This window comes from Pollachius pollachius (assembly GCF_949987615.1).
Source record: "Pollachius pollachius genome assembly, chromosome: 15".
NCBI classification, from domain to species: Eukaryota; Metazoa; Chordata; class Actinopteri; order Gadiformes; family Gadidae; genus Pollachius; species Pollachius pollachius.
This window is the reverse complement of record NC_136948.1, coordinates 1,815,251-1,955,923: the sequence shown is the minus strand read 5'-3', so window position 1 is coordinate 1,955,923 and position 140,673 is coordinate 1,815,251. Positions and strand designations below refer to the sequence as shown.

The window sequence follows — 140,673 nt, the reverse complement described above, 5'->3', positions numbered from 1 at the left end:
AACACCACCTAACTACACCTAACACCACCTAACTACACCTAACACCACTTCACTGTACCTAACACCACCTCACTGTACCTAACACCACCTCACTACACCTAACACCACCTCACTGTACCTAACACCACCTAACTACACCTAAACACCACCTCACTACACCTAACACCACCTAACTACACCTAACACCAACTCACTGTACCTAACACCACCTCACTACACCTAACACCACCTCACTACACCTAACACCACCTCACTACACCTAACACCACCTCACTGTACCAAAAACCACCTCACTACACCTTACACCACCTCACTACATCTAACACCACCTAACTGAATCCCCCACACCTACCATCTAGGGTAGAGCTACACCCTAATACCGCCTGGTGCGACCACAGCACCACCCAAACACCACCAAACAGCCGACACCTAGCACCAACTAAAACACAAAATATCCATCCCAGTGAGAGCTACACCCGAACACCACCTCACTACACGTAATACCACCTAACTCCACCTTACTCCGACCAACTCAAACTCCCCCTAACAAACTACTCAGTAACACTGTCCAGTACCGCCAAACTCCACCTAACTCCACCTAACTCCACCTAACAAACCACTCAGTAACACTGTCCAGTACCGCCTAACTCCAACCAAAAAAACAGACAGTGCTAACATCCACCTCTGTCTCGTCCAATCAGAGCGGTCTCCCCACCGGCCCATCCTGCAGGCGGGGCTGCCGGCCAATCAGACGGTGTTGCTGGGCAGCAAGGTGGTGTTCCGCTGCAAGGTGTTCAGCGACGCCCAGCCGCACATCCAGTGGCTGAAGCACATCGAAGTGAACGGCAGCCGCTACGGCCCCGACGGCGGGCCCTACGTCGACATCCTCAAGGTAGGAGGAGCCACCGCAGGGGGCGGGGCTAGGAGTGGGGGCGGGGCTAGGGCTGGGGGCGGGGCTAGGGGCGGGGCCTGAACTAGTGGGGTGGGTTTGAGGAGGGAGCTGGGGCTCAGTGTTGCCAGATTGGGCCACAATCCGGCAACACTGCTGGGGTTGGCGGGATGTATGGGAAGGCAGGCGAGTGGGCGGTTGGGGGGTGGGGCTAGTGGGTGTGTGGGAGTCGGGGGCGGGGCTTATTGTGGTAGCACAGCTCACAGTAGTTCCACCCACTGACCACACAGACGAAATAACAGCTCTGTATGAGGACCACAAAGAGGACTGCCATCTACATCACCATCTTTATACTCTCTAATTTAGTCTCTCTCTCTCTCTCTCTCTCTCTCTCTCTCTCTCTCTGATTCCATCTCCCTCCCTCCCTCTCTCTCTCTGTCTCTCTCTCTCTCTCTCTCTCTCTCTCTCTTCCTGTCTCTCTCCCTCTCTGTCTCCCTCTCTCTCTCTGTCTCTCTCTCTCTCCCTCTCTCTCTCTCTGTCTCTCCCCATCTCTCTGTCTTTCGCACTCCCTCCCTCTCTCTCTCTCTCTCTCTCTCTCTCTCTCTCTTCCTGTCTCTCTCCCTCTCTTCCTGTCTCTCTCCCTCTCTGTCTCCCTCTCTCTCTCCCCCTTCGTTTCTCGCTTTCTGGGGTGAGAGAACATCTGGTTCTGAGTAAGTTAACTGCTGTGGTGGCAAACAGAGCGAGAGAGAGAGAGAGAGAGAGGGAGGGAGAGACAAGAGAGAGTGTGCTCGTTGCCGGCGCCGTCAGATGTGCCGCAGTGGGTGGGTGGTGGTGGGGGGAGGCAGGGGTGAGGGCAAATTGAAGAAGGCACAAAAAAAGAGACGGAAAGAATGAGTGGAGCAACAAGGGCAGAGTCAGCAGAGGGAGAGAGAGGGGGAGGGAGGAAGAGAGAGGGGGAGAGAGTGAGGGTGGGTGAAAGAGAGAGATGAAGGAGGAGGGAGAGAGAGATGGGAAGGGAGGGAGAGAGGGAGAGAGAGGTGGAGAAGGTGAGAGAGAGAGAGAGAGAGAGAGAGAGAGAGAGGGAGAGGGGGCGGGGAGAGAGAGAGAAAGGGGGGAGTGAGGGAGAGCGAGAGAGAGGGTGACGGAGAGTGGGAGAGAGACAGAGAGAGAGAGGGGGGGGAGTGAGGGAGAGCGAGAGAGAGGGGAGGGAGAGAGAGAGAGAGAGAGAGGGTGACGGAGAGTGGGAGAGAGACAGAGAGAGAGAGAGAGGGGAGGGAGAGAGAGAGAGAGAGAGAGAGAGGGGGAGAGAGGGGAGGGAGATGGAATCAGAGAGAGAGAGAGAGAGAGAGAGAGGGTGACGGAGAGTGGGAGAGAGACAGAGAGAGAGAGAGAGGGGAGGGAGAGAGAGAGCGAGAGTCTGTCTAGCCCAAACTGTGGCACCACACTCTATTTTAGACGACCACATAATTGAAACAGTATTTACAGGATCTGCCCCCCCCAGCCTGACGCCCGCTCATGTGTGGTAGACGGGAGGGGGGGCACGTCTGAATGGCTCTTTGATGCAGAACTGTTTAGAGTGAATGACGGGCTTGGAGAGTGAGTGTGTGTGTGTGTGTGTGTGTGTGTGTGTGTGTGTGTGTGTGTGTGTGTGTGTGTGTGTGTTACATCTCAGGGTTTGTTTTTAGAGTCAGAGGTTCTGGTGGTCAGTATTTCAACAGGGTTAGGGTTCTGTTGAGGGTTTGTAGGGTTCTGAAGGTCAGTATGGTTCTGTTCTGTCAGTAGGGTTCTGTCAGTAGGGTTCTGTCAGTAGGGTTCTGTCAGTAGGGTTCTGTTCTGTCAGTAGGGTTCTGTCAGTAGGGTTCTGTTCTGTCAGTAGGGTTCTGTTCTGTCAGTAGGGTTGTGTCATTAGGGTAGGTTTCTGTCATTAGGGTGCTGTTCTGTTAGTAGGGTTCTGTCAGTAGTGTTCTGGTCTGTCAGTAGGGTTCTGTCTATTGGGTTCTGTCATTAGGGTGCTGTCCTGTCAGTAGGGTTCTGGTCTGTCAGTAGGGTTCTGTTTGTAGGGTTCTGTCAGTAGGGTCCTGGTCTGTCAGTAGGGTTCTCTCTGTAGGGTTCTGTCAGTAGGGTCCTGGTCTGTCAGTAGGGTTCTGTCAGCAGGGTTCTGTCAGTAGGGTTCTGTCAGTAGGGTCCTGGTCTGTCAATAGTCCTGTTCTGACCGTCTGTCTGTCTCCTGTAGAGCCGGGTCAGCCGGCTCACGGAGGCTGTTGATTCGCTGGTCCTACTCAACGTGTCGCTGGGTGACAGCGGTCGCTACTGGTGCCGCGCCTCCAACTTTGTAGGAAAGTCTGAAAATGCTTTCTGGCTCAAAGTATTCACCACAGGTAAACACGGGCGGCCCGCCGTCCAGGGTCATGCTCTACGTTGTCCAGACGGCTTCTGCTGGGTGGTGGGTGGTGGTCTGTGTTGTTCTGCTGGGTGGTGGTCTGTGTTGTCCTCACTGGTTCTGCTGGGTGGTGGTCTATAGTGTCCTGACTGGTCCGGCTGGGTCAGACTGGTCTCAGATCCGTGTGGGTGTACCTCTGTACCGAATGAACCTTTGCATCAAGGTGCTGTCACACAAGATGGTGGTTGGTGTACCTCCTCCATCATCTCACTCTCCTCGTTCTCCTCCTCCTCCTCCTCCACCCAATCCTCCTTGTCACCTCCTTCTCCTCCGCCTCCATCACCTCCTTCTCCTCCATCACCACCTTCTCCTCCATCACCTCCTTCTCCTCCATCACCACCTTCTCCTCCATCCCCTCCTCCTCCTTGTCTTATTCTCCTGCAGGGTGACCCTGCTGAAACGGTGTTCTCACATGTCTCTCTCTCTCCTCCCTGCTCCTCCCTGCTCCTCCCTGGTCCAGACCGCTGGTATTAACACCACTGACAGGGAGCTGGAGGTTCTGGTGTTCTCACATGTCTCTCTCTCTCCTCCCTGCTCCTCCCTGCTCCTACCTGGTCCAGACCGCTGGTATTAACACCACTGACAGGGAGCTGGAGGTTCTGGTGCTGCTCAACGTCTCCCTGGACGACGCCGGGGAGTACACCTGTCTGGCTGGGAACTCTATTGGTTATACTTACCACTCCGCTTGGCTCACGGTTCTCTCAGGTAGTCTCCTCCTCCTCCCTCCTCCTCTCTGGGTCTCCTTCCCTCCTCCTCCCCCCTGCTCCTCCACCGCCGTGGTGGAAGCCTGCCTCCTACGCTAGATGTCCCAGCATCATGCAGCCTCCTGTGTAATTACAACACGCGCGTTTCCCCCGATTAGCAGGTGTTAGCGGCACGGCTGCGCTATCGTTAGCCTCCACTGCAGCAACAATGTGTGTAATCACTCCTAATCAGAGTGGAGAGGAGCTCCTGCACACCATGAGCTCCTCGTTCATCACCTGCCTGGGGCAACACAGGTGTCTAACTACACAGGTGTAACCACACAGGTGTAGCTACACGGGTGTGTGACCACAGGTGTGTAAACACACAGGTGTACATACACAGGTGTGTTGCTACTCAGGTGTGTCTAACTACACAGGTGTGTGACCTCACAGGTGTAACTACACGGGTGTGTGACCACAGGTGTGTAAACACACAGGTGTACATACACAGGTGTGTTGCTACTCAGGTGTGTCTAACTACACAGGTGTGTGACCTCACAGGTGTAACTACACGGGTGTGTGACCACAGGTGTGTGAACACAGATGTAACTACACAGGTGTGTAAACACACAGGTGTACATACACAGGTGTGTTGCTACTCAGGTGTGTCTAACTACACAGGTGTAACTACACAGGTGTGTCTACACAGGTGTAACTACACAGGTGTGAACACAGGTGTGTGACATCAGAGGTGTGAACACAGGTGTATTACTACTCAGGTGTCTTTCTACACAAGTGTTACTTCACAGGTGTAACTACAGAGGTGTAACTTCACAGGTGTATTGCTACTCAGGTGTGTTTCTGCATAGGTGTGACTACACAGGTGTAACTACACATGTGCAACTACACAGGTGTAACTGCACAGGTGTGACTACATAGGTGTGACAACACATGTGTAACTACACATGTGTGTAAACACACAGGGTTGTGTCTACACAGGTGTATAATTACACAGGGGTGTAAACACATAGGTGTGTAACTTCACAGCTGTAAAGGTTACACACCTAGCCGGTCACATGACTATCAACAGGCTCCAGCTAACCGCTGAAACATATATGAATCATACCTTGAACATGCTGCTGGGCAGAATGATGCTTGCTTTAATGCAAAGTGTTGTTTGTTGCATGCATATGTCTTGACTTAGTATCCGAAAAAGACTATATATTAATGTAACAGATGAATTATTATAGGTGCTAATGAGTAAGCATTTGCTTGACTTTGAGACATTAACTCATTAGCCAACTATGTAAATTGTATGAATAATGATCTGTATAATGATGTTAATTAAGCCTCTGTGATGTACGTTTGTCTCCAGACCTGGAGCAGGACAAAGAGGACGACTACGCCGACATTCTCATCTGGGTGACGGGCTGCGTGCTCTTCATCCTCACCATCGTCATCATCGTCTTGTGCCGCATGAGGATGACCACACAGAAGACCCTCCCCTCACCCCACGTGCACAAACTCTCCAAATTCCCCCTCAAGAAACAGGTAACAGGAAGTAGACACCCCATCTATTATATACAAGAGACAGGTAACAGGAAGTAGACACCCCATCTATTATATACAAGAGACAGGTAACAGGAAGTAGACACCACATCTATTATATACAAGAGACAGGTAACAGGAAGTAGACACCACATCTATTATATACAAGAGACAGGTAACAGGAAGTAGACACCACATCTATTATATACAAGACACAGGTAACAGGAAGTAGACACCACATCTATTATATGCAAGAGACAGGTAACAGGAAGTAGACACCCCATCTATTATATACAAGAGGCAGGTAACAGGAAGTAGACACCACATCTATTATATACAAGAGACAGGTAACAGGAAGTAGACACCCCATCTATTATATACAAGAGACAGGTAACAGGAAGTAGACACCACATCTATTATATACAAGAGTCAGGGGAAACAGGAAGTAGGGAGCTCTGTCTTCATGCGACTGGAGCTGCTGGTTGGAGCTGCTTCTCTCCTTTCCTCTCCTCTCTCCTCGCTCCTTTTACCTCTCCTCTCTCCTCTCCTTCTCTCTCTCCTCTCCTTCTCTCTCCTCTTTTCTCGCCTCTCCTTCTCTCTCTCCTCCCTCTCCTCTCCTGTCCTTTCCTTCTCTTCTCTCCTTCTCCCTCACCTCTCCTCTCCTTTCCTTCTCTCTCTCCTCTCCTACTCTCTCTCCTCTCCTCTCCTTCTCTCTCTCCTCCCTCTCCTCTCCTCTCTCTCCTCCTCTCCTCTCCTTCTCTCTATCCTCTCCTCTCCTTCTCTCCCTTCTCTTCTCTGTTAGTCCACTGGTATTCTTACCCTTGACTAGTCTCTTAAGGAGAGGCTGGTGGTAGTTCCTCTTGGCCTGCTGGGGGTTGAACCCTGGGCAAAAGAAAGGTTTCCTTCCTGCATGTGTTTTATAAAACACCATATAACATCAGGATGAACGCTGCCACTCCAAGCAGACACGTCTTGATGTGAACATATGGAGTCTGTTAGCTTAGCTTCTATGTTTCTAGAAGAGCTTGTGTCTTTAGTTGAAACCTCTTTTTATTGAGAGGATCAGTCCTCACGGGGAGCTGGGATTCTTCCTGGTTCCTGACCAATCGGCTGACCTTGCTCTTATATGGGAGTCCAGGAGAAAAGCCTTATTGCATTTTTCTCTAATATTTATTTTCGAGGATGGTTTTGAAAGAAGTGAATCTCCCTGTTCTCTTGGTTCTTCATAACTCCCTAAATCTCCTTAATGCTCCGTTATTACTTTCCCTTCAAATAACACGACCCAGGGCTGCAGAGTACATATTATATAATAAATGCATGTGGGCCAATCAACACACATTCACAGAATGGTCAAATCGAGAAACAAGTTCAATGTGTGTTGATAGGGCTGGGACTCCTCCCCTTGAGGCTGGGACTCCTCCCCTTAAGGCTGGGACTCCTCCCCTTCAGAAACTAGAACAGGTTTCCTTTTTGTACTCAAGCAGGTATCCTTGGATTCCAACTCCTCCATGAACTCCAACACCCCATTGGTCAGGATCGCCCGCCTATCATCCAGCGACGGACCAATGCTGGCCAACGTGCTGGAGCTGGAGCTGCCCTCGGACCCCAAGTGGGAGTTCTCCCGAACCCGGTAAGAGGCTCTCATGTTGAGACATGAATATACACCGCATTGGTCCACCAGCCTCTATGATCAGAACCCCAGACCACCTGATCAGGGTGGCTCATGTGTTCTGCATGCTGACGGCCGTGATGAAGATGATGATAATGATGGTGATGATGATTTTGGTGATGGTGATGGTAATGGTGATGATGATGGTGATGATAGTGATGGTGATGATGAAGATTGTGATGATGATGATGATGATGATGATGATGGTGATGATAGTGATGGTGATGATGAAGATTGTGATGATGATGATGATGCTGATGGTGTCTCCAGGCTGACCCTGGGGAAGCCGCTGGGTGAAGGCTGCTTTGGACAGGTGGTGATGGCCGAGGCCATCGGAGTGGACAAGGACAAACCCAACAAACCTCTGACCGTGGCCGTCAAAATGCTGAAAGGTGATTGGTTGTTCAGGTTAAAAACATGACCTCCAGAATGTTAGGGTGTTTCTAGCAACATTAACTTAACCCTCATGCTAGGGTGTTTCTAGTAACATTAACTTAACCCTCATGTTAGGGTGTTTCTAGTAACATTAACTTAACCCTCATGTTAGGGTGTTTCTAGTAACATTAACTTAACCCTCATGTTAGGGTGTTTCTAGTAACATTAACTTAACCCTCGTGTTAGAGTGTTTCTAGTCATAAAAAAACTGTGCCCCCCTGTTCAGTCAGGCTTCTTCACCAGCCGGAACAAGGAAGTTGCAATTCGTTTAAAAAAGAAAACGTCAGATTGTTTTAAAGTAACTGTGATAATGTGGTGAACCCATTTGAACCATGTCTCCTAGACGATGCTACCGATAAGGATCTCTCTGACCTGGTGTCAGAGATGGAGATGATGAAGATGATTGGCAAACACAAGAACATCATCAACCTGCTGGGAGCCTGCACTCAGGACGGTAGGTCCTCACTCAGGACGGTAGGTCCTACTGGACGGTAGGTCCTCATTCAGGACGGTAGGTCACTCAGGACGGTAGGCCCTACAGGACGGTAGGTCCTTCACTCAGGACGGTAGGTCACTCAGGACGGTAGGTCCTACAGGACGGTAGGTCCTTCACTCAGGACGGTAGGTCACTCAGGACGGTAGGTCCTACAGGACGGTAGGTCCTCACTCAGGACGGTAGGTCCTACAGGACGGTAGGTTCTCACTCAGGACGGTAGGTCCTCACTCAGGACGGTAGGTCCTTCACTCAGGACGGTAGGTCCTTCACTCAGGACGGTAGGTCCTCACTCAGGACGGTAGGTCCTACAGAACGGTAGGTCCTTCACTCAGGACGGTAGGTCACTCAGGACGATAGGTCCTGCAGGACGGTAGGTCACTCAGGATGGTAGGTCCTGAGTGAGGGACGGTAGGTCACTCAGGACGGTAGGTCCTCACTCTGGACGGTAGGTCACTCAGGACGGTAGGTCCAACAGGACGGTAGGTCACTCAGGACGGTAGGTCCTACAGCACGGTAAGTCACTCAGGACGGTAGGTCCTGAGTGAGGGACGGTAGGTCCTACAGGACGTTAGGTCACTCAGGACGGTAGGTCCTCACTCTGGACGGTAGGTCACTCAGGACGGTAGGTCCTACAGGACGGTAGGTCCAACAGGACGGTAGGTCACTCAGGACGGTAGGTCCTACAGGACGGTAGGTCCAACAGGACGGTAGGTCACTCAGGACGGTAGGTCCTCACTCTGGACGGTAGGTCACTCAGGACGGTAGGTCCTACAGGACGGTAGGTCACTCAGGACGGTAGGTCCTACAGGACGGTAGGTCACTCAGGACGGTAGGTCCAACAGGACGGTAGGTCCTACAGGACGGTATGTCCAACAGGACGGTAGCTGAGTAAGCGTCTCTCTGGGCAGGTCCTCTCTACGTCCTGGTGGAGTACGCCTCCAAGGGGAACCTCCGGGAGTACCTGCGGGCCCGGCGCCCCCCCGGCACCGACTACTCCTTCACCACCTGCAAGATCCCCGAGGAGCAGCTCACCTTCAAGGACCTGGTGTCCTGCGCCTACCAGGTGGCCCGGGGCATGGAGTACCTGGCCTCGCAGAAGGTAGAGCCCAGTCTTATCCAAGACTAGACCTAGTCCAAACCCAGTCTAGACCTAGTCCAAAACCAGTCTAGACCTAGTCCAAACCCAGTCTAGACTCAGTCCAAACCCAGTCTAGACCTAGTCCAATCCCAGTCTACACCTAGTTCAAACCCAGTCTAGACCTATTCAAGACCCAGTCTAGACCTATTCAAGACCCAGTCTAGACCTAGTCCAAAACCAGTCTAGACCTAGTCTAAACCCAGTCCAGGCCTAGTCTAAACCCAGACTAAACCTATTCCAAACCGAGTCCTGAACTAGTCCGAACCCAGTTTAAAACTAGTCCAAACCCAGTCTAGACCTAGTCCAAACCCAGACTAAACCCAGCATTAGTCTAAATTTTCTAAGCATGGAGTACTTGGCCTCGCAGATGCTAAAGCCCAGTCTAATCCCAGGCCAAGCCTAGTCCGACCGAGTCCGAACCGAGTCTAGATCTAGTGAAAGCAACATGTGAACAGTGTCAACCCGAGTGCGTCTGGATGTGTTGGACTCACCCTCCACTCCCTGCAGTGTATCCACAGAGACCTGGCCGCCCGGAACGTTCTGGTCACCGATGACAATGTGATGAAGATCGCAGACTTCGGCCTCGCCAGAGACGTGCACAACATAGACTACTACAAGAAGACCACCAACGTGAGTCTGTTTCTGCATGCTTTACAGCACCAGGACTCACACCTGGTTCACACCTGGTTCACACCTGGTCTCACACCCGGTACACACCTGTCACACCTGGTCTCACACCCGGTTCACACCTGGGTCTCACACCCGGTACACACCTGTCACACCTGGCTCACACCTGGTTCACACCTGGTCTCACACCCGGTACACACCTGTCACACCTGGTCTCACACCTAGTCTCACACCTGGTACACACCTGGTTTCATCTGACCTGGTTGTTATTGTTGCTGTTGTTGTGTTGTTCAGGGTCTGAAGTTGTTGTTTTGTTGTTCTGGTTGTGATGTTGCTGTTGTGTTGTTCTGGTTGTGATGTTGCTGTTGTTGTGTTGTTCTGGTTGTGATGTTGCTGTTGTGTTGTTCTGGTTGTGATGTTGCTGTTGTGTTGTTCTGGTTGTGATGTTGTTGTGTTGTTGCGGTGCAGGGCCGTCTGCCGGTGAAGTGGATGGCTCCGGAGGCGCTGTTCGACCGCGTCTACACGCACCAGAGCGACGTGTGAGTCCAGCTCTCCCCGCCGCCGCCGCCGCCGCCGCGGGGCTAACATGCCTCAGAGCGTTAGCGTCAGCGCTAATCTCTGTGGTGCAAATACCAATTCATAATGTCCCACAGTCCACTGGCACTCCCTGCACACACACACACACACAGGCACATACACACACATACACACACAGACACACAAACACACACACACACACAAACACACGCACACACACACACACACACAGACACACACACAGACAAACAAACACACACACACACACACAGGCACATATACACACACACACACAGACACACAAACACACACAAACAGACACACACACACATACACACACACACACACATACATACACTGGAACACACACAGACACACACACACACACTCTCTCTCGGGTAATCCAGTCTCCATTGTATCCTAGCCTCCACATTCCACGCTACACTGAGATTCTAGCCAGTCCAAACCTCACAGACATCAGAGAGGAGTCTGTCTGACTGTCTGTCTGTCTCTATCTAGAAAAGCAAGAAAGAGTTTGTGCTGTCTCTCACACACACACACACACACACACACACACACACACACACACACACACACACACACACACACACACACACAGTATCTCGTCTATAGCAAGGAGCAGGAAATATAACTACCGTTTGTCAGAAACCAAAACAAAGTTCTGATGATTTAGTGGCAACGAGCTGATTAATCCTGAATATTCATTACGGCTGACATGTTTCTATCCCTCTTTAGCAGAAGGCTCTGTCTGTTACTTAGCCAGTTAGCCAGTCCACCAACCAGAAAGTCAGTCAGTCAGTCAGACAGTCAGACAGTCAGACAGTCAGACAGTCCGCCAGCCAGACAGTCAGCCAGCCAGTCAGTTATTCAGGTTTAGTTTTCCCTAGGCTCTAATCCTCGAGAAAGGGTTCTTAGTGATCCGATGTGCGTCAGGCCCAAAGCATCATGGGAGCCCCTGACCCCTGACCTCTCCCCCAGTGACCCCTGACCTCTCCCCCTGCCCCCAGGTGGTCGTACGGCGTGCTGCTGTGGGAGATATTCACGCTGGGGGGGTCCCCGTACCCAGGGATCCCGGTGGAGGAGCTCTTCAAGCTGCTGAAGGAGGGCCATCGCATGGACAAACCGGCCAACTGCACCCATGAACTGTACGACCGCTACGCTAGGCTATGCTAGGCTAAGCTAGGTTAACATGTCTTCAGAACTGTACGACCGCTACGCTAGGCTATGCTAGGCTAAGCTAGGTTAACATGTCTTCAGAACTGTACGACCGCTACGCTAGGCTATGCTAGGCTAAGCTAGGTTAACATGTCTTCAGAACTGTACGACCGCTACGCTAGGCTATGCTAGGCTATGCTAGGCTAAGCTAGGTTAACATGTCTTCAGAACTGTACGACCGCTACGCTAGGCTACGCTAGGCTATGCTAGGTTAACAAGTCTTCAGAACTGTACAACCACTAGGCTAGGCTATGCTATGCTAGGCTAGGCTACGCTACACTACGCTAGGCTATGCTTGGTTAACATGTCTTCAGACCTGTAAGACGCGCTACCCTAGGCTAGGCTAATCTAAGTTAACATGTCTTCAGAACTGTAAGCCCTGTTTCCTCAGGCTAGGCTAGGCTATGCAAGGCTAACAAATTCAGCTTTGTAAGCCTTGCTCCACTTCAAAATGATGCGATGTGATTGGCTGTTGCTCCAGGTACATGATCATGAGGGAGTGCTGGCATGCGGTTCCATCCCAGAGACCGACGTTCAGACAACTGGTAGAGGACCACGACCGTGTGCTGTCCATGACGTCCACCGACGTAAGTCCGCCTCTAACCCTCCTAGCAGAGAGGCCAATGCTAGCAGAGAGGCTAAACCTAGCCCTAGCGGAGAGGCTAATGCCAACCCTCGTAGCAGAGAGGCTAATGCTAGCAGAGAGGCTAACCCTAACAAAGAGTCTAACCCTAACCCTAGTAGAGAGGCTAACCCTAGCAGAGAAGCTAGCCCTAACTCTAGCAGAGAGGCTAACCCTAGCAGAGAAGCTAACCCTAACTCTAGAAGAGAGGCTAACCCTAGCAGAGAAGCTAACCCTAACCCTAGCAGAGAGGCTAACCCTAGCAGAGAAGCTAACCCTAACCCTAGCAGAGAGGCTAACCTTAGCAGAAAGGCTAATCCTCCTAGCAGAGGGGCTAACCCTAGCCAAGAGGCTTACCCTAACCCTAGCAGAGGCTAACCCTAACCCTAGCAGAGGCTAACCCTCCCAGCAGAGAGGCTAACCCTAGCAGAGGCTAACCCTCCCAGCAGAGAGGCTAACCCTAGCAGAGAAACTAACCCTCGTAGCAGAGAGGCTAACCCTCCTAGCAGAGAGGCTAACCCTAGCCAAGAGGTTTACCCTAACCCTAGCAGAGGCTAACCCTCCCAGCAGAGAGGCTAACCCTAGCAGAGAGGCTAACCCTCCTAGCAGAGAGGCTAACCCTCCTAGCAGGGAGGCTAGCCCTCATAACCCAGATGAGGGTGCTCGTCCCGGCTGACCTTTGCCCTCCCCCTCCCAGGAGTACCTGGACCTATCGGTGAGCTTCGAGCAGTACTCGCCGACGGGGCGGGACACCGACAGCGCCTGCTCCTCCGGAGACGACTCGGTGTTCGCCCACGACCCCCCGCCTCAAGAGCCCTGCCCCCCCGCCTCATCGCCTAGCAACACTGTCGCCAGGACTTAAGCCCCGCCCCCTTACCCAGTCACGCTGGGACCCCGGGACGAGCAGATCCTCTTCCTCCACGTCTTCCTCTTCCTCTTCTTCCTCTACAAAGACGAGATCTATTTTTATACTGGGCCAGTTTTCCATTAGAGTCTGTGGGATCCGACCATTCCATGGCGAGGTGTATGTCACTTCCTGTTGAGGAGGAAGTGACTTCACAGCAGGAAATGAAGACCATTGGTCAGTTGCTGACCAGTGATCCTGGGCATTGAGCTGTGTTTAATATGATATATTGGTCAGTACTTCAGTTCATACGCATTGAGTGACGCAAGATTCCTCCAATCAAGCCCGGACAGTAGAATCCAGTCTCCAATGTTTACAGCAGACCGGACTCGTGGAGGCTAAATGGGCTAGCATGTGTTCAGAAGAACATTACCAAATACCATCAAACCATCTGTGAACTTCATGGAAGAACCTTTCAGGGCTGTACGTAAAAGCTATGGTTTGAGTTTTTGTATCTAGAAATGGATTTTATTGTAAATATATAAATGCAAGGATGTATCATATTGCTTTTCACAGACATGTAACGTAAAAAACACATTTTCTAGAATTCTAGAACACACTGTCATGGGAGACATGTAATCCTTTTAAGTCACACAAAAAGTTTATTTGAATAATTAATGTGTATATTTGTAAAGGTATTTATAGAGTTGACATGTTTGAAAGATCTAGTTTAGAATTTAGGTACTGTAAGCAAAGATTTGTTTTTCTTTTTTTATAACTTATTTTACAGTAGAACTGCAAGTCTTCAGATTTAACATTTGTTTTTGTTTGTTTACTGTAAAGAAAAAAGAATGTATGATATGTATACAAAGAGGATGTTCACATACCGTTTGGTTGTCCTCCAAGGTAGACGCTCCAAATGATTATTTTTCCACCGTAAAGTTTTCACTTTAGCAATATCAACTCTAGGCTGATAACTGGCAGGGCAGGTTCTCCTGCTGCCTTTGAGGCCTTCCTGTCTTCACCAAGTGCTCCATCCATCCCTACAGAGTGGTGTCTTCAACAGGGTAGATGATTTGAAGGGTGGTGGATCCACTCCATCCTAACAGAGTGGTGTCTTTAACAGGGTAGATGTCACTGGCCAGTGAAGGGTTGTGTCTTCAACAGGGTAGATGTCACTGGCCAGTGAAGGGTTGTGTCTTCAACAGGGTAGATGTCAGTGGCCAGTGAAGGGTTGTGTCTTCAACAGGGTAGATGTCACTGGCCAGTGAAGGGTTGTGTCTTCAACAGGGTGGAAGTCACTGGCCAGTGAAGGGTTGTGTCTTCAACAGGGTGGAAGTCACTGGCCAGTGAAGGGTTGTGTCTTCAACAGGGTGGAAGTCACTGGCCAGTGAAGGGTTGTGTCTTCAACAGGGTAGATGTCACTGGCCAGTGAAGGGTTGTGTCTTCAACAGGGTAGATGTCACTTGCCAGTGAAGGGTTGTGTCTTCAACAGGGTGGAAGTCACTGGCCAGTGAAGGGTTGTGTCTTCAACAGGGTAGATGTCACTGGCCTGTGAGGTCAGTAATGTTTGGGCTTCCAGAGAGAAAGCTGTCATTGTCGGATAGCACTTCAGCGAGCCTTAGGCCGCTGTGGTCGTTAGTTAATAGAGTATCCTACATGTCTTAACAGAAGGCTGCAGGGTTATTTCTCACCTTAGCCAAATGTAGGCTGGGTTCTTTCACGTTATAAATGTCTTCCTCACAAAAGATAATTTGTTCACCAAACGTGTTGTTAGTTATCATGTGGCTTGCTTCAAGTTGTAGAACAGGAGAACATTCTAGAAGCTACGGGACACAAAATGTCTCCACCTTTGTGTAGCAGAACGTCAGTAGGGGTGAAGCTAGGAGTGCTAACTACGCCCTGAGGGTGAACTGGGGTCAGGAGTATTATTCAAATGAAGGATCGCTGTTATTTCACAGCAAATAAAAAGTAAGGATTTTATGAAAGCAGAATCTGAAACATGTATCATGTGTACGTAAGGCTTTCTCATGCTGAGTTTGTTGAACCAAGTGCCAAATTAGTCTTAGTGTTTATGATTCTTCAGCATCTTCTACCGATTGGTCCGAATAGAAATCCTGGGGGTTTGCGATGGCCAAGCAACATCACACCTTTAATTCAATCACACTTCAGATGGCCTATTCTAAGGATGAATCATGACGCTAATATGGATAGTTAGAGGGCGGAAGGTTTAAGAGGCAGGTAGACTGGATGAGTTTCGGGCCCCAGACGATGAAGTGCCTGTACAGTAGAACGGGGAGATGACTGGCACTGTCATTGTGTTCTGTGCTGAATAAAGATCCGTCTGCTAAACAGATGACTGGTCGCCACTCCCCTGGGGACAGACATATTCAGCACTGACCATCTGCTTACAATACTGTCTGTCTGTCTGTCTGTCTGTCTGTCGGTCTGTCTTTCTGTCCCCCTTTCTGTCTGTCCATCTCTCTATGTCTGTCTCCCTCTCTGTCCGTCTCCCTCCCTCTCTGTCTGTCAGGCTCTCTATCTGTCAGTCTCTGTCTGTCTGTATGTCTGTCTGTCTGTCCTCCTCCCACCCTGTCTGTCCTTCTACCTCCCTGTCTGTCTGTCTCCTGGGGTTTATGTTTAGGTGAGGTCATGTTAATTACATCCAGTTGCTTCAGGTCGACACTTGTGTTGAAATGTTTTAGAGAAGTCCAAAGTCTACGTAAGAAGTTGAGTTTAGGTGGATCTTACTGGTTTATGGACTGGTTAAACCATCAGCAGCTTACTGGTTAATGGACTGGTAAACCATCACTACCATTTGGTTTCAGTTTGCTGTTGAATCTTAGATCATGTTTTGTTTATTTTATGTCGTTGCAGGTACAGCCCTGGCAGAGTTCTTAATATTAATTTATAGTTGAGATAAAGTTGTGTGTAGACATGTTCATCAGTCTTACAGAGGTGGTGTTCACCACAAGGAGTCTGGACTCGATCTTTTGTTTCTTTTTTCATTCCACTTCCAGCTAGTGCAGACTTGAAATCCAGAACTCTCACATTATTTGTATGATTATTATTTTTATGAGCGAAGACTTTGATTCGATTTTATTTGTCCAGTGTTCATGTTTCGAATAAAGCGTTGGAGCGATGTTCAGCCTCTTCTCTCTGGGGAAACCTTTAGAATAACAGCACCACAATAAGAGTCCTCCACACTCTGAACACCGAGTTAGAGGTGAGTAACAATAGGAAGACGCAATGTGTTGCATCCTGTTGGATCTGTCCTCACCTCCTCCTAACACGCCATCCACCAACGCTTTACACACACACACACACACACACACACACACACACACACACACTCCTCTCTACTACTCCTCACCTCCTCTCTACTCCTCCTCACCTCCTCCCTCCTTCTCATCTCCTCTCTCCTCCTCTCACCTCCTCTCTACTCCTCCTCACCTCCTCCCTCCTCATCTCTCTACTCCTCACCTCCTCTCTACTCCTCCTCACCTCCTCTTAACTCCTCCTCACCTCCTCCCTCCTCCTCATCTCTCTACTCCTCCTCACCTCCTCTCTACTCCTCTCCACTTCTCTCACCTCCTCTCTACTCCTCCTCACCTCCTACTCATCTCCTCTCTACTCCTCCTCACCTCCTCTCTCCACATCTCCTCTCTACTCCTCCCTCCTACTCATCTCCTCTCACCTCCTCTCTACTCCTCCTCCCTCCTCCCTCCACCTGGGAGGTGCACTCCATAACGGAGGGGTGAGACTTCCCTTCCCATGACGTCAGTGCGCCCACGGCCGGTGGGCTGTAGGGTGGGGTCGTACTTAACACCTCACCGGAGACCTGGGGGAGGGAGGCACAGAGACACAGGGACACACACACACACACACACACACACGCACACACACACACGCACACACACACGCACACACACACAGCACACACACACACACACACACACACATACATATTGCGGGGAGACATTCCTACATGCCGGTAAATGATCCCCCCCCCCCCCCTGAGGAATATAACCTCCCCCCCCCTCCCCCTGCTCTCCCGTAACTCCCCCTCGCCCCCTTTAGATTCCAAAACAACACGAGATCCTCTCTTTGAGTTGGCTGGAGAGGAGGCTGTTGCCTAGCAACCAGCGGGGCCAGGTGGGATGCTCCATGTAATGACCCTCCTCCTGCAGCTCATCAGATATGCATTACCATCACCCTGCCTCTGTGTACCGCCACAATAAAAGCCCTCCACTGTAAACACAATGGGATCGGTCCCGCTGTCAACACTGTGCAAGATTGCACGCACGCACGCACGAACACACGCACACAGACACACACACACACCACACACACGCTGTCTTTTAATCTGTCCCTTCATCTGAGTGTGTGTCAGGGAGAGATGAGAGGGATGGCAGTGAGCAGGATATTATTATGCATTATTATATATGATATATTATTATAAATATGTTATTATTATATATCAGATATTAATAAATATATAATATATTTTCAAATAAGACATAATATATTATAATACATATGAAACACCTTATTTATAAAATGAATATAATAATATATTCATGGTTGGTGACATTACCCTGTGTGTGTGTGTGTGTGTGTGTGTGTGGGGGGGGGGGGTTGAAGGTGGGGAGGGAATAAGAGTGGGGGTAACAGCTGTCCAGCTGTTGGGGGTGTGCTACCAGAGGTCCTCAACAGAACTTTTAAAAAAAGACCCTCCTCCTGGTGAAAATTAAGTGTTGAAGTTTATTGAACATATATTTCCGAAGTACATAATTCATTCCAAGTAAATTTTTTAGGAATATACTTCACGTTGAGTATATTTTACGTTGACTTTTGGAAAAGTGTACTTCTTCTGAGATCTATTTAAGTTCAATGTAGGTGTACTTGAAATAAATATACCAACGCTAATGTACTTAAAGAGTTGTTTCAGTATACATCATAAAAGTACACTTAACTGATCTTTTTTTAAAGTTTATTTAGAATATATTTCTGATAAAGTGTATTAATGCCAGGATGTCATTGAGCTCAAGTGTAATGTACTCATGATAAGTATGCTGCAGCTGTAATACTTGAAGTATGCTTTCAGCATACTTCTTCCAAGTATACTTAACTGATCTTCCTTAAAGTTTATTTTGAATATATTTCCGATAAAGTGTATATGCATCTTTGATGCATCCTTGGTCCGAAATGTCCACGAGGAGCCCCCTGATAGACCTGCGGGGGGGTACTGTTAGGGCCGTGGCCGTACCAGTAGGCGCTCAGCTCTGCCTCCCCCTCTTGGGCAAGGTGTTTCCTCCGTCTCCCAGCTCTACACCTGTCGGACTTGCACACCTGTCATCAATCTCCAGTCATCATCTCTGCTCTACCTAAACCCCGGTTCTGCAGCCACTCGTTGTTTCACCTACAGCGGTAGATACCAGTCTCGGCACCAGTGAATGTTTGGAAAACAAGATACCCTTTGTGTTCTTTCCATGTTAAATCTCCGTGTTCTGCTTGCCCCCCCGACCCCGCGCCTGCCTGCCATCCACACCGCGTGCTCATCTGCCTGCCTAGCTGCCTGGGATCCATCCTTTGCCCGTCCACCTCCCGTTGTTCCCTACTGCTCTCGCCCCCACTACAATAAGCCTCTGGTCTTATTCCACACCCGTTGTCTGCGCTTGAGATCCTCTCATTCGATCATAACACCTGAAAGAAATTTCTGATGTAGAAGCAGCGTATTCAAAGTGAAATGTAAAGAGACCAAATTCAATGTATCACATCACTTAGGATATAGTATTTACAGTATATATTTCACATACACTTGGATAATGCTTACACAACACTTAAAACACACAATTTTCAAGGTGCAGTAGATACGCCAAATCTACTTGAAATGTTGTCATTTCATATTTGCAATATACTCTACGCAATATACTATGAGAACATTACAAGTACTTCTTCAATGCATTTGAAATATTATCTAAATTAAATTTAAAAAACTTAAATTAGTACTCTTAAAATATGTAGTGTGCTCTGTGTTGATTTCCATAATATAATATATAATATAAGTGTATTTCTAACATAATATTAGCACTTTTTAAGAGAACTTGAATGTTATAAATGAAGCATGACACTGAAGTGTATTTAGTATGTGCGAAGTACACTTAAAGTTGTTTCATTTTAGCACATTTTTAGTATGAAGTATACCGAACGTATAGAGATAGTACTACTTTATTTGAACTTAAATGCATTAAATATACTTAAAATTACGCGAAAATGTCACACTTAAAATATACTGGCTCTTAGTGGTGCTTCAAGTACATTAAGTATACTGAGATTAGGTATACTTAGTCAATTTAATTTTCACCAGGGGAGAGAGCGAGAGCGACAAACTACTAACTTAATACTCTTAAGAAGCTACTAACTTACACGAGCACTTGAACTAACCAGCCATGAACCGTGTTCCGCTAGCTGCCCTTTACTAGTGAACTCGGCTTTAGTTATTCGAAGATCGTTTGGATCCTCTTGCTGGCTCCTCATGAGAGCTCATTAGGCTAAGAGCAGCTACGTCTCTACACCACCCTGCAACCTACAGCCCACCTAACCATCCTACCCCCCACTACATCCAACACCACCCTCCAACCTACACCACGCTACATCATGCAGCCCACTAAACCCCACAGCAACCTACATCCTACACCACCCTTCATCCTACAACCAACACTACCCTACATCCTACCCCAACGTACATCCTACACCACCCTAAATCCTACATAACCCTACACCCTACCCTCCCTAACCCCTACATCCTACACCCTACACCACCCTTCCCCTGCATTCCTACACACAGAGACAGCGTGAGGAGTCTTCTTGAAGGGTGGTTGTCACGGCGATGCCGTGTTTGCCGTGTGTCATATGAGGACCACAAGGTCCTCACTAATCTGCCCAGGATACCCCCGCTCTATCCCCCCCCACCGCATGGCTCACCATCAGCTGCTACGCCCCCGCCTCCAGCTGTCCCTCTAATGGTATAGCTAATGAGGGCTGTGTGTGTGTGTGTTTGTGTGTGTGTGTGTGTGTGTGTGTTGGGGGGGGATGTGTGTGTCCAGCTTTCCCACGTGTCCTAATATAGTAACGCTAACTACGCTAACATTAGACGGTCATTATTGTCCCCATTAGTCCTGATACCGTAGCAACCCTAGCACCACAAACAGGCTAGCATAGCTTCCTAGCATAGCCGGGTGGCAGCATAGGATAGCATAGCATCATGGCATCATAGAATGATAGTATAGCACGATAGAACAGCTTTATAGTATAGTTTCACAGTGTAGCGTTATAGAAACACTGCACAATGATAAACTAAGGTGAATCACTGTATGGCTGGTACCGAATATATATGATATTAACAGTACAACAACATTATGTATTGCAAAACAGAGGTCAAAGTTATTTCACTGTTACAGAAAACACTGAACCACAGGAACTCAGACGCCCACAGTGATGATCCTTCTTTTACACCCACACTAGTGTCTCTCTCCCTCTCTCTCTCTGTACCTCTCTCTCTCTCCCTGTCTCTCTCTCTGTGTCTCTCTCTCCCTCTCTCTGTCTCTCTCTCCCTCTCTGTCTCTCTCTCTCTCTCTCTCTCTCTCCCTCTCTCTGTACCTCTCTCTCTCTCCCTCTCTGTCTCTCTCTCCCTCTCTCTGTCTCTCTCCCTCTCTGTCTCTCTCCCTCTCTGTCTCTCTCCCTCTCTCTCTCTCCCTCTCTCTCTCTCTGTTGTGTTTCCTGTGAAACCAGCGGCCCAGCCCTTTGAGAAGGAGATAAAGCTTTGTTTAATGAGTAACTGATTAAAAAATCAATCAAATACTGATAACCCCACCCTCTGTGACCCATACACACGTTACCACGCCTCCACCCTCTGTCTCCAACACGTCTCCACCCTTCATGTTGACCGTGAGGGAGGAGAGACTGACGCCTCATTCCTCTGAACAGAGGACCTCAGTGAAGCCTCCTTTCACAGACATACGAAACAAACCACCCTGGTCAGTGGTGGACGGAGCCTTCCTCCTCCGTCAGGTGGACTAGAACGGGAACTAGAAGTAGAACTACGTACTAGAACCAAGTGCTAGAGCTAAATGCGTACTAGAACTAGATCGACAGTAAGCGCTAGAACTGAGTGTTAGTACTAAGACCTAGAACTAAGTGCTAAAATAAACTACAACTAAGTCCTAGGTACGAACTAGGAAATAAAGTAACGCTAAAAGTATATTATTATAGGTGGAGTACTATAAGTACAAGTATATTAAGTCATGTTGAAAAGTATATTAGTATAGGTGGAGTACTTTTGGTAGGCCTACTAATATATTAAGTCATGTTGAAAAGTACAATATGATAAGTGGAGTGTTATTGGTACAAGTTTAAAAAGTCATGTTGAAAAGTATATTATTATAAGTGGAGTAGGCCTACTATTAGTAAAATTATATAAAGTCATGTTGAAAAGTATATTATTATAAGTGGAGTACATTTATTACTTGTATATCACGTGATGTCTAAAGTATATTATTAAAAGTTGACAATTAGTACTACTATATAAAGTGAAATCAAACGATATTATTCTAAGTATACTTTCAGAAGCTCAATGGTTCTGGTTTCTATGAGGTCAGACCCCGCCCGTCTTGCTCTCCAGCTGTGATAAAATAAACACCCTGATGTGCTGCTGCTGTGGAAGCACGAATCTAGTTCCACTGGATCCACAGCGCCATCCAGTGGACACCCACGAAACACACCTTATTTACCTTTAGATAACGCTCACAACATTCCTAAACTCAATATTTAGCCGACACGCATCGTCACCCTGAATGTGGTTTAATTGCACTTCATTAGATGAAGCAATGTGCTTTCAACACGCTATGATCAAGTGGCACCTGTTTCAGTGCAGAGCTTATGGAGGATAAACTTGGCGTGTTTTAATTTAAGCCTATTGCATGAACATCACCAAACCAAGAGACCCACGGTATTTCCCGTATTTTGATTCCATGTTTCCAGGGGAAACCTTTTAGCGCAACATTACGTCTTGACAACCTTCAGCTTGTCGAGGTAAGAATAAAAAGAATAAGTGAAGAAAGGTGAATATCCAACTAGAGTAAAGCTGTAGTTTCTTCTGAGGTACAAATAAAATATTTACAACCAGACCACCAGGAAGCAGTTTCAGGATGGAGGACCTGATATGGCGTCCGGAGAAGCTCAGTGTTGGTGAAGGAGAAAGTGATCAAAAACACAATGACCGACAAAGCATGGATCATACATATTTATTAACACATTTAAGCCTTTTTGATAAGCTTCAATTATAATTATAACCTGATTATTATATATCTATATATCTATATATAAATAAAGATTTGTTATAATTTAGGAGAACACTTTTCAAGATTCCAATTCCTCTAAGGCCTAGATCTATTGCAAATGATAATGATTCCTCGTCGGGAAAATGCTGCCAAATCCCAGGTTTAGAATGATTTAAACAAAATAAATACATGAGGCATGGTTCAAAGGTGTAGAAGCCTGGGTTCCCGATGGAGACTGACTCCCCCACAGGCAGTACAGCCACTCACATGGATCAGGATTCAGGTCTGAATCAAAGGTCTATTGGTCTTCTCGTCTACATCTCCACCTTGCCTTCCAACGACTCATTCTTAAATCAATCATAAACTATTATAAACATCTGAAATCCAAACTCAAAATGTTCCAGATTCAAGTCAATTACAGGCCAGGAAACAATTGGCTGCCATAACGTGAGAACCGCTCTCAGACCTGGAGAACTGTTCTCAGACCTGGAGAACGGCTCTCGGACCTGGAGAACCGCTCTCGGACCGGGAGAACCGCTCTCAGACCGTGAGAACCGTTCTCGGACCTGGAGAAACGTTCTCAGACTGATGTACAGTATGTGCAGTTGCCTCTCAAACTGGTCCTGAGTCGATAAGTGCTGAATAAAAATAAAATACAAAATAGGTTCCAGTCAACTCCTCCTCCTCCTAGCTATCTAATCATTACATCAACATTTCCTATTGATTCAAAGAACTGTGCAACACACATAGAAAATAAAAAACAGCAACTGTACAGCCTTATCGCTGCTGTAAAATATAATACCAATTTATTATAAATAGGGACCGTGCCACCACAAACCCAAGTTCATATAATGCATCAGGACTTATTGCTCGGTGTACACACACTAGGGACGGAACAGAACCACATGCCAGTGGACGTTGGTGAGAAGGGTCACCTGACCTCAACAAACACTGCCCTGCCAACGTCTACAACACTCTGGTCCTGAGCCCAGTCCCGGACTCTGGTCGGCCTCCTCATCCCATTAGCCGAACTGCTGTTCTGCAGCCAGAGGCGCTAACCAGATCGTAACTCAGACGCCGTTACCACAGAGCTCTGAGGCTTTTCTGAACTCGCGGTCACATGACATAGGCCTGGATGTGATGCTAGGCAGCACTTGTCTTTTCAAGTATTAAACATATCCGTCCTGTACACAGAGTCTGATGTACTCGGTAAAAAGGATCTTAAAGATGGATTCATTCAGTCGTCACTACAAATTCAGTCAAGGCTACGCTAGCTCCATGGACTGTGTGTTCCTTGGATACCCAAGTGCCTTATTTTAGAAGCTTTACAGATAAGTTTAATCATGCGTGTCCTGTGTGTTCCCGACTCCTTTACCACTATGTGATCATGCCTGGCAGCAGCAGAAGTTATGCTAACCTAGCATAACGCTAACATGCTAGCGCAGCCTAAGGCTAACGTAGGTGCTCTAACAAAACCACAGTGAGGTGGAAACTGGGGTAGAGTAGCAGGAGCTGTAGCGGAGGGCTGTCCTGTTGCTAATCTTAATGCTGCGACATGTTTACGGTAACTGATGATTCATGCACTGACCAGTGTGCCACGTTCTGCCGCTAACCTAAACAACACCCCCCAGGGTAGCTCGCCCGCGCCCATATATGGGCATAGCAGGGAGACTGGTAGTTGTCACCGAGCGGAGCTCCTCACCCTCCACCATCGCATCACCAGGAGCCCGACAACACCTCCTGCTCTGCCTGCCTCACTGCCTGGTTCACTACCTGCTTCACTGCCTGCCTCGCTGGCTGCTTCACTGCCTGCTTCACAGCCTGCCTCACTGCCTGCTTCGCTGCCTGCTTCACAGCCTGGTTCACTGCCTGCCTCACTGCCTGGTTCACAGCCTGCTTCACTGCCTGCTTCACTGCCTGCTTCACTGCCTGGTTCTCTGCCTGCCTCACTGCCTGGTTCTCTGCCTGGTTCAGCCTGCTTCACTGCCTGCTTCACTGCCTGCCTCACTGCCTGGTTCTCTGCCTGGTTCACTGCCTGGTTCACAGCCTGGTTCACAGCCTGCTTCTCTGCCTGCTTCTCTGCTTGCTTCTCTGCCTGCCTCACAGTTGTGCTCTGGTCACCCAGAGGTCAGCCGGGGGTCCCACAGCGTGAACCCAGCTGAACCAGGACAGCGCCCCCCAGGACAGGAACAGCCCATAATAATCAGGGGGAGGCTAGACTCCAGTGGGGCGGGGCGAAGGCCCGCTCCATCTCATCTCCGATCCGCCAAATTTAATTGTTCATGATTAGAAGTAGGGAACACACACACACACACACTGGACACTGTCTATTAATATCATAACACTAGAATTATTCAGAACTGGCCACACAGTTGCCACGGTATCCATCACCCCATTAACATAATGCTATATAAACCAGTTCTCTTCAAATAGAACAGACATCACGTCCCAGCCCGCGCCTGGCACTCAGAACGGTTCAACAACAGACTGTTGGTCCCAGGCCCTGACCGGGGCCCCAGGCCCTAGTCCTGACCGGGGCCCCAGGCCCTGACCCCGTCTCGAGCCAAACCAGATGAAATGTGGACTATTCAATGACAGGCTTTTGTTTTGGTGGCTCTAGGTTTTGGACCTGGGCAGCCCTTACCATGACCAGCCCTCACTAACCCCAACTAACCCTAACCATGACTAACCCTCACTAACCCTAACTGTGACTAACCCTCACTAACCCTAAAAATGACTAGCCCCAACCCTCACTATCCCTAATCCTAACTAACCCTAAACCTCACTAGCCCTAACTAACCCTCACTAAGCCTAACCCTCATTCACCTAACGCTAACTAACCCTAGCCTTCACTGACACTAACCCTCACTAACCTGACCCCAACTAGCCCTAACTAACCCTCACTCACCCTCCCCCTCTGTCCGGTTCTTTGGTTGCCCTCGTCTGGTGAATGGCGGGGTTACATTCAGAAGTCCTAGCGTCAGGTGACCTACTAACCTGACGCTAACCCCGCAGGTTACTGCGGAACTAGGAACTAAGGCTAGCTGTGGAATGAAGGTCAACCAGACACCTGTTTCTGTTGATCACATGACCTCAATGGAGAGCAGCACACTTCATGCTGGGACTATACATATATACATATATATATATATATATATATATATGACACACGTGACAACATGAATCATGTTATCATATATTCAACACATGCGACAACATGAATGATGTTATGGATGATCACAACACGAATCATGTCATGTATTCAGCATGGATGATAACATGAATCATGGTGAAGCTGCCTTTGTGTTCTTCAGCTTATTATAAAGAATAATAATTGTTCAACCTCTCATTAACTAATGAGGGTGATCATAATAGTAATATATCAACAAAGTATTTTCAACTCTCAGTTAAACCAAGTGACTAGTGAAGTTTAACCTTGAGCGTTTGTACATCTAACTTGGAAAGTCTTTAAGGGCGGGGCAGATGTTCTCTGCCCTCGTTGGAATTCTGGGCCCTCCCCCCCCAGGTGGGACCAGGCCACGCCCCTCCGTCAGGCCACGCCCCCAGGGGGGTAGTTAGCCGCTGATCTGAGCAGCCTGCTCCTTCTCCGCCTTCTCCTTGGCTTTCTCTTTCTCATTCAATTTCTCCTCCTTCTGCAGCATCACCATGATGTCTGCCACCTGGTTGGTGGAGATGTCGATGTCCTCCTTGTCAATCAACTCCACCACCTGTAGGGATTCGACAGACTGCTGTAGCCGAGACCGCCCACTGTCCCGCAAGACTTCCTGTTTAACCTTCCAAAACTTACTGAGTTGCTGAGGAGCTACAGTATTGCCACTGTAGTAGGAGATCTGTGTATCTTAAGGACGAGCTAGTAGTATTACAGTACTGTGTATCTCAAGGACGAGCTAGTAGTGTTACAGTACTGTGTATCTTAAGGACGAGCTAGTAGTGTTACAGTACTGTGTATCTGAATGACGAGCTAGTAGTGTTACAGTACTGTGTATCTTAAGGACGAGCTCGTAGTGTTACAGTACTGTGTATCTTAAGGACGAGCTCGTAGTGTTACAGTACTGTGTATCTTAAGGACGAGCTCGTAGTGTTACAGTACTGTGTATCTTAAGGACGAGCTAGTAGGGTTACAGTACTGTGTATCTGAATGACGAGCTAGTGGTGTAACTTCAGACTGACTCGGAGCGTACCTTGATGACGTCGTCGATGTCGATCTTGCCGTCCTTGTTGTCGTCGAGGGCGGCCGCGATGCTCTGCAGTTTGTGTTCCGGAATGTTCTGGATCTGCTTCATCACGGCAATGAGCTCGTCGATGCTCACCAGGTTCTCCCTGAAGGTGTGGAAGAGACTGTACATCCATTACTAACTAGGTCAACTAGGTTAACTCACTAGGTTTACAACCATTACTAACTAGGTCAACTAGGTTAACTCACTAGGTGTACATCCATTACTAACTAGGTCAACTAGGTTAACTCACTAGGTGTACAACCATTACTAACTAGGTCAACTAGGTTAACTCACTAGGTGTACAACCATTACTAACTAGGTAAACTCACAAGGTTAACTCACTAGGTTAACTCACTAGGTTAACTCACTAGGTTAACTCACTAGGTTAACTCACAAGGTTAACTCACTAGGTGTACAACCACTATTCAATAGGTAAACTCACGAGATAAACTCACTAGGTTAACTCACTAGGTTAACAACCACCAGTCACTAGTTTAACTCACTAGGTTAACTCAATAGGTGTACAACCACTATTCACTAGGCTAACTCACTAGGTAAACAACTACCAGTCACTAGGTAAACTCACTAGGTGTCCAACCACTATTCACTAGGTTAAACCACTAGGTTAACTCACTGGGTGTACAACCGTTACTAACTAGGTTAACTCACAAGATTAACTCACTAGGTTAACTCACTGGGTTAACTCACTATAATTACAACCACTACTCACTAGGTCAACTCACTAGAATTACAACCACTACTCACTAGGTTAACTCACTAGGTTTACAACCACTACTCACTAGGTCAACTCACTAGGTTAGTGTATTAACCAACGAATGAAAAGAGTTGATCTAAACACCCTGTGTGGTTATTGTACAAGTAAAGGCAGGGTAGGTACAATATATGAAGACATCGGACTGACTTATATGGAACAAAACTAAGCTATGAAGTCATATTTTTCATTTGCGTAATTGATGTTATCTGTTATCGGTTATTGTTATGATGGCCGTTGACTGTTGCTGCTCGTCATGTGATTTGATTGGTTGATCCGTACCATATTATACTGTGATTGCATCAGTCTAGCAGCAAGGTTTCGATTCATATAAACTAGAAACTGCATTTCCATGACACTGCCCGTCACATCAGCTGAGTGTGAGAGGAGCTGTTCTTGTGACTGCATCGGTCTAGCGATCAACGCCATAAGCAGCAGTATCTCAGGAGGTACAGAGGGTTGGCAGGCCTCCTAGCTGAGGCTCAAGGCCTCCCTGAGCGAGGCGCCTCACCCTGACTGCTCCCGACGAGCTGGCTGTCGCCCTGCGCGGTCGACTCCGCCGTCAATGTGTGTATGAATGTGTGTATGAATGGGTGAATTAATGAGTGAATGATGTGCATTATGCAAAGCGCTTTGAGTGGCCAGTGTTTAGGAAAGCGCGGTATAAATGCAGTCCATTTAAAGGCCTATCTGAGGAACAGAAGCGGAGACGCTCCAACCAGCACTCTGGGTGTGCTGGCGACGGGTTCCAGAAGGACCAACGCAGCGGGCGTCAATGCACTGACTGACCACTTTCGCTGCAAATCACAACAGGCGAATCGTTCTAATTATGCTTGCATTGCTGTAAACCACAACATTTAATAACATTAAATACTTTGGTTTATTCAGCCTATTAGCCAGGGATCATTGGATCTAGTTTGTCTCCAGTAGTATTATTTGTTATTGTTTATTGCGTCAAAATGCATCAGCCCCTGCTATAAACAACCCAGCCTCCGGCAATCAGAATTCTTTGGCGCCGCTACTGCCAGTAAGTATAGTACATTCAGTATATACAGTATAAGTATTGTATATATTGTACATTACTGTATATATACTTAGAAGCCATTCCATTTATTACTTTTGAATCAACATTTAGTAAATTGCTCATTTGAAAACAGTTATCTATCTAAATGGTTTGTTAATAAATATTTTGCAGGAAACTATGAAATGATTTTAAAGCTGAGCAGACATCAGTGATTTCATGAAGGATTATTGCAAATCGTTAAACTAATGCAGAGTAGTAGAGCAAAGCTGGATTGGTAGTTGAAGATCACCCATCGGTAGCTTACCTCCTTCCACCAGTACATCTACCAAGGAATAATCTGCAACAGTTTAGCTGGTTAGGATCCGACCCGAATACACCACACCTCTGTCCTGCCTCCGCTTACTAACCAACCCCTTGCAGCGCTTTAATCGACCCCTATCTAACCACCATACAGCGTTAAAACGACCCACTAACTAACCACCTTATAGCGTTAAAACTAGCCACTAACTAACCACCTTATAGCATTAAAACTAGCCACTAACTAACCACCATACAGCATTAAAACTAGCCACTAACTAACCACCTTATAGCGTTAAAACTAGCCACTAACTAACCACCTTATAGCGTTAAAACTAGCCACTAACTAACCACCTTATAGCGTCAAAACTAGCCACTAACTAACCACCTTATAGCGTTAAAACTAGCCCCTAACTAACCACCTTATAGCGTTAAAACTAGCCACTAACTAACCACCTTATAGCGTTAAAACTAGCCACCAACTAACCACCTTATAGCGTTAAAACTAGCCACTAACTAACCACCTTATAGCGTTAAAACTAGCCACTAACTAACCACCTTATAGCGTTAAAACTAGCCACTAACTACCCACCTTATAGCGTTAAAACTAGCCACTAACTAACCACCTTATAGCGTTAAAACTAGCCACCAACTAACCACCTTATAGCGTTAAAACTAGCCACTAACTAACCACCTTATAGCGTTAAAACTAGCCACTAACTAACCACCTTATAGCGTTAAAACTAGCCACTAACTAACCACCTTATAGCGTTAAAACTAGCCACTAACTAACCACCTTATAGCGTTAAAACTAGCCACTAACTAACCACCTTATAGCGTTAAAACTAGCCACGAACTAACCACCTTATAGCGTTAAAACTAGCCACTAACTAACCACCTTATAGCGTTAAAACTAGCCACTAACTAACCATCATACAGCCTTAAAACTAGCCACGAACTAACCACCTTATAGCGTTAAAACTAGCCACTAACTTACCACCTTATAGCGTTAAAACTAGCCACTAACTAACCACCTTATAGCGTTAAAACTAGCCACTAACTAACCACCTTATAGCGTTAAAACTAGCCACTAACTAACCACCTTATAGCGTTAAAACTAGCCACGAACTAACCACCTTATAGCGTTAAAACTAGCCACTAACTAACCATCATACAGCCTTAAAACTAGCCACGAACTAACCCCGACACAGCGCCATAACTAACCACTAACTACAACAACACCCTGAGTGCGTCGTTGGTCCAGTGTTGCCCGGCGACCTTTGACCCTGACCCTTACCCCAGAGGCGGGCTGCTGCCCTGCTCCAGCTGGCCGTCCAGCACCTCCTTGTCCTTCTCCAGCACCTCCTTGTCCTTCTCCAGCTCCCCGATGATCTTGCCCACGCGGAGGATCATGCGGTCCACGCGCTTGGCCAGGCGCTTGCTGGCCTTGGACTCCTCCACCACCTCCTCCTGGCCCGTCTTGGACAGCTCCTTCTTCATCTCCTCCAGGTCCTGTGAACGGTCAGACACCTCCTGGGTTACACCTCCCTATTATACACCTCCTGTGTTACACCTGTGGTACACCTCCTGTGTTACTCCTGTGTTACACCTCCCGCGTTACACCGCCTCAGTTACGCCTCCTGTGTTGCAACTCCACGCCTACACCTCCTATGTAACACATCATGTTTTACACCTCCCCTGTTACACCTCCTCTGTTACACCTCCTGTGTTACACCTCCCCTGTTACACCTCCTGTGTTACACCTCCCCTGTTACACCTCCTGTGTCACACCTCCTATGTTTATGTTGAAGTGTCTAGTATCGTCTGGTAGTGTCTAGGAGTGTGCATTATTGTGTAGTAGTGTGTAGTAGTGTGTAGCAGTGTGTAGCAGTGTGTAGTAGTGTGTAGCAGTGTGTAGTAGTGTGTAAAAGTGTGTAGCAGTGTGTAGCAGTGTGTAGCAGTGTGTAGTAGTGTGTAGCAGTGTGTAGCAGTGTGTGGCAGTGTGTAGCAGTGTGTAGTAGGGTCTAGCAGTGTCTAGCAGTGTGTAGCAGTGTGTAGCAGTGTGTAGTAGTCTGCAGGAGTGTGTCTTTAAAGTGAGGGAAGAAGGACTGTGCTCTTGGTTGCCGTGGGCCTGCTTGCCCTGTTAGTGGCGTATGGCGGCGTAAGGATGTGAGCCTCAGGTTGTTTCAGGGTGTGTTGGTAAACTACAACATGGCAGGGAGGAGTAATTATGTGAATTGATACTAATCCACCAGTGGCAGCTTTGTACTTTGAAAGCTGGTGGGCAGCATGTCTTGAACTACAAGGGCAGAAAGAAAGGATGCAAAGCCAATTAGTCAAATCAGGCCTACTCTTGATTTGTAAAACTAAATAATAAAATCTGGGCCTATCATTGGTCCTATTTTTGCCCTCAATGACTGAAGCCATTGGTTGCAATTCGGCAATGTTTATTTTGAGCTACAATTGTTTTAAGAAAAATGAAAACACAAAACCAAAAGTGATTCCATTTAAAATGCATCATGCTCTGAATCATTCACTAACATCCTTTCCACAATATCAAACAGAACGGTCGGAGTAACAAACAATTAAAAGAACAACAAGAACATTATTTCACAACTATTTATAAGGGCTGTAAGCCTAACATTGTTTGGGGCAAATGTGGATGTTAATGGATGTTTCAGAATGCTGGTCATGGTGTTAAGCCAATTAAGATCGAGGGACTTCATTTATAGATCAAGTCAACCCTCCTCGCGGGCTCCGCAGCTCTGTTAGCTTATATTGACGTTTCCGTAGCCCGGCCGCGGGCTACGGAAACGTCAATATAAGCTAACAGAGCCGCACTGTACCGCAACGACCAGAAGCGCACCGCTCGGTGGAAACGAGGCATTCGACTGAGCGGGTTCGTTGGTTCTCGTAGCCTAGACTTGAGGAGATAAACCCTCCCTCCAGGCTGCTCCACAGCCAGGGCTCCTCTTATTGGTTCATAGCGCAGCCAGGGCTCCTCTTATTGGTTCATAGCGCAGCCAGAGCTCCTGCTTATTGGTTCATAGCGCAGCCAGGGCTCCTCTTATTGGTTCATAGCGCAGCCAGGGCTCCAGCCTATTCGTGAACAGACGTAGGCGGGATCCAGATCCCTTAGCTAGTCACACCCACCCAGGGGAGGGCTTTCCTCCTCTCCCCCATACAACGTTACATAAACAAAGGCATTAAAGTAGTCATATTTAAGGGCGTTAATTCATTACAGTAGTCTGGACAATCTACATTTTTCATTCTCAACAATGTTGAGGAGGATCTTCCTCCCTCTCCTCACTGGAGAAGCCTCCACTGGTAGGAGTGTGTAGAAGTGTGTAGGAGTGTGTAGGAGTGTGTAGAAGTGTCTAGTAGTGTGTAGTTGTGTGTAGAAGTGTCTAGTGTGTGTAGTAGGGTCTAGGAGTGTGTAGTGTGTGTAGTAGTGTGTAGTGTGTGTAGTAGTGTGTAGTGTGTGTAGTAGTGTGTAGTGTGTGTAGTGTGTGTAGTGTGTAGTGTGTGTAGTAGTGTGTAGTGTGTGTAGTAGTGTGTAGTAGTGTGTGTAGTGTGTGTAGTGTGTAGTGTGTGTAGTAGTGTGTAGTGTGTGTAGTGTGTGTAGTAGTGTGTAGTAGTGTGTAGTGTGTGTAGTGTGTGTAGTGTGTGTAGTGTGTGTAGTGTGTAGTGTGCGTAGTGTTTGTAGTGTGTGTGTAGTGTGTGTAGTAGTGTGTAGTGTGTGTAGTGTGTGTAGTGTGTGTAGTAGTGTGTAGTGTGTGTAGTGTGTGTAGTAGTGTGTAGTAGTGTGTAGTAGTGTGTAGTGTGTGTAGTAGTGTGTAGTGTGTGTAGTGTGTGTAGTGTGTGTAGTAGTGTGTAGTGTGTGTAGTGTGTGTAGTAGTGTGTAGTAGTGTGTAGTAGTGTGTAGTGTGTGTAGTAGTGTGTAGTGTGTGTACCTCATTGTACTCCTGGACGTCATCCTTCAGCTCCTCCAGCTCCTCCTTCTCCAGGGTGAGGAGTCTCTTCTGCTCCTTCAGTTTGGAGCAGGCGTCGCTCAGCAGGTCGATCTCCTCCTTGGTGATCTCCTCCCCCTGCAGCAGGAGCACAGCTCAAATATAACCCCCTCCTGGTCCTCCTATCACCTCCTGGTCCCCCTATCACCTCCTGGTCCTCCTATCACCTCCTGGTCCTCCTATCACCTCCTGGTCCTCCTATCCCCTCCTGGTCCTCCTATCACCTCCTATCACCCCCTATCACCTCCTGGTCCCCCTATCACCTCCTGGTCCCCCTATCCCCTCCTGGTCCCCCTATCACCTCCTGGTCCTCCCATCACCTCCTGGTCCTCCCATCACCTCCTGGTCCTCCCATCACCTCCTGGTCCTCCTATCACCTCCTGGTCCTCCTATCACCTCCTGGTCCTCCTATCACCTCCTGGTCCTCCTATCACCTCCTGGTCCCCCTACCCCCCACTGGTCCTAGTTATATCTATAGTGTGTATATCTATAGTGTGTATATCTATAGTGTGTATATCTATAGTGTGTATATCTATAGTGTATATCTATAGTGTGTATATCTATAGTGTGTATATCTATAGTGTGTATATCTATAGTGTGTATCTATAGTGTATATATCTATAGTGTGTATATCTATAGTGTGTATATCTATAGTGTGTATCTATAGTGTGTATCTATAGTGTGTATATCTATGGTGGACTGGGTGTTGACATTACCTTGATGCCCTCCAGGTTGGGGGCGGAGTCTCGGAGCATGTCGTTGGAGGCCGAGAAGTCGCTCAGCAGTTCTCCTTCCTGTGGAACGAACCACCGACACAGTACTCAGACATCAAGTAAACGTCTTGTTCATTCACTAACTGCTACTCAAGCAATGCCCTAGTGGTAGAGACTAGCATGTAGCTCCTCTAACAGCCTCTAGGGGGCTCACTAGAGACTAGCATGTAGCTCCTCTAACGGCCTCTAGGGGGCTCACTAGAGACTAGCATGTAGCTCCTCTAACGGCCTCTAGGGGGCTCACTAGAGACTAGCATGTAGCTCCTCTAACGGCCTCTAGGGGGCTCACTAGAGACTAGCAGGTAGCTCCTCTAACAGCCTCTTGGGGGCTCACTAGAGACTAGAATGTAGCTCCTCTAACGGCCTCTAGGGGGCTCACTAGAGACTAGAATGTAGCTCCTCTAACGGCCTCTAGGGGGCTCACTAGAGACTAGCATGTAGCTCCTCTAACGGCCTCTAGGGGGCTTACTAGAGACTAGCATGTAGCTCCTCTAACAGCCTCTAGGGGGCTCACTAGAGACTAGAATGTAGCTCCTCTAACAGCCTCTAGGGGGCTCACTAGAGACTAGAATGTAGCTCCTCTAACGGCCTCTAGGTGGCTCACTAGAGACTCGCATGTAGTTCCCCTAACGGCCTCTAGGGGGCTCAAGTCGAACGCAAAAAGACCCGCCACCATTCAAAGTCAGGGCAAATACATTTGTTTTTCATTTGGTTAGAACCCCAGTGGCTGGTTCATCTGTCTATGGTTTATTTTGATGGGTCCCATGAGACACTTGTATTTCATTAAAAAGATATTAAGGGTTCAATAATTAATGAGTTGTGGACATAGAATAAATGCAAGGGGCCCTCGATGTTCAGACAGGGGCCGTTCTGCTGCTGGTATTAAACAGCTCAAACACTGGTTCCACAGTGTGGAATACGGTCTTCATAACAGCTGTGTGTAAACCAACACTCGTATTAGAGTCTAAGAAAGAAACCCAGGGAGGGGACATGGGGGGGGTGCAGTACCCTGATGGTCTTCTGGGCGGCGTCGGCCAGCCTCTCCATCTCTCGCTCCTTGTTGTCCTGGCGGATGACGGCCTCCTCCTGCAGGGTGCTCTCCACCTTGCTCTTGTGGTCCACCTTGGAGAGCTCCATCTCAGCCGCCATCAACTCCGCCTCCCTGGTCTGAACAGAGGCCTCCAGCCGGTCAGTGCACCTCTCTCTGTCTGTGTGTCTGTCTGTGTGTCTCTGTCTCTGTGTGTCTGTATGTCTGTCTGTCTGTGTGTCTGTATGTCTGTCTGTATGTGCCTCTCTCTCTCTGTGTATGTGTCTGTGTCTCTCTTTCTCAGTGTGTGTGTGTGTGTGTGTGTGTGTGTGTGTGTGTGTGTGTGTGTGTGTGTGTGTGTGTGTGTGTGTGTGTGTGTGTGTGTGTGTGTGCCGTGGTAACGTACCACCATCTCGGGTAGGGTCTGCAGGGTGGTCTTGAGCTGGTCTGCGGGGGACAGCGTGTCGGGGAGGAACATGGCCCTAGACAGCAGCAGCAGGGAGGTGGGGATCTGCTGCTTCAGGTGGAGCTCCAGCCACTGGGACATACATAGGATAAGATGTACATCAAATACATTATGTATAATATACACATCACATAGGATAAGATGTACATCAAATACATTATATATAATATACACATCACATAGGATAAAATGTACATCAAATACATTATATATAATATACACATCACATAGGATAAGATGTACATCAAATACATTATATATAATATACACATCACATAGGATAAGATGTACATCAAATACATTATGTATAATATACACATCACATAGGATAAGATGTACATCAAATACATTATATATAATATACACATCACATAGGATAAGATGTACATCAAATACATTATATATAATATACACATCACATAGGATAAGATGTACATCAAATACATTATGTATAATATACACATCACATAGGATAAGATGTACATTAAATACATTATATATAATATACACATCACATACGATAAGATGTACATCAAATACATTATGTATAATATACACATCACATAGGATATGATGTACATCAAATACATTATGTATAATATACACATCACATAGGATATGATGTACATCAAATACATTATGTATAATATACACATCACATAGGATATGATGTACATCAAATACATTATGTATAATATACACATCACATAGGATATGATGTACATCAAATACATTATGTATAATATACACATCACATAGGATATGATGTACATCAAATACATTATGTATAATATACACATCACATAGGATATGATGTACATCAAATACATTATGTATAATATACACATTACATAGGATATGATGTACATCAAATACGTTATATATAATATATACATTACATCGGATATGATGTACAATAAATACATTATATATAATATATACATTACATCGGATATGATGTACATTAAATACATTATATATAATATACACATTACATAGGATATGATGTAGATCTAATATTATATCACACACATTATAGAGGATATGATATAGATCTAATAATATATCACACACATTATAGAGGATATGATATAGTTCTAATATTATATCACACACATTATAGAGGATATGATATAGATCTAACATTATATCACACACATTACATAGGATATGATATAGATCCAATATTATATCACACACATTATAGAGGATATGATGTGCATTATATAATATATATACATTAAATAGGATCTAATATTATATCATATACATTATATAGGATATGATGTGATGAGGAGCGAAGGCTCTTGAATCCCCCTGAAGGCTGTCCTTGTCCTTACACGGCTAACTACTAAAGACATCAATCATTTGACACAAAATATGACAGAAAACAATGATTTAATAGATCGAAAGGGATCTAATTGACAATGTGTTTCATGGCATCACAATGTAATTCTGCCATACCACTTAGTGATGTCATATCTAATGTAATGATGTCATCTACAATGGGGTTACCTGGCTGAGCTGCTCTCGGAGTCGGTCCTCCGTGACCCCCAGCGACCTCATCCCCCTGACCCGACAGGCCGCCTGCACCTCCGTCACGTTCAGACTCTCCACCCCCTCCTCCGCGATCAGCTACACACGCACACACACATGCACAAAAGCAAAAGGCTTTTATTGTGTTAACACGGTCAGGAGTCGGGGGGCTTTTATTGTGTGAACATGGTCAGACGATGGGGGGGGGCTTTTATTGTGTGAACATGGTATGAAGACGGGGGGGCTTTTACTGTGTGAACATGGTAAGAAGACGGGGGGGGGGCTTTTATTGTGGAGCAGACCTTGTCGTCGGCTCGGATGGTGCGCAGCTTCATGATGAGCTGGAAGCGCAGGAAGTTGTTGGTGCCGATGGACTGCAGCTCCAGCAGCCGGCAGAGCGCCACCAGCTGGGGGCGCGTCAGGTTGTCCAGGGTCAGCTCGTCCTCAAACAGCTTGGAGAAGCGCAGGATCTGCTCGTTGCTGGGCCGCTCGCCGGAGTCCCTGATCTGGGAGACGATACCAGTCAGATCATCACCGATATCATCACCCATCATCATCTACCACCAGCAACACCGACATCATCATCCATCACCACCGGCATCGTCATCTATCACCCCCAACATCATCATCTATCATCATCTATCATCACCGACATCATCTATCACCACCCATCATCATCCATCACCACCGGCATCATCATCTATCATCACCGACATCATCATCTATCACCACCGACATCATCATCTATCACCACTGACATCATCTATCATCACTGACATCATCATCTATCATCATCCATCATCATCTATTATCATCTATCATCACCGACATCATCTATCATCACCAACATCACCATCTATCATCATCCATCACCACCGGCATCATGATCTATCACCCCCAACATCATCATCTATCATCATCTATCATCACCGACATCACCATCTATCATCATCTATCATCACCATCTAGCATCATCTATCATCATCTATCATCACTGACATTATCATCTATCATCACTGACATCATCATCTATCATCACTGACATCATCATCTATCATCACTGACATCATCATCCAGCACCACCCAACATCATCCAGCACCACCCAACATCATCCAGCACCACCCAACATCATCCAGCACCACTGTGCGTGTGTGCGTGTGCGTGTGTGCGTGCGTGTGTGTGTGTGCGTGCGCGCTACCATCTGGAAGAAGGTGGAGAACTCCTTGGTGACGCTGCTCTTGGAGGCCTTGTTCCTCAGGGCGATCTCCTCCACCGTGTCCTGGAGGAACTTGGCCATCTCCAGCTTCACCCGCAGCTCCTTCTTCAGACGCTCCTCCTACCCCGACCACCAACACCACCACCACACGGTTACCATGACAGCCTCGCGTACCTCCTGGCACTTAATGTACGCACTTATTGTATGTTTTACTCCCTGGCACTTAATGTACGCACTTATTGTATGTCGTACCTCCTGGCACTTAATGGACGCTCTTATTGTTTTACGTCCTGGCCCTCGCCGTATTGCAAGTCGCTTTGGTTAAAGCGTCTGCTAAACGCCCTAAATGTAATGTAATGACCTCACTCCACCACCGCTTGGACCCTGCTCTCCCCGCCCGTCTCTCTGCACGATCTCACACCGCTGACCCCGGCTGTCTGGAGCCAGCATTTCCCTGACTGCACTTTGCCACACTTCAATTAATACATGGAATGAATAGGTTTATTTATTAAGTAGGTGCCGTGCGTAGAGCTGAGTGGCCGAGATGGAGTCTAACATTGATCCGTTTCTTTTAATAAGTGAAAGTAAGAATGGGTTTGTGTTCGTCCTCTGAGCAGGGCCTTTATATATCCAGAGGAGATAAACAGTGGATTAATGAGCCTTTATACTTCCATAGGGAGCCGCCATGTTTCTACACAGCAGAGTGTGTGTGTGTGTGTGTGTGTGCGTGCGTGAGTGTTTGTCTGTTTGCGTTTGTGCCTGTGACTGTGCCTGTGCCTGTGCCTGTGAGTGTGCGTGCACGTGTGTCTGTGCATGTGAGTGCACGTGTGCGTACCTTCTTGGACTTGGTTTCAAAGGTGGAGGGCAGCATGTTGGGGAAGAGCTTGAGGGCGACGGGAAGCAGGAACTCCATGAAGGGAACGATGATGAAGACCAGGAAGGGGAGGAGCCGGAACACGTCCGCACACGTCCGCAGGAACTGGAGAACACACAAAAAAGTTTGTTATTTCATCGCACTCAGGGTTCTAGTGAGTCTCGTGAATAAAACATTGCTTTAAAAAGACATTCCCAATTAATACAAAGGAAATTTGTTGTTTTTCTTGTCCTAAAAAGTATCAGACCTTAACATATTTAACCAGGTGCTACAGAGATCCACCAACTAAAGGTCCCAGTTCACAGTTCAACCACACTGCGGCAGGTAGGACTGGATGAACGCTCACACCAAAAGCCATAAAGCGTTTTGAGTGATAAACGCCCATTCACTTTCTATTAGACATGCGCGATGAAGCGAAAGGAGCGATAAAACGCCTGAGCGAGAGCTCTAAAGCTGTAAAGCTATAAATGAGGGTTGAAAACGGCTCAACTCTATGCAAATGAGCTAGTAGCGTTTTGGCTGTAAACGACCGCCAGCCAATCGGAATGTAGATGTCTCTGGCCGGCGTGGGTCCCAGTAAACATAAACAACCAGAGCGATAGGAGCTGTAAATACTTTGGACAGCGTTGCGTTTGGAGCTATTCGGCGATTTTGCGTCTTTTACAGCTTTTGGTGTGAACGTACTGTTAGAGCTGCCCCATAGGAGGCCTACAGGTAGGGCTTAGAGCCCCCCATCTAGGAGGCCTACAGGTAGGGCTTAGAGCCCCCCCTCTAGGAGGCCTACAGGTAGGGCTTAGGGCCTTCCCTCTAGGAGGCCTACAGGTAGGGCTTAGGGCCCCCCCTCTAGGAGGCCTACAGGTAGGGCTTAGGGCTGCTCCATAGGAGTCAGGGAGGAGCCAGGGAGGAGTCAGGGAGGAGTCAGGGAGGAGCTAGGGAGGAGTCAGGGAGGAGTCAGGGAGGAGCCAGGGAGGAGCCGGGGAGGAGTCAGGGAGGAGCGAGGGAGGAGCCAGGGAGGAGTCAGGGAGGAGCCAGGGAGGAGCCAGGGAGGAGTCAGGGAGGAGTCAGGGAGGAGCCAGGGAGGAGCCAGGGAGGAGCCAGGGAGGAGCCAGGGAGGAGCCAGGGAGGAGCCAGGGAGGAGCCAGGGACAGGCAGAGGGCCTCACCTGGCGCCTCTCGCGGCGGGACAGCGTCTGCCCGTTGAGCACCCTCCACAGCATGCGTCCTGCGATGGTGGTGTCGATCCACAGCAGGCGGAAGCCGTGGTAGTAGTGCTTGACCTCGTCCGCCACCCACTGGCTCACTGTGCGCCGGGCCGGCCCCGCCTCCGCGGAGGGGCTGTACACCGGGCCCCCGTCCTCCATCTTCTTGTTGTGCTCCTTCAGCGAGCGGAGGGACTTCTCCACCTTGGAGTCGTCCAGGCGCCGCCGGCTGGTGTGGAGCCCGCGGACGCCCCACCGGGCCCCGGGCGGAGCCAGGGCGGCGCGGAGGCGGAGCACGTCGAGGCCGGCCCGGGGGCCGCTGGGGCCGTCGGCCCAGGGGAAGACGGCGGGGAGGGGGGCCGCGACCATGGCGACAGGGGTCCCGTCCAGCCTGTAGGACGGACAGCATTAATGAGAAACCTAACGAACGCTTTACACAGGAGGACAGCGCCTCCTCTGGTCAACAGGAGGACAGCGCTTCCTCTGGTCAACAGGAGGACAGCGCTTCCTCTGGTCAACAGGAGGACAGCGCCTCCTCTGGTCAACAGGAGGACAGCGCCTCCTCTGGTCAACAGGAGGACAGCGCCTCCTCTGGTCTATAGGAGGACAGCGCTTCCTCTGGTCAACAGGAGGACAGCGCTTCCTCTGGTCAACAGGAGGACAGCGCCTCCTCTGGTCAACAGGAGGACAGCACCTCCTCTGGTCTATAGGAGGACAGCACCTCCTCTGGTCAACAGGAGGACAGCGCCTTCTCTGTTCGGGAAGTGTTTGTGTTTCAGTGTTGAGAAGTGTTTTAGAGTTTAGAAGTTTTAATGTTTCAGTGTTTAAAGTGTTTTAGTGTTTCAGTCTTTAAAAGGGTTTTAGTATTTCAGTGTTTAGAAGGGTTTTAGTGTTTAGAGTGTTTGTGTTTCAGTGTTGAGAAGGGTTTTAGTGTTTAGAGTGTTTGTGTTTCAGTGTTTAGAAGGGTTTTAGTGTTTAGAGTGTTTGTGTTTCAGTGTTGAGAAGGGTTTTAGTGTTTAGAGTGTTTGTGTTTCAGTGTTTAGAAGGGTTTTAGTGTTTAGAGTGTTTGTGTTGCTGTGTTGAGAAGGGTTATAGTTAAGACGTGTTAGGAAGTGTGCTAGTGTTTAGAGCTGTTTCAGTGTTTAGAACGGTGCTTACTTTGGACTGAGCAGTCTGAGAGCTGTGGAGCTGAAACCGGCGCCATCTTGTAGGTTCGCTGTAACACACAAGAAAATAAATTAACAGCTGTGTCCTGATAATGGACGCACGCCCAGATGCACACACACTATCTAACCTTGTTAGATATCCTGATTTAAAGATATGACAGAACATTTGGATTGTCCTTATATTTATTAACAGTTAGTTGAATAGCAGTACTTTGTACTGTAAATGGATTGCATTTATACAGCGCTTTACTAACCGGTGGCCACTCAAAGCGCTTTACAATATTGCCCAGCATTCACCCATTCATTCACACACCGACGGCGTGTCAGCCATGCAAGGCATGCCGGTCTTGCTCAGGGACACCCTATACTGATCTCGGACTTTCAACCTTCTGGTTGTCATTCACCCCGCCCTACCTCCTGAGCCACATGCCACACATGTAGTATGCTGGTTGTATGGTCAGAAAGTGTTCTACTATTCTTAGCCGAGCTGTAGTCGAAGCCAAAGAAATAAGAGGGGAAACGATGATTGTGTTGTGGCGTTCTGTTCAGGCCCTGGTAGTTAGAGTTAGCTTCCTGCTGTTTAGAACATCAACGATGGAGTCATTTAACAGGCTCACTAATCCAAAGCAATTTAATTAGTGTGTTTAGTCCCCGACCATATGCCAACATGCCTGTACAGGCCAGGTTGCTGGGATGTCAACTGTAGACGGAAGACATTGGGGTTGGAACCCAGGTCCCCAAAAATCTATCTTTGTTGCCTTGTTCTGATTCTGATTTACCTTACCTATTTCTAATTTCCCCCTAGGCTTAATGTCTGGTTGCAGACAAAACCTCAACATGGACCAACAATCATCTCCATCGAGATATTTACATTTAGGGCATTTAGCAGACACTTTTATCCAAAGCGACTTACAATAAGTACATTTTTCATAAGAAAGTGAAACAATATATCGCTGTCGGTACAATAAGGATGTTGATAGAGCCAAGTGCAAAGCACCAACTATCCCTAGGTTAACCCAATCCCCGTATACAACGGGAAAATGGTGGACTAGAGAAGAAGGCAGCAATCACCACACAGATATCCCTAATCTGCTCCAGCTGATCCAAAGGACTGACTCCTGATTGGACAGTACAGGGGTCAAAGGTCATCCAACAGACCTAATGTCGGCCGGTCAGATGGTTTTCATCAGGTCATTCAACTTGCAGGGTTTGTAACTTCCTCTTTATATCTTCCCAATAACTCTACATGCATAGGTCTACCAGACAGATAGCTGTGGCTCGCTTGAAAGGTTGGTAAACATGGTTCTTTTGAAGCCTTTACCCTTATTCCAATCAGTCAATCAGACTTCAGATTCCTTGTTCCTATATCAGAAGTTAATTAATCCAATCCTCATTCCTATATCAGAAGTTAATTAATCCAATCCTCATCCTATATCAGAAGTTAATAAACCCTATCCTAGTTCCTACACCAGAACACTAAACCCAGTCCTCACCCTACACCAGACCACTAAACCCAGTCCTAATCATACACCATAACACTAAACCCAGTCCTCACCCTACACTAGACCACTAAACCCAGTCCCAATCATACACCAGACCACTAAACCCAGTCCTAATCATACACCAGAACACTAAACCCAGTCCTCATCATACACCAGAACACTAAACCCAGTCCTCATCATACACCAGAACACTAAACCCAGTCCTTATCCCATACCAGAACACTAAACCCAGTCCTCCTCATACACCAGAACACTAAACCCAGTCCTCATCATACACCAGACCACTAAACCCAGTCCTCATCATACACCAGAACACTAAACCCAGTCCTCACCCTATACCACAACACTAAACCCAGTCCTCATCATACACCAGACCACTAAACCCAGTCCTCATCATACACCAGACCACTAAACCCAGTCCTCCTCATACACCAGACCACTAAACCCAGTCCTCACCCTACACCAGACCACTAAACCCAGTCCTCCTCATACACCAGACCACTAAACCCAGTCCTCATCATCATACACCAGACCACTAAACCCAGTCCTCCTCATACACCAGACCACTAAACCCAGTCCTCACCCTACACCAGACCACTAAACCCAGTCCTAACCCTACACCAGACCACTAAACCCAGTCCTCATCATACACCAGACCACTAAACCCAGTCCTCATCATACACCAGACCACTAAACCCAGTCCTCCTCATACACCAGACCACTAAACCCAGTCCTCATCATACACCAGACCACTAAACCCAGTCCTCCTCATACACCAGACCACTAAACCCAGTCCTCATCATCATACACCAGACCACTAAACCCAGTCCTCCTCATACACCAGACCACTAAACCCAGTCCTCACCCTACACCATAACACTAAACCCAGTCCTCACCCTACACCAGACCACTAAACCCAGTCCTCCTCATACACCAGAACACTTTTCAGGCGCGTTTCCCCCGGAGGGTGCAGTCGGTTCAGTCTGAAGGTGTGGCCCGGGTCTCGTTTCCACCGCCAGAAGTGGGCGTGATCCGGACTGAGATGTCCTACATCGTTGGTCTTTGTTCATTGTGTCACATTCTTCTTTTTCCTTGGATTTATTAGCGGGCTACACCGGGTCTGGCTGCTATCAGGTCACGATGCTGACGTAGCCGCCGCGGCTATCGCCATCCGGCTTAAACCCCGCCGTACCATAAGGGTGCCGTCGGCGGTGGAAGCGGGAGCCGTATACCGCACCCTCACTACTGGGCTGAGGCGCGCTGGGTCGGAAGAAAAGGGGCATAAGGCAGCAGGCCCCTTATGGAGCAGCTCTACGCCCTACCTGTAGGCCTCCTAGAGGATCTAAGCCCTACCTGTAGGCCTCCTAGAGGATCTAAGCCCTACCTGTAGGCCCCCTAGCGGAGCAGCCCTATGCCCTACTTGCTGCCAGTCAAACAGTAGGCTTCCTAGAGAAGCCTACAAGTTTATTGTTATGTACCACATAAAGACATTAGTTATCTACATGTGACCCATCACTAGCAGAGGCCAGGGACTCACCCCGGGTCTACTGCACGGGTCCTGCCCAAGTAAACCAGCAGACGTCTTTATGCAGTGGGAGGAGCCTGGTGCAGCCGCAAGAAACCCACGTGAACACAGGACCCCCCCCCCCCCCCTCTTGTTGTGACACAATGAAGAAAGAACCAGAGGTCAAAACATGTTACTAATTTCTTCTGACTGAAAAGACTTCGATTACAGCTATTATTATCTGGGGAATGTGATTCGGCAATAACAGAACATCTTCAGGCGGCGAGAGAAGCCGAACAGAGCCGAGAAAAGCCGAGCGCTTCCTGTCCTCAGGTGACCGCTTCTCATGACGCGCTCTGGGCCTACCTGGTCTCGCGATAAACAGCTTGACCCATAGCGCAACTACTTCTAACTGTTTCTCACTCACACACACACACACACACACACACACACACACACACACACACACTCACTCACACTCACACTCACACACACACACACAGCCAAACATTATGTCACCAATGACTGTTCTGTCCGACAGTTTCGGTTTCTGACAGCCGTCAGAAAGATCAGAAAACGGGGTCATGCCGTCGGTCACCGCTCACATTGACGATCCGACCAACACAAAAAGGATTGTTCTGGAGGGCGAGCCGCGATCCTTCCTCATTGACTGGCCACACAAAGCTCACACATGTCAATGTTTGACGTCCTTACCTTTTCTCAACTCGTTCTTCAGGGACCGCGATGTTTTCACCAGCTGTATACGACCCCTCGTTAACAGGATTAACGCCATGCGGAGACGATCGATCTCAATAAAGATCGATCACAATAACGGTAACTTAAGTGATGCTAGCGAGCTAGCGGCTAGTGGACCCAAACGTGGGACGGAAGGTTACATAGGAGGATAAACAACCCCGAGCTGGAGCAGTGGGGATGCGGGGTGTCGATAGCGTAGGGTGGTGAGTCGGCCGCTTCCTCCTCTGACAGCCACCTGGTGACGTAGGATGACAGGCCACACCCTGCGTCCACACAGGCCACGCCCCCTGTATATATCCCACCCTGTAAAGACGATTCATTTCATAAAACTAATTATTGTTCAAACGTATTCTGAGAATAACCTCAGGTTATGATGTAATTTAATCATTATAATCTGATCAATAGCAATTGTTATAAAATAAAGGACGAGGTAAATCCCCTTTGAGTCGCACCGTGCGGAAGGCCGCCCCCTGTCGGCGGACGTCGGACTGCAGCCGTCACACAAAGCCTTTCTAGAATAACCACTTCGGCTTCGGGATAAAGTCTGATAGATTTGATTAAGAACATGTGACTTAACTTCATATGTAATCTGCTGGAAACTGAAACGCGTTAAATGCTTTGATTAGCCAGATTTGACCCATCTTTTAGTCTGTTTTAGAAAGGACCGGTTGGAAGTTGTAACGTCCTGCGGCTCCCGGCCAATCAGAAGTGAGTATTTTTCGCGCTGGTCGGAGCAGAGTTTGAGTTTCCCGCTCGTGATAAACCTCTGATGGACTTTATCACTTTTATCCGTTGAGGAGGAATTCAACAGGTAACAGCAGTTCAACCGCCATCTACGTATTATGACTTTTGGGAAAATGCAATGGCATGACTTTGTGTAAACACACTTGTTCGTCTTTAGCGGCCGTGAGTTTCTGTTAACGCTAGCCCTGTACAACAAGCCCTAGTGCTAACACATGAGCCCAAGCGCTAACGGGGCTGCTAGTAGCTTAGCACTAGTGCTAACACGGTTGCTAGTAGCTTAGCAATAGCGCTAACGGGGCTAGCCGTCTCTTGGATCAATATGTAGGGTTTTGAATGAGCTGTCATGCCGGACCCGGCAGCGACAGTATATATCGCCCACTGACACACTGCATTACTAGTTTAGTTGATACTGGATTCATTTCTCAGTGGTGCATAAAGTACTCCGAGCGCCTGGTGGTCGGTTCCCGGGGATGTCTATTTACCGGGGGGCTGATCATTGAGAGTGGTGCTTGACGCCTCTGGGTCTGAGCCCATCACGGGAGTGTTGCTCCGGGGGTTAGCCGGAGCCCATGTAGTCAGGACGTCCCCTAATAATCTGGCCAGCCTCAAGTAGATAAGGTCTAAAACACGGAAAGAATGACCGAACGGCTCCAGTCATAGAAGCACAACGACTTCTTCGGTTATTTGAGAGAGACGCTTATTTTATTTTGAACATTATAGATGGTATCCACTCCCATCTGCTCTCTTTAGGGGGTAAAGGAGTACTGCTAGCCAGTAGCCATCCACCCGTCTGCATGCGGTGCCCTGGCTCCCTTCCTCCCCATTGATCACCGCTAGGAGTGAGCCCCCGTACATGTACAGCTAGGAGTTGGCCTCTATACACATAGAGCTAGGAGTGAGCCCCCGTAAATGTTCAACTATGAGTGAGCATCTGATCACAGAGCTAAGAGCTAATCTCTTGACATATAGATGGTAGAAGGCCTCTGTACAGATGGACGATGATTAACAGTGTTTTCCCTAACACTCGCAGTGAACGACCGGCGTGCCAAATTGTTCTAAACAATCATTGATCCAATGTATTTAAAAAAAAAAAATAGCAGCTTGTTGATTGCGTTACTTGAATTTCTGTAAAGGATAACGCCACCACAGGTGCAATCCTTTCGTTTTCACACTTCCTTCGTTCCTTCGGTCACATCGAGTACTGAAATAACAATTTCACACAATATTATTGCACCCTAACGACCAAAGCATTTTGGCTTTTCAACCCTTTCTTTGGCAGTATCATGTAGTATTTATCTGATCTTCTGGGGGCTGTCTAACAGACTCCATGTGTTTCTGTGTTCTCCAGCTGAGCTCAGTGGATGGGATGGAGGGCGTAGGAAGCTCCCTGCCCTCAATGCCTGAGCCGGCCAGCCCGCTCAGCATGAAGCAGTCTGACCCCGCCCGCAAGGGCCGCACCGACCCCAGCACCGACCCCACTCTCTTGCTGGACCCGGCTGCCCCACTCCAGGATGGCGCTCTACAGAAGATGGCGGGCCACAACAACAACAACAACAACCACCACGAGCGGCTGAAGGACCTGACCTCCCGCGTGCTGAACGGCGACCAAGACAAGCTGCCCAAGCTGTGTTCCCCCCCGGACATCCCCGTCCTGAAGGGTGCCGACGCCCCGCCCACCATCGCCTCCCTACAGCGCAAAGCACCGCCCCCCACGGTGGACCCAGGCCCAAAGGGGCAGCTCAGCCATCTGGCCGGCGAGTTTCTCTTCTCCGGGAGCGATGAGGTGAAGAAGAGGAAGGGGAGAGCACCCAAAACCAAGCCTCCTGTAAAGTCCCTCCCCCCAACCAGTCCCACAAGGCCAACAACCTCCGCCACCAGCCACCTGCCCCACGGCAACACCAGCCACCTGCCAAACGGCACCACCAGCATCCTGCCAAACGGCCCCTCCACCTTCCTGCCCATCGGCACCACCAACACCACCATTACCACCAGCTTCCTGCCCATCGGCACCACCAACACCACCATTACCACCAGCCTCTTGCCCACTGGCACCACCACCACCACCAGCCTCTTGCCCACTGGCACCACCACCACCACCACCAGCCTCTTGCCCACTGGCATCACCAACACCACCAGCATCTTGCCCACAGGAACCACCAGCACCACCAGCATCTTGCCCACAGGAACCACCAGCACCACTGTGGCCTCCTCACAGGTAGGAACCCTTCTTAATGTAGACATGGCTTTCTTTTTCGCCTAGGGACCTAAAGGACAATTGCATCGCCAAATCTGGTACTCTAGTCTCAGGATAGAGTCCCATCTAACACTACAGGAAATGGTTGATTTTGGTTCTTGTATTAAACACTATTTCCTAGGGAGTTAGGGGGGACTCTGTCCTAAAGATTTAAGAGGGTTCGGCGCGTTGATGACCTCGCTTTATAAATGACAATGTTATTATTGAGGTAGTTTAGTTATAAGATGACCTTGCTTTATAAATGACATGGTTGATGTTATTATTGAGGTACTTTAGTACGATGCCCTTACTTTAAATATTACATGATTACGATATTATGGAATTAGTTTACAACCCTTTTATAGCATGTGTCTGAATCTCCCTGGATTCCACAGCTGCCTCGCTCCCTCCAGCAGGAGGTGAAGGATAAAGAGGAGGTTGGAGAGGAGGCGACGGAGAGCCAGGGCGTTAAGGAGGTGGAGCAGGTGGTTGGAGAGGAGGCGACGGAGAGCCAGGGCGTTAAGGAGGTGGAGCAGGTGGTTGGAGAGGAGGCGACGGAGAGCCAGGGCGTTAAGGAGGTGGAGCAGGTGGTTGGAGAGGAGGCGACGGAGAGCCAGGGCGTTAAGGAGGTGGAGCAGGTGGTTGGAGAGGAGGCGACGGAGAGCCAGGGCGTTAAGGAGGTGGAGCAGGTGGTTGGAGAGGAGGCGACGGAGAGCCAGGGCGTTAAGGAGGTGGAGCAGGTGGTTGGAGAGGAGGCGACGGAGAGCCAGGGCGTTAAGGAGGTGGAGCAGGTGGTTGGAGAGGAGGCGACGGAGAGCCAGGGCGTTAAGGAGCTGGAGCAGGTGGTTGGAGAGGAGGAGACAGAGAGCCAGGCCATTAAGGAGGTGCAGCCGGCGGTTGAGGCTGTAAAGGAGCAGTCTTCCCCATTGGTCAGCTTCTCTGTGGGTGATGTGGTGTGGACCAAGGTGGCAGGATACCCCTGGTGGCCGTGCATGGTCTCGGCTGACCCAGAGCTGGAGCATCACACCAAGCCCAAACCCAGAGGTAACCTTCTGTTCTTGGTAGTATTTGAGCGGCAGGTCTAACAAACCTATGCTTACGGGAAATGTGGCAACAATTCAACCCTGCCTGACTCCAGATGTTGCCGTCTCTCTCCAACAGCCCATGGCCCTCCAGCGCTCCTGTACCACGTGCAGTACTTCGGGGACTGTCCTGAGCGAGGCTACATCCTGGAGAGGAACATGGTGCCGTTCCGTGGAGAGGAACAGTATGAGCAACTACAACAGGCCAACAAACAGCCAGCCGTCCGTATCGTCAAGAAGGTAAGGCTGGACGTCTAATAGCTGCTTGAATCCAAGGTCTAGTTTCATTTCAAGAGAACCTATTCACTATTATACAGTTATTACTGTACTAGTCTATGAATAGTAGTCTATGCATATTTGGGAACTGAAGGTGGAAGGCTAGATTACATGTCTTCTGAAGATCCCGGTGATTAAATGTATACGTACGGGCGCTAGAAGTAAGAGATCGTAACAGCGGACATCATCAGAAAGGCCAAATAAGGGGTGACTGGATTATCATTGGTTTGTTTTGGATATTGGGTTAGCTGGTGTGGGTGGTGCTGGTGTAAGCGTTGTGTGTCTCCAGTGGGTGGTGCCGGTGTGGGTGGTGCTGGTGTAAGCGCTGTGTGTCTCCAGCAGGCCAACGCCTCGGTGCCCAGGAAGTTCCGCGGCCAATGGAGCGAGGGCGTGGGCCAGGCCCGGGAGGCGCTCGGCCTGTCTCTAGACCAGCGCATGGACCGCTTCTCCTACGTCTACAGCCCCGACGGGCTGCGCCTCAACCCCCACGTGGTGGATAAGCTGGCCAGACCCCCCCCGGCGGAGGAGCTGAGGCCAGAGGAGACCCCGGCCGGGGCGCAGGGGGCGGCCTCCCGCCTGGTCCCGCCCCCCCTGGGACAGACGGACCCCCCGGGCCCTGGCCCTTCAACAGGGCAGCGAGAGGCGGCGACCGCGGGGAAGAAGGCGGCCGAGGGAAGGAGCGCTGGGAAAGGAGCGCAGCCCGGCTCCAAGAAGAGACGGAGAGGTCCCTCCAGAGCTGAAGACCACCTCCTGCCCGAGCCTCACAAACAGGTCAGCGGCCTGCACACCAAGCCCCAACCTCAGCGAGATATACCGGCATCCAATGCGGGATGACAAACATTGCATAGCACCGGGTGGCCACTACGAGGCGGTACCTAAAGGGAGCAATTCTTCGTTGACTCACATGTTAAACAGGCCGTTTTCACAGTCTTATTAAACCTATTTACAGCCTGGTCCAAAAAACCATTCTAGTCAGTATGTTTAGTTCATATCTCCATGACAACACTGAGGGAGGTGAATTTTTTTTTAGGAGGCTAGTTTTTATTTTATTGGAGGTTAAAATGTATGAATAATTAGGGGCGCGGCCTCTTGAGTGACAGCTAGCCGCTGACTCTCACTCTATGTACGTCACCTAGATGGGCGTATCTCCCGCCCCCCCATCAATGGGGGGCGGGAGATCAATGCCTTTTTTTGGTTAAAGGAAATGAGGCGGAGTCAAACTATGACGAGTCAAACTAAGATGGCGACGCGCATAAACCAAGAGAATTGGATGCAGTTGGAATAACTGAGGTCTGCCCGGATGCTACATCCATTTTATATACTATCTATGCTCCACACGCTGCCGCGGTGGTGGTGGTGGTGGTGGTGGTGGTGGTGGTGGTGCGTCATGAACAGGATCATGTGTTTGCTCTATTTTTAGACTACGTCCTTTTATTTTTATTTTTTAGGCCCTAGTCAAAGGCCAAAAACAAGTGGTGAGCGATGGGACACAGGAATTGCGTATACATTTTTATAAATACAAAAAATATATCTTACACCATTATGTGCAATTATCAATATATTATCAATATATATACTATACTATAGTATAGTATATATATATGCTATAGTACTCTGTAATATCCTTATTATACTCATTTCAATCATCTTTTTAACAATCCAAACTTCTTCTTTGAACACTAGCCCTTTAGAGATGCTCTATGCCTGGACACTCCACAGCTGGGGGAGAAAGAGAGGGCTATCTGATCTTATCAAAACTGAACAACCAGGTCATCCAGATGTCGGCACGGCACTGCTTTGAGACGCTCCGCGAGAAGCGTGTGATTTAGTGTTCCTGTATTATGCTGTAGGAGTCTGGCTCCGCAGTGGGTCCGGAGGAGATCTGCTCCGCAGTGCGTCCGGAGGAGATCGGCTCCGCAGTGCGTCCGGAGGCGTCCGCGGAGGTTGGTGGGACTCCGCTGAAGAGGAAGAGGAAGAGAGCGATCCAGAAAAACACAACCAACCCACTTTCAGCAACCCTCAGCAAACCAGACGTAGCAGTGAAGAAAAGGTCCAGGAAACCTCCAGCCCAGACCTCCATCTCTGGTTGGTGTTAACTCTCTGGTTCTCTACTATATTAACCTCTGGGTGGTGTTAACTCTGGTTCATTACTATATTAACCTCTGGGTGGTGTTAACTCTGGTTCATTACTATATTAACCTCTGGGTGGTGTTAACTCTGGTTCATCACTATATTAACCTCTGGGTGGTGTTAACTCTGGTTCATTACTATATTAACCTCTGGGTGGTGTTAACTGGTTCATTACTATATTAACCTCTGGGTGATGTTAACTCTGGTTCACTACTATATTAACCCCTGGGTGGTGTTAACTCTGGTTCATTACTATATTAACCTCTGGGTGGTGTTAACTCTGGTTCACTACTATATTAACCCCTGGGTGGTGTAAACTCTGGTTCACTACTATATTAAGTTAACCTCTCTGGGTGGTGTTAACTCTGGTTCATTACTATATTAACCTCTGGGTGGTGTAAACTGGTTCATTTCTATATTAACCTCTGGGTGATGTAAACTCTGGTTCACTACTATATTAAGTTAACCTCTCTGGGTGGTGTTAACTCTGGTTCACTACTATATTAACCCCTGGGTGGTGTGAACTCTGGTTTACTACTATATTAACCCCTGGGTGGTGTGAACTCTGGTTCACTACTATATTAACCCCTGGGTGGTGTGAACTCTGGTTCACTACTATATTAACCCCTGGGTGGTGTTAACTCTGGTTCACTACTATATTAACCTCTGGGTGGTGTTAACTGGTTCATTAATATATTAAGTGAACCTCTCTGGCAGAGACATCCAGTCGCTCTCTAGAAGAGTACACCAGGGTACCTGGTAGAGCTGTCTGCCCCATGAGGGACCCCTGTCTTCTGATGAGCTTTATCTTTCTTTTTTTTTACACCGTCTTTTTGCTCTTGTCTTGTTAGGCAAGAAGAAGACATCTGCCAAGACTCCGGCAACGAAAAGTACAGCCAAGCAGGAGGATCAGAAGCCCAAGAGGAAACGCAACACTGGCAAACAGACGGACAAACTAAAGGTGAACTGCTAGACCACCATCGTTCAAGGTTCTAGAGGGTAGTCCTCTCTGTGTCAAACCTGACCAGGTGCGCTTTGTCCCGCTGCAGGTGGGGACGCTAGAGGCGCCCATGAAGCAGAGGAAGAGGAATACCACAGAGGAAGCTGCTGAACCAGCCAGGAAGAGGAGGAAAGTCTCTGTCTCGGGTAACTCTCTTCTCTTTGATCTTCTGGTACACAAAATCCATCCCTGCTGCAAATTAGAGATAGACCGATATGTTTTTTTCAGGGCCGATACCGATTATTAGTAGTCAAGGGGGCCGATAACTGATATTTGGAGCCGATATTAATTTACAGAAAAAGGGAAAAGATTGGCGTCAAAATCTTGAATAATACAAGCTCCAACACTTAACTTCATTTAAATGCCTTTAAGCATATGATTAATAAACACAACAGCTTATCAGATTTGCAACATAACACAATTTAAACAAATAAATGGCTCACTAAAATTTTCCTGGACTGAAATGTTAATCTTTTACTTATCTTTCTTTTAAGTTCAAACAAAAACAAAAAGTGCAGGGTGTTCTAATGAAGTTAACTGAAAATTTAAATAAATAAATAGTTCCCTAATTAAACAGCCATATTTGCCCGACAGTTTTCTCTCAGACAGACGGTGCTTTGCTGTCAGTTCTGCAGCTTCTCATGTGGCTTACACACACACACACACACACACACACACACACACACACACACACACACACACACACTATTCTCTAGCCATCCCCTCATCGTGCTTCCCTGCAATAAAACAAACTGAATTTTTCTTTCTCTCTCACACACACACACTTCTTACTTTTATCACTGACTATTTCCCTATCAATATTATCAGCAACCTTGTTTCAAGTGATTAAACCGTTAAAAAACACTAAATAGCCTACAGCATCTTCACTTTAATAATTAGTGTTTATCATAGGAACAGACAGCTGCTGCTAACGTATTGGGCCTCACAGTAATGTTAGTAGTCGTGAGTTGTAGAGTTTCGCTACAGTCTGCTGAGTGTCTAGAGCCAGAGAAGGAGAAAGCGGACCGCTGGGCTAACGTTACGCTAAAAGCTAATCAGCCTTCACCTTAAAGCCTAAGGGCTCGAGGGGCTCTGTAGTTACGCAGTTGGATAGCGCATTATGCAGTTGTAGAAGTATAACCACCGCTTAACGTGCTTCCCTACAACAAAACTGGACTGAATTGAGTTTATTAGGTTTTTACTCTCACTCACACACAGACTTCTACTATCACAGACTTTTTCCATGTCAATATTATCAACAAACCTTGTTTCGAGTGATTAACAGGCATGCCTGGACGCCGGACTACGAGCAGAGCTGCCGCTTATGTTTATATAACGTTAATGGGCTCACAGTAATGTTACTAGTAGTTGTGAGATGTAGAGCACTGGGATGTTTATTACAATTTCGGGAGAGTCTGCTGCCTTAACTTACCTCGAAACCAAACCAGACAAAACCTTTTCTCCTCTCCGCCGTGTGTGTGTGAGCACTGTGCATGCACAGCTTTCACTGCTGATTGGCTGTTACCCGTCGTGGCTCTGCGTGTAACCAGGGCGTGTAACCGATCAGATGGTGCTGTGGGTGGGACAATGCTGGAGACGGCGTAGTGACAGCAGACAGAGAGGCGCGGCTGCATCAGAGCCAAAATAACCCAGTTTTAAATTGATCTCTTATCGGCCGTGGGATCAAAAAACAAAAACAAAGTCTGATGCCGATATGCGTCAAAATGCCAAATATCGGCACAGATAATCGGCCCGGCCGATAATTGGTCGATCCCTACTGCAAATGACACTGTCTGCTTACTTGCTGTTGAACTGAATGGTGCTGCATTTGTTGTATATGCTGCAGCAGTTCGCACCCTGCTGCCACCAACTCCTCTGATTCCTCTGCTCTCCGTCGATATGATTGGCTAGTTTGAGATGTTAACTGCTTTATGTCCCACAGTCGACCAATCACCTCAGAAGCAGCAACGCTGCAAGAGGAAACAGGAAGTGGACCCTCAGGCCACGCCCTCCAAGGCCAAGAAGAGGCGTTCCTCTCCGTGTCCCGAGTCAGAGGTAAGAGGGCATGGGTCAGACTTTAGGTGGAGGGCATGATGATGACTCTCAATCATGCTCCATCACCTCTACAGCAGGGGTAGAGGTGATGGAGCAGCTGTAGAGGTGATGGAGCAGGTGTAGAGGTGATGGAGCAGGTGTAGAGGTGATGTAGCAGCTGTAGAGGTGATGGAGCAGGTGTAGAGGTGATGGTGTAGAGGTGATGGGGCGGGTGTAGAGGTGATGGTGTAGAGGTGAAGGATCAGGTGTAGAGGTGATGGTGTAGAGGTGATGGAGCAGCTGTAGAGGTGATGGTGTAGAGGTGATGTAGCAGGTGATGGGGCAGGTGTAGAGGTGATGGAGCAGGAGTAGAGGTGATGGTGTAGAGGTGATGGAGCAGGGGTAGAGGTGATGTAGCAGCTGTAGAGGTGATGGAGCAGCTGTAGAGGTGATGGAGCAGCTGTAGAGGTGATGGAGCAGGTGTAGAGGTGATGGAGCAGCTGTAGAGGTGATGGAGCAGGTGTAGAGGTGATGGGGCGGGTGTAGAGGTGATGGAGCAGCTGTAGAGGTGATGGAGCAGGGGTAGAGGTGATGTAGCAGCTGTAGAGGTGATGGAGCAGCTGTAGAGGTGATGGAGCAGCTGTAGAGGTGATGGAGCAGGTGTAGAGGTGATGGGGCGGGTGTAGAGGTGATGGAGCAGGTGTAGAGGTGATGGAGCAGGTGTAGAGGTGATGGGGCGGGTGTAGAGGTGATGGGGCAGCTGTAGAGGTGATGGTGTAGAGGTGATGGAGCAGCTGTAGAGGTGATGGTGTAGAGGTGATGGTGTAGAGGTGATGGAGCAGCTGTTGGTTCCTTTGCTCCAGGGCTCTGGCAGCGAGGAGCGTCCCGACTCGCCCACTGACTGCCTGGACGACCCCAAGAAGACGGAGAGACTCAGCGGAGCCAGGAAGGAGCTGGTCTGCCAGGTGAGGCTACAGACTGCTTAAAGCTCATCTGTTGACGTGTGTGCTGTCTGTGGCACTGGACTCACTGGAGGGAGAGGGACGGGGTGAGGATGATCTGGGGTCAAACCCCAACGCAGCTGTAGAAAGAGACCCTCACACTCCCTCATGTTTTGTGTGTTATATGGTCCATTACACGTCTTTACTACTCAACTCGGATTAGTCAATCACAGCATTCAGTGGTCTGTTATTCAGTCCCTCCAGAAAAATGCTTCGTTTTTTTGTGATTGTTGCAGCCAAAAATCCTTGATTATGCGGCACGTTTTCTTAGAAAATACGATGAAATATGTGGCATATTTATGCGATGAAATTGCGGGAACTTGCAAAAAAATGCGGGAACTTGCAAAAAAATGCGGGAACTTGCGAAAAATGCAGCTTTTCGATGACGTTCACGTCGCGTAATTACGTCACTTCATAATGTTCCCATGGCAACAGGGGGAAAATAGCTGCTCTTGTGTGAAGTAAACGCAACATTTTTCAACTTTCTGCTAAGATATATGTGGCTTTTTTGCAACGAAAATGCGGGGATTATGAAATCATGCAAGCCCCACATATTTTGTGCGGTAATCTGCAATTTATGCGGTGAAAGTGCGGCAGATTAGAAAAAATCCGGCCCCCGCATGAATATGCAGACTTTGGCTGATTATGCGTTGAATTATGCGATCGCATAATCGCGTTTTTCTGGAGGGACTGGTTATTTCAGAGTGTGTGTGTGTGTGTGTGTGTGTGTGTGTGTGTGTGTCTAGTTATTGATGGTTTAGTTATTGATTGTTTAGTAAGTATCCGTGTCATTATTGTGACCTAATGCCTTTCAGCCTTCCCCTTATCTCTCTGGTGTAGGGTGCTTTGCGGTCTCGGTGTGGTTTCAGTCCTTCGTTGTGTGTCTGTTCCTCCAGGTGTGTGAGCAGCCTTCTGAGGACCTGCTGGCCTGTGAGGGTCCGTGTTCTGGGATGTTCCACCTGTCCTGCTTGGGTCTCACCGTGAGGCCAGAGGACAAGCTCCTCTGTCAGGAGTGCACGACAGGTGAGTCTCCGGACAACACCGTCCCACAGTCGGCCAAAACCTGCAGAACCAGGATCTCTTTATTGTCTTGGCACAACAAGATTGTAATGCAATCCAGACAGTGTGATTCAAAACAACATTTTAAATCTATAAGAAAGGTAAAAAATCTATGTAAACAAAATATACAAATAACAAATGACAAAAATACAAATAAATAAGAATAGCAGCTGAGGTAAACGTAGTAGTGTTGTCCGGTTTTTTAATAGTGCAAATTGGTCCATTCAGGATGCTTTTAAGGTGCTTGTGTAACGAGATGTGAGAGGAGAGCCTTGTTACCAGGTAATCGTTAACCTCCCCCTTCTCCAGACATCCACCCCTGCTTCGCCTGTAAGCAGACCGAGGGTCCGGCAGCTCTGGGGGAAGCGCTGCGGCGCTGCTACATGCCCAACTGTGGGAAGCTGTACCACGAGGCGTGCGCCCGCCTCAACCCGCTCAGCGTGTTCGACCAGCGCGGCCTCCGCTGCCCGCTGCACACCTGCCTCAGCTGCCACCTGGGCTGCCGCACCAACGGCAAGGCCACCAAGGGTAAGGCTACACTACGCTATGGCTATGCTACGCTACACTAGGGTGAGGCTAGGCTATGATAGGGTGGGGCTAGGCTACGATAGGGTGGGGCTAGGCTACGATAGGGTGGGGCTAGGCTAAGATAGGGTGGGGCTAGGCTATGATAGGGTGGGGCTAGGCTACGCTAGGGTGGGGCTAGGCTACGCTAGGGTGGGGCTAGGCTACGCTAGGGTGGGGCTAGGCTAGGGTGAGGCTACGCTAGGCTAGGGTGAGACTGCACTATGCTAGGGTAAGGCTATGCTACACTAGGGTGAGGCTAAGCTAAGGCTACACTATGCTAGGCTAGGGTGAGGCTACACTAGGCTAGGGTGAGGCTATGCTAGGCTAGGGTGAGGCTACGCTAGGCTAGAGCTATGCTAGGCTAGGGTAAGGCTACACTATGCTAGCCTAAGGTGAGGCTACACAATGCTAGCGTAGGGTGAAGCTACATTAGGCTAGGGTGAGGCTATGTTAGACTAGCGTGAGGCTATGCTATGGTATTGCCTCACTATGCTAGGGTGAGGCTACACTACACTAGGGAGAGGTTATGCTACCCTTGGGTGAGGCTATGCTAGGGATCGGATACGCTAGGGTGAGGATAGGCTACGCTAGGCTAGGATGTGCGTGTGTTATCTAACATGTATGTGTTTGTAGGTAAGATGATGCGGTGCCTGCGCTGCCCAGTAGCCTACCATGTAGGAGAGCTGTGTGTGTCGGCCGGCAGCCAGGTGATAACCAGCACGGCACTGGTCTGCACCAGCCACTTCAACGCCAAGAAGGGCTACAGCCACCACAGCCACGTCAACGTCAGCTGGTGCTTCGTCTGCTCCAAAGGTAGGCCACGCCTTCCCCCCCCGGCAGCCCCCCAACTGTGCTGAGGAACGACAGGCGTCACGAGGGCGTTAGCAGATGGGTGATGCTTTGACATGGCCAGAGCGGCTTTTGTACATGGAATAGAGCAGGGCAACGAACCTTGGTTTCCTCACGCTCAAGGGCTGATTATGGTTCCACGTTGATTAAATGCAAGGGCGTTTTGACGGACCCCTTACGTCCTTGCAGACCCTCCTTGCGTCCAACGCAAGGGCCTGACATGTGCTCAAAAAATGTTTAACCTTGCGTCGAGGCGATGCAGCAGCGAGGGCTGTGATTGGTCCACTCACTAAAACCCGATGCAGAACCAAAACAGGTTCACGACTGCGTCGAAGCATCTGCGTGGTCCTTGCGTTGCGTCAACGTACGGCTGGGCGATTGATCAAATTTTGATCGCGATTAAGATTTTAGCGTCAAAGAATCACAAAACTAATACAATCGAGTATTTTATTTTTTTTTTTTTATTATTATTTTTTTATTAAATGTTTTATAGAAAGTGCACAGCTGGATACATATCTGTATATTATTTTAGATTTGAACATTTTATTTTTACCATTTTGTATATCTTTTAAGGCGAAGTTCTCAGTTACAAAGTGTATTTTGGGAGAGACATGCTGAATAAACACATCATGTTTTCAAACTCAAAAATAATCGTTTGAATAATCGTGATTTCAATATTGACCAAAATAATCGTGATTATGATTTTTCCCATAATCGAGCAGCCCTACGTCAAAGGGGAACCATAATCAGCCCTTCAGGAAGGCTGGGCTATAACCAGAGACGCAGGTTTTCCTTGGGTCGGGTATTGATGTGTGTGTGTGTCTCTCTACAGGGGGCCAGCTGCTCTGCTGTGAGTCGTGTCCGGCTGCGTTCCACCCGGACTGTCTCAACATCTCCATGCCCGAGGGCAGCTGGTTCTGCAACGACTGCCGGGCCGGGAAGAAGCCCAAGTACCAGGACGTGATCTGGGTCAAACTGGGCACCTACAGGTGGGTGGGGATCCCCAGGGGAGGGCGGAGCTCTCACCTGGACCTGCAGTAGTGTGGGCGTCGCCAAAGAGGAGACCTTTGGTCTAGGGCTGAGCGATCTTTTTGATTGATTAAGTCCCTTATGTTCTGTATTATTCAGTAAAAAAGCAATACATCTTTTTTTAGTATGACCAAACAACAGTCAACAAATAAACTGCTCTTTCCTTTAGGCCAGGCCGATGAGTTGAGATGATTTTAACTACTGAATTGTAAAAGAAAAAATAAATATACCTCTCCAGTCAGTAACGGTAACGATCACAGTCTTTGCGATTTGTGAATCGTGTTCTCTTACATCGCGATTTGTGATTTGAATTCGACTAATCGTTCAGCACCTGTTTGGTCTCTGGTGAGTCATAACACAGACGCCACGTTGCTCCCTCCAGGTGGTGGCCGGCAGAGATCCGACACCCGCGCACTGTGCCCACCAACATCCAGCACCTGCGCCACCAGATCGGAGAGTTCCCCGTCTTCTTCTTTGGCTCCAAGGACTTCTTCTGGACCCACCAGGGCCGGGTGTTCCCCTACATGGAGGGGGACCGCGGCAGCCGGCACCAGAAGACCAACATAGGCAAGGTCTTCAAGAACGGTGAGGAGTTGCTCCAAGACTCGACCACGCTGCATGCTTCACCTCCTCCTGTGAGCGCAGAAAGGTCCTGGAGCGGGATGAACAGGAACCCTGTGATGTCATCGTGAAGGCAAAGAGGGAATCTCTTTTACATTTAGAGGCTTTTTTCCAAAGTGACTTACAACCATTTATGCACACATTCACACACCGACGGTGGAGTCAACCCATCAGGAGCAGTTAGGGTTGGGTGCCTTGCTCAGGGACACCTCGACACTCCGTTATGTGGAGCCGGGGAACCGGTCAACCCGCCCTACCTCCTGAGCTACTGCCGCCCATCTCTTCAATCCCTTGTTTCGGCCCATATTAATCCCATGTTTTGAGTCACAGGCTGTTTGGTCTTCACTATGCGTGACGCATTTCTTTCCCACAATCCTCAGCTCTTCTGGAGGCGGAGGCACGCTTCAAGGAGACCAGGCTGAAGCGGGAGACCAAGGAGGCTCAGGAGAACAACAAGAAACCTCCTCCCTACAAGTTCATCAAGGTCTCGGACGGTGTTTAATGGTGCTTTAGAAGCTGTGTGCAGTACCAGGCTCGACCACCAGGTCTCTCTATAAAGCATACCATCCATGTTGAAGTAGCTCCCTCTAGTTCCTGCGGTTTTAATTAGAAGTTTTCAGTTAGAATGTTGCTGAGGTTCTGGGACGGTTCAAGCTGGAGCTTGAACCGGCTCTAGATGGAATGTTTTGGCTCCAGAGTGTCTTGGTACCGGTGTGATCTACACGGTACCGCATCCTCTCGGAGCGAGAGAAACCAAACGGGATGGGATTGGGAATGTCACACATCAGCTCAGTGTGATGTTACAGTAACCCAAACCACATGAGCTACAGTAACCACAGCACGTTACAGTAATCACATGATCTACAGTAACCACATGATCTACAGTAACCAGTGTGTTGCAGTAACCGCAGCATGTTACAGTAACTACAGGATGTTACAGTAACCACATGATCAACAGTAACCACAGCATGTTACAGTAACCACATGGTCTACAGTAACCACAACATGTTACAGTGACCACATGATCTACAGTAAACACAGAATGTTACAGTAACCACATGATCTACAGTAACCACAACATGTTACAGTAATCACATGATCTACAGTAACAACACGTTACAGTAACCACAAGAGCGACAGTAACCACATGATCTACAGTAACCATAGCATGTTACAGTAACCACATGGTCTACAGTAACCACATGATCTACAGTAACCACAACATGTTACAGTAACCACAACATGTTACAGTAACCACATGATCTACAGTAACCACAGCATGTTACAGTAACCACATGATCTACAGTAACCACAACATGTTACAGTAACCTAAAATGGTATGTGGGGGGGTCAGTTGTTAGCATCCATTTTGAAGTAGATTCCCCGCGCTGACCCGCTCTGCTGACCCGCTCTACTGAACCGCTCTGCTGAACCGCTCTGCTGACCCGCTTTACTGACCCGCTCTACTGACCCGCTCTAACCCGTGCTGACCCGCTCTGCTGAACCGCTCTGCTGACCCACTCTACTGACCCGCTCTCCTGACCCGCTCTAACCCGTGCTGACCCGCTCTACTGAACCGCTCTGCTGACCCGCTCTGCTGACCCGCTCTGCTGACCCGCTCTACTGACCCGCTCTGCTGACCCGCTCTACTGACCCGCTCTACTGACCCGCTCTACTGACCCGCTCTGCTGACCCGCTCTGCTGACCCACTCTACTGACCCGCTCAACTGACCCGCTCTAACCCGTGCTGACCCGCTCTACTGACCCGCTCTGCTGACCCGCTCTGCTGACCCGCTCTGCTGACCCGCTCTACTGACCCGCTCTACTGACCCGCTCTGCTGACCCGCTCTCCCTGCAGGTGAACCGGCCCTGCGGGAAGGTGCAGGTGAGCACGGCGGACGTGTCGGAGATCCCCAAGTGTAACTGCCGCCCGTCGGACGAGCGGCCGTGCGGCTTCGAGTCGGAGTGCCTGAACCGCATGCTGCTGTACGAGTGCCACCCCCAGGTGTGTCCCAACGGCACCCGCTGCTGCAACCAGGACTTCAGCAAGCGCCTGTACCCCGACACCAAGATCATCAAGACCGCCGGCAAGGGCTGGGGCCTCATCTGCCTCCGCGACATCAAGAAGGTAGGCCGCTGCTGATTGGCCGCTGTGTGAGGAGGGGGCGGGGTCTTGGTCCTAGAGCGCTTCCTGAACTTCAGCTGGGTTCACACCGCTGCCTTCAGGACAAACCTCTTCCTCCTCGGTGTCCTGCAGGAAGCTACTTAGTTAGTGGTTAGTTGTTTAGTGGGTGATGGTGCTGTGCCCTGCAGGGAGAGTTAGTTATTTAGTTAGTTAGTTAGTTAGTGTCGAGTTGGTTAGTGAGTGATGGTGCTGTGTGTCCTGCAGAGGGAGTTGGTTGGTTATTTGGTGGTTAGTTGGTTAGTGAGTGATTATGCTGTGTTTCCTGTAGGGGGTGTTAGTTAGTTAGTGGTTAGTGGTGGGTTGGTTAGTGAGTGATTATGCTGTGTTTCCTGTAGGGGGTGTTAGTTAGTTAGTTAGTTAGTGGTTAGTGGTGGGTTGGTTAGTGAGTGATTATGCTGTGTTTCCTGTAGGGGGTGTTAGTTAGTTAGTTAGTTAGTTAGTTAGTTAGTGGTTAGTTAGTGATGTGCTGTGTGTCCTGCAGGGGGTGTTAGTTAGTTAGTGGTTAGTGGTGGGTTGGTTAGTGAGTGATTATGCTGTGTTTCCTGTAGGGGGTGTTAGTTAGTTAGTGGTTAGTGGTGGGTTGGTTAGTGAGTGATTATGCTGTGTTTCCTGTAGGGGGTGTTAGTTAGTTAGTTAGTTAGTGGTTAGTTAGTGATGTGCTGTGTGTCCTGCAGGGGGAGTTTGTGAACGAGTACATCGGGGAGCTGATCGATGAGGAGGAGTGCCGAGCCCGGATCCGCTTCGCCCAGGAGAACAACATCTCCCACTTCTACATGCTCACCATCGACAAGGTACACTACACGCCCCCTACTCCACCACTACACGCCCTCTACTCCACCACTACACGCCCCCTACTCCACCACTACACGCCCCCTACTCCACCACTACACGCCCCCTACTCCACCACTACACGCCCCCTACTCCACCACTACACGCCCCCTACTCCACCACTACACAGCCCCTACTCCACCACTACACGCCCCCTACTCCACCACTACACGCCCCCTACTCCACCACTACACACCCCCTACTCCACCACTACACGCCCCCTACTCCACCACTACACACCCCCTACTCCACCACTACACGCCCCCTACTCCACCACTACACGCCCCCTACTCCACCACTACACGCCCCCTACTCCACCACTACACGCCCCCTACTCCACCACTACACGCCCCCTACTCCACCACTACACGCCCCCTACTCCACCACTACACGCCCCCTACTCCACCACTACACGCCCCCTACTCCACCACTACACGCCCCCTACTCCACCACTACACAGCCCCTCCTCCACCACTACACAGCCCCTCCTAACCCACCCCGTGTTGGGTCCAGGACCGGATCATCGATGCCGGGCCCAAGGGCAACTACTCTCGGTTCATGAACCACAGCTGCCAGCCCAACTGTGAAACGCAGAAGTGGACGGTGAACGGAGACACCCGGGTCGGCCTGTTCGCCGTCTGCCCCATCCCAGCAGGTAAGGAGGGTTAGACAGTACAGAGACAGGTCACTAAGGAGCAGGTAGGGGTTAGACAGTACAGAGACAGGTCATTAAGGAGCAGGTAGGGGTTAGACAGTACAGAGACAGGTCATTAGGGAGCAGGTAGGGGTTAGACAGTACAGAGACAGGTCATTAAGGAGCAGGTAGGGGTTAGACAGTACAGAAACAGGTCATTAAGGAGCAGGTAGGGGTTAGACAGTACAGGATCAGGTCAGGCGAGGGTCCTCTGGCCCACCCTCAGACTGACCAGGTGTTGGTCTGCAGGTACGGAGCTCACCTTCAACTACAACCTGGACTGTCTGGGCAACGAGAAGACGGTGTGTCGCTGTGGGGCGCCCAACTGCAGCGGGTTCCTGGGAGACCGGCCCAAGGTGGGTCTACCTGTACAGCATCAGGAAACACAACTCAAAGGACGTCATTCATATGAATATATGTATTAAAGTATTTATGTAAGGGCTGTCAAACGATTCAAAACTGTAATCGCCTTAATCTCAATGTATTGGTGAGTTAACTCCCGATTCATCCCTTTTTTTTAAATTATTATATTTTAAATCCACTACAATTGAAGTCAAATGGAATGCCACATTATCATTCATACCAAATGTGCTGAATAAGCACATTCCGGACCAACAGATCTTTTGGGGAGGTTTATTGACTCACAGTTTGGGTGGATTATGAAAGTTACGGAACACCACCGATTTGGGAATTGTAAACCAGCAGTTAATTAGTACAATTGTAAACCAACAGTTACTACAAGCGAAGTTAAATTCAAATAAGTAGCACCACAGATTTGGAAATTGTAATCAGGCTGTCGCTTCCTGCTACGACCTGAACGAGGCCGCTGGGTCATTTGAACAGGTGGTGTATCATCAGTGTAGTACTGCAGTGGAGGATGATGTGGTTGCTCTGTGTTCAGACGTCCAGCGCTGCTCCCTCTGAGATGAAGGTGAAGAGGGTGAAGAGGAGGAAGAGGAAGAGTGAGGGCAAGCGGTCCGAGGACGAGTGCTTCCGCTGCAGAGACGGGGGACAGCTGGTGATCTGTGGCAAGAAGAGCTGCACCAAGGCCTACCACCTGGCCTGTCTGGGGCTGGCCAAGAGACCCTTCGGTAAGGCCCCCTTTACCCCTACCCCACCGCCTAGACCCCTTACCCCTACCCCACCCCCTAGACCCCTTACCCCTACCCCACCCCCTAGACCCCTTACCCCTACCCCACCACCTAGACCCCTTACCCCTACCCCACCACCTAGACCCCTTACCCCTACCCCACCACCTAGACCCCTTACCCCTACCCCACCACCTAGACCCCTTACCCCTACCCCACCCCCTAGACCCCTTACCCCTACCCCACCACCTAGACCCCTTACCCCTATCCCACCACCTAGACCCCTTACCCCACCCCCTAGATCCCTTACCCCTACCCCACCCCCTAGACCCCTTACCCCTACCCCACCCCCTAGACCCCTTACCCCTACCCCACCACCTAGACCCCTTACCCCTACCCCACCACCTAGACCCCTTACCCCTACCCCACCACCTAGACCCCTTACCCCTACCCCACCACCTAGACCCCTTCCCCCTACCCCACCACCTAGACCCCTTCCCCCCGCTGTGTGACTAGTGTTGGCTCCCTGCAGGGCGCTGGGACTGCCCGTGGCACCACTGTGACGTGTGTGGGAAGGCGTCGGAGGCCTTCTGCCAGCTGTGTCCCAACTCCTTCTGCAGCTCCCACCAGCAGGGGGCGCTGCAGGAACGCCCCCCCTCCTGCTCCTCCTCCTCCTCCTCCTCCTCCTCACAGCTGTGCTGCCTGGAGCACGACCCCCAGGACTAGACCACCGGGACCCCCAGGACTAGACCACCAGGACCCCCCCCAGGACTAGACCACCGGGACCCCCAGGACTAGACCACCGGGACCCCCAGGACTAGACCACCAGGACCCCCCCCAGGACTAGACCACCGGGACCCCCAGGACTAGACCACCAGGACCCCCCCCAGGACTAGACCACCAGGACCCCCCAGGACTAGACCACCAGGACCTCCAGGACTAGACCACCAGGACCCCCAGGACTAGACCACCAGGACCCCCCAGGACTAGACCACCAGGACCCCCCCCAGGACTAGACCACCAGGACCCCCCAGGACTAGACCACCAGGACCCCCAGGACTAGACCACCAGGACCCCCCGGACTAGACCACCAGGACCCCCCAGGACTAGACCACCAGGACCCCCCCAGGACTAGACCACCAGGACCCCCCCCCAGGACTAGACCTCCAGGACCCCCAGGACTAGACCTCCAGGACCCCCAGGACTAGACCTCCAGGACCCCCAGGACTAGACCTCCAGGACCCCCCAGGACTAGACCACCAGGACCCCCCCAGGACTAGACCTCCAGGACCCCCAGGACTAGACCTCCAGGACCCCCAGGACTAGACCACCTGGGAACCCCCTGGACTAGACCACCAGGACTAGACCAGCAGGATCCCCCCCCGGACTAGACCACCAGGACCCCCCCAGGACTAGACCTCCAGGACCCCCAGGACTAGACCTCCAGGACCCCCCCCTGGACTAGACTAGCAGGACTAGACCACCTGGGAACCCCCTGGACTAGACCACCAGGACTAGACCAGCAGGACCCCCCTCTGGGCTAGACCACCAGGACTAGACCAGCTGGACTAGACCAGCAGGACCCCCCTCTGGGCTAGACCAGCAGGACTAGACCAGCTGGACTAGACCAGCAGGACTAGACCAGCAGAACCCCTCTGGACTGGACCACCAGGACCCCCCTCTGGGCTAGACCACCAGGACTAGACCAGCTGGACTAGACCAGCAGGACCCCCCTCTGGGCTAGACCAGCAGGACTAGACCAGCTGGACTAGACCAGCAGGACTAGACCAGCAGAACCCCTCTGGACTAGACCACCAGGACCCCCCTCTGGGCTAGACCACCAGGGAACCCCCTGGACTAGACCAGCTGGACTAGACCAGCAGGGCTCCCCCTGGACTAGACCACCCTTGTCTGAGTCTTGGGGGTCAGTGGTCGGAGTGTCTCCTTCTGGGTGAAGACTAGGGAGGCTAGCAGTAGATGGATCTCTGTATTATGTTGTCTGTGAAGCAATACCAAAATGATGATTGACATGTTTAGTTCTTCTGGAGATAGACCAGCTAGCTAGCGGTGACTCATAGATTGGAGACGGCTTTTAGTTTGAGTTTGATCTGAAACTTCCTCTCAATTTGTTTGGACAGGAAAAGTTATTTTTCGTAGTTTTCAAAAGGTTTAAAGGGTCTATAACACTACTGTTAGCCTGAAACCGATCAGTGTTTTAGCTTGTTTATAAAGATATAAAGATATATATAAATATATAGTGTATACTGAGGTGGCCTTTAGCAGTTACTCTTTCTACTGTTGAATACAGACATCAAGAACTCGTCATCAAATATTGTCCAGCAAGTAAACATTCTCAAAATTGGCTTTCATTTTACACAACATCAAGATAGAGATGTATTTTTTCATTATTTTTAATGACACCTTTGTTCTTATTTGTTCTGTTCTCTTTCTCTTCATTCTGTTTGTGTGTGTGTGTTCTAGGAAGTCAGACTAATATGTACATAATGTATAAGTCCATATAGTGATGCATCTATTGTAAATACCATCTGATCTCTTCGGATTGTTTGGCCTTTTGTTTTTTTTTTCGGATGCAGTGCTTTAACACTTTTGTGCAAGATTTCATAGCTGTTGAATCATGGAATAAAAGTGGTTGAAAAGGATGTGTACCTTTTTTCATTTTGGAGCCTTTTTTACCTACCAATATAATAATAATAATTGATCAGTTTTTTATAGCGCTTTTCTAAATACTCAAAAGACGCTTTACAAATAAGAAAGGAATACATACAGACAGTACAAACACTCAAACAAAAGGGAAAAAATAACCAACACAACAATAGGCAACACATTAAGAGAGCGGGAGAGGGTGGAAGATGGCGGAGGATGGTTTGTCAGATGTTGTAGGTGGTCCTGAATAGATGGGTTTTAAGTTGACTTTTGAATGAACAGAGTTTCGGATGGCCAGAGGGAGGGAGGTCCAGAGGGTAGGGGCGGCGATGGCGGAGGCTCGGGCCCCCAGGTTGCGATACTTGGTCCTGGTGATGGAGGTGGGAAGGTTGGCATCAGCGGAGCGTAGGCGGTGAGTGGGGGAGTGGTGATGGAGGAGATCTGTTATGTACGAGGGTGCAAGTTGTTTAGCGCTTTGTAGGTGGTGAGGGGGATCTTGAAATTGATGTGTTGTTTTATTGGAAGCCAATGAAGTTGACGGAGGATGGGAGTAATGTGTTCTCCGGAGGGGGAGTTAGTAAACAGTCGGGCTGCAGAGTTTTGTAAATATTGCAATTTTTGAAGAATAGTGGAGGGGAGGCCATACAGAATGCTCTTGCAATAGTCGAGTCTGCAAGTGATGAAGGCGTGGATTAGTGTTTCGGCAGCTGAGGATGAAAGAGTGAGTCGAAGGCGTGCAATGTTGCGGAGGTGGAAGAAGGATGTTTTTCTGACGCTGTTTATGTGTGACTTGAAGGAGAGCGTGGGGGGTGGGGATCATGGTTTTTGGGGCGAAGATGATAATTTCAGTTTTATTGCCGTTGAGTTTGAGGAAGTTTTGGTCCATCCAGGTTTTGATGTCAGTGACAGTTGGTGAGAGTGGATAGGATGGCAGGAGTAATGGCTGTGGTGGTGATGTATAGTTGGGTATCGTTGGCGTAACAGTGAAATTGAAGACCATGGCAGCAGATGATGTGACCTAGTGGGAGCATGTAGAGGATGAAGAAGATGGGGCCAAGCACTGAGCCTTGGGGGACTCCGTGTGAGACAATATCAATTATTTGTCAATGCAGATAAATTCAGACCGAGCATAAACTGACTTCACACCCACATTTTCTGAAGGGAGCAACATCTAACTAGAAAGATAGGTGCAACGTTCTAAACATTTGGTTTTAGATTATCGTTCACAATTTATTGTAATTCTCGGATACGGGTTCGACAAATTCGGTATAGTCGGCTAACTGTAAGCGGAAATTAAGTCCCTCAAAGTACATATACGGTGATAATATTGCGTCAATAATAAAATAGTTACAGGAGATTATATAAAATGATTACAGTAAAAGCTATTCAACCTCCCAATTTCCAATTGTTTCCCCTCACCCAGCTTTTGCGATGAAAATCGTTTAAAAATAAAATTGCTATCCTTTAGATATGCTAGATATATTATAATTAGTCTGTGACCATTAATGTATCCTACACAATACTGGTTTTCTGTCCATTTGTTAAACTGAATAAGATATATGTCGCCCTCTACAAGCGGACGCTATCTATATGTCGCCCCCTTCAGGTGGACGCTATGTACGCAGCCAGACATCAAATGAACTGCGGTTCTCATTGGACCAAATTCGACGAGTTAACATCGTAATTTGTCCTGAAAGTGCGTATGGATATGATTAAAGACAAAAGTAAAAAAAATGTATTTGTGAATCTTCATTGCTAAAAACAAGTGAAACCTTCTCGTGGATTACGGAACACGTTCTGTTGGTACCATATTCAAGGCTTCACATTCAAATGTTGCAGCTCAACAGTGAAACATTTAACAAATATCCACAACTCAAAAAAGCCATGAGATCCATACATGTATAAAAGTGAGTTGACCATGTTTTCAAAGTATATTTCAATGTTATGAATCCATAACATTGAACTATATGTATACGGAAATGTGATTACATTTCCATATACAACATTGAATAGATGGCTGTGATTGGCTTCCATGTTTCCAGGGTACAGCACCTTTCAATTGAACTGACACGCACAAATAGTTGCACCTTTTATTATAAAAAATATTTACAAAGATGCTACAACGATTTTTTTTCTTAATGTAAAAAATGCATACATTTTACAACTGTAATAAGTCTTTGAAGTCCAAGTCCGTCCACAAGGCTTCGCTCTGAGCAGTGTGACATCAGAGTCCAATCCGCCGTCGCCTCGCCTGAGTTAATGTCTACGTCATGATAACAATTTGGAGAAAGCATTTCCATATCTTCAGGAGAAAGGCAACTGTTTGCATAAAAGGTCTTTGAATCGGATACAATCATTTTGAAAAGTGTGTGAATGAGCTGCATAGTGACCCGGTTATTAGAAAGAATAAAAAAAGAAAATGCATGGAATAAATAGATGCTGCATTTTAAATAGAGGGCATCGTTCAGGTAAATATAAAATGTTGTTTAAAAACGGGATGCGTTGATGAATTGAGACATCAGTTATAACCTGTCTGTACCTAAAAAAAATAATCAAATAAATACAGAAACATGAAATAAATTAGATGGGTCAACTTGAATAGTTCTCTGTTTTGTTTAAACAAGAGGAAGAAATATGGCTTTTAATGTTTCTTGTGGAGTTTCTCCCGGTATAGAGCTGGCACCTGGCGGCCCCAGAGTCCTACAGTAAACCAGACGGTGGTGGAGGAGGATTAGAGCCATCTAGTGGTGAGGAGATGAACGACAGTTGTATAACGAACACTAAGGAAGACGTTGTGGTCGAGGCTCGCTACCTTAAAATCTTAAAAAACGTAAGAGGGAAAAATTACATCAAATTATACTTAAAATCCCACTGCTGCATATGCAAAAAAATATAATTCTATATACACATACGTACATATACATATATTTCATTCATAATTGCTCAAATCTTTAGGAAAATATGCATTGCTTCATAGATTTGGATCAAGGGTTTGTTCTGGCCTCTGTAGTGTTCATGGAATAATAAATAATGTGGAAAGAACTAATGCATCCTGGGATATGTAGTTATCTTTGTCGTCTCACCGATACTGTTGGGGTTTAAATTTTATCAACGCAGGAAACTTTGAAGAGCAGGGTGAAGTTTCAGAGAAGAGAAGATAACTTATAACAAAAAAAATACAAAAACCCCGAAACAATACTTATGATGGTCCAACTGACACCTGGTGAAGTAGCCGCCAAATACCTGTTAGCATTCAGCTAAATACCTGTTAGCATCCAGCAACTTCTCATTTCCTACCTTGTTCACAAAACCCCAACAATCACCACTTGTGTGATGGCACATACTGACATGTGCCGTCCAACAGTGTGCTAGCACAATGTTAGCTGTGTGCTAACATTTTGCTAGCACAGTGTTTTTGCCGTGTGCTGGCGGACGGTTAGCATCATGCCAACATCCTGACAGAAGACTTAGAGGCCAGCTAACAGTTTGCTAGCAGACTGTTAGCGGCCCGCTAGCAGACGGTTAGCATCATGCCAACATCCTGACAGAAGACTTAGAGGCACGCTAACAGTGTGCTAGCAGACTGTTAGCGGCCCGCTAGCAGACGGTTAGCATCATGCCAACATCCTGACAGAAGACTTAGAGGCCCGCTAACAGTGTGCTAGCAGACTGATAGCAGACGGTTAGCATCATGCCAACATCCTGACAGAAGACTTAGAGGAACGCTAACAGTGTGCTATCAGACTGTTAGCGGCCCGCTAGCAGACGGTAGCATCATGCCAACATCCTGACAGAAGACTTAGAGGCCCGCTAACAGTGCGCTAGCAGACTGTTAGCGGCCCGCTAGCAGACGGTTAGCATCATGCCAACATCCTGACAAGAAGACTTAGAGGCCCGCTAACAGTGCGCTATCAGACTGTTAGCGGCCCGCTAGCAGACGGTTAGCATCATGCCAACATCCTGACAGAAGACTTAAGAGGCCCGCTAACAGTGCGCTGGCAGACTGTTAGCGGCCCGCTAGCAGACGGTTAGCCACGTGTCCCCGCCGTGAGTCTCTAGGAGCCGACGATGATCTCCATGATGTGGTCCAGTTCGTTGAGGTCCGCCCTGCAGGAGGTGCTGGAGCTGAGGGGGGCGGGGCCGTGGGAGGACAGGCTCTCCAGCAGGTCGTAGGGGCCCATCTTGGGGGCCGCCTGCATGCCGGTCAGCACCGTGTCCAGGTCGTAGTACGAGGCGTCCACGTCCGAGAACAGCTCCTCCAGGGCAGGATCCGGCCCGGGGGGCGGGTGTTTGATCTCAAACGTCCCAAAAACCTGCTCCCCCTCCTCCCCCTCCGAGGCGCACTCCTCGCTGTCCTCCTCCTCCTCCTCCTCCTCCTCCTCCTCCTCCTCCTCGCAGTCCCCGTCCTCCTCCTCCTCCTCCTGCCAGCAGGGGCTGACGCCGAAGGGCCCCGCCAGGTAGGCGGCGCCCTCTCCCGCCGCCGCCTCCATCACCACCTCCTCCGCGCGGTAGGACTCGCCCACCAGCGCGTAGGGCTTGGGCCCCCCCGCTGCCGGGTCCGTCTGCCGGCACAGCAGCTCGCTGGCCACCAGCCGGTCGGCGGGGCACTGCGCCGCGGCCAGGGCCTGGGTCATCAGCTGCCAGCTGCCGTCCTGCGTCATCTCCTCCTGGATCTGCCGCACCGTGTTGGCGATGAGCACCGAGCGGCACAGGTTGGGCTCCACCAGCATGTGGCAGAGCTGCAGCTTGATGAGCGACATGTCCAGCAGCGACTGCCTCTGGAGGCTGTAGGTGGAGGCCAGCGGCCGCGGGGGCGGGGCCAGCGGCCGCGGGGGCGGGGCCGGCGGCGCGGCCGGGTCGGGCGCCGGGTCGTCCGCGGAGTCAGAGAACTTTCTCTTGGTGCCCTTCGGGAACATGTCGGCGCTGGGGGGGGGTGACAAACGCACAGTTAGCACCCCAAAGAGAGAGACGCACGCACACGCACACACACACACAGTCACACACACACACACAGTCACACACACACACAGTCACACACACACACACACACACACATCCTAGCTAGTCAAAAGGACTGCGGGCAGTACAATGTGTCAAGGTCTGATGTGAGGACACGGATGTCATAGTGGTGGATGTGAGGTCATCGCTGTGGATGTGATGTCACAGTGGTGCATGTGATGTCATAGTGGTGGACGTGAGGTCATAGTGGTGGATGTGATGTCATGGTGGTATGTTGGGTGTCATATTGGCGGATATGAGGTCATAGTGTGTGTATGCTAACAATCAGGTGTGGGGCTGCGAGTCGTTGAACTACCGTTGTTACACTACAGTCTAATGAGGTCCTGCTTGTGTGGGCTGAGGGTGAATGCTTTGTGGTAGTCGGTTTGTTGTCTTAAAGTTTGCTCTACCTTTCCTGTTGAGAGGCACAGGCATTAGCATAGCAGCACGGTCCCCTCTGCAGCGCTGTACTTTAGTACGAGCGACAAGCAGCTTTTGTTCAGCACCATTTCTGCCCATTTTAGGTTCCTGCTGGGCGGAACAACCACACTTTTAACAGACCACTGAACCACAACGGCTACCGGCTACACAGTGCCGCCGCAGTGTTAGCACGCGCTAGGAGAAACAGCATGGTTACCGGCTAAGCAGTACTGCTGCCACGTTAGCCGGACGCTAGGGGAAATAGCATGGTTACCGGCTAAACAGTACCGCTGCAACGTTAGCACGTGCTAGGATAAATAGCAAGGTTACCACCAAATAAGGTACTGCTGCAAAGTTAGCACAAACAACAAACAGACTGAGGACCAAGTTAGCCTCGGGGCTCCCATCCCACGGTTACGCACAGACGCTCATCATTCCGATACAGTCATCTCCCGTCAGGGTTGAGTATCTAAAGGGTTTTTATTTTACCACCAGGTGGAATGTGGGTCAGTCTTTAGAAGACAATTTCATCATCTGCCCGAGTGACGTCACAAGTGGTGAAACACTGCCACCTGGTGGTAAAATAGGGTTTCTTTAATAAGTGAATAGCGAACACATTGAACACTGGTCATTCAAATAGGTAGAACTGCAAGAAAAGCCACTAGATATGAATAGCATAAGAAAAATAAAAAAACGTTTTAGCTAGCTTTGGAAGGGAAGAGCATAATAGAGGGACCTCTCTCTCTGTGCCGGTTCAGACAGTTACCAGAGGTTAGGGTTGGTTACCAGGGGTTAGGGTCGGTTACCAGGGGTTAGGGTCGGTTACCAGGCGGATCACAGGCTGAAAGCGGACTAAGAGGAGCTGGTGGCGACCAGGGGTCTGCGATACTCTACTTGGGTTCTATCGCCTTCATATTGACAAGTAGAAATACAGCTTATGGTTCATCCTGAGACTGGAACACAGAGTTATTCATACAAGGAGCTGGAAACAGAAAAGAGTTGGAAATAGGACAAGGGGCCAATTTCTGTTTACTCAATACCTGCAATTAAAGATGACTCCAAATGGTTTGGCTGCAAGAACCCATGCGTCGTCCCTCCACTAGAGGGCGCTAAAGAGCAGGCGGCGTCTGGTACTAACAGCGTTTACTTCTAAACATGTCAAAAGAGATTTGGTCTGTCACACAGTTCTCAATAAATAACGTCTGATCTAAAATAGGGCATCCCTAAACACAACACACACAGCCAACATTGGTCTGGCTGAAGACCCTTACTTTCAGACATGTCCTGACGGTGGAAAGAGTAAGAAAATGTTTAGAAGTGATCCGGGGATCTGAGAAACAGAATGGGAGAGAATTAAGAGTTCTTGTGGTCGTGTGGTGCTGGCTGTGAATGGATGAAAATCAGAAACAACACACAGCATTCAACATCAGTAATATATGATCAAATTATTATTAATAATAACACCCGGTTAACTCTCATGGCAAAGACACAGTGTGGTGGTAAGAGTTAAACAGCAACATAAGCTTCCTTTCATGGCTCCCGGGGGCCCCTCCCCCACCCCGCCGGAGAAGGCAGCACTTTCACGGCATGTCTTATTAGTTATTACCAACAAAATAACATTACGAATTCAACAACACAACGGCGAACAACCCCTCCGTCAACCCCGCTCCTCACCCCTGGGAGCAGGACGGCGCTCCGGGCCCCGGAGACGAGCCGCCGGGGGACGAGGCGCCAGACGCGGGCGCTTTGTCTGCACCAGACACCGAGGCCATTTTGAGCTAGCAGGCTAGCTATGCTAAGCTAACTCTGATCATGTTCTCTAAATGCCACTAGAGCGATACAGATGTGACTCTACATGAAGGTAAAGACAGCGGGGAAACCACCCTGCACCGAGAAGCTACGCCTCGGCGTGTCGGTTCTACATGTTGCCCGCAGGAAGGCTCCCTCTCCCCGCGTCCTCCTCCGGCCCGGACCGCGTCCTGCGACCGGACGCTCCGCCCGCCGCCTCGCTGCTTAAACCCCCTCCCGGTTCCCCGTCCGGATCAGAAAACCACGACGGTCGGCAATTAAAGGTCCATAGTCACCTGTGTTTGTGATTTTATATTCCCGTCTCGGTCATAGGATCGTGTGGAGCGGAGATTGGGTTCAGATGAGCTCATACATGCCACGGCTTCAAACCCTCCTCCTCTCCTCTCCTCCTCCTCCTCCTGCTGCTGCTCCTGCTGCTCTCCCCCCTCTGCGGCCGGCAGGGGGAGACTGGGGGAGGGGAGCCTCTCTACCGAAGGGGCCACACGACCCCAGTCAGTGCCGAGCTCTAGTTCCACTGTTTGTAATAAAAATATATATATTAATACATATGTAATTGTTATTAGTGTGTTATTACTATTTTTTATTTTAGTGTTATATCCCTGGGGGGTAGAATATATATATATATATATATATATATATATATATATATATATATATATATATATATATATATATATATATATATATATATATATATATATATATATATATATATATATATATATCCGTTGAAGAGATCACGCTGTTAGGAGTGGACACTGTCATCAGACATCAGAGCTGCATCCTCATCCTCAGAATCAAAAACCATCCTGGTCCATTAGGGGTTGAGTTGAGGGCAGTTTCAGACAGAACCTCGGGATAAAACGAGGTCGGTGTCATAGGATCCCTAATAGGATAATGTGGGTTTAAATAGGATCCTTGATAAGATACTCTGATTTAATAAGATCCTTAATAAGACACTGTGGCCCCTTATGATCCATCCTGTACGGAGCGGGGTCAGGGTCATCGTATCGGCTCCTCTCTGAGAGGGGTATGGTGCAGGAGCTTTAACTATGTTGCTTTAACTTAGTCTGTGGGCTTTAATTCGTTTGATTTTTAAACCATTATCTTACAAACATTGGCGTGAAGTAGTCGTTACACAACGCGGAACTATTGTTTGAAGAAGGGGGCGGGTGGAGCATTCTACGTGACACCGCGTTTTGGCAGTATGGGCTCACCGAAAAGATTATTTTATCATTATTATTATTATTATTATTATTATTATTATTATTATTATCATTATTATTATTATGTTCTACATGCTGCTCAGCTGTGTGTTTGTGCGTGCGTGCGCACGTGCGCGTGTGTGTGCGTGCGTGTGTGTTCCAGTCGTTTCTATCACCGGATATCCGGCGAGTGCCGGTGAGCACCCTCTCATACGGTCCGGGCCCTCAGCTCAGAGGGTTCTAGAAACGTGCAGTGGTCCCGCAGCACCGGCTCTCTGACCAGGCGCTTCACACAGGAAAACACCGAACAAGAAGAACCCGCTCCGCTCCCCGCTCTGCGCTCCCGCCGAGCTCAGTGAAGAACCGCTCATCAGAAGAGCATCAGAGCAGAGGATAAAGGCCGTAGCGCTCGTCAAGCTCGGAGATGGCCAAGTGGGGAGAAGGAGATCCGCGCTGGATCGTGGAGGAGAGAGCAGACGCGACTAATGTCAACAACTGGCACTGGTAAGGGACAACGTGTGCGGACCCAATGTGGGTAAGAGATCACATGTGGGGGTCTAATGCTGTAGACATACAGCTGTTTGGATTTATACCGCTCTAGAGATGGAGATCTACATATGTGACGGAAGGAGAGACATGAGCTGCTAATGCTAGCTCCTTAGCTTCCTCACTCAAACACTGTGTGCTATCGTTCGTATGTTGTTTCATACATGTTATCAGGTATTCCAATAGGTATCCACAGATACTTATTGTTATTATATATGTTATTATATATATGTTGTTATATATTGAGTCTCGTAAAAGAGGTTTAGGGTCTCAACATTATCATATTTAATGAATAAGTGATGAACTATTGGTATTCTTAATTTCTATGTCAAACTAATTCGGATGATGAATATAAGTGGAGTTTACTACATAGGTAGTGGTTTTAACCTGAGGAAGATTTAGTGGATCTCATAATGCTATGTATTGATCTTCGTCCAAATCCACACTTCAATGACTGTCTATGATAGTGACCTATTTAAAACAGTGGCTGAGGGAGAATTTTTGTTAAATACATTAATAATGAACAATGCAGATTCTGTTCATAATACATTTGATTTTTTTCTAACTAAATAATCAAATAAATGTGTGTCAATAAATTACTAATGATACTCATACTTGGAGTTTCCCACCAACACTTCAGACACTAACCCCTGATGCCATAGTGTATACACCTGACTCTCACAAGGCACCATTTAATCAATAAGTCTCACCAATACAACCAACAAGTCTCCCCATTACACCACAAGACTCGCCATTACAATCAACATTCCACCCATGAGTCACTATAACAACCCATATGTCTCACCATCACAGCCAATATGTCTCACCATCACAGCCAACACGTCTCACCGTCACAGCCAATACGTCTTAACGTCACATCCAATGTGTCTCACCATCACAACCAATACGTCTCACCATCACAGCCAATACGTCTCACCGTCACATTCAATGCGTCTCACCGTCACAGCCAATACGTCTCACCGTCACAGCCAATACGTCTCACCGTCACAGCCAATATGTCTCACCATCTCAGCCAATACATCTCACCGTCACAGCCAATACGTCTCACCGTCACAGCCAATACGTCTCACCGTCACAGCCAATATGTCTCACCATCTCAGCCAATATGTCTCACCATCACAGCCAATACGTCTCACCGTCACAGCCAATGTGTCTCACCATTCCACCCATGAATCCAAAGTGAGCCGTGCTCCGTGTCGTCCCAGGACTGAACGGGATGCCACCAACTGGTCGTCCGACAAGTTGAAGTCCCTCCTGCTGGGCCTGACTGTGGAGAACGAGGAGGGGGCGTGCGAGGTGACGGAGGTGGGCAAGGTGGAGGGAGAGGCCTCCATCAACAACCGCAAGGGAAAGCTCATCTTCTTCTATGAATGGACCCTGAAGGCCACCTGGACAGGTACCTGACACGAACAGTCACATGTGTAGTTCTGACAGCTGGACACACAAACTGGAGGCTGGTGTGTAGCTGGACACACAAAGTAGAGACCGGTGTGTAGCTGGACACACAATAGAGACCTGTGTGTGTGTGTGTGTGTGTGTGTGAGTGTGAGTGAAGCTGGACATACACAGTAGAGACCGGGGTGTGTAGCTGGACACACAAGGCTAAGTCAGAGTAAGGTTGTGGTTTTGGCTTTCAGGGACCTCCAAGTCGGGGATTGTTTACAAAGGAAGCATCGACGTTCCGAACCTCTCGGATGAGAACGACATGGACGACCTGGACGTAAGCCACTCCAAACCCTTCCCCTCCTACCTTTTATATGTTACCAGTATTCACTTTGAATTAAATGGCATTAAACACATTGCACTAAAGTGTAGCAAACCCAACTAATAATAGCAATATGGGCCACGTACCCATGCAACACATTTCCAAGTGGTTTTCTACCTCTTTGGTAACACGGTACAGTAGAGTCTAGATTGTGATCCGGTCGGGTTCTTCTTCGTCTCCAGATTAACGTGACCATGAACAAAGATGAGCCAGAGACGCCCCTTCTGGCGCTGATGAGGTCCACGGGCGCTGACAGGCTGCGCGCGGCGCTGGGGAGCTACCTGGGCCTGCTCAAGACCGGTGAGGCGCCCCCTGCTGCCCAACACACACACACACACACTCACTGGCTCTCTTTTTAGTTCTGTTGCCCCATATGTCAGCTCTGAAAACGAGTTTAAATCCAGTCAGCACCTGCCGGTAATGTGACTGTTGTTCTGCGCATCACACTGGATTGGTCGCTCAGGCAGGGAATCGTTAGGCAGACAAAGGCGCATGTAAATGGTAAATGGGCCGCATTATATAGCGCTTTTATCCAAAGCGTCATATAATATTGCCTAACAGTCACCTTTTCACGCACATATTCACACATTGGCAGCGGGGTCAACCATGCAAGGTGGCAGACAGATCGTCAGGAGCAGTCAGGGTGAGGCGTCTTTCTCAGGGACACATCGACACTAGAAGGAGCCGGGGATCAAACTAGCATCCTTGCGGTTACAAGCCAACCTTTAGAAAATCTACGGGACCTTCACATCTTTACAATGAAAAATGCAGAGAGCTGAACAGAAAGATGCTCAACCAAGAGCTGCTGTAACTGCTAGAGTCTAAACTGGAAGCTGCTAGAGTGTAAACTGGAAGCTGCTGTAACTGCTAGAGTGTAAACAGGAAGCTGCTGTAACTTCTACAAGTAAGCAGGAAGCTGCTGTAACTGCTAGAGTGTAATCTGGAAGCTGCTGTCTGAGGATGTTGTTGTGTTCAGAGTTCACTCAGGGAATGATCCTGCCCACGGCCAATGGCGTGTCCAAGCCCCAGTCCTCCCAGTCCAAGACCAATCTGGACAAAACACAGGTGAGTTACCACCACCACCACCACCGCACCCGCGGTCCCAAGAAGAACATCTGGAACCCAGATGTGCTGGGTACCTCTGATCTATACTCTATGGTACAGCTGACCACATCAGGATCAATATAAAGATTCCCAAAACGGATTCTCAGCAACAGAATAAATGTAGAAAAAATATATGTATGTAGAGGCTAGAGCCGCTGTATGGCAGTGGTTGCTATGGGCTGACCCTGGTCCAGTGGTTGCTATGGGCTGACCCTGGTCCAGTGGTTCCTATGGGCTGACCCTGGTCCAGTGGTTGCTATGGGCTGACCCTGGTCCAGTGGTTGCTACGGGCTGACCCTGGTCCAGTGGTTGCTATGGGCTGACACTGGTCCAGTGGTTGCTATGGGCTGACACTGGTCCAGTGGTTGCTATGGGCTGACCCTGGTCCAGTGGTTGCTACGGGCTGACCCTGGTCCAGTGGTTGCTATGGGCTGACACTGGTCCAGTGGTTGCTATGGGCTGACACTGGTCCAGTGGTTGCTATGGGCTGACCCTGGTCCAGTGGTTGCTATGGGCTGACTCTGGTCCAGTGGTTGCTATGGGCTGACTCTGGTCCAGTGGTTGCTATGGGCTGACCCTGGTCCAGTGGTTGCTCTGGGCTGACTCTGGTCCAGTGGTTTCCAGTCCATCCCATAACGACTCCCCTCTTCTCCCTGTGCACAGATCTCGTCGGGCAGTACGGCCCCTCCCCCCAACACGGGGGTGAAGATCCCAACCTGCAAGTTCAGCATGAGGGAGACCTTCCTCACCTCCCCGGCGGAGCTCTACAGGGTCTTCCTCAACCAGGAGGTGAGACCCCAAGAACCACCAGCCTCCCACTGGGGGGTAGAACCAGCCTCTCCCTGGGGGGTAGAACCAGCCTCTCCCTGGGGGGTAGAACCAGCCTCTCCCTGGGGGGGGGGGGAAATCTGATTACTAGTTACTTCTTAAAATAGTAACTTAGTAAATGTACTGATTACTTGATTTTAAAAGTAACTAAGTTAGATTACAAGTTACTTTATCATTTACATTTAGCTGCGACAACACCCCCTGCCGCCTCAAAATAAAAAATGACAACCGGTTTTGCCAATACTGCCAATACCCCCCCCCCCCCCCAACAGTTCTGCGCAGGGGGCTGGTAGGGGGAATTCGGGGGGGGCCCATCAGTACCTCTTGTATACAGGGCCCAGAATGTGGTGCCACGGCCCTGGGTGCACACACTGACACACGGCTTTCAACCACTTCTGCCAACTTTTAATGCGTGGACAAAATATTACCGCACGTTTTTCGGGGCTATCACCGGGCGCATCTCCACGTGCGTGACGTAACCAGCGCGTTCTAGAGCTCGAGCTGCTCGTACCTCCCCGTGGGTTTAGCTCTCTGGCGATAACGTAGATGCTCCCGCAGCTGCCGTCGCTCCAGCGCAACGCACGCACGCACGCACGCAGCACCGCGCGACTAATTCCGCCGCTAATAACAACTGGTGGCGCGGACTCTGGAGAGTCAAGGTCGACACTCGCCTCTGATAGATTGAAGTCTTTGGAGACTTACGCTTCACACGCACACGCACTCTCACACAGACAGGCAGACAGACAGACAGACAGACAGACAGACAGACAGACAGACAGACGGACACACACACCACTCCATCACTCTCAACGCCAATCGGTGATCCGGTAAAAAAAATAGTAACACACAGTGACTTTGATGAGTAACTTTAATCTGATTTCTGGTTTGGAAATAGTAACGCGTTTGATTACTCGTTACTGAAAAAAGGGGTCCGAGGCCAGTAACGCGTTACTAAGTGACGCGTTACCGGCATCACTGGTAGAACTAGCCTCTCCCTGGGGGGGTGTTAGAAACAGAGGCTAGATGTCTCTAGGGAACCACAATCTCATCATTCTTGCAAAGCCCTTTTCAAAGGTTCTTCTTCCCGTTGCCATGAGAGGTTCTGTGTGTTTTAGATGGTCCATGGTCTGAGGGTCTGTGTGTGTTTCAGATGGTCCATGTTCTGGGGATTGTGTGTGTTTCAGATGTTCCATGTTCTGTGTGTTTCAGATGGTCCATGTTCTCAGGGGTTCTGTGTGTTTCAGATGGTCCATGTTCTGAGGATTGTGTGTGTGTGTGTGTTTTCAGATGGTCCAGGCCTTCACCCACGCCCAGGCCACCGTGGAGCCGGAGAAGGGAGGCCGCTTCCGCCTGCTGGACGGGAACGTCCTGGGAGAGTTCACTGAGCTGGTGAGACCCCCACTGAGACCCCCACTGAGACCCCCGCTGAGACCCCCACTGAGACCCCCGCTGAGACCCCCAATGAGACCCCTACTGAGTCCCCCACTGAGACCCCCACTAAGACCCCCACTGAGACCCCCGCTGAGTAGGGGCAGAACATGAGGATCAGCTGGACCAGGGGAACTGGACTAGGTTACATACCCTGGTTATACTCTACTATGTTACTGTACTAACACTGTACTGTCCGTAGCTGACTGTATATGAGGTGAGGTAATGTTATATAGGAGGTGATGATGTGATAGGAGGGGATGAAATGATGCGATCTGAGGTAATGATGTGATATAGGAGGTAATGATTTGAGATGGGGGGGCTAATGATGTGATATAGGAGGTAATGATTTGAGATGGGGGGGTAATGATGTGATATAGGAGGTAATGATGTGATACGAGGTGATGTGATATAGGAGGTGATGATTTGAGATGGGGGGGGGGTAATGATGTGATACGAGGTGATGTCTGTGATCTTTTGTCCACCAGGTCCCTGACGAGAGGCTCGTCATGAGGTGGCGGTACAACACGTGGCCCTGCGGTATGACGTCATCATGCTATTGTCTTCATTAGACGTAGGGGCCCACAGCCTGGAGCGATGTCCCCCAGTAGACTGAGGGCCCCACAGCCTGGAGCGATGTCTCCCAGTAGACTGAGGGGCTGTTACACCAAAATTTTACCGGCGGCGAAAATTATACCACCTACGTAATCCGCGCTCAAAACATTACGTCACCGTACGACGCGATTGTCCGTTGCCAGGCAGGTTTCAAAAAACTTTGGCGCTCATGTTGCCAAAGACGAAATAACAGAATACAGATAACACTTGTTTTTACTTTATATTTGTATTGTATTGAATTTAGCTAGTAAACGGAGTGTTTAAAGTGTATCATAGTCTAGCTAGCCTGTGTTAATACACTCAGTTTACTAGCTAAATGTGATTAAACAGTTAAATACAATACAAATATAAAGTGAGCAACGCTAATAAATGTCATTTGTAAAATAAGTTATCTGTTTAATGTTTTTTCGTCTTTTGACGCTCAATGAATGAGCGCGAATATTCATGAACCTTCCTACGTCATCGTTCGACGCGATGGCCCGTTGCCAGGCAGGTTTGGAATTTTCGAACGCAGATTACCTAGGCGGTACAATTTTTGCCCCCGGTACAATTTTGGTGTGACAGGGCCCACTGCATGGAGGGATGTCCCCCATCCCTTAGTCCCCCCCCCCCTTAGATGAGTTCCCCACTCTGCGTACGGCGTGATTGTTCGGAGCCACGTCGGGCCCCGAAGACACAAGGCAGATGTCTACATGCGCCTGCCTCCCGTGTCACGTGACCGTAGGGTTAGCCAACCCTAACCCGTCGAGAGTTAGCTTTCACTAACCCTAACCCGGGCAGAGTTTGGTGTTTTCATGATTCTGCGATTCGTTAACACAAACCTCTGCATGGAGATCCATAGACGTGGATTTCCGCATTTGTGCAGACGTAGAAGTTAAGTTTGGTCAACTCCTTAATGATCGTTCTCTGTATTAACTGTCCAACCCCTACCTACTCCTTAAAGATCTCCTATCATACACATTTTCTGGTCATATTCTCTTATTAATGACTCCTATAGAGCAACCTGACACGAATAATAGCACCAAAAACGATGTAGATTTTCAGGAAGCTCTTCCTCTCATCGGGGCTCTTTCAGCGTTCTCTGTCAGCACTCGGCTTCGTCCTCCTCCCCCCCTCGCCCCCCTCCTGCCAACCCCACTCCGTTGTGATTGGTTACCTTCCGGAAGAGCGTGTTGCAGCATTACCATGCATGGAAAATCCGGATTGTTCTACGTAGATAAATCCCGGAAATTTGAACAAGTGAATGGCGCCCGGCGCCCCTAGTGTTTAGCGCTCTGCCTCCCCAGACGGTCAGCAGGGAACACGTCTAAATGCATGTACGTCATTATTTGACACTTTAGTATGGTTAAACATGACTATAAATCATTATAACAACGTTTATAGGTCATAAACGTCGAAAAAGCATAATAGGTGCTCTTTAAGGACCTGTATCTGTACTGTCCAACCCCTACCTGCTCCTTAACGACCGGTTTTCCATCCTTGTGTTTAGAGCACTATGCGACCATCTCTCTCACCCTGAGTGACCGGGCGAGCGAGACGGAGTTAAAGGCGGAGTTTCGCGGGGTCCCAACCAACGAGGAGGAGCGGACGCGTCAGGGCTGGCAGAGATACTACTTTGAAGCCATCAAACAGACTTTTGGCTTCGGTGCACGGCTCTACTGAGAATACCACCGCTTACTGTAGCGCTTACAGTGTACCTGAGTATTCTGCAGTGTATGTTAGATCTGATTTTTTCTCTTTTTCTTCTGGAATATTCCTGTTGTATTTCACAACATTCCCCATGAGCTCCGGGACGGTTGGTATTTATAAAAGTTTAAAAAGCAGCCAGAAGGGGGCAGTGTTATGCACTGACCGGGGGATAATGAAATTAAACGTATTAATGCGATGTACCTCTCTGGAAGTCCACCCAACACCTGAAGAGGGGAGATTGGTCCAAATTAAGAAAACGTTTTAAAAAGTGATTCCTTTGAAAATAAATGTTCATTTTGACTGTAGTGCAGCTGTGGTGTGTGTGCTCTGGTGTTGTGTGTGGTGGGGGGGTGGCAGGTCTACAGGATCTGATCTTCACGGTCAGGACCTCCATGGTTCATTCCAACGCCTGACTGTACATATTAACCCATAAGGCAGACTTGCTCCATTTGGCTTTAGAGTAGAGGTGAGGTTGGGCAACTAAATCAATAAATGTATTCCTCTTGTCCGTCGTTGAGAACTTGTGATAATGTGTCTGCGGCATCCCAGCATTTCTACCCGCTTTTACCTCCAAACCCTAACCTCTAACCCTAGGGCTAACCTCTTCACCTAGGGCTAACCATTACCTCTAACCCTAGGGACAACCATTACTTCTAACCCTAGGGCTAACCATTACTTCTAACCCTAGGGCTAACCATTACCTCTAACCCTAGGGACAACTCTCTAACCCCAACCTTTGGCCCCAGGGCTAACCCTTGGGAAAACCCTAACCTCTAACCCACATGTAGGAATGCAATATTCACACTTTAATCAATGCACGCCTTTGCAGAGACTAAAAGGTCTGATCTAAAGTTACTAGGGTAGGGAACTGCAGATACCAACAATGCATCTGAATAGCTCAACATTCGATTATATATCTTGGTCTTTTGTGTAACGCAATGTATTAAAGTTATAACACATCTTCATACATGTATAAGAATACCATGGTCTCCATTCCATCAGCCTGTAACTAAACCAAGGTTTTATTCCAAATTAAACAAAAAATAACTGCTGTACAAAAATATTTGCCTGACAAATTATTAATCTAGTATCTAAAATAACTAATACAATAATATAAATATCTAAAGCTCATCATTCAAAGCTTCATGAGGACCTTGGGGGAGGAAACTTGTATTATTGTGGGATGTTGTTGAGTCACAAGCAGATGTACAACGGAGAATCAGAGTCCTATAAGAAGAGAAAAACAATGTGAGACGTCCATGCTTCAGGTTTAATTATGGTGAAATGTGGACCGGTAATACCCACAAAGAGGTAGCAGAGAACCTACTGCCGTGTTAACTAAATGGGCTATGACATCGGAACTGTTTAAATGTGTTTTAACAGTGGACCTGTTTTAACGTATGTGAAGGGAAACAGGAGAGTGTGCAAACAGGAACAGTTTTATCTAAATTTGTTTTAACAGAATAGGAGTATGCGCACTGGAACAGTTAACTACGTGTTTTTTTTGTACCTACACTGGAACTGTCCGCCTGGCTCCTTGGCTTTGTTTTGGAGGTCCGTTCTGCTACCTTCAATTGTTCTTTGACAGACATATTCTTTGGTTTTGTCCTGTAAGTAAATTTACATTGGTGTTATTTCATCGTGTTCCCCGGGCAGCCTGCTGGGATTAGACACAGTCACGTCTAGCATCTATCAAGTATCGAAGACCCTTCCACTCCTCTGAGTGCCCGAGATAGCATGCCAGGTCCTCAATTTACCTGAACTGGTAAGAGGACCAACTCTGAGATGACATGTACAGGTAAAACAAGAAAATGTTGTGTTCCTGTTCATGTTTACCTGAACAGGTAAGACAAAACCAGCTCTCAGTTTACCTGTACAGGTAAGACAAGTTCATCCCTGTTGACCTGTACAGGTAAGAAAAGGATGTATATCTATTTACCTGTGCAGGTAAGACAAGACCATCTCTCAGTTGACCGGTGCAGGTAAGATAACGTCTCCTTATGGAGGCGGGTCCTCACCTGTACAAGGACCACATGCTGAGAGTCCTGGCGTCTCTGTGGGCCGTGAGGGTGGTGGCCGTCTCCGTCAGCTCGTTCAGGAAGTGGAAGCGTTTCTCAGACTTGATGCACTGTTTCCTTCAGAACGATACAGAGAGTACATAGCAAACCTGCCTGCTGTCTAAGCAATACGATGTCTCCAAAGTCACACGTTTTTTTAATACAAGGTCCTAAAAGACCCATCACAAGTCTGCATGCATATAATAATACAATTAAATAGTCTAGTTTACATCAGCCTGTACCTAAAATAAGGGTTTACTTCAAACTAGAAGATCTCTCTGCAAAAATATTTGATTAAACTATTCTCAAAATATTAGCCTGAATAAGCGATCTGTACTCCATGTGGAGCTGAATCTAAGGGCAGGGAAAGCAGCTTCCTACAGAATGAACCTACATGTGAGCAAGCAGGACTATGGAGCTGAGCTGGGCCTGGGCGATGAGGCAGGTCTCCACCAGAAGACCCCGAACCAGCAGCTCCAAGGCGCGGGCTGTCCTCTCCGTTAGGGTCATGGTAGCGTGTTAGCATCTGGACCATCAACCTATCAACACAAACTACCTCCACACAGGATGCTTTGAGGGTTGAGGTTTCCTCAAATGAATGACTCGTCTTTGGATAGACCGTTGACGACACTATCCCATAATTGAAGAAGGCTCAGGAGGCTTCACAATCATGGGGAAGACTGCTGACCTGAAAGTTTTGCATCAGCCATTTGCTAAAGAAGCTGGCTGTTGACAGAGAGCTGTATCCAAGCATATTGGTAGAAAGTTGAGCGGATGGAGAAAGTGTGGTAGAAAGAAGTGCACAAGCAACAGGGATAACCACTGCCCTGAGAGGATTGCCAAGCAAAGGCTTTTAAAAATGTGTGGGAGCTTCACAAGGAGTGGACTGAGGCAGTGCATCAAGAGCCACCAGACACACGTATCCAGGACATGGGCTAGTACAACTGTCACATACCTTGTGTCATGCCACTCCTGAACCAGAGACAACGTTAGAGGATTCCTAAAAACGAGTTGCTCAGTGGTCCAAAGTCTTCTTTTCAGATGAAAGTAAACTTTGCATTTCATTTGAAAATCAAGGTCCCAGAGTCGGGAAGAAGGGTGCAGAGGCGCAGCATCCAAGATACTAGAAGTCCAGTGTGAAGTTTCCACATTCAGTGATGATTTGGGGTGCCATTTCATCTTCTGCCGTGGTCCACCGTGTTTTTTCAAGTCCAAAGTCAACGCAGCCGTCTACCAGGATGTTTTAGAGCACTTCTTTCTACCTTCTGCTCGCAAAATTTATGACGATGCTGATTTCATTCTCCACCAGGAGCCTGCCCACACTGCCAAAAGTACCAATACCTGGTTTAATCACCATATGATTACTGTGCTTGATTGGCCAGCAGACTTGCCTGACCTGAACCTCATAGAAAATTGAAGGGGAAATGTCAAGAGAAGATGAGAGACATGAGACCCAACAATGCAGACGAGCTGAGGGCCGCTATCGAAGCAACCTGGGCTTCCATAACACCTCAGCGGGGCCAAAGGCTGATCCACTCCTAGCCTCACTATTGCAGTAATTCATGCAAATGGAGCCCCAACCAAGTACTGAGTGCATATACAAGAACATACATTTCAGAAGGCCGACATTTCCCAATCTTTTTTTCACTGGTCTTATGTAATATTCACATTTTCCAAAATACTGAATTTGGGGTTTTCCTGAGCTGTAAGCCATAATCAATAAATCAAGATTAACACAAATAAAGTATCGCCTACCACAACGCCTAGTAGGCATATTCATATACAGAGTCATGAGGATACAGATCAGTACAGGCACCACGGCGGCGATACGACCCACCTCCGCATCTTTCTGCATCATCTTCTTAATCCGACCCTGCGGGCGACAACCACGTGATCAAAACAGTGCGGTCGATGTCCATGTTATAGTAGTAGTAGCAGTAGTAGTAGGAGTAGTAGACTTTAAAGGCCTTCTCTGCACAATAGTTATCCGCTGATGTCCGAAGAAGGATTACTTACAGGTGAAAAACGAACGTTGGGTTTTCTCTTTCTTGCCGGCATTTTGAACGCAAAGGGGTCCTCTTAGCGGTTACATTTTTAGCGGTTACATTTTTAATGTTTTCACTTCGACCCGAGGCGTGCTCCATCTGTTTACCTTTAAGGGAAATAAGTGACAGGAATTCAGCAGAAAGGACACACCTGGGCCACGCCCACCGAGCCACGCACCTCCCGTGGGCCGCGCCCACCGAGCCACGGCGCTCCCGTAGGTCGTCTATAGCTTCTATAGCCCCTTTTCTATAGCGCCCCTTTTATAGCCCCCCTTGACCCTTCTATAGCCCCCTCCTAACCCCCCCTTCTAGGCCTCTCTTCTAAGCCCCCCTTCTAAGCACCTCTTCTAAGCCCCTCGCTGCATCAGTGAGAGCAACGTTGTTTGGTTGGTGTGTGATGTCATGTCTAAATGACAGGACACACTGGAACAGGAATTGATTACCTTACAGCCTCTACTTAATAAATATCAACTATTGATTGCCTTACAGCCTCCACTTAATCAATATAAACTACTGATAACCTTTCAGCCTCTATCTTATCAATATAAACTATTGATCACCCTATAGCATCTACCTAATCAATAAAAACTATGGATCCCCTTACAGCCTCTAGGTAATCAATATAAACTATGGATCCCCTTACAGCATCTACCTAATCAATATAAACGATGGATCCCCTTTCAGCCTCTATCTTATCAACATAAACTATTGATTACAGCATATAAACCTAATCAATATAAACTATGGCTCCCCTTACAGCCTCTAGCTAATCAATATAAACTATGGCTCCCCTTACAGCCTCTTGCTAATCAATATAAACTATGGCTCACCTTATAGCCTATAGCTAATCAATATAAACTATGGATCCCCTTCTTACAGCCTCCACCATAAACCAGGTGTTATCAATGTCTCATCCCAGCCTATACATTCTGATATATCGGGTAAGATGGACAGAACTCCCCATGTGCTGTAAGGTTGGTCCTTATTGGATCATTATGTACTCCGGGGGAGGGGCTTCCCACAGGAAACAATGTGTAACTCCGCCCCTTTCAGTTTCTGGTTTCCTGTGTCTTTGGCATCTCTCGCAGGAGATTCTACTAGAACATAGGACTGCTGGATCTTAAATTAGACCAGACCATAACAGTCAGTCCAGTCGCACCAGACCAGACCAGTCACCTCTGACCAGTCACAACAGACCAGTCACCTCCGACCAGACCAGTCGAACCAGACACCCCAGACCGTTCCCAGCAGACATATGAAATATTGGCTGTTCAAATATCTTCTAAAAAATGTACATATGTTTTGTCTGAGAAATGGGTATTCATTTATATCAACATCGTCCAACAATTCAACTCCATTTTATTGTTTCCAGTGTTAAAGGGTTCACATCCACAGTCCCTCCATTTGTTTCTGGGATATCTCGGCTCATTCCAGTAAAAAAAAGTATGAAAGAGTAAGAATCAAACTGTACTGAATATATCTATCTATCCATATCTACAAATGGGGGCCTATGATAGGGACACGTCAGTCCAACCTTCCCCACTGGTCCAGCCTGCTGTTGCGCAGTGTGGCCGCCGGGGGCAGCAGAGCGCTGTTTACAGCACGAGTCTTTCTGCTGCCATGGAAGTCTATTAACGGTTGGAGGCTTCTCATCATATTTTTAGATTTCCCTCTATATACATATATGTATATTTATATATATACACATAAATATATCGATATATATAGATCTATACACATATATTTACAAAGTTTCCCAAAGTTGCCAGTGGACTGATTCCGCGTCCTTTAGATGATATCTAATAACTTCATGCACTCTGGCGACGACTTGTTGATATGAGAGGAAAGTGGGACAGAGTTGGTAGCAGCTAACGGCTAACGCTAGCACTAGAAGCTAATTGGCTAACGCTAGCAGTAGAAGCTAACTGGCTAGCGCCAGAAGTAGAAGCTGGGGGGGGGTTAGCGGCTAGGTGGCTAACGAGGTCCAGCCCTCTCGTTGTTTACCACGAGCTGCGCTGCTGTCAATCGGCTCGCCGTCCTGGACCGGGACTCAGGACCAGACTCACGCTGGAGCTCTCCTGTGGGTAGTAGGAGTACTAGTTGTGGTACTAGTAGCGGTAATACTAGTGGTAGCAGTAGTGAACTAGTGGTAAACAAGTAGTAAACTAGCAAGATGTCTACAGAGGTCGAGGGTAACTCGGGGCTGACGACTGGCGTGGAGAGCCACCAAAACAAGTCAGAAGAACAAGTCCATCTGGCCGCAGAGCAGAGCCAGAGGCACCAGGACCGAGCCCCGGACGTACCCGGTTGTTCGGGCAGCCCGGTAGACCTGAACAAGAGGTGCAAAGAGAACGACAAGGAGAACGAGCAAAACCCCCGCAGTGGAAACGTGGAGGTCGGAGAGACGACGAGGGAGAAGGTCCTGGACGCTCCTCCGCCCAAAGTGAACGCATGGGCTAAGAGGACCCCGGGCCGGGTCCCCCACAACCCCGCTACCCTCGGTCCGCATGAAAAGGGTAATGATCCATGTATTTAAAAATAGCATTGATGACTAAGCCTTATTGGTGACCCAGCCAGCTGGCACCCTCTCCCGCATGGCGGGGTCGGGTCTCCCCGATGGAACTGTTTAATATGTGGACCTGCAGTGGGTCGGGGGCCCTGGAGGATTTGGAGGGCTCTGGAGAAGCTTGGGGCCTGGGGGCTCTGGAGGAGCTGAGGACCTAAAGTCAGTGGGGTGTTGGGTGAGCGATCTGCTCCCATCCCCCTCCGCTCCAGTTGCAGCGGAACACGTGGGGATTGCTGACAAGTGCTACTGCTTTAGCTTCAAGTGCTACATATTTAGCTTGTGGCTACTGGCAGCTCCCCTCCCTCTCCGGCTCCCTTCTCCTAAAAGGTCTGAAGCCGACCACCTAGCTCCCGTATAGGACAAAGTGGCAGGCACGCCGCCCCGAGTTGAACCGCTGGTGTGGAGCCTGGCGGCTAACCAGTAGCGGTGGGAGACACGTGTTTTACCCATAATACAGCCATGGTGCTGCCGACCAATGACCTGCCCGTCTGCACTGCCTCCCCCGCCAGCCAGGGCAGGTGTTTAAAGTCAACTTCAACAACGCGTAATAACACATTTTATTGGTGGATGTGTAATGGATCAGGAATTAATTGTATTTTCAGCACGAGGAGGAATTATAGTTGATCTACTATGAAGTTGAGCCAGACCTACAGGACTGAGTGTGTGTAATGTGTGGTGGGTGGGTGGTTTAGCTTCTTATCAGGGTAGCCAGTCTCTGTTGACTGATAGAGCCACTCCCTCTACCTCAGTTGCTGCAGCTAATGCACAGCTAGCAGGTCCAAACAGCTACTTCTCTACGCTGTAGGGCAAATACAAGAATCCATCTGCAGATAAGCAGGCCGTTGAGTGCATGAGGCCCTGGTCAACAGGGCTAGACGTGTTTCCCCAGGCTTGTTTGTCATGAAGTGTCATGTCTTGATTGGTGTCGTCCCCCCAGATCAACAGAGCCCCCTCAAAGTGGTCCGTGCAGCCAAACCCAGGACCAGGAAGTCCAGTAAGGTAAAAGTTCTCCACTTGGCATCTGTGGCCATCTCGGCACCAGACGGTACATACATCAGTTATCACCGCCTGTCCAGGTTATTGCAAACCGCCAAAGGACCTGTTTTATGTGAAATCTGTTATCGGTCCCACCGTGTGTTTGTGAACATTTCCTTGTTATGTTTAACTAAAATATGTAAAGTTGTACAACAGGATATTTTCTGTAAAATACAAGGGCTCCCCTCATCTGGTGAGTTTTGCCCGGCTGGCCTGAGTGAGGGCCATTATGAGCACTGGCAAGCTCCTGAAGAACCAGTGGAAGTTCTGCTAACCAACTGATCCACTTTGAGAACACCGTCCCTCATACACGGAAACAACTGAACATGAGGGAACTTCAAGATAGCATATAACCAAGAAGTTATCCCCCCCAAATCTGAATCCCCCCCCCCCCTCTCAGTCTGTACACCCCCCCACCCTGGCTGTACCCCTTACCCTAATATTTGACATCCTTAACTTCTGTATTTTTTGTGTTAATCTCTTCCAGTCTGGGGACTTCAGTGACATCACAAACTGGCCCACCCCTGGGGAGCTGGTCAAAGAGGTGAGGCCTTCCACCTGATGAGTCGGACTTGAGTATGGTGAAGGGTTTGAAGCTGTTGTTGTGCCTCACTGGCGTCAGCCTTCAGCCTCTGATGCTCCCGGTCTTTCAATCCCCTGAGGAGGTCTAGTTCAGCTGAGCCTTATGGCGCGTTTCCACCGGCGGGTGCGCATCGGCCCAGCACGCCTTGGCCCAGTAGTGAAGGATTCGGTTTAGCCCAGCTAAGTCATGGATCGTGCTTCCACCGCTGACGGTACCCTTATGGTAGGGCAGGGTTTTAAGCCGGCTGGCGATAGCCGCAGCAGCTACGTCAGCATCGTGACCTCGTAGCACCTCGACACAGTGTAGCCTGCAAATAAATCCAAGGAAAAAGAAGAACGCGACACAATGAACAAAGAGCAACAATTTAGGACGTCCAAGAAGGACGGCAAACTTTTGCGCGACATTTTCTTCAATAAACGAAGCCTCCGCCGTTGTCCAGAAATATCTCGCGGGTACTTTGTTCGTTTGTTATTATCCCCCTTGTCGCACGGAAGCAACGATTCTGTCAACCAATCAACGGACGGCGTGTGTAGCTCGAACTTGTTGGCACCCTTTCAGGCGTCTCAGTACCCCAACGGAGGGGTACTGCGAGACGAGTACGGCTCAGTCCTGACCCCGCCCACTTTTGGTGGCGAGAACACGAACCGCGCCATACCTTTGCATACCAAACCGGAACACGCTGTTGGAAACGCGGCATAAGTCTCATATCAGCACCAGAGGGCTAGTCCTCGGCCTGGCCGGCTCATGTTCCATCTTCTATCTCCTGGTTGCTAATTGGTTGAGGTCTGAATGAAGTAATCCAATCAGCTGCCCCGCCCTACCAGACCCAGAGCACCTCCCCCAACACGGAGGAGAAGAAGCCGGCTCCTGCTCGGCGGGAGAAGGAGAAGAGAAAGGGCGACCAGGAGGAGAAGAAGGGAGGAGAGCAGGAGGAGCAGAAGACAGACGGCAACTCCAAGGAGAACCAGGAGGCCCCACGGGAGGCTGACAAGGCCCCCGCCGTACCCAGGGACAGAGAGCCTGAGGTGGGCCTGGACCCCAAGACCACTACCCTGAGGAAGAGAGGAGGTATGGATCACTATTCTCACTCTCCTTTACATAATCACACTCCTGTACATTATCACACTCCTGTACATTATCACACTCCTGTAGATGTCACTTTCCTGTATATGTCACTCTTGCATACGTCACTCCTGTACATTATCACACTCCTGTACATCGTCACTCTCGTACATGTCACTCTCCTGTACATCATCACTTTCCTGTAGATGGTCACTCTCCTGTACATGTCACTCTCCTGTACGTTATCACTCTCATGTTATCACTCTCATATGTTATCACTCCTGTACATGCCACTCTCCTGTACTCTCCTGTTTTCTGCTTTCATATATTTAGATAAAACACTAACACTCTTCTTTGGTTACAAAGTAGCAGGTAACGCATTGCTATATCATTTCGGTAATATGTTAATTATTGCGTCACTGAATGGTCACATGATATCCTGTGTTGTTATTATGATCAACACATGATGTCCTGTGTTTTTCTTCTAATGAACATTACCACAACACCACAAGCCCCTTTGTCCTTTGAGACCTGCTTCTGACTCCATCAGTGTTCAGGACTCTAATGTGGATCGTTTGTTGTGCTCGTCACCGTCACTAACGCAAAGACTATGCCCCTCCCCCTCTACCATCAAGTTTACATTTTTAAAATGTTGGAAGGACATCCAGTGTGAAAGCGGTTTCTCCCATCCAGTGTGAAAGCGGTTACTCCCATCCAGTGTGAAAGCGGTTTCTCCCATCCAGTGTGAAAGCGGTTTCTCTCATCCAGTGTGAAACCGGTTTCTCCCATCCAGTGTGAAAGCGGTTTCTCTCATCAGAGGGAAAGTGGTGCCCTTTTTAAAAAGGAATTTAAGTGAAAATGGAATAAGTGGTAGTGGATCTTTATTCTCCAGTGTAAACTGTTTACTCTAACAGTGAATTGAAATGGGTGGGATTTCTTTAAAAAGGGATTTAAGTGTAAAGGGTTTGATCTGGAGTGAAAGCGGTTTCTCTAGTCCAGAGTGAAAGTGCTTTGGGAGAACTCCCCCTCACACGGTGTTCTCGGTCGCTAGGTAACAAACATAAGTGGGTCTCCCTGGCTGTGGAGGAAGTGACCGGGGATGGAGCCTGCGACCCCGGCCTGACAAACCCCGCCCACGAGTCACCTGACACCACATCATCTAACCACACGCTCCATAGTAACAGGGCGCATGATAGCAACAGGAGTAAGTTGGCAGTTACTCTCTCTCTCTCTCTCTCGCTCTCTCTCTCCCCCCCCCCTCCACCCCCCGGGTGAGACACGCAGGAAACAGGCTCTCCTGTTTCTCATGCTGTCACCAGACCGCCTATATACAATTACATACTTCTCTATCATGGCCGTCATAATCATCATCGCCAGGGTAACCAGAGGCGGCTTGTCTTCCCACCAGGCTGGAGGCGGGAAAGGGACCCCAGCGAGGACGCCGCGCGCGGCACACTGCGGGGCGGCAGGGTTAAAGGTCGCGGCCGCGGGAGAGGTCGCGGACGAGGTTTGTGAACGTGTGACCTTAGGGTTAGTAGCGGCCTTGGATGCATTAAAGCTGCAGATTTTAAAGGCGTCTAGCGAAATGGAATATAATGTTCGGAAGTATGTTTTCATTGATGTATAATCCATGAAAAGAAAAAAAAAACACTACCTGATTTAAAACTATAGGATTTTCTTCTTTTTTTTTCATTTTTATACTCAGTTGGTTGCGATCTACAAAACCACCGCTAGAGGCCACTAAATCCTGCACATAACCCTTTTAGTTGCATTGAATCTTTGACGCTATAAGATTGTTGTAAAATCATTAAAACTAATAACCCTGTACCGGGGTAAAGTACCCGGACAGTTGAACTGGACTACCAGACTGTTGACCTGACCTGGAACACCAGACTGTTGACCTGACCTGGAACACCAGACTGTTGACCTGACCTGGAACACCAGACTGTTGACCTGACCTGGAACACCAGACTGTTGACCTGACCTGGAACACCAGACTGTTGACCTGACCTGGAACAACAGACTGTTGACCTGACCTGGAACACCAGACTGTTGACCTGACCTGGAGCACCAGACCGTTGACCTGACCTGGAACACCAGACTGTTAACCTGACCTGGAACACCAGACCGTTGACCTGACCTGGAACACCAGACCGTTGACCTGACCTGGAACACCAGACTGTTAACCTGACCTGGAACAGCAGACCTGGAACACCGCACCGTAGACCAGACCTTGAACACCAGACACTTCACCTCACCTGCCCCCCCCCAGCCTATGGCTAGGGTTCTTCTGTTGTGAAGCTCTGCAGAGTCCATTAATGTTTGTGTTTTCTCTGCAGGACGTTTTGAGTATGGCCAGAGCTCCAGAGAGGGTCCGGACGGCGCTCTCCTGCCGGGGGTCCAGGGCGCCAACATGGTGTACTACTATGACAACGGCAGCAAGGTCCAGATGTACACCGTGGACGAGAAGCTCCTCAAGGAATATGTCAAGCGCCAAATGTGAGTTTCATCTAACCACTAGCCTTAATGGCGCGAGTAGACAACCAGTAGTCCTCAGTTAACCACTAGCTTACCGCTTAGTCATAATGCTGTGGGCAGCTAACCAGTAGCCTTCAGCTAACTACCAGGCTTCAGCTAGCCACTAGCCTTCAGCTAACTACTAGCCTTAATGCCAAGAGCAGCTAACCACTAGCCTTCAACTAACCACTTCCCTTGATGCTAGTTTGCATGTTGTGACGCTTGTAGAGAGGCTATGAATAGTATTTAGTCAAGCAAGCATGAAATATAACCGATGGTAAGGGCTGTGTTTCCGTGCATGTGTTTGATACATCAATGTGTTCTGTTTCTGCCACTGATCCGTCTTTGTTCTGCCTGTTTTTCGGGTGGGGTCAGTGAGTACTACTTCAGCCTCCACAACCTGGAGCGAGACTTCTTCCTGCGGCGGAAGATGGACGCCCAGGGCTACCTGCCCGTCTCGCTGATCGCTGGCTTCCACCGGGTCCAGGCCCTGACCACCGACCTCAGCCTCATCATGGAGGTACGTCCTCCCAGTGTCTCTACGACACTGTCCCGTAAACAAACGGTCCCCTAAAGTTTAGGGGACAGTGTGTTTATGGGACACTGTGCTGTGGGGACAGTGTAGTGTGTTTAGTGCCTTAACACACTGTCCCCTAAACACCCTTTCCCCTAAACACACTCCAATGTCCCCTAAACGCACTGTCCTCACAAAACACTAAGCTGTCCCCTCAGCACAATGTCCTCTCAACACACTACACTGTCCCGACAACACAATGTCCTCTCAACACACTACACTGTCCCCACAACACAATGTCCTCTCAACACACTACACTGTCCCCACAACACACCACATGGTCCCCTAAACACACTGTCCCCTCAACACACTTCACTGTCCTCCTCTAAATGTGTGTGTGTGTGTGTGTGTGTGTGTAGGCTCTAAGGAGTAGTGACGAGGTGGAAGTGGCGATCGACCGGGTGCGCTGTAAGGTCGACCCCGAGCGTTGGCCCATCCCCGGGTCCCTGGTCGTCGGGTCCCCCCGCACCGACTTCACCCAGCTCATCCACTGCCCCGAGTTCATCCCCGGCCAGGCCTTCACCCCATCTACAGCTGGTTAGTGAGGACCATGAGGTTACACTAGTGGTTAGTGAGGACCATGAGGTTACACTAGTGGTTAGTGAGGACCATGAGGTTACACTAGTGGTTAGTGAGGACCATGAGGTTTCACTAGTGGTTAGTGAGGACCATGAGGTTACACTAGTGGTTAGTGAGGACCATGAGGTTACACTAGTGGTTAGTGAGGACCATGAGGTTACACTAGTGGTTAGTGAGGACCATGGGGTGACACTGCTGTATGGTGAGGACCAAGGGGTTACACTAGTGGTTAGTGAGGACCATGGGGTGACACTGCTGTATGGTGAGGACCATGGGGTTACACTAGTGGTTAGGGAGGACCATGGGGTGACACTGCTGTATGGTGAGGACCATGGGGTTACACTGCTGGTTAGTGAGGACCATGGGGTGACACTGCGGGTTAGTGAGGACCATCGGGTGACACTGCGGGTTAGTGAGGACAATCGGGTTAACCTGCTGGTTAGTGAGGAGCATGGGGAGACACTGCTGGTTGGTGAGTACCACTGCTGGTTAGTGAGGACCATCAAGTTACACTGCTGGATATTGAGGACCATCGGGTTACCCTGCTGGTTAGTGAGGACCATCGGGTTACCCTGCTGGTAAGTGAGGACCATCGGGTTACCCTGCTGGTTAGTAGGTTGTGTTGACGCCACAACAGGTCAGGTGGGTTCTAATAGGTTCTACTCCCATCTGTCAGAAGGACCAGTGGATCCGGAGGTCAGAAGCCCCCCTGGTTCAGCCACGCCCACAGCTCTAGCCACACCCACAGGTCAAGCCACGCCCACTCTGGACCCTCCGGCCTCCGACACGGACGCCTGGATCCAGGTGGAGAAACGCCAGCGCCAGTCGACAGGACGCAACAAGGTACTGCCTGGTCACCTGAACCTGGTCACCTGACCTCTGGCCTGGTCACCTGACCTCTGGCCTGGTCACCTGGCCTCTGGCCTGGTCACCTGACCTCTGGCCTGGTCACCTGACCTCTGGCCTGGTCACTTGACCTCTGGCCTGGTCACCTGACTTCTGGCCTGGTAACCTGACCTCTGGCCTGGTCACTTGACCTCTGACCTGGTCACCTGACCTCTGGCCTGGTCACCTCGCCTCTGGCCTGGTCACCTGACCTCTGGCCTGGTCACCTGACCTCTGACCTGGTCACCTGACCTCTGACCTGGTCACCTGACCTCTGGCCTGGTCACCTGACCTCTGGCCTGGTCACAGGTTCATGGTGGTTTTAAACGTCCCTGAAGTTGTCTCCAGCCTGATGACCTCTTCCCTCATTAAGCAGCCCCCCCCCCCCCTGCTCCTCATGGTTCTCTGATCTCCTCCAGGAGGCCCCCCCCGCCCCCGGCCCCCCCCCGCCCCCCCCCCAGGAGGAGTTGGACTTCCTGTTCGACGAGGAGATGGAGCAGATGGCACCGAGGAAGAACACCTTCACCGATTGGTCGGACGAGGACTCCGACTACGAGCTGGACGACAACGACGTCAACAAGATCCTGATCGTCACGCAGACGCCCCCCCACCTACGGAAACACCCCGGGGGGGATCGCACCGGCAACCACGAGTCCCGCGCCAAGATCACCATGGACCTGGCCAAGACCATCAACGATGGCCTGTACTACTACGAGCAGGACCTGTGGAGCGGGCCCGAGCCCGAGCCCTGCAAGGTGAGGGCCGCACTACTGCTGGGTTACCTGCTGGGGTTACCTGTTGTTTACCTGCTGGGGTTACCTGTTGTTTACCTGCTGGGGTTACCTGTTGTTTACCTGCTGGGGTTACCTGTTGTTTACCTGCTGGGGTTACCTGCTGGGGTTACCTGCTGGGGTTACCTGCTGGGGTTACCTGTTGTTCACCTGCTGGGGTTACCTGTTGTTTACCTGCTGGGGTTACCTGTTGTTTACCTGCTGGGGTTGCCTGCTGGGGTTACCTGTTGTTTACCTGCTGGGGTTACCTGCTGGGGTTACCTGCTGGGGTTACCTGTTGTTTACCTGCTGGGGTTACCTGCTGGGGTTACCTGTTGTTTACCTGCTGGGGTTACCTGCTGGGGTTACCTGCTGGGTTTACCTGCTGGGGTTACCTGTTGTTTACCTGCTGGCGTTACCTGCTGGGGTTACCTGTTGTTTACCTGCTGGCGTTACCTGCTGGGGTTACCTGTTGTTCACCTGCTGGGGTTTACCTGCTGTTTACCTGCTGGGGTTACCTGTTGTTTACCTCCTCTTGTTTACCTGTTGTTAACCACCTGTTGTTTACCTCCTCTTGTTTACCTGTTGTTTACCACCTCTTGTTTACCACCTCTTGTTTACCTGTTGTTTACCTCCTATTGTTTACCTCTTGTTTACCTGTTGTTTACCTGCTCTTGTTTACCTGTTGTTTACGTGTTTGGGGACACTGATTCCTATTTTCCTGGGCTCATTCAGCAGTCAGAACATACTAGTGGATATGATCCTCCGTGAGACCCCACTGCACTCTCCAAAGGGCAGCGCTATCAGGGTCAGAGGGCGCTGGGGGTGCAGTTGATTCCCTGTTCCTAGTGACCAGCACAGGGGGTCCAGCGCACTGCGCACAGCTCACAGCGCATCTGAGGCTGCACCGTGCTGTAGCACAATCAGAGCGCAAAGGTCCCTGAGCTGAGAACCACTGCACCTGAACACACACACACGTACATACAGGCACGCACACAGAGAACGACCTTGGCTTTTGTGCTGACGTGTAATTCTCAGCTGATCCGTCAGCCAACTGCTAACCCCTCGGCTAGCTACTAGCCCCCTCAACTACCTGCTAAGCCGTCAGCTAACTGCTAACTGGGCAGAATGGCCCGTAGCTTACGGTTCAACCTTGAACTGACTTGTGTGTGTGTGTGTGTGTGTGTGTGTGTGTGTGTGTGTTTGTTCTAGCAGGAAGTAGGGAGCTACAAGAAGATCAGTGTCATCAGTCAAGATGAGTTCGAGACCCTAGCCCCAAAACCCCCTGTGGACCCCAACCAAGAAGTTCCTCAGATTCCCAGTTCAGGTGATCTATAAACATCTCTATACAGTGCACATTTCTATAGACATCTCTATATACCTCTATTGACATCTCTATACATCTCTATTGACATATCCATATACATCTCTCTATATCTATATGGACATCTATATATATCTCTACAGACATCTCTTTATATATCTCTATTGACATAGCTCTTTATAGCCATACACATCTCTATAAACATCTCTTTATATCTCTACACACATATCTGTAGAAATCTCATCTCTATTGACGTCTCTATACATCTATACACATCTCTATAAACTTCTCTATATATATATATATACACATCTCTATAAACCTCTATATATCTGAGTTAAAATGAAGACATGTAACTTAAGTGATCATAATGATAAAAGTATTATGCACAGCAGCACTAGCGCTATTCAAGAGCATGCGAAGAAAATGCTCTCTGCTTGTAGAAAGTCAATCAAAGCGTAATTGGAGTATATTCCCCATTTAGCGGCCGGTTATAATTAGAAGGCATTGGATCTAGGAGGAGGATGGAGAGTTGGTTCAGGATATTCTTGTTATTATATTGGTAATGTATTCAGTTTAAGTTGGTACTGTATTCATGTTATTAAGTTGGTACTGTATTCATGTTATTATATTGGTACTGTATTCATGTTATCAAGTTGGTACTGTATTCATGTTATTAAGTTGGTACTGTATTCATGTTATTATATTGGTACTGTGTTCATGTTATTAAGTTGGTACTGCGTTCATGTTTTGTTAGTAGTATATTAATGTTGATCTAGTATTCTGTTGTCTCAATGGTATTACTGGTCTAGTCTAGTGTTACTGGTCTTACTGGTCTAGTCTAATTCTAGTGTTGCGGTCTAACTGGTATTCTAGTGTTGTGGTCTTACTGGTATTCTAGTGTTGTGGTCTTACTGGTATTCTAGTGTTGTGGTCTTACTGGTATTCTAGTGTTGTGGTCTTACTGGTATTCTAGTGTTGTGGTCTTACTGGTATTCTAGTCTTGTGGTCTTACTGGTATTCTAGTGTTGTGGTCTTACTGGTATTCTAGTGTTGTGGTCTTACTGGTCTGTCGCTGTGGTTCCAGTGGACGTGTCTCCGGTTCCGGTGGAGATCCAGGACCTGGCCCAGTCCCTGCCCGCCAGTGTCCCCCAGTCCCCCAGAGACCTGCAGGCCAGGACCCCCCGGACCCCTAAGACCCCCAGGACCCCCGGACGCCTGGACCTCAACAAGACCCCCCGCTTCTACCCCGTCATCAAGGAGAGCGCCGAGGTCGACGGACAGGTGAGGCCCTGCTCCTCTCTGCTCCTCCTCTCTGCTCCTCTCTGCTCCTCCCTGCTCCTCTCTGTCTGCTCCTCCCTGCTCCTCTCTGCTCCTCTTTGCTCCTCTCTCCCCCTCTCTGTCTGCTCCTCTCTGTCTGCTCCTCCCTGCTCCTCCTCTCTGCTCCTCCCTGCTCCTCTCTGTCTGCTACTCTCTCTCCTCCCTGCTCCTCTCTCATCCCTGCTCCTCTCTCCTCCCTGCTCCTCTCTGTCTGCTCCTCCCTCTCCTCTCTGCTCCTCTCTCTCCTCTCTGCTCCTCCCTGCTCCTCTCTGTCTGCTACTCTCTCTCCTCCCTGCTCCTCTCTGTCTGCTCCTCCCTCTCCTCTCTGCTCCTCTCTCTCCTCTCTTCTCCTCTCTCCTCTCTGCTCCTCTCTCCTCCCTGCTCCTCTCTGTCTTGCTCCTCTCTGCTCTTCTCTGCTCCTCTCTCTCCTCCCTGCTCCTCTCTGCTCCTCTCCTCTGCTCCTCTCTCCTCCCTATCTTCCTCTCAGAGAACATAAAGAACCACTCTCCTTCTCCCCCAAGTGCTTTTGAGCAAAGCAACGCGTACTTTCTGCATGACTTACCATACATACTGTACATTCCATCCCAGTCCCGGGCGGTGTGTCAGGGTTGTGGGTTTGATCCCAGTACCAGTACCATGTGTCAGGGTTGTGGGTTTGATCCCAGTACCAGTACCATGTGTCAGGGTTGTGGGTTTGATCCCAGTACCAGTACCATGTGTCAGGGTTGTGGGTTTGATCCCAGTACCAGTACCAGTACCAGGACATGTTGTTCTTCTGCCCCAGACCCCCCGCAAGAAGAAGACCCGCCACAGCTCCAACCCGCCGCACGAGCAGCATGTGGGCTGGATCATGGACTCCCAGGACCACCGGCCGCGCTCCACCTCCATCAGGTCAGACACCACCCTCCCTCACCTCCACCCCCACCCTAACCCTAACCCTCACCCTCACCCAGGACCACAGCCCCCGCTCCACCTCCATCAGGTCAGACACCACTCTAACCCCCACCCCCACCCTAACCCAGGACCACCGGCCGCGCTCCACCTCCATCAGGTCAGACATCACTCTAACCCCCACCCCCACCCTAACCCAGGACCACAGCCCCCGCTCCACCTCCATCAGGTCAGACCTCCACCCCCCGCAGCGGCTGTAATGTGACTGACCTTCCCTCCGCCCTCCTCCCCCCACCAGCTCCACCGCCTCCCCCTCGGAGGGCCCGGCCGCCCTGGGGTGCACCCCCCACTCCCTCCCCAAGTTCCTGCACCCGTCCAACGAGCTGCTGAGGGACCAGGGCTTCACCCAGCAGGGCTACCACAAGTACCGCCGACGCTGCCTCTCCGGTAACAACGCAGAGCACACCGTGGGTGTCATACCACGTGCTGTCATACATATCATATGTGGTGTGTGTGTGTGTGTGTGTCATATCACATGTTGTGTGTCATACCATATGTTGTGTGTCATGCTTCATATCACATGTGGTGTGTGTGTGGTACATTGTATCACATGTGGTGGGTGCATCATACATAAGATCCAATATTGTTTGTCATTTGTCATATCACGCATGTGTGTGTTTCATGCATCATATATGTTTATGCACTAGTTGATGGAATAATCAACCCATCATGCACTAGGTTATGGAACTACACTACCCATCATGCACTAGGTTATGGAGCTTCACTACCATCAGGCACTAGGTTAATGGAACTACACTACCCATCATGCACTAGGTTAATGGAACTACACTACCATGATGCACTAGGTTAATGGAACTACACTACCCATCATGCACTAGGTTAATGGAACTACACTACCCATCATGCACTAGGTTAATGGAACGACACTATCCATCATGCACTAGGTTAATGGAACGACACTACCCATCATGCACTAGGTTAATGGAACGACACTACCCATCATGCACTAGGTTAATGGAACGACACTACCCATCATGCACTAGTTTAATGGAACTACACTACCCATCATGCACTAGGTTAATTGAACTACCCTACCCATCATGCACAAGTTGCAAATCCCCCAGCTTTCTAGCGGAATTTGCGGAGGCACGTCCCCTTTTGGTCGTAGTAGCTTTCCCGTTTCTCATTGGCTAGTCATTGTTATTATTAGCTACATTAGCCTCTTTAGCAAACCAGCTCGAAAACAAACAACACAACTTCACATTGTATTGCACCCACAGCAAGACCGTGCAATGCATAAATTGGTGACGGGCATAAAGTAGCAATGTAATCAAGTGTGTAAAACCATGCATTAAAATGACCAACGTGATACTTTACGGGCGCAGACATTTTTGTTGACGAGTAGTACGTACAACTTACAACTTGCACGGACCAGGGTACCATCCAAATGGATTGCAGCATAAGCTACCAATCAGGCACAAAGTTAATGGAACTACACTACCCATCATGCACTAGAATAATGGTCCAGGTCAACTCTGACGAGCCTGCTGTGTTTCTATTTGTCCAGAGAGGAAGCGTGTTGGCGCGGGCCAATCCCAGGAGATGAACACTCTGTTCCGGTTCTGGTCCTTCTTCCTGAGGGACAACTTCAACCGACGCATGTACGAGGAGTTCAAAATCCTGGCCGTGGAAGACGCCAGAGATAACTACAGGTACCTCTACCGCTCTCTCCACACCTGCCTTCTGATTGGCTCGTAGCGTCGGCCCTCCCCACTGAGGCCATGCTCCCTTGAGACCACTCGGACAAGGTGCTCAATGCACCCTCCGCAAACAACGTGGGCTCTGTCCCTAAAGCACTTCACCTCAAGAACAGAGGACTACAGCATTATGTCACTCTTCCCCTAAAGCCTGACAAAGGAGATCCTGTTCCCAGAGCGGCGAATCTCTTGGTTTTGCGTTGTAATGTAACGTAGTTGATGTTCGTTTGTAGGGTCATCCTGATATCAGTGGCTTGAAGATATTTACTTATGCAGTCATTATTTGACTGTATTGACTGCAGAATTTACCCTCTTGTAATTCTAAGCAATATGAGAAGCCTAGGTTATTTGACTGAGTTACCAAAAAACGATTTGTTTAGTTGTTCATTAATGAACCATTCCATGTAATTTTGTGAAATCTGAGCCTTTTCTGACTTGTATTTAAGTCTCAAAACACCAGCGCTCCCTAACTGGAGAGAATATTCTTTCTGAAAGCAGCAGAGCTGGGGGGGGTATGTGGGTGGGGTAGAGCTGGCTGGGGTAGAGCTGGCTGGGGTAGAGCTGGGTGGGGTAGAGCTGGGTGGGGTAGAGCTGGGTGGGGTAGAGCTGGGTGGGGTAGAGCTGGGTGTTGCCCCAGGGAAGCGTCTCACTCAACGCTTAGGTATGTCGTTGGGTTGGAGGGTGGGGTCGGGGTGAGTTTTCTCTGAGCTGTGTTCAACTGGCTTTGAACACTGCATGCGTTGTGCCTAGGGTGCAGAGAGAACTACATGTTCTCACCTTTTTTTACATCCAGATTACCTGGTCACACCTGTACACACCGTGTCCTTGTACACACCTGATCACACTTGTACACACCTTGTCCTTGTACACACCTGATCACACCTGTACACACCATGTCCTTGTACACACCTGGTCACACCTGTACACACCTTGTCCTTGTATACACCTGGTCACACCTGTACACACCTTGTCCTTGTACACACCTGATCACACCTGGTCACACCTGTACACACCTTGTCCTTGTACACACCTGATCACACCTGTACACACCTTGTCCTTGTACACACCTGATCACACCTGTACACACCATATCCTTGTGCACACCTGGTCACACCTGTACACACCTTGTCCTTGTATACACCTGGTCACACCTGTACACACCTTGTCCTTGTACACACCTGATCACACCTGGTCACACCTGTACACACCTTGTCCTTGTACACACCTGATCACACCTGTACACACCTTGTCCTTGTACACACCTGGTCACATCTGTACACACCTGGTCACACCTGTACACACCTGTTTACTGAGTACACCTGGTAACTGAACACACCTGACAGATGTTTTTGGTAGGACATGGTGATGGGATGTGTATATAGTTTCCTTTGGGGTGCTGTAGAGACTAGGAGCTCAGAGTGTGGCCGTGTGTCGTGTCCTCAGGTACGGCCTGGAGTGTCTGTTCAGGTTCTACAGCTATGGCCTGGAGAAGAGGTTCCGCCAGGATCTGTTCCAGGACTTCCAGGACGAAACCATCAAGGACTTTGAGAAAGGTAAACAGAACATGAAGCAGAAGGCGTTCAGTGTGTAGCCCTGTTGTGTAGCCCTGATGTGTGTGCGAGCTGGTAACCCTGTCTGTGTCGTGTCGTAGGCCAGCTGTATGGTCTGGAGAAGTTCTGGGCCTTCCTGAAGTACTCCCGGACCCCGAGGCAGCGCCTGGACCACCGCCTGCAGGAGCACCTGTCCAAGTTCAGCACCCTGGAGGACTTCAGAGTGGTGGTGCGTAGAGGGATATAGGCCTGGCAGGATAAGGACTTCATCCACCTGCTATACAGTATATCCACCTACGTGTGATATACTTTATAGTAATGATGTAGTTAAAGGGGGGTTTTAACACCCATTTAAACTGGTGATTTCCCAGATGAGTTATTCCAGCCAGAAAGTTTGAACTTTATTGCAAGCCTGTTATGGTGACAGGCCTACTTCTGGGAGTCATGGTGACAGGCCTACTTCTGGTAGTCATGGTGACGGGCCGACTTTCGGTAGTCATGGTCACAGGCTTGCTGGTTTGCGCTGTAATGTTGGTTCAGGCGTGTGTGTGTGTGTGTTTTGTACCATGTGACCTTCCTGACCAATCAGCTTGTTTTCGCAGCCCGCCACGGGAGAGGAGGGGGGGGGTCGCAGGAGACGCCACTCCTCTTCAGCAGGAGACAATGGCCGCCGCCGCCGCCACCCCTCTAACCCCTCCGCCGCGCCCACGGCAACGCCCACGGCGACAGCGGACACGCCCACCACTACCGTAGCCGCACCCACCAACACCAAGAAGAGGGCACCCGCTGCCAAGAACCCTGCGGTGAACAAACAGGTTGACCCTTGACCCAGCCGCAGCAAAGCCCTGCTATTGGCCGAGAAATGGCAATCAGGGCCTCTGATTGGAGCATTTCATTTGGAGTGGAGGCAGTCACCTCCACTGCTGTCAACGTTTACAATAAAGTGCATTCCTTGCATTTCAACTCTCGGATGGCGTTTTGGAGACCAGGAGTTCCTGTCTTAATTCACAGGGACGACCCACAATGAGTTAGCTCTTAGCTTCACCTCTTAAGCTATGAGCTAGCTAGGAGTGAAGCAGCCTGCGGCCTTAACGTAGCGTGTTCCTTAGTCTAGAGCTCAAGTCTGACCCCCGACCTGACAATCATGTCCCCGCTGCAGACGTTTCCAGACGGATCCACAACCAAAGTGCCATTTTAATTTCCATGCCGTTAGAATCCACCACAGTATTGTTGGTTATTGATTCTTGAGTCTATATGATCTATGAAATTATTGTACACCATTTTAATATGGTATATCTTCCCGGTGACTTAAGCCCGGTTTTACATCGAGAAGTAGAATAATTTATTGTTCATTTCCATTTATTTGATTAATGGTATAGTCTGAGTCTACCGTTGGATTTTGTTTGAACGCATTTTATGAATTTACTTAAGAAGTCTAAATGTTTTAGCTGCAATCTGGGGTATGTGCTTGAGTATATTTGAGTATATAGTTTCTTAAACAATGATTGATGCTTTTTGCTTTAATAATTAACTGGCCGTAAACTGATTTGAAGAGATTTTAGTGAAGAAAAAATGTACATACTATAAAAAAAAAAATACTATTCATTTATTTAGTTTTGATTTAGATAACGGATTTTTTTGGTAGTTTGGTTTGAGTGTTTTAAAAAAAATTTATGCATGTTAAATCTTTGAAGTTTTTAATTGTAAAATACAAAAAAAAAAAAATACAAAATGACAAGTGATTGTTGACGGTTGTCGTGTGGTCTTTTTGAATTGATTCGTTCCGCTGTGTTGAACCCCATGAGGACGTGTCGTCTCCTGTGCGGTCCAACCTGATAATCATGTTTACCCTGCAGCTGCTGGGACAGGCCAGGCCCCCGGCTCTCTACAGCCAGCTCAGCAGCATACGCTGCCAGAGGAGGTCGGAGTAAACCTAGAAGAAAAAACGAGTAAAAAGTTCATGTTGTATTTTAAAGCTGCAGTATGGGAATTTCCCGGGCTAGAATTATGGGTCATTTGCATCCAGAAGGGATTAGAACCTGGCCCCGCCCACCCAGTCGCTCACCTTGCTCTAAACACTTTACATTAACGTTATTATACTCCTCTTCTAGTCAGTACAATGGCCAACCGTTTCAGTTGCAATCTTTGTTATACCAGTTGTTCGGAAATAGTAATACTGCATCAAACAGCCATAAGCCTAATGGCCAAATGTGCTGCATTTATAGAAATAGCTTTACTCCTCCGATATTTGCATCAGGGCTGAGAGACCAGTAGCTTTTTATACACCATGGCTGTGGACGCGCTTTGATGGGCCCCGTCAGATTGGATGTGCAGGCGCTTTGCCGGGCACTGTCTGATTGGCTGTGCACGCGCTTTGCTGGGCCCTGTCTGGTTGGCTGTGCAGGCTCGCTAAACGAGCTACCTGACCATAGCTCAGTCATCCGGGGAAATTAAAACCTTGCTCTTCTCTGGAGGTGTTGTGTCATGATGCAATGTTGTGTAATGACAACATACCTGAGAACAGTAACCGAAGTTTCTGAGGCAGACCAATCACAACGGCTCAGGAGGCCATTGGGCGGGTCCTGAGGCGGGCCAATCATAACGGATCACAGAGCTAGTGGGCGGGGTTTTGATGCGGTAGGCGCTGTCGTGCAGTATGGCGGACGATGGAGGAGCCAGTCCAAACGGACCTGTGGACACTAGCGGACCAGTTGACACTAGCGGCGGGCTGGGGACAGCGGACGAGCAGGACGGCCTCGGACTGGGCGGGATGCTGCTCCACCTCACTGTTGTAGTGGTGCTAGCGGCGCTGGGCTACGCGCTCTACCGGCGGCTGGGCCGGCGGCTCGGCGCGGCGGCGGCCCGGGACGGCCAGGCCTCGGCGCTCCCCAAGATGAGGAGAAGAGACTTTTCCCTGGAGCAGCTGGCGGAGTACGACGGCCTGGCCAACCCCCGCATCCTCATGGCCGTCAACATGAAGGTGTTTGACGTCACAACGGGAAAAAAGTTTTATGGAAAAGGTAAAAACAGGCGACACGTCAAGCTAGCCAGCTAATGTTGTTGGTAACTTAGCCAACGTTAGCTGGTAGCCACAACAATGGATCTGGACGGCGATGTTAGCTTAGCTTGTGTGTGTGTGTGTGTGTGTGTGTGTGTGTGTGTGTGTGTGTGTGTGTGTGTGTGTGTGTGTGTGTGTGTGTGTGTGTGTGTGTGTGTGTGATGGGCGTTGGTGACTCCGTGTTGTGAACATGGCATAGCAGGTTTAACCACCGGTGTCAAACAAAGCCGACATTATGAATGCTGTAAGTAGATGAAATGAATAACACTCCGTAAATATTGTTAATATTATGATTAAGAATATTTAGCTAGTTGGCATGTTCAGAGAAACTCTGTATTTGCTAATAGTTATAAGCACCTTAAAAGTGTTGCAACACTCTTGATAGTCTATAAAGAGTTATTGCATAGTTTTACAACACTTATATTTAGCCATATAAATACTCAAACTCTCGTGTCTAAAAAAACGTGTCCACTATAATACAGGCTAAACTGACCTAACATAGACTGTACAGGTTAAACTGACCTAACATAGACTGTACTCAATACAGGTTAAACTGACCTATCATAGACTGTACTCAATACAGGTTAAACTGACCTATCATAGACTGTACTCAATAACGGTTAAACTGACTTAACATAGACTGTATTCAATACAGGTTAAACTGACCTAACATAGACTGTACAGGTTAAACTGACCTAACATAGACTGTACAGGTTAAACTTACCTAACATAGACTGTATTCAATACCGGTTAAACTGACTTAACATAGACTGTATTCAATACCGGTTAAACTGACTTAACATAGACCGTATTCAACAAGCCCTTGCAGGCCGCAAGGGCTTGTTGGAGCCCAGCAGAGAGCAACTGACTTAACATAGACTGTATATATAATACAGGTTAAACTGACTTAACATGGAATATAGGGTTAGTAATGGTGAGACTTATTGGTGGTAATGGTGAAACTTATTGGTGGTAATGGTGAAACTTGTTGGTGGTAATGGTGTGATTAAATGGCTGTAATGTTGAGACTTATTGGAGGTAATGGTGAGACTTATTGGTTGTAATGGTGAGACTTGTTGGTGGTAACGGTGAGACTTAATGGCTGGAATGGCGAGACATATTGGAGGTAATTGGGAGACTTGTTGTCTGTAATGGTGAGACTTGTTGGTTGTAATGGTGAGACTTATTGGTTTTAATGGTGAGTCTTATATTGTATATTTATTTCGATGTCTTGGGGCATGCACTTATTTTGATATGTATTGTGGCACAGATTTGAAGCAGGATTTGTAATAAATTACTCCCAAGGTACAGCCATCAACATTTCTCAAAGTCTGGTTTTAGATGGCTAATGTTTAGTTTGCTGGCCAACGTTTAGTTGCTGGCCTGGGTCTAGTTGCTGGCCTGGGTAGGTGGATTCCCCCTACGTTTGATAAATTTGATAATAACAAGGTCCTGAGTACCAAGCTGTAGAGGACATGTGATGCAGCGTAGCGCTACTGAGGCGCTCTGATGAATCTACAATAGCAGTTTGTCGTTTGAAAGAAACCAGGCTCTGTATTCCAGGCATGTGACGGGTGAACTTAAGACCTGATCCCTGGTATGAGTCTGTCTTAAGACCTGATCCCCGGTATGAGTCTGTCTTAAGACCTGATCCCCGGTATGAGTCTGTCTTAAGACCTGATTCCCGGTATGAGTCTAGCTTAAGACCTGATGACCGGTATGAGTCTAGCTTAAGACCTGATGACCGGTATGAGTCTAGCTTAAGACCTGATGACCGGTATGAGTCTAGCTTAAGACCTAATCATCGGTATGAGTCTAGCTTAAGACCTGATCACCGGTATGAGTCTATCTTAAGACCTGATCACCGGTATGAGTCTAGCTTAAGACCTGATCACCGATATGAGTCTAGCTTAAGACCTGATCACCGGTATGAGTCTAGCTTAATACCTGATGACCGGTATGAGTCTATCTTAAGACGGGCGGCAGCCCTCCTCTCTACAGAGCCATCGTTTGGTAGAGCTGCCACACTTTTTTTTTTCAAGACCTTTTATTTAAACTGTTAGACCAGTAGACGGAAGTAGGAAAAGTAAACAAACAGTATACAGATACAGTAGACAGTTACAGTAGAGACAGATACAGTAGAGACAGTAACAGTAGACAGTTAAAGCAGAAACAGTAGACAGTAACAGCAGAAACAGTAGACAGTTACAGTAGAGACAGATACAGTAGAAACAGTAACAGTAGACAGTTACAGCAGAAACAGTAGAAAGTTACAGCAGAAACCGTTTGCAGAGCAGTTGAAACAGTGGAAAGATACTCTAGCAACAGTAGACGAATACAGTAGAAACAGCATAGAGATACAATAGAAACGGTGGACAGATACTCTAGACAGTTACAGTAGAGACAGTTACAGTATACAGATACAGAAGAGTTACAGTAGAAACAGTGGACAGATACAGAAGAAACAGTATACTGTAGAAACAGTGGACAGATACAGTAGAAACGGTATAAAGATACAGTAAAAACAGTGGACAGGGTATTAGGCAGGGAAATAAAAGATTCTACATCTCACAGCGTTCAATTCCTCGGATTAAAAAAGCAAGCGGCTAAGGAAGAGCTTTTAAGTGACTTCAGGCTCCTCCTACTGCGACTTGGTATACTCACTAGTTAACCTACTGTTGGCTTTAAGAGATGCCACCAGGGATTGACGATATTCCCGCCACACTGCACATCCGCTCAGATGAGTTTCTGGTGGAGTAATGTAGTTGTAATACTACTAGCAACAGCAGCAGTAGTAATGTGGTTGTATTACTAGTATCAGTAGCAGTAGTAGTAATGTAGTTGTATTACTAGTAGCAGTAGCAACAGCAGCAGTAGTAATGTAGTTGTATTACTAGTAGCAGTAGCATCAGCAGCAGTAGTAATGTAGTTGTAGTACTAGTATCAGTAGCAGCAGTAGTAATGTAGTTGTAGTACTAGTATCAGTAGCAACAGCAGCAGTAGTAATGTAGTAGTAGTACTTGTAGTAGTATCGTCCTACGTTGTGTCCCCAGACGGTCCGTACGGGATCTTCGCGGGCCGGGACGCGTCGCGAGGCCTGGCCACCTTCTGCTTGGAGAAGGACACTCTGCTGGACCAGTACGACGACCTGTCGGACCTCAACGCCGTCCAGATGGAGAGCGTCCGCGAGTGGGAGATGCAGTTCATGGGTATGTTGAGAACGTTGTTCATACTATGTACATGATATAACATACTAACATGGGTACCACATGTTTATTCTATCACATAACATGCTGACATGGGTACCACATGTTTATTCTATCACATAAAATGCTAACATGTGTAGCACATGTTTATTCTATCATATAACATGCTAACATGTGTAGCACATGTTTATCTATCATATAACATGCTAACATTGTGTAGCACATGTTTATTCTATCATATAACATGCTAACATGTGTAGCACATGTTTATTCTATCATAACATGCTAACATGGGTACCACATGTTTATTCTATCATAACATGCTAACATGGGTACCCCATGTTTATTCTATCATATAACATGCTAACATGGGTACCACATGTTTATTCTATCATATAACATGCTAACATGTGTAGCACATGTTTATTCTAACATATAACATGTTAACATGTGTAGCACATGTTTATTCTATCATAACATGCTAACATTGCTACCACATGTTTATTCTATCATAACATGCTCACATGGCTACCACATGTTTATTCTATCATATAACATGCTAACATGGGTACCACATGTTTATTCTATCATATAACATTTATTCTTATTCTATCATATAACATGCTAACATGGCTACCACATGTTTATTCTATCATATAACATGCTAACATGTGTAGCACATGTTTATTCTATCATAACATGCTAATATGGGTACCACATGTTTATTCTATCATAACATGCTAACATGGGTACCACATGTTTATTCTATCATAACATGCTAACATGGGTACCACATGTTTATTCTATCATATAACATGCTAACATGGGTACCACTTTTATTCTATATGTCATATAACATATCGATTGGTAGTATTTGTCCTGGTTGTCATGGTTACAGTGGTTCTAATTAGTGGGGCTGGTCGGACCCCCGGCTCCTCCTAGCTAGTGGTGGGGGGTCCCTGAGCGAGGCGCGTCGGTCCCACACCCAACGTCGGTGTGGGAATGTTTGTCTGAACAGTTCTGAGGCTCTCTTGGTTCTGATGTTGTCTTGGATGTAATGGTTCTAGTGGTTCTAAAGGTCTCTTGGTTCTAGTGGTTCTAATGGTCTCCTGTTTCTAGAGGTTCTAATGGTCTCTTGGTTCTAGTGGTTCTAACGGTCTCTTGGTTCTAGTGGTTCTAATGGTCTCTTGGTTCTAATGGTCTCTTGGTTCTAGTGGTTCTAAAGGTCTCTTGGTTCTAGTGGTTGTAAGGGTTCTAATGATCTCTTGGTTCTAGTGGTTCTAATGGTCTCTTGGTTCTAGTGGTTCTAATGGTCTCTTGGTTCTAGTGGTTCTAAAGGTCTCTTGGTTCTAGTGGTTCTAAAGGTCTCTTGGTTCTAGTGGTTCTAATGGTCTCTTGGTACTAGTGGTTCTAATGGTCTCCTGTTTCTAGAGCTTCTAATGGTCTCTTGGTTCTAGTGGTTCTAAAGGTCTCTTGGTTCTAGTGGTTCTAATGGTCTCTTGGTTCTAGTGGTTCTAATGGTCTCTTGTTTCTAGAGGTTCTAAAGGTCTCTTGGTTCTAGTGGTTCTAATGGTCTCTTGGTTCTAGTGGTTCTAATGGTCTCCTGTTTCTAGAGGTTCTAAAGGTCTCTTGGTTCTAGTGGTTCTAATGGTCTCTTGGTTCTAGAGGTTCTAAAGGTCTCTTGGTTCTAGTGGTTCTAAAGGTCTCTTGGTTATAGTGGTTGTAAGGGTTCTAATGATCTCTTGGTTCTAGTGGTTCTAATGGTCTCTTGGTTCTAGTGGTTCTAATGGTCTCTTGGTTCTAGTAGTTCTAAAGGTCTCTTGGTTCTAGTGGTTCTAATGGTCTCCTGTTTTTAGAGGTTCTAATGGTCTCTTGGTTCTAGTGGTTCTAAAGGTGTCTTGGTTCTAGTGGTTCTAATGGTCTCTTGGTTCTAGTGGTTCTAATGGTCTCCTGTTTCTAGAGGTTCTAAAGGTCTCTTGGTTCTAGTGGTTCTAATGGTCTCTTGGTTCTAGTGGTTCTAATGGTCTCCTGTTTCTAGAGCTTCTAATGGTCTCTTGGTTCTAGTGGTTCTAAAGGTCTCTTGGTTCTAGTGGTTCTAATGGTCTCTTGGTTCTAGTGGTTCTAATGGTCTCCTGTTTCTAGAGGTTCTAAAGGTCTCTTGGTTCTAGTGGTTCTAACGGTCTCTTGGTTCTAGAGGTTCTAAAGGTCTCTTGGTTCTAGTGGTTCTAAAGGTCTCTTGGTTCTAGTGGTTGTAAGGGTTCTAATGATCTCTTGGTTCTAGTGGTTCTAATGGTCTCTTGGTTCTAGTGGTTCTAAAGTTCTCTTGGTTCTAGAGGTTCTAATGGTCTCCTGTTTCTAGAGCTTCGAATGGTCTCTTGGTTCTAGTGGTTCTAAAGGTCTCTTGGTTCTAGTGGTTCTAAAGGTCTCTTGGTTCTAGTGGTTGTAAGGGTTCTAATGATCTCTTGGTTCTAGTGGTTCTAATGGTCTCTTGGTTCTAGTGGTTCTAAAGGTCTCTTGGTTCTAGAGGTTCTAATGGTCTCCTGTTTCTAGAGCTTCTAATGGTCTCTTGGTTCTAGTGGTTCTAAAGGTCTCTTGGTTCTAGTGGTTCTAATGGTCTCTTGGTTCTAGTGGTTCTAAAGGTCTCTTGGTTCTAGTGGTTCTAAAGGTCTCTTGGTTCTAAAGGTCTCTTGGTTCTAGTGGTTCTAAAGGTCTCTTGGTTCTAGTGGTTGTAAGGGTTCTAATGATCTCTTGGTTCTCCTGGTTCTCTTCCAGAGAAGTACGACTACGTGGGTCGGTTGCTGAAGCCTGGGGATGAGCCGTCGGAGTATACTGACGAGGAGGATGTCAAAGACCACCTGAAACACGACTGACCCCCGACCCCGCCCTGACCCCGGCCTGGTCTCCTGTCAGCGCCTCCTCCTCCCTCCGCCTCCACCCCCTCCACCTTCTGGTTCCCCCCCCCCGCCCGTCTATCTGATGCTGGTAGACCCCCCCCCCCCCTGACGGAGGAGGAGGTGGAGAACTGAACTGCTTCAGCCTTCAAACGCTTCTCAATCAATCAATCAATCGAGCGACCGATGGACCAGCGGTCTGGGTTTGAGTAGGGGGGCTCCTCGGTGGGGGGGTGGATAGTGGGGGTGCCGCTGCTAGTCTGCTCCGTCACCATGTGATTGTATTTGTGGAGTAGGGTAGCAGAGGGAGGGGGGTACAGCCAGCTGCAGCTCTGTAGACGTCCCTGAAGCTCAAAGTATTAATTGTGCCTTATTTAGTTTGTTGTGTCCAGTCTGGTAGACCCCCCCCCCCCCCCCCCCCCCCCCCCCCTTCACACAGACTCCACTTCTTTGTAAATACAGTTTGACGTTCACAGTGTTACTGCCATACCCCCATCTCTATATCCTGCTCTGTCCGCCCCTGGTTCGTCTGCTTTTCTTTGTGCTGAGGTGCGTTTCCGCCGTTGGCCAGCGGGGGCGCAGGGGAGCTGTCCTGCAGACTGGAGAAGCGTTGTGTAAATATCTCTGGTCATGACGCATGTGCAACAGTGTGAGCTACGCCCACTCGTCAGCTATTTAAATGTTGGGTGTCTGTCAGGACTGGTTCTCTGGATAATAAATGATTTGGTTAATAAACTCCTGTGTGGTCATTATTAGGGACATTGTATGAGGATGATTATTATATATGGCATTAATGTTACCAATATCAGTTGTAGAGCAGTAGTTCATAGTATTACTATCATTGCTATAATTGTATATTAACCAGACCTTGTTCCCGGGAAACTTATCTCGCTACCGAACTCATCAACAGGATGCTGCAAATGTTGCTGGGAGAGAGGGCGGGACTTTCAGCTACATGAATGATAACAACTTTATTAATCCTCTGAGAAGAAATTTGTATGTTACAACAGGTTTGTTACAAATGGTTTAGGGAGAGAGGGTGGCACTTTTATTTATATGATTGATAACTTTATTAATCCCCCGGAGGAGAAATTGGTTTGTTACAAGAGGTTTGTTGGAAATGGTTTAGGGAGCGAGGACGGGACTTTTACATGGTTTAGAGGAAAGAGGGCGGGACTTTTAGTGCCATGGTTTAGAGGAGAAAGAGGGCGGCACTTTTCCGTTACATGGTTTAGGGAGAGAGGGAGGGACTTTCAGTTATATGGTTTAGAGGAGAGAGGGGGCCGGACTTCCAGTTACCTGGTATAGAGGAGAGAGGGCGAGACTTCAGTTATATGGTTTAGGGAGAGAGGGCGAGACTTCAGTTATATGGTTTAGGGAGAGAGGGCGAGACTTCAGTTATATGGTTTAGGGAGAGAGGGCGAGACTTCAGTTATATGGTTTAGGGAGAGAGGGCGAGACTTCAGTTATATGGTTTAGACTTAGAGGAGAGAGGGGGCGGGACTTTCAGTTCAATGGTTTAGACTAGAGGGGCGGGACTTTTCAGTAACGGGGTTTAGGGGAGGTTTTCCCAGAACCAGCCTACCAAACAAATGTTGAGCAAATCCTCACCCACTAACCCATCCCTGCTACAGAAGAACCTCGTCAGACCGAAGTCTTCAGCAGGCCGCAAGGGCTTGTTGGAGCCCAGCAGAGAGCAGTCTGGTGTTGACTACACACGTACGCACAGACCTTTTGGCCACTTTCGTCCCTGAGTTGACATTTTTCAACTCGGAGAAGCTAAGGCGGGCTCAGACACTAATATGCTTAATCTTTGCAGTTCTTGGGAGAAAAAGATCCAAGAGCTTTGGCTGGAACGACGGCTTATAGTGTGTTGCTTCCTGTTTCCTTGCTGGTGTCAGGGTTACACCTAACCCTGGAAAACATCGGGAGAAAACATTGGGAGGGAGGGAGCAGTGAGGAGGAGCCTTACTGTTCCCTGGTTCCTCTGCGCTGTCTTTATTCACTCACATCTGACCTACGGCATCTTTGGGGATCAATCTTTCAATTGTAGAAACATTTAAATTGGGGCTTGAGCATTTCTGGTCTTTAAACGGGCGATGTATGGTCACAGTGATATCTGTATAAAATATCAAAGCTGAAACTCCACTGATTCCAACTGTCCCAGCCATCTCTCTCTCTCTCTTTCACTCTGTCTCTTTGTCTGTCTTTCTTTCTGTCTCTCGCTCTTCTCTCTATAAATATATATATATGTAGTTGTTGTAGATAACTTAACGTAACCGTCGTATTTCATAACTGTGCAAGCGTTCTTTTGTTGTTAGCCGTTCCAGTGGTTATTTTTGAGGCCTGTCTCTTTAAATAAATCACTGGTATGTGTGGACCGCTTGCATGCCATAAAAGGAGCTGGTCAGCTCAGTGATTGAGCGAGTTTGGTCATGTTAATTACGTTCTTTATTTAAATACTAATTGGATGAAAATGTGTATTTTACAAACGTTCACGATCAATTATTTGTTTGTAATTAATGCATCTAAATTATATAAGAGGCATTTCTGATCATAGACAGTCAAAGCTCCCAATGTGTTGCGCAGGGGCGCCTTCTAGCGATCGGGGTTGTTACTACGGGCCCGCCCCCCTATCGGGCGGGGGTTGTTATTACGGGCCCGCCTCCCTAGCGGTCGAGGTTGTTACTACGGGCCTGCCCCCCCTAGCGGACGGGGGTTGTACTACGGGCCTACCCCCGTGACGTCATGTGTTGGTGTGTATGTGGACTGCGGGTCGAACGGTCGCCAGAATTTCAAACTCCGTCCTGCGCCGACCTGACGTGCTTCTGTACGTACTGTCCACTTTATTATCAGCTCTCCGCGGGGTTCGATACTGTTTAATATAGTCGATGTGTGCATAAATGTTCAATATTTTCATTGCCGGTTTCATAGGTGGTTTTCTAACCAGTTTGTATTTTGATCGCGGGGAAAACGCGACGTCGTCATTTAAAATGGCGCCACGGTGCCCCGCTGTTGCGTTAGCATCACAGCTAACAACACAGCTTTACGTAACAACATATTACAACACGATCCACAATACAAGCTGCTCTAACAAACAGCGGGTCCGAGCCTTTTCTTTATCAATATTAGACCGATCATGACGGGTTGCAGTGCGGAATGAGAACATGACGCTAGCCCAGTTTCAGGCTAACTGTAGCTCACCTGGCTAACCCTACCCTAGCCGATAACCTGTTAGCGTGGCTCTCAGGCGCTAGCCGTGTCATCTGACGGCCGCTCTGAGCCAGAGAGCAGGGAGGGCGGACATGTCTTATGTGTGACACGTCAACAGTAACGGTCTGGTTTGACACGGAGTGGTGACGCTGCCGGGTAACTTTAGGTTAGCTTCTGGTTAGCTTGAGTGTCAAGACGATGGGAAGGTTAGCTGCGACGGATAGCCTCCTAGCTCCTCCGGCTTGACTGCACCCCGCCCGCCTGGGTTTAGAGTCCCCTGCCCGCACGGCGGGAGGTCAGCGTGACACGCTCACTACCGGGCACGTGGCATCTGGACGTTGTCATGGCTACGGAAGCGAGAGCGAGGGGGCAGCGTGACGTAGCCGGGTGGAGCCTGATCATCTTTATAGTACCAATACTATACAAATAATCTTTTATAGTTATTGACAGATATTGTCATTTATATCATTCTATTAAAATCCGTTACAGCATCTATTTGATCCCTTTACGGGCTTGAGATCAACGTTACAAGTTAACACATGCAACAGATTATCGAACAGAGACCGAATTGTCCATATATTGTGTGTGATTTGTGTATTCTCTGATACCAGCATTGTGTTATCGTGGTGTATTCTCTGTTGCCAGTGCTGTGTTTACGTGGTGTAGTCTCTGTTACTGGGGTTATGTTGTATTTACCTGGTTTATTCTCTGTTACCGGGGTTACGTTGTATTTACCTGGTGTATTCTCTGTTACCAGGGTTACATTGTGTTTACGTGTTGTAGTCTGTTACCAGGGTTACATTGTATTTACCTGGTGTATTCTCTGTTACCAGGGTTACATTGTGTTTACGTGGTGTAGTCTCTGTTACCAGGGTTACATTGTGTTTACCTGGTGTATTCTCTGTTACCGGGGTTACGTGTATTTACCTGGTGTATTCTCTGTTACCAGTGCTGTGTTTACGTGGTGTAGTCTCTGATTCCAGTGTTACATTGTGTTTACCTGGTGTAGTCTCTGTTACCAGGGTTACATTGTGTTTACCTGGTGTATTCTCTGTTACCGGGGTTATGTTGTGTTTACCTGGTGTAGTCTCTGTTACCAGGGTTACATTGTGTTTACCTGGTGTAGTATCTGTTACCGGGGTTATGCTGTATTTACCTGGTGTAGTCTCTGTTACCAGGGTTACATTGTGTTTACGTGTTGTAGTCTCTGTTACCAGGGTTACATTGTATTTACCTGGTGTATTCTCTGTTACCGGGGTTATGTTGTGTTTACGTGGTGTAGTCTCTGTTACCAGGGTTACATTGTATTTACCTGGTGTATTCTCTGTTACCGGGGTTACGTTGTGTTTACGTGGTGTAGTCTCTGTTACCGGGGTTACATTGTGTTTACGTGGTGTACTCTCTGTTACCGGGGTTACATTGTATTTACCTGGTGTATTCTCTGTTACCGGGGTTACGTTGTGTTTACCTGGTGTAGTCTCTGTTACCGGGGTTACATTGTATTTACCTGGTGTATTCTCTGTTAGCAGCTGAGGACCATGAAGAGGGTCAGACGTCTCAGCAGCAGCGACGAGTCTGACCATGGCAGTAAGTAAACACGCCATCGGTTACCACCACCTACAACATGTCAACTCACCATCTCAACACCTCCTCCACTTCACCACCACGACAACCTGTCAACTAGAGCCCGATGAGGAAGGATTTTTAAGGCCAATACCGATGCAAATATTTGGTGATTTAAAAATCTGATATTCCGATATATCGGCCGATATATATTTAAAAAAGAAATTCCAGATACGCGTAACAAAACATAAACAGATTTCCCTAACATTGGTTATTTGTAGTTATTTATGACTCACTAAAATAATAAAGTAATGCAGTTTAAAGATAAACTTTGTTTTATTGTCACAACGGGAAAGTCAAAATCAAAATTGATTAAAGTTCTGATAAATAAAATGTATAAAAATACAATATATGAAAGATATGAAAGATATGAAACAAGATATGAAACTCAAAGTCCTCTGAACAAAAACACAATAACCCCAAAAAAAGGGGATATAACACCACCTACAACATGTCAACACTCCACCTTAACACCACCTACATCATGTCAACACTCCACCTTAACACCACCTACAACATGTCAACACTCCCCTCCTCCACCTTAACACCACCTACAACATGTCAACACTCCACCTTAACACCACCTACAACATGTCAACACTCCACCTTAACACCACCTACAACATGTCAACACTCCACCTTAACACCACCTACAACATGTCAACACTCCCCTCCTCCACCTTAACACCACCTACAACATGTCAACAATCCACCTTAACACCACCTACAACATGTCAACACTCCACCTTAACACCACCTACATCATGTCAACACTCCCCTCCTCCACCTTAACACCACCTACAACATGTCAACACTCCCCTCCTCCACCTTAACACCACCTACAACATGTCAACACACCATCTCACCCCCCCTCCACCTTAACACCACCTACATCATGTCAACACTCCCCCTCCTCCACCTTAACACCACCTACATCATGTCAACACTCCCCTCCTCCACCTTAACACCACCTACATCATGTCAACACTCCCCTCCTCCACCTTAACACCACCTACATCATGTCAACACACTATCTCACCACCTCCTCCACCTAACCCCCAACTACAACATGTCAACATGCGATTGTTCTGAATCAAGAGTGCAGAACAACATGTCAAAGTCTCAGATGTGATCCTAAAACCATTTATTTTGAATTACTGGAGAGCAGCCTAAGCATTCACACCTGAATCTAAATGTTCTCAGTTCCCGTGGAGCGAGGCTTTCAACTGAACACCAGTTTCACGTCCTCCCACTGAGCCGGTCCATAGTAACCGGTGTGTTGAGGCAGTAACAGATTCACCGTTCTATCCCAGCAGACCTTTGTGCTCATGACTAGGTTTTTTCATCTGGCCGTTTCACGCTCTCGTTCCGTACGCACGTCGGCGCCATCAAACACAGAAGAGAAACGCGTGGATTAGTTGGTTTGTGGGCATTATTGGAGAAAACAACCTCGCCTGGGGAAGCTTTTTGGAGCACGACTCAAATTAAACTGGAAATTATAATAAAATATATAATGTGTTGATTAAAATATTGTAGTCTACTAAACTAAACTATTTGGAAAGTGTGATTGGTTTGTTTATTGCTTGATAGATCATCAGGCAGTGAATTTTCAGTAATTTAATTCAATTAAATTTTCTTTGTATTAATCACCATTACAGTCTCAAAGAGCTTAACAGGCCAAATATTGATGAACCCCCCTTTACCCAAGCCCCCACAAGGGCAAGAAAAAACTCCCTTGAAATTAGCAAGGAAGAAATCTTGAGAAGAAACGCAGTCACATGCACTCAGAAGCCAGGGGTAAACTCTGTCCCCTCCCCTTCAGGTAACTCCACCTGCTGGTCGCAGCACTCTCAGTCCATGGCCCGACGGAGTACAGGCATGAAGGCGTCTGAGGTAGGGCTCCAAACACACGGCCTACGTCACTGCTACATCAACATCACACTGCCTACGTCACTGCTACATCACCATCACACTAGGCCTTTGTGTTCAGTCTCTGTGTCTCCAGATGTTCAGTCTCTGTCTCCAGATGTTCAGTCTCTCTGTCTCCAGATGTTCAGTCTCTGTGTCTCCAGGTGTTCTGTCTCCAGATGTTCAGTCTCTGTGTCTCCAGGTGTTCTGTGTCTCCAGATGTTCAGTCTCTGTGTCTCCAGGTGTTCTCTGTCTCCAGATGTACAGTCTCTCTGTCTCCAGATGTTCAGTCTCTGTGTCTCCAGGTGTTCTGTCTCCAGATGTTCAGTCTCTGTGTCTCCAGGTGTTCTGTGTCTCCAGATGTTCAGTCTCTGTGTCTCCAGGTGTTCTCTGTCTCCAGATGTTCAGTCTCTCTGTCTCCAGATGTTCAGTCTCTGTGTCTCCAGGTGTTCTGTCTCCAGATGTTCAGTCTCTGTGTCTCCAGGTGTTCTGTGTCTCCAGATGTTCAGTCTCTGTGTCTCCAGGTGTTCTCTGTCTCCAGATGTTCAGTCTCTGTGTCTCCAGGTGTTCTCTGTCTCCAGATGTTCAGTCTCTGTGTCTCCAGGTGTTCTGTGTCTCCAGATGTCCAGTCTCTGTGTCTCCAGGTGTTCTCTGTCTCCAGATGTTCAGTCTCTGTGTGTTTCCAGGTGTTCCGGACGGACCTGATCACAGCGATGAAGGTCCATGACTCCCAGTGTCTGAGTGCGGAGGACTTCTACGTTCTGGCCGACCCCTGGAGGCAGGACTGGGAGAAGGGGGTCCAGGTCCCCGTCAGCCCCCACTCTCTGCCCCAGCCAACCGCTAGGTAAGACCCCTCCCCCACCAGGTGAGACCCCTCCCCCACCAGGTAAGACCCCTCCCCCACCAGGTGAGACCCCTCCCCCACCAGGTGAGACCCCTCCCCCACCAGGTGAGACCCCTCCCCACCAGGTGAGACCCCTCCCCACTAGGTGAGACTCCTCCCCCTCTAGGGGAGACCCCTCCCCACTAGGTGAGACTCCTCCCCCTCTAGGGGAGACCCCTCCCCACTAGGTGAGACTCCTCCCCCTCTAGGTTAGACTCCTCCCCCTCTAGGTGAGACTCCTCCCCCTCTAGGGGAGACCCCTCCCCTCTAGGTTAGACTCCTCCCCCTCTAGGGGAGACCCCTCCCCTCTAGGTTAGACTCCTCCCCCTCTAGGGGAGACCCCTTTGCTCTAAGAATCTTTAATGTTTTGTTTTTATCTTTAATTTTTCGTGTATTTCGGAGCCATTGAGATGGTCAGGGCCTCAGTGATAGAGATCTTACACTGTGTGTGTGTGTGTGTGTGTGTTTGTGTTTCTGTGTGTGTGTCTGTCTGTGTGTGTGTGTTTGTCCTTGTGTGTGTGTTTCTGTGTGTGTGTGTGTGTCTGCCTGTTCGTGTCCTTGTGTGTGTGTTTCTGTGTGTGTGTGTCTGTCTGTCTCTCTGTGTGTGTGTGTCTGTCTGTCTCTGTACGTGTGTGTGTCTCTGAATGTGTGTGCGTGTTCAGGGTGGTGTGTGAGCCCAGCAGGGAGACCAGCTACACGCGTCCTAAGAAGCTGGTGCGTCTGTCGGGCTCTGAGGCTCTGGGCTACGTGGACATCCGGACGCTGGCCGACGCCGTTTGCCGCTACGACCTCAACGAGGACGACCAGGCCTGGCTGCTCGCCGCCAACCAGGAGCTCCGGGAGATGGGTGAGACGTAGCTCCGCCCACACAGCCCCGCCCCGCCCACACAGGGATGCCCCGCCCACACAGACGTAGCCCTGCCCACACAGGGATGCCCCGCCCACACAGGGCAGCCCCTCCCACACAGGGAACCAGCTAGTAATGGTTGCGATGTGTGTTTGTGTGTGTGTGTCCAGGGTTACCCTTGTTAGACGAGATCACCATGGAGACGGTGATGGAGGAGTTTGAGCGCCATTGCCATGACAACATGAGCCACGCCGTGCAGACAGAGGAGGGCCTGGGCATCGAGTACGACGACGACGTGGTGTGTGAGGTGTGCCACTCCCCCGACGGAGAGGACAACAACGAGATGGTGTTCTGTGACAAGTGCAACATCTGCGTCCACCAGGTGGGTCAGACGGTCCCTAGACAGACCCATACCTGCCCCCCGCGGTGCACCGCCGGTCCGTACGATCCTCTAGTAGCTTCTCGTGGACCACACCGCTCTGAAACCATGGTAACCGTCTCTTCGGGCTTCACTACCTCATCGGGCACCAAAGGGATGCAACGGTCAAGATCAATACCGGGTCGATCGTTGGGGGGCAGAAACCGCCCGGTTGTGGTTGATGGCCGGTCTGCCGGACGTTCCTAATCCATAACATTTGTACGATAATAATACGGATGCCGACGTTGTAAACAATGTCGACGTTGCACTTTGGTGTTTTGGACCCATGCGCCGGTCAGCATGGACTTTAGGATGGCTGTGGTAACAGACGGAACTGCCCTACGAGCACTTCACTAAATGCCTCAGCACAAAGACCAAAGGAGAGAATAAAGAGAATATAAAGAGCTTGGAGGAGGAGGAGGTTGAGGAGGTGAGAGAGTAAAGGGAGCTGGGAGGAGGAGGAGTAGAGAGAATATAAAGAGCTTGGAGGAGGAGGAGGTTGAGGAGGTGAGAGAGTAAAGGGAGCTGGGAGGAGGAGGAGGAGGAGGAGAGAGAATATAGGGACGAGGAGGTGAGGGTTTAGATACATGTGGCGTGTTATTACATGTGTTATGACCTGTCCCCAGGCTTGTTATAACATGTGTGTGTTGTGTCCCCAAGCGTGCTATGACCTGTGGTGTGTTATAACACGGTGTGTTGTGTCCCCAGGTGTGTTATAACATGGTGTGTTGTGTCCCCAGGCGTGCTACGGCATCCAGAAGGTTCCCGAGGGCAGCTGGTTGTGCCGGACGTGTGCGCTGGGTTTGTCCCCTCGCTGCCAGCTGTGTCCCCAGAGGGGCGGGGCCATGAAGCCCACCCGCAGCGGGACTAAGTGGGCCCACGTCAGCTGTGCCCTCTGGATCCCTGAGGTACACGCAAACGCCCGTTAGATTAATGTTATGGAATAAAAATTATGTACCTTAAAACTAACCACCAAATATGAAGGCGTGCTAGCCATGTTGTCGCTGCCTTAACTATGGTAACTACGGTAGCCATGCTGTAGGTGCGTTTGTAACTATGGTTACCATGTTGTCACTGTCTTGGTAACTATGGTAGCCATGCTGTAGGTGCGTTTGTAACTATGGGTACCATGTTGTCACTGTCTTGGTAACTATGGTAGCCATGCTGTAGGTGCGTTTGTAACTATGGTTACCATGTTGTCGCTGTCTTTGTAACTATGGTAGCCATGCTGTAGGTGTGTTTGTAACTATGGGTACCATGCTTTCACTGTGATGGTAATGGTAACATTGTTGTTGGTGTGTTAGTAACTATGGTAACCTTGTTATAGGTGTGTTGGTAATAAGGGTTACCATGCTGTAGGTGTGTTGGTAACTGGTTACCATGTTGTCGCTGCCTTGGTAACTATGGTAGCCATGCTGTAGGTGTGTTTGTAACTATGGGTACCATGTTGTCACTGTCTTGGTAACTATGGTAGCCATGCTGTAGGTGTGTTGGTAACTATGGGTACCATCTTGTCGCTGTCTTGGTAACTATGGTAGCCATGCTGTAGGTGTGTTGGTAACTATGGGTACCATGTTGTCACTGTCTTGGTAACTATGGTAGCCATGCTGTAGGTGTGTTTGTAACTATGGGTACCATGTTGTCACTGTCTTGGTAACTATGGTAGCCATGCTGTAGGTGTGTTTGTAACTATGGGTACCATGTTGTCACTGTCTTGGTAACTATGGTAGCCATGCTGTAGGTGTGTTTGTAACTATGGGTACCATGTTGTCACTGTCTTGGTAACTATGGTAGCCATGCTGTAGGTGTGTTTGTAACTATGGGTACCATGTTGTCACTGTCTTGGTAACTATGGTAGCCATGTTGTAGGTGTGTTTGTAACTATGGGTACCATGTTGTCGCTGTCTTGGTAACTATGGTAGCCATGCTGTAGGTGTGTTGGTAACCCGGTGGTGGGTGTGATGGTGACCTTGTTATTGGCGTGTTTGTAACCGTTGGTGACCGTGTTGCAGGTGAGCATCGGGAACCCAGAGAAGATGGAGCCCATCACCAACGTGTCTCACATCCCCAGCAGCCGCTGGGCCCTGCTGTGCTGCGTCTGCCAGGAGAAGACCGGGGCCTGCATACAGGTACCGCACGGCACGCTGGGATGCAAGGCTTACAATGCACGCCTTGTTACCGGCACGTTAGCCTGGCTTTACGCTCTGTAGGTAGCATGTGAGCCTTGATTACCGCTGAGTTAGTATGTTAACATGTCGAACGAGAGGGTTAGTATGTGAACGTGCCATCATTTTAGCATGCTAGTATGTTAGAATGGTTTACCATGCTCCTCCTCCTCAGTGCTACGATGGTAGCTAGTATGTTAGCATGGTTTAACATGCTTCTCGTCCTCTGTGCTAACATGCTAGCTAGTATGTTAGCATGGTTTATCATGCGTCTCCTCCTCAGTGCTAACATGGTAGCTCATATGTTAGCATGGTTTAACATGCGTCTCCTCCTCAGTGCTAACATGGTAGCTCATATGTTAGCATGGTTTAACATGCTCCTCCTCCTCAGTGCTCGGCTAAGAACTGCCGCATCGCGTTCCACGTGACCTGCGGCCTCAAGAACAAGCTGAAGATGATCACCTTCCTCACCGAGGAAGACGAGGTCAAGTTCAAGTCCTTCTGCCCCAAACACTCGGGCCCGGAGGAGGAGGAGGAGGAGGAGGAGGAGGGCGGGGCCGACAAGAGGAGCAGGAGGAGGGGCCGGGTGAGAGGTGAGGAGGAGGAGCAGGAGGACAAGAAGAGGGGGAACCTCCGGCAGCTGAAGCTGCAGCAGCTGGAGGAGGAGTTCTCTGCGTTCGTGGTGGTTGGGGAGGTGGCGGAGCGGCTGCGGCTGTCGGCGGAGCTGGTGGACTTCCTGTTCCAGTACTGGAAGCTGAAGCGCAAAGCCAACTTCAACCAGCCGCTCCTCACACCCAAGAAGGAGGAGGAGGAGAGCCTAGCCCGCCGCGAGCAGGAGGTGCTGCTGAGACGCCTCCAGCTCTTCACCCACCTCCGGCAGGACCTGGAGAGGGTAGGTGTGACCCCTCCTGACGCTACACTGACCCCCTCTCTGACCCCGGGTTGACCTGTGACCTCTGCTCCCAAGGTGAGGAACCTGAGCTACATGGTGACCAGGAGGGAGAAGATGAAGAGGTCGCTCTGCCGCCTCCAGGAGCAGATGTTCCACAAGCAGCTCCTCCTGCTGGAGCAGCTCAGTGGTCAGTTTAACCTGTATTAAATACAGTCTATGTTAGGTCAGTTTAACCTGTATTAAATTCAGTCTATGTTAGGTCAGTTTAACCTGTATTAAATACAGTCTATGTTAGGTCAGTTTAACCTGTATTAAATTCAGTCTATGTTAGGTCAGTTTAACCTGTATTAAATACAGTCTATGTTAGGTCAGTTTAACCTGTATTAAATACAGTCTATGTTAGGTCAGTTTAACCTGTATTAAATACAGTCTATGTTAGGTCAGTTTAACCTGTATTAAATACAGTCTATGTTAGGTCAGTTTAACTTGTATTAAATACAGTCTATGTTAGGTCAGTTTAACCTGTATTAAATACAGTCTATGTTAGGTCAGTTTAACCTGTATTAAATTCAGTCTATGTTAGGTCAGTTTAACCTGTATTAAATACAGTCTATGTTAGGTCAGTTTAACCTGTATTAAATACAGTCTATGTTAGGTCAGTTTAACCTGTATTAAATACAGTCTATGTTAGGTCAGTTTAACCTGTATTAAATACAGTCTGTTAGGTCAGTTTAACCTGTATTAAATACAGTCTGTTAGGTCAGTTTAACCTGTATTAAATACAGTCTATGTTAGGTCAGTTTAACCTGTATTAAATACAGTCTATGTTAGGTCAGTTTAACCTGTATTAAATACAGTCTATGTTAGGTCAGTTTAACCTGTATTAAATACAGTCCATGTTAGGTCAGTTTAACCTGTATTAAATTCAGTCTATGTTAGGTCAGTTTAACCTGTATTAAATACAGTCTATGTTAGGTCAGTTTAACCTGTATTAAATACAGTCTATGTTAGGTCAGTTTAACCTGTATTAAATTCAGTCTATGTTAGGTCAGTTTAACCTGTATTAAATTCAGTCTATGTTAGGTCAGTTTAACCTGTATTAAATACAGTCTATGTTAGGTCAGTTTAACCTGTATTAAATACAGTCTATGTTAGGTCAGTTTAACCTGTATTAAATACAGTCTATGATAGGTCAGTTTAACCTGTATTAAATACAGTCTATGTTAGGTCAGTTTAACCTGTATTAAATACAGTCTATGTTAGGTCAGTTTAACCTGTATTAAATACAGTCTATGTTAGGTCAGTTTAACCTGTATTAAATACAGTCTATGTTAGGTCAGTTTAACCTGTATTAAATACAGTCTATGTTAGGTCAGTTTAACCTGTATTAAATACAGTCTATGTTAGGTCAGTTTAACCTGTATTAAATACAGTCTATGTTAGGTCAGTTTAACCTGTATTAAATACAGTCCATGTTAGGTCAGTTTAACCTGTATTAAATACAGTCCATGTTAGGTCAGTTTAACCTGTATTAAATACAGTCCATGTTAGGTCAGTTTAACCTGTATTAAATACAGTCTGTTAGGTCAGTTTAACCTGTATTAAATTCAGTCTATGTTAGGTCAGTTTAACCTGTATTAAATACAGTCTATGTTAGGTCAGTTTAACCTGTATTAAATACAGTCTATGTTAGGTCAGTTTAACCTGTATTAAATACAGTCTATGTTAGGTCAGTTTAACCTGTATTAAATACAGTCTATGTTAGGTCAGTTTAACCTGTATTAAATACAGTCTATGTTAGGTCAGTTTAACCTGTATTAAATACAGTCTATGTTAGGTCAGTTTAACCTGTATTAAATACAGTCTATGTTAGGTCAGTTTAACTTGTATTAAATACAGTCTATGTTAGGTCAGTTTAACCTGTATTAAATACAGTCTATGTTAGGTCAGTTTAACCTGTATTAAATACAGTCTATGTTAGGTCAGTTTAACCTGTATTAAATTCAGTCTATGTTAGGTCAGTTTAACCTGTATTAAATACAGTCTATGTTAGGTCAGTTTAACCTGTATTAAATACAGTCTATGTTAGGTCAGTTTAACCTGTATTAAATACAGTCTATGTTAGGTCAGTTTAACCTGTATTAAATACAGTCTATGTTAGGTCAGTTTAACCTGTATTAAATACAGTCTATGTTAGGTCAGTTTAACCTGTATTAAATACAGTCTATGTTAGGTCAGTTTAACCTGTATTAAATACAGTCTATGTTAGGTCAGTTTAACCTGTATTAAATACAGTCCATGTTAGGTCAGTTTAACCTGTATTAAATTCAGTCTATGTTAGGTCAGTTTAACCTGTATTAAATACAGTCTATGTTAGGTCAGTTTAACCTATATTAAATACAGTCTATGTTAGGTCAGTTTAACCTGTATTAAATTCAGTCTATGTTAGGTCAGTTTAACCTGTATTAAATACAGTCTATGTTAGGTCAGTTTAACCTGTATTAAATACAGTCTATGTTAGGTCAGTTTAACCTGTATTAAATACAGTCTATGTTAGGTCAGTTTAACCTGTATTAAATACAGTCTATATTAGGTCAGTTTAACCTGTATTAAATACAGTCTATGTTAGGTCAGTTTAACCTGTATTAAATACAGTCTATGTTAGGTCAGTTTAACCTGTATTAAATACAGTCTATGTTAGGTCAGTTTAACCTGTATTAAATACAGTCTATGTTAGGTCAGTTTAACCTGTATTAAATACAGTCTATGTTAGGTCAGTTTAACCTGTATTAAATACAGTCTATGTTAGGTCAGTTTAACCTGTATTAAATACAGTCCATGTTAGGTCAGTTTAACCTGTATTAAATACAGTCCATGTTAGGTCAGTTTAACCTGTATTAAATACAGTCTGTTAGGTCAGTTTAACCTGTATTAAATTCAGTCTATGTTAGGTCAGTTTAACCTGTATTAAATACAGTCTATGTTAGGTCAGTTTAACCTGTATTAAATACAGTCTGTTAGGTCAGTTTAACCTGTATTAAATTCAGTCTATGTTAGGTCAGTTTAACCTGTATTAAATACAGTCTATGTTAGGTCAGTTTAACCTGTATTAAATACAGTCTATGTTAGGTCAGTTTAACCTGTATTAAATACAGTCTATGTTAGGTCAGTTTAACCTGTATTAAATACAGTCTATGTTAGGTCAGTTTAATCTACATTAAGTACAGTCTATGTTAGGTCAGTTTAACCTGTATTAAATACAGTCTATGTTAGGTCAGTTTAACCTGTATTAAATACAGTCCATGTTAGGTCAGTTTAACCTGTATTAAATACAGTCCATGTTAGGTCAGTTTAACCTGTATTAAATACAGTCCATGTTAGGTCAGTTTAACCTGTATTAAATTCAGTCTATGTTAGGTCAGTTTAACCTGTATTAAATACAGTCTATGTTAGGTCAGTTTAACCTATATTAAATACAGTCTATGTTAGGTCAGTTTAACCTGTATTAAATTCAGTCTATGTTAGGTCAGTTTAACCTGTATTAAATACAGTCTATGTTAGGTCAGTTTAACCTGTATTAAATACAGTCTATGTTAGGTCAGTTTAACCTGTATTAAATACAGTCTATATTAGGTCAGTTTAACCTGTATTAAATACAGTCTATGTTAGGTCAGTTTAACCTGTATTAAATACAGTCTATGTTAGGTCAGTTTAACCTGTATTAAATACAGTCTATGTTAGGTCAGTTTAACCTGTATTAAATACAGTCTATGTTAGGTCAGTTTAACCTGTATTAAATACAGTCTATGTTAGGTCAGTTTAACCTGTATTAAATACAGTCTATGTTAGGTCAGTTTAACCTGTATTAAATACAGTCCATGTTAGGTCAGTTTAACCTGTATTAAATACAGTCCATGTTAGGTCAGTTTAACCTGTATTAAATACAGTCTGTTAGGTCAGTTTAACCTGTATTAAATTCAGTCTATGTTAGGTCAGTTTAACCTGTATTAAATACAGTCTATGTTAGGTCAGTTTAACCTGTATTAAATACAGTCTGTTAGGTCAGTTTAACCTGTATTAAATTCAGTCTATGTTAGGTCAGTTTAACCTGTATTAAATACAGTCTATGTTAGGTCAGTTTAACCTGTATTAAATACAGTCTATGTTAGGTCAGTTTAACCTGTATTAAATACAGTCTATGTTAGGTCAGTTTAACCTGTATTAAATACAGTCTATGTTAGGTCAGTTTAATCTATATTAAATACAGTCTATGTTAGGTCAGTTTAACCTGTATTAAATACAGTCTATGTTAGGTCAGTTTAACCTGTATTAAATACAGTCCATGTTAGGTCAGTTTAACCTGTATTAAATACAGTCCATGTTAGGTCAGTTTAACCTGTATTAAATACAGTCTGTTAGGTCAGTTTAACCTGTATTAAATACAGTCTGTTAGGTCAGTTTAACCTGTATTAAATTCAGTCTATGTTAGGTCAGTTTAACCTGTATTAAATACAGTCTATGTTAGGTCAGTTTAACCTGTATTAAATACAGTCTGTTAGGTCAGTTTAACCTGTATTAAATTCAGTCTATGTTAGGTCAGTTTAACCTGTATTAAATACAGTCTATGTTAGGTCAGTTTAACCTGTATTAAATACAGTCTATGATAGGTCAGTTTAACCTGTATTAAATTAAGTCTATGTTAGGTCAGTTTAACCTATATTAAATTCAGTCTATGTTAGGTCAGTTTAACCTATATTAAATACAGTCTATGTTAGGTCAGTTTAACCTGTATTAAATTAAGTCTATGTTAGGTCAGTTTAACCTGTGTTTAATTCAGTCTATGTTAGGTCAGTTTAACCTGTATTAAATACAGTCTGTTAGGTCAGTTTAACCTGTATTAAATTAAGTCCATGTTAGGTCAGTTTAACCTGTATTAAATACAGTCTATGTTAGGTCAGTTTAACCTGTATTAAATACAGTCCATGTTAGGTCAGTTTAACCTGTATTAAATACAGTCTATGTTAGGTCAGTTTAACCTGTATTAAATAGTCTATGTTAGGTCAGTTTAACCTGTATTAAATTAAGTCCATGTTAGGTCAGTTTAACCTGTATTAAATACAGTCTATGTTAGGTCAGTTTAACCTGTATTAAATACAGTCTATGTTAGGTCAGTTTAACCTGTATTAAATACAGTCTATGTTAGGTCAGTTTAACCTATATTAAATACAGTCTATGTTAGGTCAGTTTAACCTGTATTAAATACAGTCTATGTTAGGTCAGTTTAACCTGTATTAAATACAGTCTATGTTAGGTCAGTTTAACCTGTATTAAATACAGTCTATGTTAGGTCAGTTTAACCTGTATTAAATTCAGTCTATGTTAAGTCAGTTCAAAGGTTTTTTATTCGCCATTTGTGCATAAACCAGACAGTCTAAACACATAGGAATGCTTGTGCAGGGCTTCCCAAGTCAAGGTCATAGTGAGAGAGAGAGAGAGAGAGCGAGAGAGAGAGAGAGAGAGAGAGAGAGAGAGAGAGAGAGAGAGAGAGAGAGAGAGAGAGAGAATAAATAGTAATAATAATAAATATATATATATTTAAAAAAGAAATTGAGATAAGGACACATTGCACATCATGCCTTGCATTGCAGAGAGCACTAGAATACTAGTGATTAAAAATATACACATTAAATTAAGAAACTGAGATAAGAACAAATTATGCACATTATACACTGCAATGTACTTAGCTATTCAGCAGTGTAACCATACTGTATAACCACATGTAGCTGCGTTATTGCACGTAGGAAGTGGGGGTAGGGTGGTGAGGGATATTGCACATTGTATTTTTTCAGATATACTCTGTTTTTGCCAACAGTCTCACTTTGGCAGGGAAGAAGCTGTTGAGGAATCTTGTTGTGTGTGTGATGACACTGTCCGCTCTACTGTGTCTGAGGCTGTATTTGCGTTGTTTGTTTTTGAGCAGAGGGTGAGCTGGGCGGAGTGAGTCTGATGATTCTCTCTGCCCTTTGCCACCAGCGCTGACTGTAAATAGTGTCCATGGAGGGAAGTGTGGTCCCAGTAATCCTTTTTGCAGTCTTTATGACCCTTTGGAGTGACCTCCTCTCTGCCTGTGTGGTATTCCCGTACCAGACAGTGATCCCTGAAGTGAGAATGCTCTCTACTAGTCCACTGTAGGCCAGGGGGAGAGGACGCTGGTTCAGTCCCGATTTCCTGAGCAGTCTGATAAAATACAGCCGCTGCTGGGCTTTTTTCACTGTGGCAGCAGTGTTTAGAGACCAGCTCAGGTCAAACATCACCTGCAGTCCCAGGGATCGGTGGCTGTCCGCCCTCTCCACCCCAGTCCCTTGGATGGTAAGAGGCTGTAGGGGGGCAGGACTCCTCCTGAAGTCTGCCATTACCTCTCTTGTTTTGGCTACGTTGAGGATGAGGTAATTCTCGTCTCCATAGACAAGAATTTCCTCTATCACACTCCTGTAGCCTGACTCGTCACCCCCCTTGATGAGGCCCAGGATGGTGGTGTCATCAGCGTATTTGATGACAACGGTGTTATCTTGTGTGGAGGCACAATCATGTGTGTACAGGGTGAAGAGTTGGGGACTGAGGCAGCAGCCCTGTGGTGAACCTGTGCTGACTATGAGCTCAGCAGACACCCGCCCTCCCACTCTCACCACCTGTGGTCTTTCAATCAGGAAGTCTAGGATCCAGTTACAGGTGGGAGTGGGGACACCGAGGTCCGTCAGTTTACCAATCAGCTTGCCCGGGCGGATCGTAGTGAAGGCAGAGCTATAGTCCAGGAAAAGCATTCTGACATATGTGCTTCTGTTGTCCAGGTGTTGCAAAGTGTGATGTAGGGCTATGGCCACCGCATCATCCACTGATCGGTTGGGGCGATAGGCAAACTGGGATGGGTCGACAGTGTCCGATACTGTGTTGTTTATGTGGGTAAGAACCAGCTTTTCTAGGCACTTCATGGGGGCTGATGTTAGCGCCACCGGCCTGAAGTCATTCAGTGTGGATGATTTGGCTTTTTTGGAACCGGTATCATGATGGATGATTTAAATACTCGGGGACCTACTGCCTGGGATAGGGACGGATTGAAAATTACAGCATACACACTCACTAGTTGTTCCCCACAGGCCTTCAAGACTCTTGGATGAACGCCGTCTGGTCCCATAGCCTTATGGGGGTTCACCTGCTTCAGAGCCCTCAGAACCTGTGCGTGTGTAACCTGGAAGGCAGTGTCCCTGGAGTCACAGGGGGCTTTTGAGGGAGTGTCTGTGTTCAGCCTGTCGACCCTGGCACAAAAGTTGTTGAGGCTGTCTGGGAGGGTGGCATCTCGGGTGTCTGGGGTCGTCATGGTAGTCCTGTAGTTTGTAGCTGCCTGGATTCCCTTCCACATGCTGCGCGTGTTGTTGTTCAGGTAGAGGCTTTCAAGTGCCTGGGAGTGGGCCCTTTTTGCAGCTGTGATGGACCTCTCAAGCTCATACCGGTCTCTCTTATATTCCCCTTGATCTCCTGACTTGAAGGCCTCCCGTCTTTTCCTGATGATTTGTTTTATGTCCCCATTAAACCAAGGTTTTTGGTTAGGGAACCTGTATTCTAAACAGCCTATGTTAAGTCAGTTTAACCTGTATTATATATAAGTCAGTTTAACCTGTATTAAATGCAGTCTATGTTAAGTCAGTTTAACCTGTATTATATATAAATCAGTTTAACCTGTATTAAATACAGTCTTTGTTAAGCCAGTTGAACCTGTATTAAATACAGTCTGTTAAGTCAGTTTAACCTGTGTTAAATACAGTCTATGTTAGGTCAGTTTAACCTGTATTAAATACAGTCTGTTAGGTCAGTTGAACCTGTATTATAGTCTTTGTTAAGTAAGTTTAACCTGTATTTAATATAGTCTATGTTAAGTCAGTTTAACCTGTATTATATATAAATCAGTTTAACCTGTATTAAATACAGTCTTTGTTAAGCCAGTTGAACCTGTATTAAATACAGTCTGTTAAGTCAGTTTAACCTGTGTTAAATACAGTCTATGTTAGGTCAGTTTAACCTGTATTAAATACAGTCTGTTAGGTCAGTTGAACCTGTATTATAGTCTTTGTTAAGTAAGTTTAACCTGTATTTAATATAGTCTATGTTAAGTCAGTTTAACCTGTATTAAATACAGTCTATGTTAAGTCAGTTTAACCTGTATTAAATAGTCTGTTAGGTCAGTTGAACCTGTATTATAGTCTTTGTTAAGTCAGTTTAACCTGTATTAAATACAGTCTATGATAAATCAGTTTAACCTATGTTAAGTCAGTTTAACCTGTTTTATATCTTTGTTAAGTCAGTTTAACCTGTGTTAAATACAGTCTTTGTTAAGTCAGTTTAACCTGTATTAAATACAGTCTATGTTAAGTCAGTTTAACCTGTATTAAAGCTTTGTTAAGTCTGTTTAACCTGTATTAAATACAGTATGTTAAGTCAGTTTAACCTGTATTATATACAGTCTGTTAAGTCAGTTTAACCTGTATTATTTATAAGTCGGTTTAACCTGTATTAAATACAGTCTATGTTAAGTCAGTTTAACCTGTATTTAATACAGTCTATGTTAAGTCAGTTTAACCTGTATTATATACAGTCTATGTTAAGTCAGTTTAACCTGTATTATTTATAAGTCAGTTTAACCTGTATTAAATACAGTCTATGTTAAGTCAGTTTAACCTGTATTAAATACAGTCTATGTTAAGTCAGTTTAACCTGTATTATATATGTCAGTTTAACCTGTATTAAATACAGTCTATGTTAAGTCAGTTTAACCTGTATTAAATACAGTCTATGTTAAATCAGTTTAACCTGTATTAAATACAGTCTATGTTAAGTCAGTTTAACCTGTATTATATATAAGTCAGTTTAAACTGTATTAAATACAGTCTATGTTAAGTCAGTTTAACCTGTATTATATATAAGTCAGTTTAACCTTCATTAAATACAGTCTTTGTTAAGACAGTTGAACCTGTATTAAATACAGTCTTTGTTAAGACAGTTTAACCTGTATTATATCTTTGTTAAGTCAGTTTAACCTGTATTAAATACAGTCTGTTAAGTCAGTTTAACCTGTATTAAATACAGTCTATGTTAGGTCAGTTTAACCTGTATTAAATACAGTCTATGTTAGGTCAGTTTAACCTGTATTAAATACAGTCTGTTAAGTCAGTTTAACCTGTATTAAATACAGTCTTTGTTAAGCCAGTTTAACCTGTATTAAATACAGTCTATGTTAAACCAGTTTGACCTGCATTATATATAAGTCAGTTTACCTGACAGTCAGACAGTGCGGTCTGATGATCTTCTGCCTTTTGTGTTCCTCAGCCGATCCTTCGGCCACGGACCCGGACCAGAACCTCTCGGAGGGCTCCTCCTCCACCTCCTCCTCCTCCTCCTCCAAGGGCCGGAGGCTGAAGCCCGACAGGAGGAGCAGAGGGAGGAGCTCCCCAGACTCTCCTCCCAACGGCCCCAGGGGGTCCGGGAGTAGGAACACCAGACAGCCCACCCCCGACCAGAACCAGGGCGCCCTCCCCGAGGGCCGCAGGGGCCACGGGCGGGGGTCCCCGGTCCCAGAGGGGGCCCGGCCGGGGGGAGCTGGGGAGGAGGAGCAGGAGGAGAGGAGGAGGAGGAAGACCTCAGAGAGCCCCGCCCCCCGGCGCCTGGATAAGACGGTGTGCGTCCGGCTGGTGGACATCCGCCTGCTCCACCCCCGGCCCACCTCCACCTGCAGCCAGCTCAAGAACTGGGGCAAGTTCAGGATCCCCAAGAGGGGGGAGAGACCCCCCCCCTCAGAACTCCCGAGTCCCGAGGCCCCCCGGCCACGCCTCCGCTCTGGGGCCGCGCCTGGGGCCCTGCCCACCGAGCAGGAGGCGGGGCCCAGCGGCCTGGAGGCGGAGCCCAGCCCGAAGCGATGTCACTCCCACCAGCTGAGAAGGGACGCCACGCTCGGCCGTCGCTACGGCAACCACATCATCCGGCAGGGCGTGCTGGCGTCTTGACGAGAGGGCGGAGTCTATCCTCCTAGCCATGTCCAATGAGACGTCTCCAACACAACCCAGCTCATATTTATGTTAATTTGTAAGATATGTACAAATTTGGGAAATATTTTACTTTATTTTCATTAATTTCGAGTAGAAGGATTGTCCAGCTGCCATGAAGTCCTGCCTGCTGGTTAAGGAGCTACATGCTACTAAAGAGCTAACTGCTAGTTTGGCTACTGTCTGCTCGGGGAAGTGGTGTTCGTTCTGGAATGCCATTATCAGTTTAGCGCTAGAAGAAGCAGCAAGGACCTCTTCATGTCCATCATTCACAGCTGTGATAAACAAGCTGAATCATGAGCCTCTTCGCCCTGCCATAGTGCCTATCTAACTTAACGTGTTAAATCTTGAAAACGTTTAGCCTTTAACATGTTTAGTCGTTAATGCCTGAAGTCTTTCATTTGTTAAGTCTTTATGCATTTAGTCTTTAATGCCTTAAGTCTTTATGCGTTAAGTATTTAATGACTTAAGACTTTAATGCGTTTGGTCTTTAATGCCTTGAGTCTTTAATGCTTTGAGTCTTTAATGCCTTGAGTCTTTAATGCCTTGAGTCTTTATGCTTTGAGTCTTTATGCTTTGAGTCTTTATGCCTTGAGTCTTTAATGCCTTGAGTCTTTAATGCCTTGAGTCTTTATGCTATGAGTCTTTATGCTTTGAGTCTTTATGCCTTAAGTCTTCAATGCGTTATTTTTTACATGTGGGCTTTATTGTGTATAACCTTTGTGTTTAACCTTTAATGTTTGCACTATCAGAGGACTGTGAGTTCAGATATTTTTACACTGAATACTAATTTTGTACTTTCACCTGCTGCTGAACTCTTATGCAAAATAAAACATTTTTAAATGTTTTCCCTTGTAAGAATACATTTCAGCAGTTTTCCACTTCAATGGAGTGGTTTGAATTTTTTTCTGAAACAGGGTTGGTGTTTACCCTATTCACCAACCAGCTGGTGAACACACTGGTTTATACTGGTGGGAGACTAGTGACCACATACTGATTTATACTGGTGGGAGACTAGTGACCACATACTGGTTTATACTGGTGGGAGACTAGTGACCACATACTGGTTTATGATGGTGTGAGACTAGTGACCACATACTGGTTTATGATGGTGTGAGACTAGTGACCACATACTGGTTTATAATGGTGGGAGACTAGTGACCACATACTGGTTTATACTGGTGGGAGACTAGTGACCACATACTGGTTTATGATGATGGGAGCCTAGTGACCACATACTGGTTTATGATGATGGGAGGCTAGTGACCACATACTGGTTTATGATGGTGTGAGACTAGTGACCACATACTGGTTTATGATGGTGTGAGACTAGTGACCACATACTGGTTTATGATGGTGTGAGACTAGTGACCACATACTGGTTTATGATGGTGTGAGACTAGTGACCACATACTGGTTTATGATGGTGTGAAACTAGTGACCACATACTGGTTTATACTGGTGGGAGACTAGTGACCACATACTGGTTTATGATGATGGGAGACTAGTGACCACATACTGGTTTATGATGATGGGAGGCTAGTGACCACATACTGGTTTATGATGATGGGAGACTAGTGACCACATACTGGTTTATGATGGTGTGAGACTAGTGACCACATACTGGTTTATGATGATGGGAGGCTAGTGACCACATACTGGTTTATGATGATGGGAGACTAGTGACCACATACTGGTTTATGATGGTGTGAGACTAGTGACCACATACTGGTTTATACTGGTGGGAGACTAGTGACCACATACTGGTTTATGATGATGGGAGACTAGTGACCACATACTGGTTTATGATGGTGTGAGACTAGTGACCACATACTGGTTTATGATGGTGTGAGACTAGTGACCACATACTGATTTATACTGGTGGGAGACTAGTGACCACATACTGGTTTATACTGGTGGGAGACTAGTGACCACATACTGGTTTATGATGATGGGAGGCTAGTGACCACATACTGGTTTATGATGGTGTGAGACTAGTGACCACATACTGGTTTATGATGGTGTGAGACTAGTGACCACATACTGGTTTATACTGGTGGGAGACTAGTGACCACATACTGGTTTATGATGATGGGAGCCTAGTGACCACATACTGGTTTATGATGATGGGAGGCTAGTGACCACATACTGGTTTATGATGGTGTGAGACTAGTGACCACATACTGGTTTATGATGGTGTGAGGCTAGTGACCACATACTGGTTTATGATGATGGGAGACTAGTGACCACATACTGGTTTATGATGGTGTGAGACTAGTGACCACATACTGGTTTATGATGGTGTGAAACTAGTGACCACATACTGGTTTATACTGGTGGGAGACTAGTGACCACATACTGGTTTATGGTGATGGGAGACTAGTGACCACATACTGGTTTATGATGATGGGAGGCTAGTGACCACATACTGGTTTATGATGATGGGAGACTAGTGACCACATACTGGTTTATGATGGTGTGAGACTAGTGACCACATACTGGTTTATGATGATGGGAGGCTAGTGACCACATACTGGTTTATGATGATGGGAGACTAGTGACCACATACTGGTTTATGATGGTGTGAGACTAGTGACCACATACTGGTTTATACTGGTGGGAGACTAGTGACCACATACTGGTTTATGATGATGGGAGACTAGTGACCACATACTGGTTTATGATGGTGTGAGACTAGTGACCACATACTGGTTTATGATGGTGTGAGACTAGTGACCACATACTGGTTTATGATGGTGTGAGACTAGTGACCACATACTGATTTATACTGGTGGGAGACTAGTGACCACATACTGGTTTATACTGGTGGGAGACTAGTGACCACATACTGGTTTATGATGATGGGAGGCTAGTGACCACATACTGGTTTATGATGGTGTGAGACTAGTGACCACATACTGGTTTATGATGGTGTGAGACTAGTGACCACATACTGGTTTATGATAGTGTGAGACTAGTGACCACATACTGGTTTATGATGGTGTGAAACTAGTGACCACATACTGGTTTATACTGGTGGGAGACTAGTGACCACATACTGGTTTATGATGATGGGAGACTAGTGACCACATACTGGTTTATGATGATGGGAGGCTAGTGACCACATACTGGTTTATGATGATGGGAGACTAGTGACCACATACTGGTTTATGATGGTGTGAGACTAGTGACCACATACTGGTTTATACTGGTGGGAGACTAGTGACCACATACTGGTTTATGATGATGGGAGACTAGTTACCACATACTGGTTTATGATGGTGTGAGACTAGTGACCACATACTGGTTTATGATGGTGTGAGACTAGTGACCACATACTGGTTTATGATGGTGTGAGACTAGTGACCACATACTGGTTTATGATGATGGGAGACTAGTGACCACATACTGGTTTATGATGATGGGAGACTAGTGACCACATAGTGGTTTATGATGGTGTGAGACTAGTGACCACATACTGGTTTATGATGGTGTGAGACTAGTGACCACATACTGGTTTATGATGATGGGAGACTAGTGACCACATACTGGTTTATGATGATGGGAGACTAGTGACCACATACTGGTTTATGATGGTGTGAGACTAGTGACCACATACTGGTTTATACTGGTGGGAGACTAGTGACCACATACTGGTTTATGATGATGGGAGACTAGTGACCACATACTGGTTTATGATGGTGGGAGACTAGTGACCACATACTGGTTTATGATGATGGGAGGCTAGTGACCACATACTGGTTAATGATGGTGTGAGCCTGTGGTGAGTCGTTAACTTTTAATAAGCAATCTGGCAAACCTCCTAGGTTCGCACAAAATACGATATTCATGACTTCAAGTCGAAGTGATCAAAATACGATATTTATGACTCGTGGGCTTTATGTCAGTTATCGTAGCTATACATATTTGAATAACACAACATGACAGGTTCAATGACAGCGGCCGGATTGATTATAATCAGTCCCAATTGCTTAGGCCTGACTTCAGCTTGAGTTTTCTGGTCCCTAATTTGACTAGTGGAATGAGTCTCAAATACAAATACAATATATATTATAATAATGACTATATATAGTGTTTTGACCACTTGAATATGAGGAGCCTCATGAATATTTAATTTATAATAGTGTTTTTTATATCTACAACTAGATTTTTTGTGTCTAAATTAATGTATGCCATCAGATATCCTTGTTTTTCAATGTACAACATTTCAATGTTATGAATACAATGTGGTTTACATTTCGATATAAGCTGTTGAATTTTAAATAGCTTTTAAAGTTCAAAACATGATGGCATTGATCTGCTTCCATATCTTTCAACTCTCAGACTGTCCAGCAACATGCATAATCTGTGCTCTCATCAGTGTCACTAATCCTGACCGAATCAACAAGGTTCCCATAGATCCGCAACCTCCTGGAACACATTCAGCCCAGTAGGCAAGTGGTTCTAAGCACAGAAAACAATATCAAATATACTGGGAACAAGATAATAAAATATAGTGGTTTGAGTACTAGGCTCCAAGAATAACTTTGTATAATATCAAATAT

General features: G+C 47.6%; 9 protein-coding genes across 16 annotated transcripts in view; 6 read left to right on the top strand and 3 right to left on the bottom strand.

The window, feature by feature from the left end:
- The window catches only part of fgfr3 (fibroblast growth factor receptor 3), a gene marked incomplete at its 5' end in the record, with an annotated part of 17,179 nt that extends 872 nt beyond the window's left edge, over positions 1 to 16,307 (top strand). Inside the window, 12 exons of the mRNA XM_079752205.1 lie at positions 702 to 892; positions 3,123 to 3,267; positions 5,388 to 5,563; positions 7,042 to 7,190; positions 7,500 to 7,621; positions 8,008 to 8,118; positions 9,069 to 9,259; positions 9,806 to 9,928; positions 10,394 to 10,464; positions 11,491 to 11,628; positions 12,180 to 12,285; positions 13,018 to 16,307. Coding sequence (XP_079608331.1) covers positions 702 to 892; positions 3,123 to 3,267; positions 5,388 to 5,563; positions 7,042 to 7,190; positions 7,500 to 7,621; positions 8,008 to 8,118; positions 9,069 to 9,259; positions 9,806 to 9,928; positions 10,394 to 10,464; positions 11,491 to 11,628; positions 12,180 to 12,285; positions 13,018 to 13,182 — 1,688 coding nt within the window. The 3' untranslated portion in view covers positions 13,183 to 16,307. The remainder of the gene's footprint in view (positions 1 to 701; positions 893 to 3,122; positions 3,268 to 5,387; positions 5,564 to 7,041; positions 7,191 to 7,499; positions 7,622 to 8,007; positions 8,119 to 9,068; positions 9,260 to 9,805; positions 9,929 to 10,393; positions 10,465 to 11,490; positions 11,629 to 12,179; positions 12,286 to 13,017) is intronic.
- A 6,156-nt stretch (positions 16,308 to 22,463) lies between these two features.
- letm1 (leucine zipper-EF-hand containing transmembrane protein 1) lies at positions 22,464 to 45,082 on the bottom strand. Of its 3 annotated transcripts, XM_079752400.1 has the most exons (15): positions 44,824 to 45,082; positions 41,096 to 41,153; positions 39,902 to 40,328; positions 38,701 to 38,844; positions 37,848 to 37,985; positions 36,951 to 37,154; positions 36,628 to 36,747; positions 35,053 to 35,184; positions 34,628 to 34,786; positions 33,563 to 33,640; positions 32,790 to 32,924; positions 30,134 to 30,348; positions 28,844 to 28,876; positions 26,708 to 26,864; positions 22,464 to 26,233 (listed from the first exon to the last, which is right to left on the bottom strand). In XM_079752400.1, the coding sequence occupies exons 1-15, from the start codon at positions 44,900 to 44,902 to the stop codon at positions 26,081 to 26,083; spliced, it is 2,232 nt and encodes a 743-aa protein (XP_079608526.1). In that variant the 5' UTR covers positions 44,903 to 45,082; the 3' UTR covers positions 22,464 to 26,080. The 3 variants fall into 3 exon arrangements, with proteins under 3 accessions (XP_079608526.1, XP_079608527.1, XP_079608528.1); XM_079752401.1 differs by lacking the exon at positions 28,844 to 28,876; XM_079752402.1 differs by lacking the exon at positions 28,844 to 28,876 and having other exon boundaries at positions 26,708 to 26,846.
- A 395-nt stretch (positions 45,083 to 45,477) lies between these two features.
- On the top strand, positions 45,478 to 65,347 carry nsd2 (nuclear receptor binding SET domain protein 2). The gene is made up of 22 exons (XM_079751907.1): positions 45,478 to 45,676; positions 46,958 to 47,824; positions 48,238 to 48,886; positions 49,004 to 49,164; positions 49,540 to 49,971; positions 51,051 to 51,285; positions 52,182 to 52,291; positions 52,380 to 52,476; positions 54,273 to 54,385; positions 55,228 to 55,329; positions 56,262 to 56,388; positions 56,734 to 56,952; positions 57,625 to 57,804; positions 58,673 to 58,829; positions 59,252 to 59,454; positions 59,871 to 59,974; positions 61,349 to 61,618; positions 62,350 to 62,466; positions 63,017 to 63,158; positions 63,447 to 63,553; positions 64,099 to 64,288; positions 64,818 to 65,347. The coding sequence occupies exons 2-22, from the start codon at positions 46,976 to 46,978 to the stop codon at positions 65,009 to 65,011; spliced, it is 4,758 nt and encodes a 1,585-aa protein (XP_079608033.1). The 5' UTR covers positions 45,478 to 45,676; positions 46,958 to 46,975; the 3' UTR covers positions 65,012 to 65,347.
- Positions 65,348 to 69,025: 3,678 nt separating this feature from the next.
- On the bottom strand, positions 69,026 to 74,584 carry LOC307087432 (cell division cycle-associated protein 4-like). Of its 4 annotated transcripts, none has more exons than XM_079753020.1 (3): positions 74,452 to 74,565; positions 72,358 to 72,475; positions 69,026 to 71,872 (listed from the first exon to the last, which is right to left on the bottom strand). In XM_079753020.1, the coding sequence occupies exon 3, from the start codon at positions 71,863 to 71,865 to the stop codon at positions 71,005 to 71,007; it is 861 nt and encodes a 286-aa protein (XP_079609146.1). In that variant the 5' UTR covers positions 71,866 to 71,872; positions 72,358 to 72,475; positions 74,452 to 74,565; the 3' UTR covers positions 69,026 to 71,004. The 4 variants fall into 4 exon arrangements, with proteins under 4 accessions (XP_079609146.1, XP_079609147.1, XP_079609144.1 ...); XM_079753021.1 differs by lacking the exon at positions 74,452 to 74,565 and adding an exon at positions 73,408 to 74,445; XM_079753018.1 differs by lacking the exon at positions 72,358 to 72,475 and having other exon boundaries at positions 74,452 to 74,584.
- Positions 74,585 to 75,588: 1,004 nt separating this feature from the next.
- ahsa1b (AHA1, activator of heat shock protein ATPase homolog 1b) lies at positions 75,589 to 83,682 on the top strand. The gene is made up of 9 exons (XM_079751728.1): positions 75,589 to 75,885; positions 77,154 to 77,344; positions 77,586 to 77,668; positions 77,896 to 78,013; positions 78,690 to 78,778; positions 79,481 to 79,606; positions 80,933 to 81,034; positions 81,562 to 81,613; positions 83,178 to 83,682. The coding sequence occupies exons 1-9, from the start codon at positions 75,806 to 75,808 to the stop codon at positions 83,348 to 83,350; spliced, it is 1,014 nt and encodes a 337-aa protein (XP_079607854.1). The 5' UTR covers positions 75,589 to 75,805; the 3' UTR covers positions 83,351 to 83,682.
- A 684-nt stretch (positions 83,683 to 84,366) lies between these two features.
- Positions 84,367 to 87,587, bottom strand: LOC307087046 (dr1-associated corepressor). Of its 2 annotated transcripts, none has more exons than XM_079752463.1 (6): positions 87,451 to 87,587; positions 87,235 to 87,307; positions 85,829 to 85,922; positions 85,396 to 85,512; positions 84,892 to 84,985; positions 84,367 to 84,604 (listed from the first exon to the last, which is right to left on the bottom strand). In XM_079752463.1, exons 1-6 carry the CDS (start codon positions 87,490 to 87,492, stop codon positions 84,572 to 84,574), a joined length of 453 nt encoding a protein of 150 aa, XP_079608589.1. In that variant the 5' UTR covers positions 87,493 to 87,587; the 3' UTR covers positions 84,367 to 84,571. The 2 variants fall into 2 exon arrangements, with proteins under 2 accessions (XP_079608589.1, XP_079608590.1); XM_079752464.1 differs by having other exon boundaries at positions 84,552 to 84,604; positions 84,888 to 84,985.
- Positions 87,588 to 89,370: 1,783 nt separating this feature from the next.
- On the top strand, positions 89,371 to 106,645 carry larp1b (La ribonucleoprotein 1B). The gene is made up of 19 exons (XM_079753000.1): positions 89,371 to 89,995; positions 90,983 to 91,044; positions 91,568 to 91,624; positions 92,488 to 92,731; positions 93,777 to 93,929; positions 94,134 to 94,232; positions 95,065 to 95,224; positions 95,618 to 95,762; positions 96,176 to 96,353; positions 97,072 to 97,238; positions 97,700 to 98,035; positions 99,266 to 99,377; positions 100,462 to 100,658; positions 101,479 to 101,585; positions 101,884 to 102,032; positions 103,174 to 103,318; positions 104,807 to 104,916; positions 105,015 to 105,142; positions 105,516 to 106,645. Exons 1-19 carry the CDS (start codon positions 89,653 to 89,655, stop codon positions 105,738 to 105,740), a joined length of 3,117 nt encoding a protein of 1,038 aa, XP_079609126.1. The 5' UTR covers positions 89,371 to 89,652; the 3' UTR covers positions 105,741 to 106,645.
- Positions 106,646 to 107,559: 914 nt separating this feature from the next.
- pgrmc2 (progesterone receptor membrane component 2) lies at positions 107,560 to 114,792 on the top strand. The gene is made up of 3 exons (XM_079752935.1): positions 107,560 to 107,933; positions 111,025 to 111,180; positions 113,950 to 114,792. The coding sequence occupies exons 1-3, from the start codon at positions 107,570 to 107,572 to the stop codon at positions 114,045 to 114,047; spliced, it is 618 nt and encodes a 205-aa protein (XP_079609061.1). The 5' UTR covers positions 107,560 to 107,569; the 3' UTR covers positions 114,048 to 114,792.
- Positions 114,793 to 116,832: 2,040 nt separating this feature from the next.
- On the top strand, positions 116,833 to 136,912 carry jade1 (jade family PHD finger 1). 2 transcript variants are annotated; one of them, XM_079751815.1, is made up of 11 exons: positions 116,833 to 116,898; positions 118,811 to 118,868; positions 120,727 to 120,797; positions 121,499 to 121,656; positions 122,358 to 122,542; positions 122,713 to 122,924; positions 123,701 to 123,868; positions 124,973 to 125,089; positions 125,517 to 126,017; positions 126,093 to 126,204; positions 135,396 to 136,912. In XM_079751815.1, the coding sequence occupies exons 2-11, from the start codon at positions 118,820 to 118,822 to the stop codon at positions 136,067 to 136,069; spliced, it is 2,247 nt and encodes a 748-aa protein (XP_079607941.1). In that variant the 5' UTR covers positions 116,833 to 116,898; positions 118,811 to 118,819; the 3' UTR covers positions 136,070 to 136,912. The 2 variants fall into 2 exon arrangements, with proteins under 2 accessions (XP_079607941.1, XP_079607942.1); XM_079751816.1 differs by having other exon boundaries at positions 116,841 to 116,898; positions 118,808 to 118,868.
- Positions 136,913 to 140,673: the final 3,761 nt, after the last annotated feature.

Bases quoted from the DNA above. Each gene is read 5' to 3' on its own strand.
- letm1 (XM_079752400.1), bottom strand. From the start codon at position 44,902: ATGGCGTTAATCCTGTTAACGAGGGGTCGTATACAGCTGGTGAAAACA. The intron at 37,986-38,700 runs GTACGCACACGT...TGGTCGGGGTAG, and splicing joins TTGAAACCAAGTCCAAGAAG to GAGGAGCGTCTGAAGAAGGA. The intron at 37,155-37,847 runs GTAGCGCGCACG...ATCGTCTCCCAG, and splicing joins TCTCCACCTTCTTCCAGATG to ATCAGGGACTCCGGCGAGCG.
- nsd2 (XM_079751907.1), top strand. From the start codon at position 46,976: ATGGAGGGCGTAGGAAGCTCCCTGCCCTCAATGCCTGAGCCGGCCAGC. The intron at 59,455-59,870 runs GTGAGGAGTTGC...CACAATCCTCAG, and splicing joins AGGCAAGGTCTTCAAGAACG to CTCTTCTGGAGGCGGAGGCA. The intron at 61,619-62,349 runs GTAGGCCGCTGC...TGTGTCCTGCAG, and splicing joins GCCTCCGCGACATCAAGAAG to GGGGAGTTTGTGAACGAGTA.
- LOC307087432 (XM_079753018.1), bottom strand. From the start codon at position 71,865: ATGTTCCCGAAGGGCACCAAGAGAAAGTTCTCTGACTCCGCGGACGAC.
- ahsa1b (XM_079751728.1), top strand. From the start codon at position 75,806: ATGGCCAAGTGGGGAGAAGGAGATCCGCGCTGGATCGTGGAGGAGAGA. The intron at 77,345-77,585 runs GTACCTGACACG...TTTGGCTTTCAG, and splicing joins CCTGAAGGCCACCTGGACAG to GGACCTCCAAGTCGGGGATT. The intron at 79,607-80,932 runs GTGAGACCCCAA...GTGTGTTTTCAG, and splicing joins GGGTCTTCCTCAACCAGGAG to ATGGTCCAGGCCTTCACCCA.
- LOC307087046 (XM_079752463.1), bottom strand. From the start codon at position 87,492: ATGCCGGCAAGAAAGAGAAAACCCAACGTTCGTTTTTCACCT. The intron at 85,923-87,234 runs GTATCCTCATGA...CGGAGAGGACAG, and splicing joins CGTGGTGCCTGTACTGATCT to CCCGCGCCTTGGAGCTGCTG. The intron at 85,513-85,828 runs GTAGGTTCATTC...ATCGTTCTGAAG, and splicing joins ATAGTCCTGCTTGCTCACAT to GAAACAGTGCATCAAGTCTG.
- larp1b (XM_079753000.1), top strand. From the start codon at position 89,653: ATGTCTACAGAGGTCGAGGGTAACTCGGGGCTGACGACTGGCGTGGAG. The intron at 91,625-92,487 runs GTGAGGCCTTCC...CCGCCCTACCAG, and splicing joins CTGGGGAGCTGGTCAAAGAG to ACCCAGAGCACCTCCCCCAA. The intron at 102,033-103,173 runs GTAACAACGCAG...CTATTTGTCCAG, and splicing joins CCGCCGACGCTGCCTCTCCG to AGAGGAAGCGTGTTGGCGCG.
- pgrmc2 (XM_079752935.1), top strand. From the start codon at position 107,570: ATGGCGGACGATGGAGGAGCCAGTCCAAACGGACCTGTGGACACTAGC. The intron at 107,934-111,024 runs GTAAAAACAGGC...TTGTGTCCCCAG, and splicing joins AAAAAAGTTTTATGGAAAAG to ACGGTCCGTACGGGATCTTC. The intron at 111,181-113,949 runs GTATGTTGAGAA...GTTCTCTTCCAG, and splicing joins GTGGGAGATGCAGTTCATGG to AGAAGTACGACTACGTGGGT.
- jade1 (XM_079751815.1), top strand. From the start codon at position 118,820: ATGAAGAGGGTCAGACGTCTCAGCAGCAGCGACGAGTCTGACCATGGC. The intron at 121,657-122,357 runs GTAAGACCCCTC...GTGCGTGTTCAG, and splicing joins CTGCCCCAGCCAACCGCTAG to GGTGGTGTGTGAGCCCAGCA. The intron at 125,090-125,516 runs GTACCGCACGGC...CCTCCTCCTCAG, and splicing joins AGACCGGGGCCTGCATACAG to TGCTCGGCTAAGAACTGCCG.